The following is a 140,708-nucleotide window of genomic DNA, read 5'->3' as shown; positions in this document are numbered from 1 at the left end:
GGCTAGCTCATCGTCCGAGTAGTCACGCATCGTGGTTTCTTCGTAGCACTCTCGTATTTCATCGATGATGTCAGCAATTTTGTCGAGGTAGAACGACGACTCGTCGTATCTTTCTGGGCCGCCTGATACGAACAACTCGACGGCCTTCGGCTTGAACGCCTCCACGAAAGCGAGTGCCGGTTCGCCGTGGTGGTACGGACCGAAGGAGACCGCCTGCGGAAAGTAGTCATTTTTGTTCTTCTCCAATCGGACTAAGAGAGGCTGCACTTTCTCAATTTTATCTGTCGCTGCCATTGCCGGCTGTGATAAATCAATTTATGGTCTATTCATAGATGTGAACAAGCTGAAGCCTACGAATCTTGGTCAAGTGATAAATGTATTACTCTTCCTAGATTCCATGCGTGGGAATATTTCATCTGCCAATTAAAATAGTATATGAATAAGAAATCAGTTTACTAGATTAAACTATTTTTCACTCTTTTCTCTCGTTCCACAACACACCAAGAAAAGAATGTAAAACTAGGGGAACTTTCAGCTTAAGAATTTACTCAAACCAAGAAAAGATTGCAAAACCAGAGGAACTTTCGGCTTAAGAGCTTTGGTTTCAACTTTAACTTGTCTTTTATTCCGGCAACACACATCAATATAGAGAGCCAAATCCAATGTATTTTTGTGAGTATAAAATGCTGTATATAAGGGATTAAAGAAAGTATGCTTAGCAGTTAACTTCCTCATTCTAGTGAACAAGCACTTCCAACTACTAGACCTGGAAATGCTTACACATAGATGCTTATACAATCTGCCTCTCACATCCAATTTTCGTTGCTCCGGTAGCTAGTCTTTTTGTCAGGTGGAACTAACGAAGCAAAGGTCGCTTGGCCGGGTATACGGCAGCAGAGAGATGTCTTAAGATAGATAGCTGAAACCTAGTAGTATTAAGTAGAGTATGCAAAAGGGCCTGATGCTGTTACTTATTATAGTTGCTTTCCTAATACTTATTTGAAAACTTTGGTATCAAACATTGAATCTACACCCAATCACTAGCATCATCATCATCATCACGGCGTGATATATTGAATGGGTTGAGCTTATCATACGCAGCAAGCGCAGCAGCACCTACGATGGCCCTCGGAATGTTTGCTCCAGCACCTTTGAACATACACTTCAATACACCCTGCATCTCGCTCGGCAGGAATGTAACCCGTGACACAGCCTTCAATCCACCAGGCATCACCATCATACCTCTCCGAGCAATATCAACAGCATTTAACAAAGAACCAGCTGCGATTGCGCTCAGCCAGGCAAGGGCAAAGCAATTAAAGAAACTATCCTGAAACCAACAAAAACACACAGCTCAGTACAAACCAATGCACGGCAAGATTCATATATTTACAAGATGCCTACCTGCATCTTGCCTGGCAGAAAAATTGGCTTAAAAGATTCGTACATCCCAAAGTAGTAACCGCGGTATACAACAGCTCCTAGAAGTGATACGTTGAATCCACGATAAAATCCAGCAATGCCATCAGCTGCCAAAGTCTTCTTGCAAAGATCAACCAAGCCCACCCTTCTTTACATCCACTGCCAATCTAGTACGAACATAGTCCATGGGGTGGACGTAGACGATAGAAGAGGCACCAGCTAACATACCTGCGCCAATGTACGAGGAGCTGCCAACTTCATCTTTTTTGAAGGTAAATTTAGTCTTGTAGAAATCCCAGAATCCAAAAGTCAAGGCCTACAAAAGATTTTATTTAGCATAAACATATTACCAACCACAGAGTGTTTGTGTATTCAATTAACTTGCCTGGCCTGGTAAGTAACGGATCACATTAGCTGTGTTCCCTCTCCACAAAGAAGCAAATCCTTCTTTCAACGTTGTTCTCCAGAAACAGTCACCGATGCCTTTGTATGGTTCAGATAACCTACCAGCGTAGATTATTCCGCGCTCGTTTTGCATCAAAAGTTTCACACGATCAATAGGAGCAGTAGCGGTTTTACAGACCGCCACACCAGCGAGAAAAGACAAGCCCAGAAATCCTTTCTCTGCAGGGGATTGCACAAATACACCAGACTTCACCAAAGATGGATATGCCAATGCATCCTTCCCTTTAAATGCTCTGACATGTTGAGTCATGGGATAGTCATGTAGCTCACACATACTCATTTTTTTTTCTCTGCAAATACAGAATTTACCCATCTATCATTACTATAAATAAAAACAGTAAAAAAATTGCACAATTCGGCCTAAAGAGTGAAAATCGCTGGAGGCCAACGCCTTGAGGCGCGACTCAAGGCAAGGCGACGTGATTTCGGTAACAATTTCAAAATTTCAGACGTGATTTCAGCAATTTTACGTATAAACATGGTTTGCAGTAATCACACCAACAAAATTCATTCCATAAAAAGGAAATGTAAGGTGAAATCATCTTCCATAAATACCTTTTTCTTGAATCTGTTGGTGTGTCCCCAAACTAAGATGCAGACGAGTAGGGGTGCCAAGGGCTAACCGGAACCGGCGGTTCGGCCCTGAACCGGCCCGGCGGTCAACGGTTCCGGCCCGGACCGTTGACCGCCGGGCCGGTTAAGGTTCAAGAGCAGCAGGCCCGCGGCCCGCCGGTTCGGCCCTGAACCGCCGGGCCCGGCCAAAATTTTATTTTTTTTAAATTTTATATTTAAATCATACATATTTTAATGTAGGATAATTTTAACTAAATGTAATTTCACTATTTATAGTGTATTACACATGGTAGAGAATCCTACATTTTTTAATGTGGGATAATGTAGTTTCACTATTTATAGTGTACTACACATGGTAGAGAATCCTACATTTTTCAATGTGGGATAATTTCAACTTAATGTAGTAGCTTCACTATTTATAATGTATTATACATTGTAAAGAATCCTACATTTTTCAATGTGGGATCACTCAACTTAACGTATAAATATGTAACTTATAACTTATAACTTATAAGGTCTAGGAATCAATTAGTTATTTAGTTAGTATTAGTTAGTTTACTTATTCAATTTTGAAGATTATGTAATTTGTATCATTGTAATATTTTTTTGGTACATAGAATAAATTCAATAAAGATATCTATTTTTATGAATTCAGTTGAATTTTTTATTATCAATGTGTTAATTATTTTCCCTTTATTTTATTTCAATTCAATTGTCATTTAAAAAAAAGATGATATAAAAAATATTATTATATTATTAATATAACACCTAAACTAGAAAGCAGTAAACGACACCGGATTTACGTGGTTCGGTCGAGAAGACCTACGTCCACGGGGGTTTTGGGAGTTTTTCCACTATAATCGAGGGAGTGTTTTACACTTTACAAGTTGTAGGCTAAGAAATAATGACTATCCTCCTTAATCTATGCATCAAGGCCCTATTTATAAGCATGAACATAAACTTAAGGCCCTTAGGCCCATTAGACCCTTAAAGCCCATTAGCCCAATGAATTAAGCCCAAGCCTCGTTATTCTAATCTACATCTTGAAATTAAGCCATCAGAGCTGGAAAGCGGAGCCGAGCTGAGCCAAGCCGAAAGTCAGGGCAATCATGTATCAAATATCAGAAATAACCACAATAACAGTAATAATAATAATAATAATAGTCATAACTAGAAATATTCGCGTTATGTTTAGCACAGCGCTGGTGCATATTTCAGTCCTCATCAATTTTTAAGTTGAGTAAATTTGAAAATTATTTTACTTGGTAACTTGAGTAATTTCAAGCTTTAAAAAACACAACATATATTTAAAAATTATATATTTATATGACAATAGTATAAAAGTTATTAAGTAATTTAAGACTTTAAGTTAAGTAATTTTAACATTTTAAGTTTTTAACATCATAATTTATAAAACTATATAGTATAAGTTGAGTAATTTTAATATTTTTTCAACATTTGTAAAGTAAAAACTATTACATAAATATAAGTTATAAGTTACAAGTTATATATTTATAAGTTGTAAGTTATATATTACATGAATATAAGTTCTATATTTATAAGTTAGGTTGAGTGATCCCACCTTGAAAAATGTAGTATTCTTTACAATATGTAGTACACTATAGATAGTGAAGCTACATTAAGTTGAAATTATCCCACATTGAAAAATGTAGGATTCTCTACCATGTGTAGTACACTATAAATAGTGAAGCTACATTATCCACATTGAAATTATCCCACATTGAAAAATGTAGGATTCTCTACCATGTGTAGTACACTATAAATAGTGAAGCTACATTATCCCACATTGAAAAATGTAGGATTCTTTACCATGTGTAGTACACTATAAATAGTGAAGCAACATTTAGTTGAAATTAACAAAAATCATTTAATTTCATTAAAAATAAAAATAAAAAAAATAAAAATAAAAAGTGAAAAACCGGAAACCGCCGGTTTTCGGTCCTGAACCGCCGATTTTCGGCCCGGCCCGAAACCGCCGGCACTACAGACGAGGGAGAAAGGGAATTAGGGCTTAAGAAGGGTAAAAGAAATAAAGAATGATGGGTGTCAGTGCTAAAGTGCGAGATTACAGAAAGGGAGAAAGGGAATTAGGAACTAGAAACAAAGAGTGCTATACTTTAATAGATTTTTCCAGACTTTTAAAATTTGAGTGTATTCGTTCAAGACTTTTAAAAGTCTATGAAAATTTGAGTGTACTCGTTCAAGACTTTTAAAAGTCTATAAAAATCTGAGTGTATTCGTTCAAGACTTTTAAAAGACTATGAAAATCTGGGTGTATTTAAAAATCTACGGATTTTAACATTGAACTGATTTCCATGGATTTCATTCAAAAAATACACATGAATAAATCCGAGCTCGGACCACGAGAATTCAAATCTTGAAAGTTTCCAGCGCTCGCTGGGTGCCAGCAGACGCGGCTGAAGAAGCCAGCGCCGGCTGGCACCTAGCGGCCGCTGATGGAACGATGGCTGGGCACCCAGCGGCCGCTCGAGGCATCCAGCGATCGTTGGGCCCAGCGATGTCTTTTAATTGTGGAATACTTGGGATCCAAAAACTCCAGCGCAGTTTATGAGGATGTGCACCGGAGTTTTGAATTCGTGCTCCGCTCGATCGAAGAGCGATCTGACCTCTTCCGGATTAGACACGTCGGCCTTGACGGCAACGGCGATTGGACAGTTGTCGGTGGCTTCGGCGTTGAGCTCGAAAGCCAGGAGATCGGCTTGGGTCGAGCTGGAAGTGTAGTTGATGACTAGCTTGGCGCCGAGTGAGCAGAGGTGGATGGCGATTGCGCGGTCGATTCTGCGCGAAGCTCCGGTTACAATTGCTACGCCGCCGTGGAGATCTGCGGAGGCGGTGCTTGGTGCCATTGATGCAATTGAGAGGTATGAGTTATTACAACTTTTTGAATCCCAACACAAACACAAACACGATCACAATTCACAGCACCAAGCATTATAGTAGAGTAATAAATAAATGAAAAGTTGTACTAGTTTGACCATTAAAGCTCATTAATTTAGTAATATAATTATTGAATGCATAAATATGTAAGCTGAGGTAAGCGAATACGTTGCACGCTAAACACGGAATCATTAGGATTATTATTGTCATGTGACAATAAGGAATCTAATGTGGCGAATCTTTTACAAGGCCAGCGGCCGCTGGACACTAGCGGTCGCTGGGTCTCCAGCGCTCGCTGGAACCCAGCGGTCGTTGGGTATCCAGCGCTCATGGGCCCCTAGCGGCTGCTGGAAGTGGGTCTAGTGCTCGTTCAATTTCCGCGCTCGCTGGACTTGTAGATTTGAAGTCCGAAAATATCACGTCAAATTCTTGCTAATTCATTAAAAATTCGAGCAAGAATTCATTCAAAATCATGAAGAATCCGTGAGAATTCTATAGACTTTTAAAATCTACGGACTTTTAAAATCTACATAAATCTTGAACTAATACACCCTCCTTCGTTTTATTTCCATAAGGTTTTGAGTTTTCTTCAATTTCCTACATCAAATAAAACATAGTACAATCTATATACTCCTGTGCACCTGTGCACTGGGTGCACGGTACAGTGTCATTTCGATAATATGATAGCGTTATTTAATGTTAGTGTCATTTCGATATAGTGTTAGTGTCATTTCGCGACCGTATTATTTATATAACATGATAGTGTCATTTATAAAATAAAATAGTATTAGTGTCATTTCAAGATAGTGTTAGTGTCATTTAATTAAGTGTTAATGTCATTTTACACCCGGATCGATGCACAGGAGACCACCTCTAATATATAATACTCCCTCCGTCCGCCAAAAGTATTCCACTTTGGCTGGGCACGAAGATTAATAAAATTGGAGATGATGATGATGTAGTGGAGAAAGGGTCCCACTACTTTATGAGATATGTGGTTGAGATTGAATTTGGGGTGGGTTTTTTGTAAATAAAGAGTGTTTGTAAGGATAAAATATAAAGGTGGATGATGGGACCATGCCTTAAAAAGGAAAGTGGAATACTTTTTGCGGACGCCAAATATAGTAATTGTGGAATACTTTTGGCGGACGGAGGAAGTATATAGTATATAATAACAACACAGATGTCGTAAATAGTAACTTCTGGTTTCACATTTTGATGGGCTCCAGATCTGGAAATTATATTTTTATTACTGTATTATATATTAATCTATTACTCCATCTGTCCCACTTCAATAGGCTCACTTTTTTTTGGCACAAAGATTAAGAAACTTACTTTTTAGTAGAAAAATGGTAGTAAAGTGGTGTGGTCCACACCAATTAAGTACAACTTTCTTACCCAAAAAGGAAAATGAGCCTATTGGAGTGCAACATCCTAAAAAAGAAAATGAACCTATTGGAGTGGGACGAATGGAGTAATAGTTATAGGAAAAGATTGAAATAATTAAAGAGGAAATAAAGGTAGGCATTGTTTATGGAAAACGCAAATTATAGGAGAAGATTGAGATAATTAAAAAGGAAAAAAAATGTAGAAGAACGTATAGAGATTATCAGTTTCAGAAAGCTAGCAAAATGGTTGTGCGTATATGGTGAAGGGAGCTCATCTCTATTAATTGCGCCTTCTTGTCAAGGTGGAGATTGTAAGTGGTGACTACGAAGGCTGGCAATTTTTTCAGAGCAGGGGTCGATGAGCAAATATGAAGAAGTTAAAGGATTCCAGCGTTATTTTGTCCGGGATCGTTATAACGGTCACTTAAGTGATGCGGCGTCGTTTTACTTTTCTTCTTTAGGATATAAATTTTGATTGTCTCTGTTTTGAAGCTTCGAACAGAATAATTTTCAGTTGAGTTTCTTGAGCGATTATTGTAAGTTCTCTGTATTTCGGTTGTATCTCTGGCGAGAAGTAATAAAGAATGAGTGTGGATCTTCCGTGGATGTAGGCACATTGCCGAACCACGTAAATCGTCGAGTCGTTTATTTTTGTTCTTGCTTCGATCGTAATTCAATTCGTAACACATGTTTGTAACTAATTTTGGTTTCGAATTTGATTTTTGAAATGCTATGCTCTGAGTTAGTAAACTTGCTTGTTTTCTCACTCCTCATACCTTATTGCTGGGATATATAATGACTCATTCAAATTTAATGGCTTTTCAAGTGCAATATTATTATTTTCAATTATGTGAAATCCTTGTGAAGATGCAACATCTATATTCTTTATTTGTAAATTACAGTAGTATTGGTGAAATTCTAAGCGAAGCCTGTGTTTTTTCTCATGTTGACTGTTTAAATCCTTTTCAGATTGCAAGCAGTGGCGGATCCAGGGGGGGCTAGAGCCCCCCCAAATTTTGAATTTTTTTTTTAAATATAGAAATTATAAATAATAATAAACTAAATACTCTGTTAAGAAATACAAACGGGACAGACTGAAAGCTAGCACTAATAATAAACTAAATACTCTGTTAATATTTTAGGTTGTTGATCTAACAATACAAGAGCTAAACACTCGGTTTTCCGAAGCTAGCACTAATTTGCTTAGATGCATGGCGTGTCTTGATCCGAGAAATAATTTCTCCCAATTCAACATTGATCAACTTTGGGCCAGGTGATTATTTATTATTTCCACAATTACTAGCTCGGGTTCGCTAAGTGTCTATTCATAGATTATTTGTAATGTAATAGACATGGTAATGAATGAAACTATTGTAGGTTTTTATTATTGTTGTTGATCTAATGACAAAAAAACAATTATTTATTAATTACTATATATTATATCCCAAAAAAAAATTCCTCCTGGATCCGCCCCTGATTGCAAGTAAATATATTACTCCTTTCGTCCACAAAATGAGTGTCCAGTTGGAGACGATACGGGTTTTAAGAAATTTATTGAGTGTGGTGTGAGTGGAATAAGAGTCACACGTTTTTAGAGTATTAATTAAAAGGTTGTGTGAGGTACACTTGCCAAAAACGGAAATGAGTACTCATTTCGTGGATGGGAAAATATAAAGTTCATTTTCATTGCAGAGGAGATGGTGGCGGGTTGTACGAGCTAGAGTTGAATTAGGGGGAATGGCAAGTAGAAGAAGCTGCAATAAATCGTTTTTGCAAGAGCTGTGTAATTTTAAATACGTGAATTTCCGTTGACTTTTTTTTTTGTGTGTCTGCAATATTGTAGCTCGGTCGAAACACGTTAAATACTTGTAGTTAGATAGTAATTTTCACGGGTTAAAAAAAAAGTAGAGTGATGAGTGTTATTTTTGGAAAAACGTTTAACCATGGGCCAAAATTGATGTATATCGGGCTCGTTTGGTGCTCCTTTATATCCCCATATTAGGAAATATAAGCTGGTATAATCATTAGTTTGGTATGTTATACGCGTTTCGTGTGTGGCCCGGTGAAAATGCTCGGGCCGGAGCTAAACATCCAGATTACGCCGTGAAAGGTGTACCTCCCCCCCGATTCGGATGCTAATGCTGAAAAAGTGGGGTCCAATTTCCATGCTAAAGTGACCCAATTGATCGAAAATAGAAAATTTGAAAAAAAAAAAAAAGGAAAAAATAATTAAAAACGGCACCTTCTCACCCACCTCCCCAAACTCCTCCATCTTCCGCAAGCACCTTTTTAACCCTTGAAAATGGAATCCAGTGCACCGCGCGTATCAGTTCTAAGCGGCGCTACGACGACGATGGCGGATCAGGGTTTAGATGCCGAAGACAAATTGGACGACGATGACGTGTGGGACGCGGACTTCGTGGACGAGCTTGTCAAGTTGGAGGAAGCTGCTTTGTCCACCCAGGCTTATCGACAACAGCCGCCGGTTCAGCCTCAGGCGCAGTTTCACACTCCGCTTCTCCCTCCCCCTCGGCGGCTTCCGCCTCCGTCGGAACTCAGTTATTCACCTCCTCGCCAACTGTCTCAGAGAGCTCCCCAAGCCTCCCACACGAGCGCCATTCATGACTCTTTTGCCCCTCACGGAACCGACATTGCAAAGGAGCGCGAACTCGGTGCACTACAGGTTGAGGTTATACTTAAATATGCATATTATTAATCAGGATTAATACGAACTATTAAAACATATCTATTTGTGGATTCTAGGTTTCTGATAATTTTTAGCATAACCTTTTATCTATTTGTGGATTCTAGGTTTCTGATGATTTTCAATTTAATCTTTTGTTCGTGATGTTTATTGTCATTGCAGAAAGAGCTAAATCGTGTTTCGAAGCAGCTTAGTCACCTGGTAAATATTCATGAATTCTGCTGCTTTACTCTCAGAAAAGTGGGCTTTGATGATCTTTTGTTCAGTGAGGAAGTTTAAGCTTGTGCTGTTTTGGTTGTTGCTTGTTGGTTTCAGGAGAAGGAGTGCTCGGAGCTTAGAAAGGAAAAGGAAAAAAACTTGGAGCAGCTTAGAATGGCAAAAGATGCTGAAGTTAATCTCAGAAAGAATATGGAGATGTAAGCAGGCTTCTATCTTCTCTTTGTTTATATCGTATACTCACTATGCATAGGGGCTTCACATGCTTCATTGTCTTGCTTACTGATCTCTAGAGTGAAAAATCATTTGGAATCTTTCGAACCAACTTTTATTTCATTTCCGTGGTCTTTATGTGTCTGCCTGTTTGAATTAAATAAACTTTCGTGGGTTTGGGGAGATCTTAGTAACTAATAAGTATAAATCAACTTAGAATTCTGAACAATCATGCATCTCCTCCATTAAGGGTTAAAAAGTCATTTCCGGGCTCTTTATGTTGCTTTCATGTTTCTGGGCATAGATCCTTTTCATGCCGTATTCATGTTTCGATTTAGCTTGTTGTTCATTATTACGTTGACCACTAATCTTGAGAATATACATGAATGATTTTTTTTTTGTTATAGGGATGGCCTCAATAGTAACCCTTTGAATCCTGGGATACCTGAAGCCCATCAAAATGTGAAACCATATAATAAGCTTGGGTCCTGTACAAAATGTAGGTGAGCATTTTCTCAAAGATCAAACAAGAGGATGTGTTGTCTGATTTTGTTTCTCTTTTGGAATCTTCCTTTTTCTTTTCTGCTTTGGTGTGTTTTATATTAATATTATTGTTGTTGAGTTGGTACAACAGCGTGTGATACAGGAAGATATAAAACCACTGACGTAAGCACTTCGGCTTCACAAGAAACTTGTTGCCGCTCCGAAAAGTTGTTTGATCTGTGGAACTCAAATGACCAAAAACAGGGAAGGGTTCTAGTTGCAAAGCTGTATAAGACTTGTGAAATGGATTTTCATGTGCTGTTTGGTTACCTGAACTCCCCTAAAAATTGCTCAAACATGGCCTCATCAGATCAACAGAGTCCTTTTCAGACCATAGAATATGCAAAAGTCTTACATCTATACTCTGTCTTCACCAAGGTAAATGCTTATAAGTTCTGCTTGCATGATAGCAAACTAATGATGAGTGACTACTTTCAAGTATGAGCTGTGCTGTCTAACTTTGGAATGTACCGTTCCTGCTTTAAACCTTATTTGTACGTAAAAATCTTAAATAGAGGGTCAACTTTGTCATAGTTAATTATATCATTATTTTATCAGTAAAATGCCAAATTAAATTCAAAGAAAGATTTTAGTAGTCATTCAAATAGTCAGTCGGTCACTTTATCTTTTCGCCTTTGCTTGCTTAGTTAATTATATCATTATGTGTCTGGGTGGGTCATTGTTGATGTATATAATTTCCTTGCAGATTAGTAATGATATTTTGAGATTGGAGGACTTGTTAGAAGCTTTGGTTGATCTTTGTAATTTGAAAAATGTGAGTTCACAATCTATGTAAGCATTTCTTTGGTGATTACTGTTGATTTTAGAAATTAATAGTTGATCAAATTACATTTCATTTTGTACAACAATTGATAGTACTTATTATGCTTTTATATATTGTTTAAATAAATGTATTATTGGTTTAGCATTCTAGAATCAATTCTTTTTTAGAATTTTGATTTGTCCATGCACTATGCCTAGTTACTCAGACACTATAAACTTCTATATGCACATATACATCAACTTCATTTCACTATTAGTTCCTTGTAACAACTATTTGATAGTTATCGTCTTCAGTATTATGGAGTAAGTAACTTCATGCAAACATCAATCTCTAAATGCAAAGTGGATATGGTATCTTTCTCATCATAATTTTTCATTATTATCAGATATCAGACATATAGGAATAGGTCAATCTAATAAGATACTGTAGTATATTATGTAAACAATGAGTGAGTTTTGCTCTACACGATTAATTTCATTTTTGTTTGATCAATAGTTGCAACCATCCATATGTTACTACTTACTAGTCTATAGACTCTATACTTCATAATCATCATCATCATTCATGATTAAAAGTAGAAGAAGCCTAATGTTGTTTACTAAATTATTAAATCTATGGTGGCATGCATGTCATTTTCTCCATCTGTATTTCTTTCGCTGAGCCAAAAGTCCGTCCATGTGCAGGTTTTTATTGTTCATTGGTCTCTTCGTGTTTTACACAAGATTTTGAGTGATTCATCCAGCATGGAAAAGGAATTTTGTGAAAGGTTCGAACAACTATTGTATGAATTATCTCTGCTGGAATTTTTGCCATGATTAAGATAGTTTTCTTCATAATTAAACCAAGCAGCGAATTCTATTTGATTTTTATATATATCTTCTCAATGTCATGAACAATTGGGACTCTTTCTGTTGACCAATTTTTGAAATAAATCATACAAAACTGTGGACCTAAGTGTTGGTTTATTTTTAAAACAAATCAGAATCACATCCTTATATGTTAGAGGTTTTTATGATAGTACTATTTTTATTTCGCTTAGAAGTACAAATCAATCTTCATTATGTTCAAAATGTAGATATGAAGTACAAGCAATTATGAAATGTTAATGATTCTTATCCTTTTCATTCTTATTCTTCTTTGGTATATAATACTCCCTCTGTCCCATTTGACTCGACCTGTTTCTTTTTTGGGTAATCACTTTACACTATATTAAATATGGGCCCACACACCTTTACACTACAATCTTACTCTCCTAACTAGCCTTGAAGAAAAGAAATCGGCCATGCGAAGTGAGACGTAGAACTTAAATATTTTGGTCAAATGAGATGTTCAAAATCAGATTTTTGTATAATGCTGCACATGTAACCAAGATGCGGAAAATGTTATACCATACTGATAGAAGTAAAGAGAACACGAACACAAATACCAAACCAAGAGGAATTATATAGATAATCAAAGGATAAACTACAACATAATAGGAACTCTCTCTGTCTAAACGGCAAACAACGCCGCTGAGTTTCAAAGGATAAACTACTACTGAAGAGGAACTCTCTCTGTCCAAATGGCAATCAGTGCCGCTAAATTTCCAGCCAAAATCCTGTACAAGTCTTTTTGAAAGAGAAAGACTTCTTTTATTTCCTAGCTTGACTTCCAGGGAAGTCAATAGTAGCTTCCAAGGAAAGCCTAGAGTAGCTTCCAAGAGAAGCTTAAGGATAAAAGGGCTTGCTAAACCCACATAGGAACTAGTAGCCCAAAGTTACACTGGACTAAAACATACTCCCTCCGTCCCACCTCACTTGGCCTAGTTCTTTTTGGCACGGTTATTAAGGAAAGGAAGATTGTAGTGTAAAGTAGTGTAAAGTATGTGGGCTCATGACTTTTGTAGTGAAAATTTATTACTAAAAAAGGAAACAAGCCAAGTCAAGTGAGACGACCCGAAAAGGAAAGTACGCCAAGTGAAGTGGGACAGAGGGAGTAATATGCTAACAACTTAAGAAATACTCCCTCCGTCCCATTACAAATGTCCCACTTTCCATAATGGGATGTCACATTACAAATGTTCCATTCCATTTTTGGCAATATATTATCTCTTTATACCTAATATTTAAATCATTTTCACCAATCCACTTTATCTACTTTCTACACATTTCTTAATCTCTGTGCCCAAAAGTAATGGGACATTTGTAATGGGACGGAGGGAGTAACAAACGAAGCGGCTGCGGACTCGTTTCTGATCTTGTATGATAAACTCTATCTGCAACACATACACTCCCTCTGTCCACAAAAAATTGCCACATTGTGGACGGCATGACTTTTAATAAAATGTGACTGAAGTTGTTAGTGAAGTAAGGGCCCCATTTTAAGTATGAGTGGAGTTGCGTGGACCCTACTACTATAAATAGAAGTGACAAATTTTTTGTGGATAGATCAAAAAGGAAATTGTTACATCATGCCATCTAGACTGCAGTAATAATCAGTTGCAGTCATATGTCCTTGTCATGTTATGGCATTTAGATTGAGCTTCCTATTTGAAGCTGTTCCATCCTTTCAAGCCTTGTGCTCGAACCTTTGCTTCTTCTAATTCCTCCCAAAAAAGTAAAACAATAAATAAAAAAATTTGATATGGCTCGGGCTTTAAATGTCCATTTCTACTTTATTTTGATTTTTCCAGTGTACTGTACCAGGGAAAATGTTGCAGTTGAGGAATCCACCTCTGGAATTGTTCAATCTGCTACAAATAGATTTGGTGCGGAGGAAGAAATCTTAAGCTTTGCAAATGTAGCAGAGATGTTGAAGCAGGGCCAAAATCCCTTTGCACTGAAACTGTCTTATGCTAAAACCTCTGATTTTAGTGGGTTTGCTAATCATAGCTGTGCGGCATCTGTGTCTGGAGTCTATCAAGTATCTTTATTTGAACGTATGTGCCTAATTGCCACTAAAAACGATGATGAACGAGTAAGGTGTGAGGCACTTTCAATCATGAATCTGATTCTTATGAGACATAATGCCTATTTGGAGAGATACAAGTAAGTACTCTTTTGCTGGGTACAATCATTTTGTTGCCAATACAACATTCTGATTAAGGGCCTCTTAAAACAGGTTTGCTGGGGAATCGGTGTTTCATAGTTTATCACAATTATTGAGGAGGGAAGCTGGATTCTCTGTGCAAGACCAAGCTGTTCATGCTCTTTATTTGCTATGTAATTGTGAGTTTCTATATGTTGTTTTGGCTGGAAGGCAAATTCTAACCAGATAAAGAAATTTGATTTGCTAGTACATTTCCTGAAATCAGAATGTTCAAGTTTTTATTGGTTATAATTGTTTCTTTTGCTGTATTTTTACAAGGTCCCAAAGTCATAGCTATGATCTCTTCTTGCTTAAAAGAGGATGGAGATCTCACATGCTCTAAGGATATCAATGACAACAATTTCCCAACCTTTCAAGGGTTGAATGAGATCTTAATTGGCTTGGCAGATTGTGTAGCCTGCTATGGGAGTGCTACTGCAGAGGTAAGCCTGATCTTTCAGAAATTTACAATTGTAAACCTGCAAGATAAGATACTAGACTATCGGATATCTCGCTGCTTACCTGGTTATCATCTGACCAGTTATTTGACTCTGCTTGGTGGTTGTTTTTGTTCTCCTTGCTGCATGCTGTGTGGATTTATCAGAATAATACGATTTGGTGTTCTAACCTGGACTTCTAACGGATCATTTATCTTAAAATTTGCTTAACTTTCAGGAGATGAGGCTTCGAAGAAATGCTATATTTTTTCTAGCTTTCCTAGGTTCGTCAGGAAAATCTGGATTTGAAATTTTGCTAAATCATAGGCTTCCAAAGGGCTCCAATTTCCTTGCCATCATTTTGCAAAGCATATTATCAGATTTGGATCTTCAGGCATCAAAATCTTCTAGAAGATCCAGAATTGTCCTGGAACAGTAAGTTTCTGCTTAATTTTGGCCTTGACTTTAAATCATAGTCTGCTATTACAAACTGATTTAGTCTTGTCTACTGATTTTTTGTCACCATAATATGTTGATTTAGAGCTCAAAGAACTTAATGTTCCGCCAGTGCTTCATCAGTGGATGGTCACCTCTTCATGATGTCAAGCTGTTTTGTTTAGAGTTCATGATTGTTTTATTATATTAGTCAGTCTAAATGCAAAGCTTTACCTTTCATCTGTCACCTATAATATTTTCTTTGGTTGTAAGTTCAATAATGGCTCCGTTTCATATCTTAAGTAACCTTAGAAATGAACATATTCTTAGCTTCCAGCACCAGGATCTTCAAATTTTGAAGTTTTGTTGAATTCAAAATATCTAAGTTTGTGTAGGCTTCATTAAGTACGGACTATGTTCAATCTCCAGGACAAGTTGCTTATGATTTTCGATCAAATCCTTCAGTTTCATTCTACTGCTCGTTAACTTGTGCTGCTGCATTTTCATTTCGACAGATGTTTGCTGATACGGGAGGCGCTGATCCTTTTGAATAGACTTGTGTCCCATCCTCAATATTCCATCTCTGTTCTGAATGCATTGACAGCAACGAGAGACATGGCTAGCACGACTGTGGAGGTTGCTAACCGGTTAACTCAGAATGGCAAGTTACTATGGCAGGACGATAACACGACAAGGCAAACTAGAGAATGTGAAATTTTGAAGTTGGCTGGCGTCTTCAAAAAAAGAGTTTTTACATTTTTGGGAGATAATATTTCGTGAGGGAAAAAAGTTGTAATGATCTTTTTTTTGGTAAATAATGGCAAAGTTATTCTTTACCCTTAAATGTCTTAATTTTTTTTCTCATTCAAGGCCATTTTCCCATCGGCTTGTTACCCCTTTTTGTCGGGTGTCTTGTGATATTAATGCTTTCATCTTGAATTAGTTATGTAAATTCACTTCAAATTTATTACTTGTATGAATTAGTAAATACTACTCCATGAATTAGTAAATACTACTCCAATAAAGACTTTATGTATGTACTTTTTTTAGCGTTATGTATTTTATTTGCTTTGTCTATTTTGTGTATATAACTTTTCCAAAATTTGATTTTACATCTCACTGCTATTCTCTTATTTGATAGAACTATAACTTTGAAGAAAATAATTGGAATGTTGAGACTTTGCTCTGCAAGAATAGGATTGAGCCGGTAGACAAAACAATATTGTTTTGAGTTACGTGGCATTAAGAAAATAATTTCATATATATATTTTCACGTCAGGTTGCATCAAATCACTACGATGATTCTACTTAAAAGTACAAAAATATTTGTTGTGAGTAAATTCGCATAGTTTTTTATAACGTAAATATTAATTTGCATAGTTCTTTATATACTTTACTTTTTAACCTAAATGAAATTTTTTCCTCTAATATTAATATATACTCCATCCGTCCTACTTCAATAGGCTTATTTTCCTTTTTGTGACGTCTCATTCCAATAGGCTCGTTATCTATTTGAAGTAAAAAAAAATGTACTTAATTGATGTGGACCACACCATTTTACTACCAAAAAGTAAGTTTTTTAATCTCCGTGTCCAAAAGAAATGAATCTATTAGAGTGGGAGTGGGACGGAGGGAGTATATTAGAGTAGAATTTCCTATAACTCTAAGAGTGTGTTTGCTTTTTATCCCTCTAAATGAAGGGATAATATAATGAAGTATAAATTTATCACGGATCATATTTTTTATATCTTGTTTGATTTAAAGGATAATATATTTATACACTCCTTATAAGGTGGTAAACTATATCACTATTTTTTAGGTATAAAATTATCCATTTTCCAAGGGATAAGAATCTGCCCAAAAAATTATATAACCTGCCCGAATTTTTTCATACATAAAAGCAAATTAGGTATAAGGTGGTAAATGTAGTTTATCCCTTCCTTATACCTCAAGGCAAACGAACACACCCTAAGAGTGTGTTTGCTTTTTATCTTTTTAAATGGAGGGATAATATAATGAGGTATAAACTTATCACTTAAAATAATGACCATATTTATTGGTTTAATTGCCAAATCTAGCGACTTTCAGTTCAAAGTTTCAAACCGACTGGCTTGTTTGGCAAATGGTAGCATCACCGAACCGTGCGGCAATTATCTATGATCCGTTCAGCCAATGATATTTCTCCACGTCATCCAATTACTTCATGCTCTAGCAATTTTGAAAATTTGCTAGTGGCATTTTCGAATTTTCAGTTGATTCCAAATAAGTTATAATTAGAATATACTCCCTCCCTCCCATAATAAGTGGCCACATTTCCTTTTTCGTCTGTCTCACTATAAGTGGCTGCTTTCTAAAAATGACAAAAGTTTACTTTAATTAAGTCAACAATTACTCACTAATTTGATCAACAATTGTAGGCCACACTCTATTAAAACATATAACACTCAATTTCTTAATCTCCGTGCCGAAAAGAATGTGACCACTTATTATGGGACGGAGGGAGTAGTTCAAATTTAGACTTTATGATATTGTATTAACACGAATTTTAAAAAGTTACAAAAATAATTGTCAATGAGACCTTGCTCTAGTGATAAAATTGAGGTACTCAAATATTCTCATTTATTAAAAGTCTTGGGTTCAATTCCCACCTGCATACGGTGATGATTTTCCACTTTAGGCGATGCTGTATTCCCGCCTGAGTGTTGCGGTAATGCTTGTCCACTTTAGATGGTGTTGTATTGTTTGGTGTTGAGATCTCACACACAGGGCGTTTCTCGCCTGCATGCGGTGATATTTTTCCACCATTTTGGTGGTGCCGGTGGTGAGGTCCTACCTGCGTGCGAGTTGCATAACTGATTATATATTCAAAGAGTAGTGATAAACGGACACCAGGTGTACTGAACACCTGGTAAAAAACCGGTTTTTGCTATTACCACATCGATTACAATACTTGCTTATATTATATTCAAATAAAGAATATGCTGTATAGGTTTACGATCAAAATCCCTGCATATGATTCATCTTATTTAATTTTTTCTCATTACTCACCCTATAGTATTTCATTTTCTTATTATTATATCGCTTCTAATAAAGTATACGTTATATATACTTTTTTCGAGCAAAATCCCATCATATGATTCATTCTTTTTTATTACAAATTCACTAATTAATTTCAACTATCAATTAAACTTGTTTTAGCGGAATACACAAATTAGTGGAAACAAATAAAAAAAAACTAGCAATATAAATATCCGAAATAATAACATATTTTAATATTATTTATTTTTATCTTATAAAAAAATCCAATTTTTGAAAAAATTTAAAAATAATATCCGAAAACAAATCTAGTAGTATTATTTTAAGGAGAAACACAAAATTAGTTGAAACAAATTAATAAAAAACAAATAAACACAAAATTTAGGAGTAATAATTTTCGGGAAAAAAATAAATAATATTAATTTAGAAAAAAAATAACTGGAAACAAATCTAGAATTATTATAACAAGAAACACTAAATTATTGGTAACAAATCAATAATAAAATTTAAAAACAAATAAATCAAAAACAAAACCGAAAAAAAATATATTCGAATTATATAATTTATAAAATTTTCTGAAATAAAAACATAAAAATAATGAAACAAAGTCTTCGAAAAATAAGGAAACAAAACGGAAGATTTTGTGAAAATTAGAAACAAATTAGCCAGAAAAAAAGGAAAGAAAATGGACGAAAAAATCAAGGGAGATAGACTAATTTCGGATATATATACATAGAAAAAATCAAGGGATAAAACAATAAAAATAATAAACCCCTAAAACCGGCCCACTCTCTATCCACTAAAAAAATCAATTTTTTACCAGGTGTTCAGTACACCTGGTGTTCAAATGTCATTATTGATATTCAAATACCTCTTGTAATTTTAAAAACAAAAATACAAAAATAATCTAAACTTAATTCCATCTCTAAATTCAATTGCAGTTTCGCATCTTTCTCTCTCTATATGAGATTTATAAGTTATTGCTTAATTGTGTAGATATATGATACTAGTATATCTTAAGCATGAGTTTTCCTATAATGCCATATTGAAAAATGAAAATTGTGTGGGTCTATATCGACACAGGCTATAAAACGCATAGCCAGCCGTACAACTAATGAACATGGAAACTAAGTTTAAACTATTTTTATATTAAAAAAAATCGAATTCGAATAAGTTGGGGCTAAACCAGGGGGCTTAGCCCACTGGCCACCAGGTCCTCACTTTAGTGAAGTGACCCGGGTTCGATCCCTCTTGGGAGCGAATTGGAGATTGGAGATATAAGGTGGATTTGGTGAATGGCGAATTGGAGCGAATTGGAGATTGGAGATATAAGGTGGATTTGGTGAATGGCGAATTGGAGCGAATTGGATATAAGGTGGATTTGGTGAATGGCGAATTGGAGATTGGAGATATAAGGTGGATTTGGAGATTTGAGATATAAGGTGGATTTGGTGAATGGAGAGATAAGGTGGTTCTTGGAGTGGATGAGGAACTAACTACTAACATCTAACATGACTTTGTCCGATCAAAAAAAAAAAAAAAAAATAAGTTGGGGCTATTTTTTATTAATAATAATACTTTTAAATAGACTTATTATTGCCATTTATCCCGCGTCGTAATAAAGCAGCAAAAAGAAGCACATTGGTGAGTGTCAGTTCTCTCTCTCTCTCGCTTTACGTACAAGACATCTGTCTCTATATTTACTACTCTGTCTGGAAGTTTAGGCGTAGCGAAAAAAGTTGGCGGCGATGAATCGGGGAAACGATCCCAATCCGTTTGACGAGGAAGAGCCTGAAGTCAATCCATTTTCGGTAACCGCATTTTCAAATTTATTCAGATCTGCCTAAATTTAGGATTAGTTTCGTCGATTTCGTGCTTAATTTCGTCAATGTTACTGGCTTCCGGTGTTTGTGGGGAGTTGTGATTATTTGGTTCAGATCCGAGGCCGACGGCTGTTTTTGTTCGATTAACTGTGACGATTGGTTTCAACTTTTTAGAATTTTTGGGAGTGAGATCTCTCTTTGGCCTTGGGAAAAACGAATGCTGCTTCGTTTTTAGTGTTCATGATAACTGAAAGCAAATCGATTCGGAATTTGTAGCCAACGATGTGTACAATATTGGTCCTGATTTTGCTTATAATATGGCGGAACTGAAATTTTCTAGTATAATGTAAAATTGAATTTGATTTAAATGGTTCAACGTCAACAAAACAGGCGAACATTCAATGAATTGGCAAACTTGAAGTCGATGTCCGCATATTCTATTTCTAACATCTATCTCCTAAATTGAAGATGGGGGCTCCCGTTCAATATTATGCTATATATATATATATTCTGCACCTGCTTAGAACTCTTTGGCATCTTTGACGCCCCTCTAATTTTTAAAATTCGCGGAAACTGTGGAAATTGGCTTGGAACATTCTTGCCTACTAACATATGTAAATTCTTAATACAACTCTGGCAGCTTCGACGCCCTTCTAATTTTCAAAATTTGAACGTGTAAAATGGCTGGAAACATCCTGGCCTACTAACATATCTCAATACTTAATCACTTATCTAGTAAAATGTTTAAATTCTTTTTCCTAAGATACACAAGAAAAGAATAGACCATCACAGCAAAAGCCAATTATCTGTTGACTGCAATTCTCATATTCTTATACTGTCTTACAAATGGGAAGAATAATGTAATTCACTCGTATGGCATATTTACCTGATGCATACCATAAAATTTTTGCCTTCTCTTGGTTTGGTTGATTTGAAAAGTTTGTTGATACTTATAAGAAACTACTCCAGTCACCTATGTTCTTCTACCATCTAATATGTTGTTGTTTTTTTTCTCCAGAATGGTGGCAAGTCAAAGTCTCGCATTCCCAAAGTGGTCGCGAGTACACTCGGTTTTGGTCAGAAACATGATGCCACTGTAGATATACCATTAGATGCTACAAATGTAATCTCTTATAGAAGTGTACTTGTATCCGTGTCTTCAGTGTCATTTTAAATGTAACTCTTTTGCATAATATTTCAGGATCCAAGGAAAAAGGAGAAAGAACTTGCCACATGGGAAGCAGATTTAAATAAAAGAGAGAGGGTCAGTTTTAGTTAAGGTTATATTACTGCAAGCAGATTCGTGAAGTTTCAAAATAAATCTGGTCTTTTCATTTCAATATCATGTTGCCCATTAAGCATGCATAGTTTTCTTTTTAGGATTTTAACATGCGGTAGTTTATCTGCTTTACATCTTGTGTTGTGGCTATAGATTCCATAGTCTAATGTTTGCTTATGCAATATTTGATTATTTATATCTACTATAAAACATGATCTGTCTTTGCTATTAAAGAAAATGACTAAATTGACAATTCATGATGAAAATTCATTTAACAATGTAGGTTGTTATGCATTGTCAAGGTTATAATTTTGCTCATATTGTATACTTCTTGAACTAGATGACTTATAATCTGCAAAAATCATTGACTTGAGCGCTTTATTCATGGTGTTTGTGTGCTGGCCTGTCATATTTGTATGCCATTGAATTCATGCAAGTAAAAATACTTGTCGGCTTCTGTCCTGCAGGAAATTAAACGGAGAGAAGATGCTGTTACTAGTGGTAATCTAGAAGACCTAGGCTAACAAACATGTTATTTTTTATTTAGTATTTTTTTCTGTTCTTATGTCTCTAATTCATTTTACCACACTTTTATTCAGCTGGTGTTCCTGTGGATGATAGAAACTGGCCTCCATTTTTTCCCATTATCCATCATGATATAGCCAATGAAATACCCATTCATGCTCAGAAGTTACAGTATCTGGCTTTTGCAAGTTGGTTAGGTGGGTATGCTCTTTTCTTGTCATCGAAAGGCACATTCTATTTCTATTAAAGTGTGGTCGCAAATTATATCCTTGCTTATAGTTATTTTCCATAGTTTGGTTTAACTGCCCAATCTGATGCTTTTTAACTCGATTCTGTCTTGTGATTTTGATGTTTGAGCATTTCAAGTTTGTCCTGGTGGAAATTATCTTTCCCAAAGTTGCGGTACTGGATGGTTTGGTTTAGACTTTTTGAAATAAATGAATTATAAATGCCTTTGGCTAGTGTAGCTTGCTCATATTTAATTTCTTGCTTCCCAAAAATTAGAATTTATCAGCCCTATGTTATTCCATGTCCTGTAGTTGGACTTTGAGTCTTAAGACTCTGATTTTTGGTGGAATAATTACCTTACCTTTGTTACAGGGATTGTAATTTGCCTTGTATTCAATGCCATTGCAATCACCGTTTGCTGGATAAAGGGTGGTGGTAAGTATGTGATCGTGTGCTTCAGTTTTGGTGGTTGCCAATTTGGAGCTTTTGGTCCTATGCTAAAAATGCCATTTACTGTCTGTAGGAGTCAAAATTTTTCTCCTTGCCATAATCTATGCCCTGATGGGATGCCCCATCTCATATGTGCTGTGGTACAGGCCTCTATATCGTGCAATGAGGTACTTGAGATCTGCTTTTATTACTCTATTCACACTTAGAACATGTTGAAAACTAAATTTTTTTTTGTTATACTTCTGGTTCTTATCAACAGGACTGATAGTGCACTGAAGTTTGGGTGGTTTTTCATGTTCTACATGGTACATTTGGATGTTGCTCTTTGATATTGTGTATTGGTGATATATTTTCCATATTGATAATCTTTTTGAACCCATTATATTGCAGCTTCACATTGGTTTTTGCATTTTTGCTGCAATTGCACCTCCAATCGTCTTTCATGGAAAATCATTAACGTAAGTAATTTCAATTTTCTTTTAGATCTTTCCTCTGAAGCAGAGTTTATTACAGCATGTTTCAGCCTTGTTATGCATCAGTGTGGATGATGATATCATATGGCCTTGTGACATTTATGTATTTATTTTCGCTTATTCTTTTATTTTCTGTCTCTCTCAGTGGCATCCTTGCAGCTGTTGATGTCTTTTCTGACGATGTCCTTGTTGGGGTGAGTTTTCCTTTGTTACTACTTGATCTGTGAATCCTGTATTGTTCTCTAAATTTTCATAGGGGTGTTGTATTGAACCTTAGTGTACTTTTGCTTTGACAACTTAATGAATTTTGGCCAGACTTGATTCTAATTTATGATAGCCCTTAAGATTAGGCATGGTGATTTCTCCATCGTGAACATTCCTTTTTACTGTTTGATTATCATTTTGTTGCAGATCTTTTACCTGATTGGGTTTGCATTTTTTTGCTTGGAATCACTGCTGAGTTTATGGGTACTCCAGGTTAGACTCATATATGCTATCTCGTTATGAATTTATTTGGCACAGCCATATTTCAATATTGTGGATTGACCCGTATTTGACAATTGAAGTACATATATGTTGTGTGTGTGTGTCTGCGTGTGAGTTTTCATCCGAAGTATTAGTTTCATGATCCAATCAAAATTGAGTTCTTAGGCAGCATATAGAGATGTTACATGAGATCTTACATACAAGTGTGGTTATTTTTCTCTCACTAAACCAGCTGTTAATAGAAGAGGAACATATATTTCAAGAATAAAGTTGGCACTTTGATGTTATTCTTGATAAAATTCATATTATTTTGTGGAACGACTTGAATATCTTACCATTTGTTGATCTCTCTCTCTCTCTCTCTCTCTCTCTCTCTTGCAGAAAGTATATACATATTTCAGGGGACAGAAATGATAAATTGGAAGGCATCTGAAAGTTGCGGTTGAGTGCCCAAGTAAATAGATTTACTTCCCTTGGTTTGATTCGGCCACATCTTTTGTAATATGGGGAAATATAATCTGTTATCTAGTAGTCATCACATCTGTATCACTTCAAAAAAAATTAGGTTCATTTGTAACTGAACACAAGCTTTTATTGCTTAAAGACGTGCTTATTTCTTTTAGGATGCTCGTGACGAAATTTTATGAACTTTCGGTTTTCCAGATTACTTGGCTTAATTTGGAGTTGTTTTATTGTTTGAATTATTCGTAGATTAGTATAATAACATAATGCAAACTTATCAATGTAATATCAGTTGAGTTTTAAGAGTGGCACCTTGGAATTTGGATTCTCTACACTATAGGATGATTACTTGTAACCAGGGGGCTTAGCCCACTGGCCACCGGGTCCTCACTTAAGTGAAGTGACCCGGGTTCGATCCCTCTTGGGAGCGAATTGGAGATTGGAGATATAAGGTGGATTTGGTGAATGGAGAGATAAGGTGGTTCTTGGAGTGGATGGAGTACTAATTACTAACATCTAACATGACTTTGCCCGATCAAAAAAAAAAAAAAAAAAAAGGATGATTACTTGTACGTGGTTTATCAATGTGATATTCGATGCCAAGTTCTACTATTAGGGTGTGTTTACCTGATAAAAAGGAGAGAAAAAGATGTATTTTTACACTTTTTTTTCATCATTTTTACATATTTATTATGATGAAAAATTTTATTTGAATATGGTAGAATATTTTTTCAGGCGGTTCATTTTCTTTTTGATGTTCGATTATTATTTTTGGATAGTAATGTGAAAATATTTTTTTCATCTTTTTATCTTTAGTAATTATGATTTCTCATCTTTTCTTATTTATCATTACAATCAAAATAAATGCACCCTCGGTTTAGTTGCATTACTTTATCCATGTATTTCTCAAATCCTACTGAAAAACCTTAGGTGGGCTCCTGAATCCTGATGGATCTCTCAATTTTTTTTTTCTTTCTAGCTCAATATATTTTTCTCAACCAATAATTTATTTGAATTATTTCTCGCTGTTCTTTTAAAAAAGTACATTTGAAATCATCTTGCACCGAGTTGAAACTTCGTTTTAGAATTCAAGCATCAACCATTGCTCACACTTCTTCTACGCTGAGAAATTAGATTCTTATATATCGTGGTGAATTCCAATTGAGCATTTCTTACTCTCTTTGAAGTACTTTTAAATATCCTCGTATCAATACGGAATAAATTCTTTATTAATTTATTAATCCTTACAATTTTAGTGTACTAATCATAATAAATTCGATTTCGTGGACATGTATAACAAAACTAATTTTCCATTAATTATCCACTTCATGTAATTGGTGATTAATTCTTGGCGAGTAATCCTACTATTAAAATTCTACTGCATATATACAAAGTGGATCATAAAAGGTCCATACTCTCCTCCACCTCCCCATATCCTCACACACCTCATCTCTTCGCAGCCCATCCCCTCTCCGCCACGTGGCACCCAAATATCCGAACTTCAAGATATCACCACCACCCTTCTCCATTCCTACATTTATCGCAAATTAATTGTATAAAACACAAAATCCATTTCATATATAAATAAAAAAAAATATACTATACTACTCAAGGGAGTAACTAAAAATTTATATATATAAAAAAAATCAACAATTGCCAATCAAAATACCTTAAACAGTGACACACGACACCCAAAAACAGCCTCCTATCCTCAAAAACTCGCATCATTTTTACTCTAAACCACACACCCTCCCCTCCCTATATCTCTCATTTTTTCTGTCCTCACAATTTTATCATTCATCTCATTCTCATAATTCTCAGCTCACAAAAAGAAACAAAGAAGAAAACTAAACTCCCATATTTCCCCATGCCATTCTACTAAACCAAGAAAGAGCGAGAGAGAAAGAGAAGAGAGAGATAGAGCAGCAATGGCAGCAGTCTCCACAGTCTACACACTCAACTCCACCTGCTCAATCTCCACACCATCAAAGCCCCTCACACACAAACACCTAGTCTTCTTCACCACCACCACCGCCACGAAGAGATCATCGCGGCGGGCGATATCATGCTCCGGCGAGGACAAGACGGTGGTGATCGGGCTGGCGGCGGACTCGGGGTGCGGGAAGTCGACGTTCATGCGGCGGCTGACCTCCGTGTTCGGGGGCGCGGCGGAGCCCCCGAAGGGAGGGAACCCGGACTCGAACACGCTGATAAGCGACACGACGACGGTGATATGCTTGGACGACTACCACTCACTGGACAGAACCGGACGGAAGGAGAAGGGAGTAACCGCACTGGATCCGAGGGCCAATGACTTTGATCTCATGTATCAGCAAGTCAAGGCCTTGAAAGATGGCACTCCAGTTGATAAGCCCATTTACAATCATGTCAGTGGTCTATTGGACCCGCCGGAGCTCATCAAACCTCCCAAGATTCTTGTCATCGAAGGCTTACACCCCATGTAAGATTTTCTTCCTTTCTTATCCTTTTCTTTTTTTTTTTCCAAAAAATAAAAATAAAAAGATAATACTCCATCTGTCACGAAAGCGGGAAGAGTGTGTGCGCTTTTTTGGAATACGAGTTTTAAGAATGTTAGTTAAGTGTGTTGCGAGTGCAGAAAGGGGATAACAACGGGTGTTTGTTGTAAATAAGTTGAAATATCGAGGTTATAAGATTGCGTGATTTTATGGGATGAACGGAAATGAAAAATATTGCACGCTTTTGTGGGAGTGAGGGAGTATGTGTTTGCATGACAATATTTTGGTTTGATTTCTGATTGAAAGGGTGGAAATTGAAGGTGGACTTTTTTTGTGTGTTGTGAAAGTTGATGGTGATGAGAGACTGAGTGATTATAATTGGGTTATCTATATTTGTATGGTTGAGGGATTAGGGTTTGTGCCATGTCATATATTTGCTGACCCATGCGTCAACTTACGGGCCATGCAGTCTTTATCGACTCTTGTTCTTTGTTTTTTTTTTTTATATATATAAATATTAATATGTTATAATTCTTAAATATATAATATAGAGAGAGAATGAATACAATAAAAAAATTATTTTTAAATACTCCCTCCGTCCCTGAAATGGCTTCCTCTTTGGGGACGGCACGGGTTTTAATAAAAAGTTGTAAAGTGTATTAATAGTGGAGAAAAAGTGATATAATTATTATTGGAAGTTGTGAAAAGTGTTATAATTAGTATTGGGAGTGGTGAAAAGTGAAAAGTAAGAATAAATAAAGTATTATTAGTGGTGGGGTAGGTTTCCAAAAATGGAAAGAAAGAAGGAGGAAGTTATTTGGGGGACGTCCCAAAATGAAAAAATAGGAAGTTATTTTAGGGACGGAGGGAGTATAAATTAGGAATCAAATATTTATAATTAAAAAGTTTTATGGTAGTAAATTGTAGGTAAAATATGATTAATTCACGATTAAAAAACTTTGTGGTCGTGAACTGTAAACAAAATATGGTGAGTTTTGTGATTAAAATGTATCATGAGAGTAAGTTATAGGCAAAATAAATCGTGATTATTTTATTAGTTCATTCTTTTATTAATTCACTGTTTAATTAATTTTGGTAGCTAAGCCAAATTATATATTTGTTGTACTATTGATCACAAAACAGTGGTATAATTAAAACTCAAATTTTCAAATCCAAAAAAGAAACTCATATTTTTCTATATATTTGAAAATAAACATTAGTTCGATTTCTTTAGAATATAAACAATAGTTCCACCACTTGGAAGGTATACATCTGAAAATAGTTTTATGTGAAGGTACGATCAACGTGTTCGAGACCTCTTGGACTTCAGTATATATCTGGACATTAGCAACGAAGTCAAATTCGCATGGAAAATTCAGGTAATTCCCTCTTGAAAAAAACAAAAATCAAAACTTGTCATATTTTTTTATAGGGGCAACGACGCTTAAATGCATAAGTTTTCGCATTTTATTTTGTACATGAACTATAAATCATGCTTTCAAATACATAATTTTTTTTTTACTTGAATGAAAGTCTTCCTAAACGATATAGTTAAACTAGTAATTAAACGTTATCGTTTCATCATAAAAGAAGTCCTAATTTTTAGATTACCTTTTATGGCATTATTTTTCGCAATATAGAACTCAGAGAGCTATGAGTTCATGATTCAAGACCGTGCGTATGTAATTTGCGATTTAAGATTGTGGGTTTGTCATTCATTCATGTCGGTTTAGGGGTTTGAGATTCACGTTCGCTATTGAGTTGTGAGTGTTAAAAATATCATTCATGTGCAAAACCAAAAGAAAATGAAGTTCATATATTTAAAGGCATAATTTATATATGTGCAAAATCATAAATGCGTGAAAGTTCTTATATCTAGGTTTTATTATCCTTTTTTCTTTTGGAAATCGACATTTAACATGTTTAGTCAACCATATTTTGGTCATGGTGTATGTATCATATGTAATTAAAAAAAGAAAATAGATTTAGAATCTAAATTTCCAATATAATTTTTGTAGTATTTATTTATGATACATTAATTTCGGATGAATTAGTATTAATACACAAAGTTAGTTACTTAACATTAATGATGGTAATGGTAATGCAGAGGGACATGGCTGAAAGAGGACACAGTCTCGAGAGTATCAAAGCCAGTATCGAAGCCCGAAAACCCGACTTCGATGCTTACATTGGTAACTAACTAACTAACCTCGCAAAAAAACACACACAACACACAGTGGAGATAGATGCAATGATATTGTAGTGACGGATGCAGAAAAAAAAAATCTATATTTTGCTGAGATTTCAAAATGACATTCAATTTGATCTGGTGATGGGGGGCTATTTCATAATGATTCATACAAAATACCGATAATCTGACAGTTTTAAAAGTATATATAAACAAAAACCAATTCTTGTGTTTGGAGGGGGCCGAAGCCCCCCCCCCCCCCCCCAGCCTCCTCTCCGCTAGTGTGTGATGTTGGGTTTTGGGGCAATGCAGATCCACAGAAGCAATACGCGGACGCCGTGATCGAGGTGTTGCCAACTCAGCTGATTCCGGACGACAACGAGGGGAAGGTGTTGAGAGTGAGGCTGATAATGAAGGAAGGTGTCAAGTTCTTCAACCCTGTCTATCTCTTCGATGAAGGCTCCACCATTTCATGGATACCCTGCGGAAGGAAGCTCACCTGCTCCTACCCCGGCATCAAGTTCACCTACGGCCCCGACTCCTACTACGGCCATGAGGTAACCAACCAACCGCGTTTCATCTTCTATTGGGGGGGTTGGGGGGGGGGCTTAAGCCCCCCTACTCAAAGTATATGATGAGAGCGCTCGATTCTGTTGATTCTTGCAGGTTTCTGTTCTGGAAATGGATGGGCAGTTCGACAGACTGGATGAGCTGATCTATGTGGAGAGCCATTTGAGCAACATTTCGACTAAGTTCTATGGAGAAGTGACTCAGCAGATGCTGAAGCATGCAGATTTCCCTGGCAGCAACAACGGGACGGGGCTGTTCCAGACCATCGTCGGGTTGAAGATCAGGGACCTCTACGAGCAGATTGTGGCGAGCAGGACGGCTGCTTCCCTTGAAGCTACCAAGGCATGATGAGTCGAGTCGAGTTGAGTTGAGTTGAGTCAGAGTGCTCTGTGAGTGTTGGTGTTTGGGGGAATTGCATTGTTGTCTATTTTGTATCTATTTTCTGAGTTGAAACTCTGTGGAGATTTGTAACATAGAGAAACGACTTGCACATATTTTTCAAATGGAATTATATAACACATTTCATACATAGAAATGGCTCTCATTTGAGAATGCCATGCTATGCTCTTTATATATCAACAGACAATTTCTGCTAATTACAAATGAAATCTAAGAATATTGACAGTGATGAAGGTGTATCCACATAATATGAGGCTCTAAAATCCTAAATCTTGGGAAGTGAAGATAGAGTTGATAACTAAAGAAGATTTCACACATTGATGAAATGGTCAAGTGGCTAATACATGAAAGACATTTTGCTGATCTATACTGCTTGGAACTTTCAGCACAAACAACGGCTTGTCGCCATATCCAAAAGGTCAATTCTGATCAAACTCGATCAATTACACGAGACTTTCAGCCAATTATCGCCAACAAGCTCTGTCTAACAGCTGGGACGGAGCAGATCACTGATCCAAAAATGCCGGTGAGGGCATATGCAATCGCGCAGAATGGGAGTGCCTCGGGCTCCTTAGCTGATAATGCAGCCGTTCCCAGTCCGTGTGCACTGAAAGCATAAACCAACAAGAACATGATCACTTCTTTCTAGCTTCATCTCTCAGATGACCACAAAGAAATAGTACTAATTAAATTCTCAGAATTCTTTTCCTTAAAAAGTTTTTAGGGATGGTATGTAGTCGCTTGAAGGTTCTGCAATACCTTGACGCAGTTGCTATTCCACGAGCAATAGGGTCACGGAATCCTAGTTTATCGAGTACAGTCTGTGCGAAATTGGCCCCAACAAGTCCAGTTACTACAACAACAGCTGCTGTAAGAGATGTATTGGCACCTGAGATGAGAAAGGAAGCAGTTGTCACAGTTCTGCTGCATCACTTTAGATGTAAAATATTGAGCAAAATGAATTCCGAACCTTCAAAGAAGGATACAATGCTGAGAGCAAGTGCCACAGTTATGCATCTTGGTAGAACTGATAGTGTCAATGATGGCTCCAGACCAATTAGACGCCCGATGAAAGCCGTTGAATACAATGAAAACAGTGTGGAGAGGATCACAGAGCTCAATATCTCTGCAGCATGTCTCTTCACCAGCTGCAGAGTATGATCAAGATTAAAATTTGCAATTCATTGCTGTGAGATGATTGAGGGAAGCAACCATAGATCTCTGAAATCCCAATAAATTGGTACACATTGGAAATCATTTAGTTACCTTTCTTTGTTGGAACATGGAGAAGGCAAATGAGAGGATAACAGATCCAAGAAATCCCATCAAAATGTCTCCGGCCCCCGGATTTGATGAGACCTTTGTCAGATAGTATCCTGCAATATTCATCAAACAAAATAACCATCAAAGAATAATAGGAATTCCCAACATAGAATTTCATCATCATTTTAGATCTATACCTAGAACAGGATTGAGTCCAGATTTTGATAGGTATCCATAAGCATATGCAGCAAGATCTGCAGATAACGAGCAGCAGATAATCGGATGGAAAACCTTCTTCACGCCCGATGGCAACCTGAAGCAACACGATGCTGAGATACAAAACAATAACTTGAAGCAAATACAAGAAATGTGTAAACTGCCTCTCTTACCCTGAACCAAAAATGTAGCCTAGTACCGTAGAAGCCAGCAGAAACGGCAAGCATGTCCTGGCATTTGTTCCAAGTATAGTTGGATAAAGAAACGCAGACACAAAGGATACTAGAAATACACCACTCCAAGCCCACAGCTCAAATGGCGAAAAGGGAGAAGGCTTAAGCATGGGCTCAGCTGGTATCATTTCAGTGTTCACCAACTTCCTCACTGCTATAGCTGTGAAACCAGCTACAGAAAGCGATGCTAGCCAGCCTCCGGCTGCACCAAATTTAGGAAACGAAAAACACACATTACACCTATTAACTAACACCAAACAAGACTGGTTGATCATCTACAATCTGGGATGGAAATGGACTCTACTTTCATATTTGGGGTAGTAGCGCTTAAATACATAAACTTTCACCAAATTCTAGTTTTGCACATGAGCTGAGAATGCTGCCTCCAACTACACAAACTTTCAATTGTTTTGATTTTTCACAAGATTGTCAGTTGCCCCCAAATCAATATCAAGGTGGATACTCGAAATGCCTACATGGTTGAAATGACCGACGTACGAAGGACATAGTTGGATATCTACACCACTTCGATTAGCCATGATGGCATTAATTTGTCAATTCAGCTTATCACGATTGGCAGTAATTCGCTGGAAATTGAATCGTGTGAAAAATCAAAGCAATTTATAGTTAGTGTATTTGGAAGCTGAATGTTCAGTTCATGTGCAGAACCAGAATTTGGTGAAAGTTTGTATATTTAGGCGCAATTACCCCCCCCCCCCCCATATTTATACCAATAATGTAGATGATTTTAAGGCCGGAAGCAGCCGGAATGTCTTTGACGGCGAGGGGCAGGACCACCAGAGACGGCACATAGAACAAGGGGAGCCACCGCTGGATGAAGAGCAGCGCCGGCTGGAAGAAGCTGACCACGCCAGCTGCCGCGGCAGGGACAGTGGAATCAAGAGCTATCAGAATTGTGAATATGCAAAACATTCCGAACAAAGCGCTGGGAAATTTGATGGCGGCGGCAACAAACGCCTGCTTCAGCAGCTTGTCAACGGCCAGAATGATTCCCAATGAAACCGCCAAATGCAGCAGTTTCAGAGCCTAAATTGAAACAGAGAATCAAATCGCCATTCATTTAATTAGGGCAAAATACAGTTCAAAAATCTCTCGATCGATGCAGTCACGTACCGCGCTTTGGGGATTAGGGCTCGCCGAGGTCAATCCGCCTTCCGATCCTGAGGATTTCACCACAAAAGTTTTCTTCTTCGGATCAACAAGCGGGAATTTTGCCCCCAGAATTAGGGTTGATCGCGACTTACTGCCATTCCGGCAACTGGAAGAAGCTAGTAGCGATTTTGATGAGAATTTTGTAGGTTTTTGGCATGGAGTGAAGAGAGAATGGTGACGATTGGGGAGAAGGAGGGAGAGAGTGGAGAATGGGGAAATGGAGGAAGTAGCAGGCATGGTGGGAGGCGGAGGTTGGAGTGAGGGAGTGGAAGAGGTGACATTGATGAAGGAATGAAGAGAGAAATTTGTGTGGACCTGCTCTGCTCAGCTCAATACTAACGACTTGTTGATTGATTGCTGATTGGATTTATTCCCGGGAATTTTATTCTTTTTAAATATACAGTTTTGTTCGTTGCTTAGGTGGGCCCCTTAGGCCTTAATTAGCGACAATATTTTTTATGATTGAAATTACTCGGGTTTGATTTGTTATTTCAATACATCTATTTAGTCACATTGTGGTCACCCACAAATTAGTATAATAAAAAAAAATTGATTTATTTAATTTATTTTTTTAAATAAAAATAGAATTTAGTTATTTTATTATATTCTCTACATTGAACTATTTTATAAAAAAAAAATTGCATTTTTTTTTAAAATAAAAAAGTTATCAAAAAATTGTAAAAAATAACTACAATATAGAGAATATAATAAAATAACTAAATCTTATTTTTATTTTAAAAAATAAGCTAAATAACTTAAATTATTTTCTATTTAGGCCACAATGTGGCTGTTTAGCATCACTCTTGTTATTTTTCGTATTTCGATTTTCAATTTCTTTTTGTCGATTTCGAAGAGGAGAAAATAAAATAAAAAATACTCCTAACTATTTACTCGCATATTAGTACGGACATATTAAAGTTCAAAATTTCATAGTGCATGGTAATTTTGTAGGATCTTAATGAAAAGATCGAATCATCTTTTTTTCTGCTCGTTGCTGGTATTTTTGTGAATGAATAACACGAATGTTGTTCACCACACTGTTTGACGTAATTGATTCCCTAACAAGTAAAAATCACAATCCACACACATCTATCTATTATTAAATAGATTACATTTTTGAGAGCCCACAGCAATTCTCTGTCCTACGTGGCGCTCTCAAAAATCTCTATTTTGCTCTCTTTGAATTCTACTACTCAACGCAAATCATCTCTTAATCTCCTATTAATCTGCCTTCTTTTTTTTTTACTTTTTTATTTAAGGCAATTTTAATGAGCCGATAATCATCTATATCATGTTCTCAAAAATTCATTCAATCAATCAATCAGCTGATAATCTTCACAAAATTCATCAATTTCTGTTATATCCACCGATGATTTCTCTCGCAATATCAATCAATCCGGCCGTTTCTGTTCCAAATTTCTCTATTATTCAATCAATCTTTCTCCTAAATCCTAATCTCAAACAATAGGCGGTTAAATTGATTTAGCTCCTCACCATCTCCAAAATCAATGGCGGTGGGCCAAGATCTCTGTCATTTGCCTCTCGATTCACCATTCTCCTTCATTGTTTCTATGAACTATGGCTCGATCACATCTTGATTCTCATTGTTTAATGCCTTCGTTAAAGATAAAAAGCCTAACCTCAGCTTTTCAATCGTTAATCATACCATGTAGTATTTTCAACTATAAATCTTTGGAAAATGGTTTCTACACCTATCGTCGGAAATTCTTATTTGTTTTCCAGGTCATCTTTGGTTAATTGGCTATAAATTTTTGAGGTTTGTTCTTTCAGATTTCGTTGATTAATATGATATTTTCATCACTATATTCGTGTGTGAGGTGATTCGTCATTTTTATTTTCGTTTTATAAATAAGATGCTATTGGTCATCAATTGTTCTATAAAATGCCTAAATCACTGTACAATATAATACTGTTACTATGAATCAATAATCTGAAATCCCTTCCCACCGACGCTGTCTCTTCAGCAAAATCGCACCGCACAGTTAACATTTTGTGCGATTGCTTTGAAATTATCTCTGAAGTTACTTCCATTCGAAGAGATTAAACTGAAACTAAAGCTGGATAATATCCCCATTTCAATGAAATTACCTACAACTTAAGCTTATTCATGTGGGTGTGTCTATTGTTATCTCTTTCGGATAAATTGCGACAAAATTATATACTCCTGTTTAAAGGGTAGGAGAAAAAAGAGAACTATGTGTAACACTAAATATATTACTTAGAATTATCAATTTGATACTGTTTTTAGATTGTTCGAGCAAACTTAGATACATGTGTTTGATTTTGTGTAGTTTTTGTTTCTGGTTATTTAGTTGCCCCTTTGCTATTATTGGTCTGATTGTGCTTTCATTGGTATAATTAGGAGATTCTAATTATTTGGATTTTTCTCTGTAATTTATCGGATTTGATGTACATTTTAAATGTGCCTTAATGCAGATTATAGTAACAAAAGCAAACAAGGAGTCAAATGGAAGGAAGCAGAGAATAGGGAATATTTGTGCAATTTTTGAAAATTTTGAAGTATGGAAGATTGAGAGCTGCTGGAGATAGCTACGGGAAGAGAGAACCTTAGTATTTGGGATTGAAAAAATAATCGACTTTCTTAGTTCTAGCTCTAGAATTCAATTAGTATATTATTATTATTATTATTATTATTATTATTATTATTATTATTATTATTTAATTGAAACCTATATGAATAGATCGGCCACTGGTGAGAGTCTTGGTACGAGTTTATGACTAATTTTTCGTTTTCTCTCTTATGGAGAAGATTAAAGATTCACAGTCGAACAATTTGGATTCAGTATAAATTATTATATTTGGTGACTATTTCTGTTTATTATTGATTAGTTACGATTATGCTATCTTTTTATTAGCATGGGTGAGTAGCTAATTTTTTTTATTAAGTGAGAATACTAAAATTAAATTAATCTGAAATCATGTGAGTTTGTTAGATTAATAGTATATATTGGATTTAAATTTGTTCTTTCAATTCGTAAGACTATTGGATGATGCTTAGATGATACTCACAAGTCGGTTATGGTCTTACGAGTATTTTGGCTCCAAACAGTATGATGCTCACAAATTAGATCTGATTTGTCAAGTTCCAAACAAAATGATGTTCATAACTTAATTCGACCTTTGAAGCTTTAAATGAGATAATGCTTAGTACTCAACTCCAGTTTTTCAAGCTCCAAATGAGTGATGCTTAGAACTCAACTTGCTCTATCAAATTGTAGACGAGATGATACTCACAAGTCAGTTATGGTCTTTCAAGTTCCACACGAGATGATGCTCAAAAATCAGTTATGGTCTTTTAAGCTCCACACAAGATGATGCTCACAAGTCGGTTATAGTCTTACGAGCTCCAAATGACATGCTGCTTACAAGCCAAGTTTTATCTTTTGAAGTTGCAGATGAGATGAGACTCATAAGCCAAATCTCATATAACAAGCTTCAGATAAGATAATGATCAGAAGTTCGACGTACAAAAGTCAAATGTGATATTTCAAGCTAAAGACAAAATGATGCTCTAAAATCTTGTAAGGTTCGGATGAGATGATGTTTATATATAAGATGCGGTCTTAAATTTTGTCTATTAATTTATAAAATTACACTCCTATAAATTTAGTAAATCTTTCATATCTACGATGAACAAAAAATACGATGTGTTAATCCTTCATCATATCCTATGTCAAATAGACCTAAATCTTTTTTTTATTGTTTTTTTAAAATCTCCAACCTCGCATCAACTTTTTATGAAAATTTCATCAAATAAAAATTTATATAAAAATGCAATCTATTTTAACTCTCAACAAAAAACTAACATATAACAAGCAAAAATGTCCGAACTGTACCAGCAATTTATTTTGGCCAAATAAAATTAAAATTTTAAAATAATTTATATAAAATTATTTCATATGTTATAATAAAAAAAATAGTGTACAATGATAATTATAATATAAAGTGATTTCCCGTCGAATTTCGACGGGTTACACACTAGCAAATATTTTCTAATTATTTGCTCAAATATCTATCTATTAATATATAAAAGAGATACATCATGTTGAAGAGTCCACAATCTTTCTCTCTCCTATGTGGCACTCTCACAATTCTTTATTTTACACTATTTGAATTCTACAAGTATTATGTATTCTCTTTGTTTCCTACATTTAATGCTTTAAATTATTATTATTAATTCAATTAATCATTAGATATATAATTATTTTTCTTTCCTTATATATTTAATCGTTACATAAGCAATATTAATGTGCATTTATACAAGATGCATATAAATTTAGAAAATTCATATCCATTATATATATAATAATGTAATTTTAAATTTTCGCACTATATTTTTTATTTAATACTCCCTCCGTCCCTAAAATAACTTCCTCTTTTTCCATTTTGGGACGTCCCCCAAATAACTTCCTCTTTCTTTCTTTCCATTTTTGGAAACCTACCCCACCACTAACAATACTTTATTTATTCTTACTTTTTACTTTTCACCACTCCCAATACTAATTATAACACTTTTCACAACTTCCAATAATAATTATATCACTTTTTCTCCACTATCAATACACTTTATAACTTTTTATTAAAACCCGTGCCGTCCCCAAAGAGGAAGCCATTTCAGGGACGGAGGGAGTATATAATAATAATATTTACATAATATCTAATCATTATTTTTAATGAAGTAATTCATAATACATATAAATATAAAAATACTAATCAATAAAGAAGCATACGATCAATCCAAAAAAATACAAAATATGAAATGTATCGATTATATTTATATTGCTATAATTGTTAACTAAATATCGATTAGTCAAAATGCTTGCTAATGTATAATATCTAGAATCTCATTTTAAAAATTCTCTATTCTCCTTCATTCTCATCGTTTCACAAGTCATATCTCTTATCTCACATTGATTTTTAATTAAACTCCATCTTGATCAAAGATTATATAAATACTTGTGTAGTATCTCATCATTTATATATTGCTTCATCAATTTAATTTGATCAATTAACTTTTAGTTGGCCAAATAGATAGTTATATTTTTATTAAAAAATAATTTAATTTATCTAATATTACTTTGACCAATAATAAAATTTATTCAATAATGTCAGTCCATATATATTGAAGACCTCTCCTTCATTCTCTATCCTATGTGGCACTCCCACAAGTTAGTATTTTGATCATTCTCCAATCTATCAAACTATGGACGAGATGATGCTTACAAGTCAATTATAGTCTTTCAAACTCTATATGAAATGATGCTCATAAGTCAGTTATGGTCTTATGAGTATTTTGGCTCAAAACAATATGATGGTCACAAATTAGATGTGGTTTGTCATGTTCTAAACAAAATGATGTTCATAACTTGATTATGGCTTTTGAAACTTTAAATAAGATAATTCTTAGCACTCATCTCCAATCTTTCAAGTTCCAAATCAGTGATGCTTAGAACTCAACTGTGGTCTATCAAACTATAGACGAGATGATGCTCACAAATCAGTTATGGCCTTTCAAGCTTCACACGAGATGATGCTCACAAGTCAGTTACGGTCTTTCAAGCTCCACACGAGATGATTCTCACAACTCTGTTATGGTCTTACGAGCTCCAAATGAGATGATGCTTACAAGTCAAGTTTTATCTTTTCAAGTTGCAGATGAGATGATACTCATAAGCAAAATCTCATATAACAAGCTTCAGATAAGATAATGATTAAAGTTCGACGTACAAAAGTCAAATGTGATATTTCAAGCTATAGACAACATGATGCTCAAAAGTTTTGTAAGATTCGAATGAGATGATTTTCATATATAAAATGTGATCTTAAATTTTGTCTATCAATTTATATAAATTACACTCCTATAAAATTAGTAAATCTTTCCTGTATACGATTAACAAAAAATACGATGTGTCAATCCTTCATTATATTTTATGTCAAATAAAGCTAAATCTTTTTCTTATTACTTTTCTAAAATCTCCAACCTCACATCAACTTTTTATGAAATTTTCATCAAATAAAAATTTATATAAAAATGCAATCTATTTTAACTTTCAACAAAAAACTAACATATAAGGGTGCGTTTACTTTGATGGATGAATTTATCCATGAAAAAAGATGGATAACAAAAAATTATGTCTTTAAATGTCTCATTTATTCTCCCACATTTTACACAAAAGATCAGTTCACTATTTTTCCTTCCTTATTTTCACTTTAATGATGGATAATATCATCCCTCCATTTTCGGTGTGATAATGTTATCCATCTTTGAAGTGAAAATAATGAAGAAAAAATGATGCGCTTATCTTTTATGTAAAACGTGGGAAAAGAAAAGAGATATTTAAAGGCATAAATTTTTGTTATCCATTCTTTTCTATTGATAAATTTATCCATCAAAGTAAACGTATTATAACAAGCAAAAATGCTTGAACTGTACCAGCAATTTGTTTTGGTCAAATAAAATTAAAATTTAAAAATAATTTATATAAAGATCATTTTATGTGCTATAATAAAAAAATAATATACAATAATAATAATAAAATAATATACAATAATAATTATAATATAAAGTAATTTCCCGTCGAATTTCGACGGGTTACGCACTAGTTCTAAGCTAAAAGTAACTACAATTGGTTTTAGGATTACTTGGACTTCACCGTTGTTTGCATATTTTGGGTTGCTATGGCCTAGGGTGATGAGTGATCTCAAACAATTCCAATAATTTCTTTTGTTTGTTTTTGTGCGGTAACATCATTTAGTGGTATTTTTTTTAAAGAATAAAAACACAACAAACAAACCACTTTCATTGAGAAAAAAGTATGAGGAAGAGGTCGGTGAACATTATAACAGATATAGGGGCAAGTCCTATTCCTCACGTTATTTGTACAAATAATGAGTGAGGTCATTTTCATAAAAAAAATTAATAAAAAAATGAAAAAAAAATTGTAATACAATTCATTAAAAAGTGGACTATATTTTAAAAAGTTCCAAAAATAAATAAAAAATAAGGGCCATTTTAGCGAGATGAATGGTGTACTTAGGTCTTGGAGCATCTCCAATGAAGGGTGCAAGTAAGGGTGTAAGTGAGTCGAGCTAGCTCGCGAGGTACTCGAGATCGACTCGAAAATTACTCGAAATCGACTCGGTATAAGTTGAGTCGAGCTCGAGCTACTCGACTAGGTATCGAGCCCGAGTTCGAGTTTCATCATACTCGACTTGTTAGGCTCGCAAGCCTAATCAAGCTTTCAAACAAATTACGATTTTATCCCCATGCTATAGCTTAATTACTGATATAGCTCATAATATATACAATTTGTTGAAGCATGTATGAGATGAGCTTAAACGAGCTCGAGCTCACCGAGCCTAAACGATCTTGAGTTCGATTAAGATTCAATAATCGAGCCGAACCGAGTCGAGCTCGAGCTCATCGAATATGCAATCGAGTCGAGCTCGAGCTCAAAAATCTCAAACTCGAGCGAGTCGAGCTTGAGCTCAAGTATGTCAATACTCGACTCGACTCGACTCATTTACACCCCTATGTGCAAGAGCCGACTCGATGTGCGTGCTAGCACACCCTCGGACTCGGATCAAAGGTGAGAGAGAGTGCTGAGTGCGAGCGATAAAAGGTATGGGTACATGCGCCTACGTTAAATTAAAAAAAAATAAGAAAAAAGATGCAACGGTCTTCTTTGATATTTATTTATATTTGTGTATAAAAATATTTATTTATTTATTATTATGCATAATATTCTATAATAATAATGTGTAATGTTAATTTTCACTATTAAATAATACGGAGTATTAAATTATTTAATAACTATAATTATCATTTTATTCGCGGAAATTCTAAACTTGATCGAGCAAAAACTCTAAATTACGAAGTAGGTGGCATCAGCTGTGCAGGGTTATCATATTTAATCAAGAGAAACTTGGATTATACATTGGATAACATAGTCAACATAACATAGCATCTCTTAATTGATCATGATCATGACTCATGAGTCGCCGAGGCTTGGAGTTCCATGGCAGCAGCACCGGTCATTGCACCGGCGGGAGGGCGAGGATAGAACAGAGGTTCACCCGCAGCGGCTTCTGCATTCAACCTCGTCGCCGCAGCTTGGAGACGATCGAGGTAGGGAGTGCGAAGCAGCGGGGAGGTAGGCAAAGCGTCAGCACAGATTTCCTCAACAAACTGTTTAAGGGCCTTGTCCACCACTGGAACCCACCAGGCCGGTGTCCGCGGAGCTTCAGAATCGATGCCCAAAACACGATCCAAGCCCTCAGCATCGACACTATCCACTATCTGATGGAAATCATATAAGGCTCGTTGTTCAGGCGTAGCACCGATTTGATCCATCAACAGAGTGCATACATCGTTGATAAGATGCCCCATACCAGGACCCAGCACATCCAAGGACTCGGGGGTGCGGCAGAAGGCTTCCAGAGTATCATCCAGCATAATCCGAAGAAACTGGTGGCCCCGAGCCGTCAGGAAAAATTGGCTTCTACATTCCTTCATGCCCAAAATATAGGCATTCTCCTTCTCGGCAAGCCACCTAGTTTTGGCCTTCTGAAAACGAGTGCTGAAGGCTTGGGTGAGGGCCTGTTTAGCGGCTTCAAGCTCTTCGGCCTTTGCAGCATTAACTCTTTCCAGCTCGGTATTAAGGTAATCTCTCTCAGCCTTCAACTGCGCTGCCGTCTCCTGTGCTGCGAGGGGATCCTCTTCCAGCGCCGTCATTAGTTCAGCTGCCTTTGCCTTCAGCGCCGCTGCAACACTGCGAAGCCTCCGCACCGCAGCAAGTTTCCGGGCACGCGCACGCTCCTACATGGACATAAAAAAACAAAAAAAGAATACATGTGAGCAACATATATATGACAATCAAGAACAACAAAGGTTAAAACCAAACGCATAGAACATACCACTTTGGCGGCATAACAGAGGGCATCCGCAAATTTCTCCGGATCCATATCATCCATCTCTTTTAAACCAGAGGAAGCAATTTGAGCTTCCATCTGAGCTTGGCACTCAGCACCGGTTAAGTCGCGGAGAGGACGCGGGAAATTAGCAGGCTTATCGGCACCAGCACCGCTTCCAATATCGCCAGCGAGAGTTTGGAGGGAGTCAGCTTCGCCACCCGTAGATTTCTTTATAGATGACATATTACAAGGGCGTAAAAGACCTTTCTCTGGAACGTGGGGAGAGGTCACTGGATCTGATTCAGTCGGATGATTGTTGTCGATACGTGCAAGTACTGGCCAATACGGCCTTAACACTCCGCATACCTACACACAAAATCGCAGGTCATCAAGTTCTAAGATTGGAAACGTGTGTGTTCTTTTGATTACATTAATTGAACTAGTTCAAAAGCTTTCATATTTAACATTTACCTGTTGTATCACGCGCCACGTTGAAGCAAAAGGGCGAGCCTCCGACACCACATTAGGAGGCTTGTTGTGAAGCAAAGCTTCAACGCATGCCAGCGCAGAACTTGCTGTTGAGTTCAGATTGTATCCTCCTTCGAGTGCCATAACAATCTTTCCCCCAGCAAACTCCATCAACTACATCAAGCATCATATGCAATCACGGTGAAGAGATAAGAGATACAGAACACAGCTATGTAATCATAGGAAAGCAAATGAGACAGCAGAATGATAAGTACAACTGTTTCAAGTACTAACCTTGTGGAGCATAACTGAGTAACCATTTGGACTAACACAACATTCCCCCAAAGGATCCCCTTTGGCTGTTCAAATTCAACACCACAAAAACTAACTCGTAAATAAACCTTTACTCAATAGATAAACAACATTGCAAAGTGAAATTTCAGTTTGAATAGGGCAGAAAATGAAGTGATGCATTACAAAGTGCAAGAAGCATATTAAGAGATGCATAAGGAAGTCAGCCAACCTGCATCAAATCCGGCAGAGATGATTATAATGTCGGGTTTGAATTCCTTAGCAACGGGGATCAATATGTGGTCCCAAACAGCAAGGTAGTCAGCATCTCCACACTGGCCATGCTCCCAAGGGACATTAATGTTGTGACCAGCACCTTCCCCTTCCCCGGTCATGATATATGAGCCACCATTACCAGATGGATAGAAAGTCCCGAAGTCATGTCTAATAGAAAAAAGAAAACACGATAAAAAAATGCACCAACATGTCAAGAACATAACTAAGAACAAGCATCACATTTATAGATTTGAAAACCTTTCTGTAATTGGGTTCCCTTATATAGAAATAAATATCTACAAGAGGCAAACTTCATAACTTGTGATCATCCAAAAAAAGGGAATAATAAGTTCACATTCTAAGAGTATTGATTATCATAAATAAATTTTGCCTTTACCTATGCACTGAGAAGACTAGTACTCGAGGATCTTTATAGAACATATTTTGAGTACCATTTCCATGATGTACATCCCAGTCAACTATAAGGATTTTGTTGATCCCCAATTCTTGCTGCAGTATGAACAGTAGTCGCATAAGTTCATTAACAGGCATCGAACCCTCACATATAGTTAAGAGATAAACTAATATATACTCACTCTTTCGTTCAGAAGATAACTTGCAGCAATAGCAACATTGTTATAAAGGCAAAAGCCCATTGGTTCACCTTCCTTAGCATGATGGCCAGGAGGTCTCACAATAGCGAAGGCCGAATCAATTTCTCCACTAGCAACTTTTTCTGCAGCCTAAAGAAGCAAATGAGAGAGTATTATCAATGAAAAATAATACTGAATCAACTTTCTAAACTATAAAGCCAAGTGACTGTAACATCTTACTTGCTACTTCCATGATTCCCAGAGACATCCTTTCTTAACATTTTCAATATACATTACGCAGCAAAATATTGTAGAACATGTCGTGTTCGCCAATCTCAAAAGCCATACCTCTATGACAGAGCCAGCAGCAAGACAAGCAGCTTCAGTTGAGCCCTCATTGAAATATATAGAGTCAAATTTTACAGCAATTCTTTCTCTCTTTGATTGAGTGTTTCTGGAACTAATATTCTTAATCAAACTGATATGCTTTTTGGTATGAACCAAGGCTAAATGATTATCTTCTGCATCCTTGGCTTTCAAAATAATACACCTGAAAAAGACTAGGTTATAGTTGAGAACAAAACAACCCTCTTTTTAGGGACCATAAACAAAATTAAAGTAGGGTTAATATTATTTTATGTCTCGAAATTTCTGTTTTACATAAAATGTCTCAAAGTTTCGTTTTCTTCTAAAAAAACTCTAAACTTTCATCGTTTTTCATAAAATATTCTGAACTTTTAACGATTTTTCATATAATGTTATGATCTTTCGTTTTCTCCTTATAAACCGCAAATTTTCAATATTTTTCTATAAATGTACCACTACATAAAATTCGATGATCGAAAGATGATTATTCCTCAAATTGATTATAGTCAAATTGTGAATTTTATACTATTAAGTTGATTAAGACTGCTCCGACGAAATGAGTCATATTTCAGCCATGCACCAGATTTTGCATAGCGTGATATTTTATGGACAACGACGAAAATTTAGGATTTTTAGAGGAAAAAAAGGAATTCGGGATATTCTTTGGTAGTAAAATTTTCATTTGAAAATGATGGATAAGAAAATGTGAGATAATATTATCTTTTTCTCATTTTTTATCATGTGTTTACTTTGTTAGAAATAGATGGATAAACAAATTGAAATGTTGGAAAATATTTTCACATCCTCCCAATAGGATAATATTATCCAACATTTATGAGAAAAGGAGTGAAAAGGGGCTGCCCGAATAAATTTTCGAAGATGATCGGAGAAAATTATCCACCATAGGAAACATGTGAAAATCATGGAAAATATTTTTTTTCTAACATTTTCTATCAAAGTAAACACACCCTTAAGGCTTTTCTAGAAGAAAACGAAAGATCGGATATTTTATACAAAATGCTGAAAGTTCGAGATTTTTTAGTAGAAACACCAAAAATTCCGAATAATTATGAATTATCTTATGGAAAACGTTAAAAATTCGGGGACATGAAACACTCTTATTAACTCCATAAAGTATATCAAAAGTTAAAAGTTTGTAGCAAAAGGCAACCTAACAAAACCTAGCTAAAACTAAACCGCAAGCTCTCTCTCTCTCTCTCTGTCTATCTCTCTCTCTCTCTCACACACACACACAAATGGGGTGAAAGAAGGGACCTTTTGGCGAGGCCAGAAGAATCGAGGAGGTTCCAGATGACCCGAATCCGATTAGGGCATTCAGGATGATCCTCTTCAGCAGGAGCGTAGTGTTTACACATCCGCTCGTCAAATATCAAACCCACCCGCCCATCTCTACCGCTAACACTATCGTTGTTTCTGCTCATTTTCTTCACCTTTTTTCTTTTCTTTCTCAGCTGTAATGAAGCATAGTGGCTCAAGTTTGCATTTTGCAGGTGCAACAGTACAGAGGAAGTGAGAGAGAATCAGAGAATCCTTTGGAATTTAAACGATTTGCAGTCTCCCTTTCCTTTTCTCATTTTTTGGCGCTCTTTCTTTCTCCAGTTGGACTTGGGTGTTTGGGGTTGGGCTCAAAGCCCAAAATATTTATTTCGGATCAAAGCCCAAAAAATTAAATTTACGAGGCTGATTCTAAATATAGCTCTCCATTTTCTTATTATAGCTTCTTATATAAAATTAAATAATTTAAATAATAAATATATTTATTATAACCTTATAATTCCAATTTTAAATATAAATTAATTATTATATAATAAGAAAGCATTTTCTCTCTTACGTGACATTCTAAAATCTCTCCAATTCAATTATGCTAATATCGTTATATATATGTTTTTGGATATGTGCTACTTGAACGAGAACATAACTTTATATTCTATTAGTATAAATAATATAATTATTATGAATTTTAAGTTATAATTCAATTGAGATAGTAGAACAAAATTTTAATAATTATTACAATTAAGTAAATTAACTTATACTATATAAATAAGAGGTCGATTATCATACATATTTTTCCTACCTCAAAACTTTTAGCGTAAGTACTATCAATCACGCATATACACCAATATAGTTATCAACTAGTACGCCCACCCGTGCGATGCACGGCGAGCATCAAATTGATCGATATTATTTTTATAAAAACATCTAAAATATTACTCCATTCGTTCTCCAAAATTATATACGGTTGACTCTAACACTAATTTTAATAAAAAATTATTTGTAGTAATGATAGTGGAGAAATGATCCCACAATGAGGGTATTATTAAGTAGATTAGAGCATCGGCAATGGGCTTACTTGATAGTGGGTTGTATTATTGAGTAAGTAGTGCTGCATTGGGGTTACTTGATAGCCTACTTGATTTTTTTAGTTTTTAAAGAGGAGAGAGAGATTTTTAAAGAGGATAAGAGAATTTAAAAAAAAAAGGAAAATTACTCGTGCATACTCGAAGATTCGAGTAGCACTCGAGTAACCCACCCCTGCAACGTCCTACTCGAGTGCAACGCTCTACTCGAGTAGGCACTCGAGTAGGTGCGTTAGTGATGCTCTTATAAGTAAATAGTATAAATTAATAGGGTAAAATTGTAAGAATTATATATGAGATAGTGTCCAAAAATATGATATGCATAATTTTGGGGGACGTACCAAAAAGAAAAGGTATGCATAATTTTGGAGGACGAAGGAAGTATTATTCATGATTTAGATCAATTCATACAAAAATTATTTATATTAATTTAAATAATATTTTGTTTGAAATAGTGTACAGTAAGAATATTATCAATTTAATGAATACAATATTAAATTTAATGAGTATAATGGAGTAATAATTATATTATATAGAAATTAGAATTATGATAACAATAATACAATTTGATTCAATGAGATTTGTTTATATAAACCAATTGACGTATATACATATTACAGACTTTGCAGTATACAATTTATTTATGTAATTAATCAATATAATAATTATTATATTATATAATTACTTCAACTCTATATCAAAATTTAACATTGTCACTGAAAAATAAAAAAATAAATATAGCTCATCTGAAGTTTAATTTTAATATATATAAATATCAATCTAAAATTAAATTTATTTGAGAACAAATAATAAAAAATGTGTTTATATAAATAAATAATTATAACCACAAATTTCATATATCTAAACAATATAAGAAATTCTATTTTTAGATATATAATAATTGTTCCTCTATAAATTTATATTAGAAAGAATATGATTTATACTTTTTGAAATTTTATTCTGGAAATTAAAAAGTTCTAAAATGAAATAATATAATTTCATTTTCCTTAGTTATATTAAAAATCATTATAATAAAAATATGTGTAAATGAAAAACTCAAAATTTGATATCTAACTAAAAACTATTATAGTTCAAAGGGGTGGTGTCTATTATTAACACAAAATTAAATACTACTATAGTTAAAATTTATGAGCCGATAAAAATGTTCAAAAATATATTTAAGAATCCATTTTTTTAGCGTTGATTTTTTTTTTTCAAATGAGTTCCATCACCTTCTTCTTCTTCTTCAAGTCTTCAACAATTTGGCTTCTTCACTCCATGTTTCTTTCCAGATGCTTGTTCGTATCTCTCTACATTTTATAACCTACATATAATTGTTGGGCAAGTTGAATGTAATTGTAAACATTTATTCAACTCAAAAGGTGAATCCAAATAAATTTTGGGATGCGATTTGGAATGGATGAAATCCATTTGTCCCATAAATTACTGTGTCCCACTATATCTCACTCTTAAGTCTTAATTGCACTATTGTATAATTATTTATTATAAAATAAAAAATATTATTTATAATAAATTCTACTTCCTCCGTCCGCCAAAAGTAGACAACTTTGGTTGGGTTGGAATTAAATCTACCCACATCAATAAAATGTCTTGCAAAACTACCCACTTTGAAAGTCAAAGCCGAAAAGTACACTTGATGGTGATGGGTTGCTTGGTTTTTTGTAAAAGTTCTTACACTTTTCTTACACAAGTACAATTGTGTAAGAAAATGTGTAAGATAGGTAGTTAAAAATGCACAAAACCAGATAAATGTGCAATTATTGTAAGATGATTGACGTATAATGCCCTAAGTTTGAAAATAATGAAGGTAAGTTTGTGTATAATAAAACAGTAATACGAGGATGAAAAAAATTGTACTTTAAGTATATTTGGAAACAAAAAAAAATTATGAACCAAATGTATACATTATCCGCCAGTAAAACATAGCCGCTAGCATTAGCCGCCGGGTTTAAAAAACCCGGCGGCTAATGCTAGCGGCTATGTTTTACTGGCGGATAATGTATACATTTGGTTCATAATTTTTTTTTGTTTCCAAATATACTTAAAGTACAATTTTTTTCATCCTCGTATTACTGTTTTATTATACACAAACTTACCTTAATTTTGTATTTCTTTTTTTAAAATATATTCTATGAAGTAGAAATACATAATAGGCTTCTATTTAGACAAATTTGGATTATAGTGGTGTAATAAGTCTCGAATTTTTTATTTTATTTTATTTAACATGAATTAATATAGCCTAACGCATAAAATAATAGAAAATGTTGGATAAAAATAATATATAATCATATATTATGAAACAGTAAAATACTAGAGAGCGTACCATATAATTATCCGCCAGTAATTCGTATCCTCTAGAATTAGCCGCGTGAAAGAAACCCTAAGCGGCTACTTCTAGCGGATACTTTTTACTGGCGGATAATAGTACCATGTCATTTATTACTGCTTTTTATATCACAATATATATAAATTTTATTTATTATCGTTCCAATTAATGGTTGTTGTATTTTTTTCAATTTTGAAGAGCTAAAGCTAATTTAATTGTGATTGGACAATTCAACCGGCAAGGGTGAAGCTTTATAGGGTGGGAATCTATAGGCTTTGCAGCAAATTAAGTCACGGGCGGCTAGAATTGAGTGGGCACGGCTTTTGTGGGATTTGTTTGAAAAAATTGAAGCTTTGATAAGAGAGATAAATTGGGTAGGGCCCATTTACACAATATTTTATGTTAAATTAGGGTTAAGAAGTAGAGAAGCAGCCGCGCACTTGAGAGAAGGAAAAAATCAGCCGCTGGAGGAAAAAATCCATTGTTTTGGTTCCTCTTCTTCAAATCAGCCGCACTCCACTTGAGAGAAGGAAAAAATCAGCCCATTTACACAATATTTTACACAATTCACGCCATGGCTTCTTCTTCAAACCAAGTAAGTATACTTGTTATTTGTTTTGTATATGTTAGATATATTTATATGTTAAGAATCTATATGTTTTGTATATGTTTCGAATTTTGTATATTTTTAAGTAAGTATATGTTTTGTATGTTTCGAATTTTTATATGTTTTGTATATGGGTGAATTTTTATGTTAGAATCATTATGTTAGAATTTATATGTTTGTATGTTACAATTTATATGTTTCGAATTTTCATATGTTTTGTATAGTATTGAATTTTGATTTAGATATAGTATTTGTTAGATTTATTTATATGTTTCGTATATGTTAGATATAGTGTAGTTGAGTGCTGTTACAAGTTTGAGTATAGTTTCAGTGTTGTTAGAATTTTTATTTAGTTGAAGCATATTTAGATATATTTAATCGTCTATTTAGATCATTAGGTTAATTTTACTGTATTACGCATAAAATAATAACGTTTTTTTGGTTATTCAGAATTTAAAAATTTATAACATACTAATAAAAACATATAGAACCATAATTACCTAATATCCGCCAGTAATTAATCTTTTTAAGAAGTAGCCGCCGGGTTTGAAAACACCAGGCGGCTACTTCTTAAAAAAATTAATTACTGGCGGATACTTGTTTATTGTGGTTCTATATTTTTTTATTTATGTTTCTAGTAATTTAATAGTTAATTATGCATTATTATTAGTTGATGTTTGTTAATTCATTATGCTTTGTAAATTGAGTTATTTTTTGTATTGAATAGGTCCCTTATTCGAGGCGCGAGCAAATCAATCGTGTGGCAGTTGAGATCAGTACGTACAACAATATTACTTACCTATCGACAGTAGTCTCGAGACTAAACGAAATTGGCGGTTTTGCACTGGAGAATACGTTCAGGCATGGGTGCTTTGGGATGATGTTGGATTGGCAGCCGGGCCAGAAGTGCAATGCTGCATTGCACCATATTGTCTCTCGTCATCTTAAGATCACGAGAGACGATGAGGATGATGAGATCTGCTTCTACATCAACGGGAGGAACGTTGAGTTTACTCCGAGAGATTTCGCTCTCGTGACAGGATTGTCCTTTGGGGATGATCCTTTTGACCCCGAGGCTGAGCACGATCTTAGTCGGGCTCATACATTTAGACAATTTTGCCGCTCTCAACCGGTGTCAGTGCGGGAGCTGGCGGATATATATTTCGACACCGTCAATCCAGTGGTTGACACCGACGGCGGGTTGTACCTCCGTGTGGCCCACTTGTTGGTGCTACACGCATTTGTATTAGGAGTGGACGTGCGCCGACCCGTGCAGTCCTGGACTTGGAAGCTGGTGGATGATTTGCCGACCTTTTCCAGATTTCCTTGGGGATCGTGCGCGTATAGAAGCTTGAACTACAGGTTGAAGCACAGCACAATCAAAAAGGATTGTAAAAAGTATCACTTCTACGGTCCTTCTTGGGCCCTATTCATTTGGGGTCTTGAGAAAATTCCCTATTTGGGCCCAGCCATAGCCATATGCAATGCGGGGGTTTACCCTAGATTTCGGAGGTGGACGTTCGTGAAGACCAAGTTGGATGGGTTACAGAGTTATTTTGAGTCTCCGGTAATAATTTAGTTGTTTATTTGTTAATATTATTTTAGTTTATGAATATTAATGTTTGACTACATTTTTTTTGTTTCTAGGAGAACGGGATATGGGAGATGGTCCCCGATGAGTACGAGGCCAAGACATCTTACTGGCTATCGGTGGCAGGCGTCAATGCCGGGATAGGGGTTCGAGTACCAGAGCCGGCAGTCTTTGGTCATAGGCAGCCTCGGCAGCGCTACACTGGTGGGGACCACAACGAGGATGCTCCTGAGCATCAACCTCGGCGTCGCAGTATGAGACAGGATACTGGCAAGCGCCCGAGGGGACAAATAGTGGACACCTCATCGAGCAGCAGCCATCACGATCAGAGCATTGGGGGCGATCACCCCGTTGATTCTGGTCGAAGGTCTCACAGTCACAGAGCCCCGAGGCCTAGGCACGAGGATGCTCCTGCACCTTCACAGTGGAGCGAGGAGGATTGGCAGCGCATGCAGCACATGATGCGCGAGAGTGAGGAACGGGTCGCGAGGACCGTGGAGGACAGCCTGTTCAGGAGGATTAAGAGATATTTCGAGGACAAGTTCGATGCTATGCGTTGCCGATGCTCGCATAGCACTGATGTTCACGTGCCCAGACCTGCTCCACGATCTCACTCTGACAGGAGACGCGAGCCCCAGCCCGAGCCCGACTCCGATCCGGCGCAGCCTACATCCTCAGAGGCCCCATCGCATCACCAATCCCCTGCACATGAGTCTCCTGCACGAGAGGTGGGACAGACTACTGGTGATGCCATGCACACCCCGCAGTGGCAGCATGATCCGTTTGGTGGCCCGACTAGTTTTGGGCATGTGCAGACTCCGCACATGGGTGTCCACCACATGCCCACATTCGAGGCGTCCAGTTCTTATGGCGGGCCACGCTACTCGTGGGCTGAGCCGGGCACGAGTTCAGCATACCCTTTTGAGCCGGCCCGTTCTTCGGCTCCGATCCTGACTCAAGATGAGATGCACGAGTATTGGAAGCAGTTTAGAGGGGTATGTTGTCGTTGCATTAAATTTACAAGTCATTTAATTTAAATTATGTCAACATTGTTTAACTTGCGTTGTTTTATGTGAATTATAGGGAGTTTCTGAGGCAGTTTCTGAGGCAGTAGCTGCTGTTCCCCTCAGTATTTGTGCACCGGAGGCTCCACGCAGAAGTCGCCGAGAACGGAACCCGTCGGCTGCACTTCGATCACCATACGTGCACAGCGCCGTGCCGAGACCCGTCGACTCACAGTATGTTGACGGGTTTGACCGTATGATGAAAGCTGGCAACCGTGGCAACTACCGGACGATGTCGGTGGCAGAGAGCGAACACCCTCTCCCGTGGAGCTTTTGGACCACTATGCAAAACACGAGGAGGGACCTCTCGTCCAATGTTGGTTAATTTATGAATCAGTTGTTATCATGAAAGTCTGGTCACTTGTTACTAACATTTAAGTACGTGCAGGCTGTTGATTGCTACATGATGACGATGAGATCGAGGTTGATGAGGGGTGATGACTTGATAGACGGTGTTGATGCGAGGACCACCATCGTATTGGATACAGAGTTATTCGTAAGCATTTAATTAAATATTATTATTGGATACAGAATTATAATCAAATATGCTTTTAATATAATGTTTAATTGCTGCAGAAATATTTCGATGATGAATTCACGCAGTTGAAGTCAGCGTGGCGGGAAATGTTTCCCGCGAAGGCAGAAGGGCGGTTTATATATTCCGACGGAGTTTTTGCTACGTGGCAACCGCATGCCAAGAAGATGTATATGGTGCATGGGCAGGGGGTATCTTCGACTCATGGCGATTGGATGAATGCCACAACGGTACACATATATATCTACAGTATCAATATGTTGGAGTAGTTCATTTTTTATTTCCTCTTCACCAATTGCATTTGCGCGTGCAGCTCATTTTGCCTATACATGTGTGTGGACGTTACATTACATGCCGAGTGGATTTGCTGAGTGGAGTTTGCGACATCTTCGATTCGCAGTTGTTCAAGACCATGCCGCAGCCGCGCTTCGATGTGATCGCCGCCCTATATCCGCTGCAGTGCCTGTTGGGTAAGATGCTTGAAGTGTCCCAGTGGTTCGCAAGGACCACGATTGTCGACAACCCGTTGGAAAACCTCCAATGGCGAAGGTTGAAAATCCAATATGCCGACGAGAATGAGCAGTTTCAGCAGCCAGATCAATGCAGCTCCGGTGTTTTTGCGTGCATGTATGTGGAGCGTCTGATATCAGGCTCGCCGAGCCTTGCGTGGGGCAATGGGCACGCCGCCGACTATAGGCGCAAGATAGGCAGTAGCATCTACGAGTTTTGCATCCCCGCACCGAAATAGCTTATGTATTTGTACATTTAAATGATAATTATGCAAATGACGTTTTGATTAGAGGTTGCAGTATCTTTTTGAGTATTTTTCTATGATTTTCCACTTGCATCCTAGATAAAATTATGAAATAAGATGATTAATGAAACTAGCCGCCAGTAAATAATTATCCGCAAGCAGTAGCCGCTTGAAAACATTTCAGCGGCTAATCACGGCGGGTGATTAATTTCTGGCGGCTACTTGGGCTAAACGTCTTATTTGATAGTTTAATGCTTAAAAAAGCATACTTTGGGTGTTTTATGCTATTAACTAAACTTTTATATAAAACATTGTTCACTTCTCCAAAGTCTCATTCATAATTTCAACTCATAATTGTTAAGACATGTCCATGTTGGTCATTACTAAAGGCGTGTGTTTTCTGCTTCAAATATTTCAAATCAGGCAACACAATAGCTTCTAAAACATCAAAAAACCGCTAATTATCATTCTATCCGCCAGTAAATACATATCCGCGGCCAGTAGCCGCTGATGTATATTGTTGGGCGGCTACTAGTGATAAACCATTAATTACTGGCGGATAGTGAGCATTCCATGGTGTTTGCTAGTTCATCGATATTATGCAAATGAAACCGCTTCGAAATTTATTCAATCAGTATCCAATACTCCCAACTTCAGAACATCACTTACTGGAATGAACTAGCTCTACTGAATATTCAATCAGTATCCAATACTCCCAACAACAATATCCATCAAAATTTAATTTAAAAGGTAATTAAGCTACTGCTCCCAGCCCGTACCCTTGCATGCTCTACGTGTGTGGCCAGGCGAGCCACATAGACCACAGGTTTTGGGTGCTCGTTTTCCCAGACTACTTGATGCATCCGCTGTTGTGGTCCTTTGAGTCGGCCTCTCACCAGCTGAAGGAATTCTAGATTCTCTTGGTCGACCAGCTTGTCGCCGAGAAAGGTTTGGCAAAACAATATCAGATGCAACTTCAAACGGAATTTCCCAGTGCTCTAAGGGAGGCAAGTGATTTACTGCTCCGGAGTATGTTTGAACCAGTGAACTCCGCAAGTAGTAAGCTTCCACGTAATCTTCCACTGGCTCTTTCGCCTCACTGCGAAAAGAAAGCTAATATTTAGTAGGCATCTAATAACTGTAATTTTATAATAAAATAGATTTAGCATACGTAATGGCTGCGATCGCATGAGAACACGGCATGCCGTCAAGGTCGAATTCATTGCATTCACAGCTCTTCGCTTGAAGGTCAACCATGAAGCGACGATCACCAGCACGAACCCTGTATTTTCTCTCGGAGGTCCTCTTCGCAGTGTAGCGACGACTCTTTGAGATCTCCGCACTTATCTTCTGTTTTGCCTCTGGAGTAAGAAGGTCATCGCTCTCTTCCGCAGACGCAAGTCTGTCATTGAACCACTGCTCCAGAACCATCCTGATTGCCTCCAGCATGGAGCATATAGGAAGGCGTCTGGCCCACAACAAACGGGCATTCAAAGCCTCGGCAGCATTAGATGTAAGAAAACTATAACGGGTCACCGGACTTTGTGATCGTGCCCACTTCTCAGGGCCTACGCGCATCAACTTCCCGTACGCCGCCGGCTTCAATTGAGCCATAGCCGACATTGCACGTGAAAATTCTGAGTCCGTGTAGGCGTATGCAGCCTGGCGGAAAAGCTCAATAACAGCTTGCCCGTAGCCCTTAATTTTGTTCTGCAAGTGGTAGTAGCAAAGACCGTGAGTAGCATTTGGTAACTCGCTCTTCACAGCATTAGCAATGGAGACATGCGCATCAGAGACAACTAGTAAGTTGTCGGGCTGACCAAAAGTTTGTCTCACATTTGAGAGGAACCACTTCCATGACTCATCATTCTCGATCGGCCCGACACCAAATGCCAACGGAAAAAACTTGCTCGTTTGCGTCTTTTGTCACGGCGACGAACAAAATGCCATTGTTCTTCCCCTTCAAGTGTGTGCCGTCGACCACAATCACTGGCCGAAGCGAAAAGAAGAAAGGTGTGATGGAAGCCGCAAGAGCAAGAAACAGATGTTTGAACCGGTTGTTTTCGTCTACTTCGAAATCCATCACGGTGCCTGGATTCGCTTGAGTTAGGGCATACAAATATTTGGGCAGAAGAAGGAACGAATCATCAATTCGACCGTATATCTTCTCTAAGCTGAGATTTCTTGCACGCAGCGCGACATCATATTTGATTCTGACGCCAAATTCACGTAACAACTCCGACATAATAGATTTCGGCTTAATGACCTCTCCGTCATCGCGTATTCTTTTTTCCACATAAGCTGCAACCACATTCGAATGTGCCTTTATTCGTTTCAAAATGCCCAACTCCCCTTCGCAAGAGTGCTCTTTAAACTTATGCACTCCCCACATCCCTCCGCCGTGACAAGATGCACGCACATCGAACTTGCACTTATCAGAGTGCTTGCACTTGTAATAGAGGCGTCCCTGATCTGAGCGTACAACTTTTGCCTCAGCCCCTTGCTTCATATTCCAGAAGCCAACAGCAAGGACCAATTCTTCTTTACTGTTGTAAAAAGAGTTCTTCCCCAAATCAGCAACTCTGGACAGCTCACTCTCGCGAGCAACGAGCGAAGTCGTGGCGTCCACTGGAATCAACGGAACTATCCAATTAGATAGTTCACCGGTCGAGTCCGTCGGATTTCCGTGACGGGTTCTACTTTGTCGGATCCAACCTGCTCGCTCGGTCGCCGTGAACTCTATCAGATCATCGTCTAATAAATCCTCAGAGGCGGCAGAATCTGTGCCCGACTCGTTCGTTGGATCGTATTCTTCGTCTTCTTCATCAGAATCGTCATCAGGTTCTTCGGCTTCGTCTTCAGGTTGTACGGCTTCTTCATCAGAATCGTCATCCGTCCGCACCTGGTTGAATCTCCCGCACATTTCATTCAGATTCCATGCGGATTCGTCCAACAGTTGCCCATCCCATGAAAAGTACTGTGTTGGAGGCGCGCTCTCGCGAGCATGATACGACGTCTCATACTGACTAGATTGTGCTTCATCATCTCCGTATCCCGAAGCCTGGCCAAAATCAAAAGTAGGGATGTACGCTTCTTCGACCGGGTCGTTGTTGTGCTCAACGTACACCATGGGATATTCGGCAGTTTCCAACAAGCCTTGCACATCATCGTCGTCACTTATTACGCATTTCGTCTCCCTTCCAAATCGATTGGTCGCCAAATAATACAATTGATAGTTCGGGCTCAACGAATGCATTGTCAGCACATTGTTGATGCTGTATATCAGGCTCGCAACTGTTTCATTTAAGAGGGGAAGGACCTCCGTAGCCCCGCCAACATAGTGTATACCATCGACGACTCCGTTGTATCTCACATATATGTATCTCACGAATTCCATCTATAAAACCACATAAAATACAGTATTAAAATACGTTTAAAAAGTTCAAAACATCACAATAAGCTCGAAAAATGAAGTATCCGCCAGTAAATCATTATCCGACACCAGTAGCCGCTGACCTTGTAGGGTCGGCGGCTATTATCGTTTTCTAATGATATTCTGACGGATACTTTATTTTTTGGGTTCAAAACATTCAATTATATTAGAAAAAAGTTTAATATTTCCCTAATATGCTTTTAAATTTCAGATAATAAAGAAATTCATTAAAATAACGTAAAACATGCTCTCAACGTTAAAAACAACGTACGATTAAACATGCAAACTATAATTTATACAAACAATACAGGAGAATCACCTTTTCGGGCTGAAATTCAACACAAATTGCCTCCTCTCGCACAAAACCACTCAAATCTTTAGGGTATGCCTGAATTTATGAAATTCAAGGTGAGTATTTCAATTTGTGTTTTGGTCATTCACAAATGCAGCCTTATAAGGACTAAACTTGATTCCTTACAAAAAGTTCACGTGAAGTGCAGTGTTCATTCAATACGGCTTCAATCTATTATTGCATGTCACCTCACGCATGCATAAAATTAGCATTAATGCCCCACTACAACCAAATTTTTTGCAGAGTCACCTTCTCAGTATGTACTTTTAATTTTTAAAACTAAAAAATTAAAAGTAAAAAATCGCAACAAATACAAAAGGGGAATGCGTATGTTATATTTAAACATTCATAACAAGCTGAAAAATTAAAAATTATACATAATTTGACATAAAATATTATTTTCTGCCTAACAGACCAAGTATCCGCCAGAAAATCGTACAAAAAGTTCAGTAGCCGCCATATATTTTTTGTTAGCGGCTACTGATAAATCAAATAATTTAATGGCGGATACTTTACTTTTTGGCTATATAATATTATTTCATTACCGAATATATGAATTTCCAAATAATTGGTATATAATTTCTTATTATTTTATGTGCAAGTCTATTATTTTTTGTGTAGTCAAATCATGCATAAAGTGAGTGTTATTACCCCCACTATAATCCAAATTTTGGCAGATTCACTATCTCTCATATTTCCCATCCATGTGTACTTCTTGTACTGTACATATTTCACTATCTCTCATATTTCCCCTTGTAAAATTAAATAAAAATCTAAAAATAACGGTGCATATGTAACAATAAAAAATCACGAAGGATAAAAATTCACAATCATACTAATTATGAACAAAGTATTTTTTTTGAAGCGAATAACACAAGTATCCGCCAGTAATTAGTAGCCGTTGAATAGTAGCCGCCGGTCACAAACTTCAGCGGCTACTTCGGCCGGCTACGAATTACTGGCGGCTACATAGTTTAATGGTTTCAAAAAAAAAAATCTTAAGAATTGACATGTTCGTGATTTTTTTGGCCTTCGTATTAATGTTTGTAACACACAAACGTCCCCTAATTTATTCAAAATTTGCAAATCTATTTAATCTTATAATGCATGAAAGTGACGTTTTCTCACATTTTGTACCAATTTTAACTGTTTTCTTACACAACTCTTACACAATTTCCATCATCATCAACTTTTACACAAAAAACCAAGCAACCCATCACCATCAAACTTGCTTTTCGGTCTTTGACTTTGAAAGTGGGTAGTTTTGCAAGACATATTATTGAAGTGGGTAGATTCCCCTATTAACACAATAAATTTTGGGATGCGATTTGGAATGGATGAAATCCATTTGTCCCATAAATTACTGTGTCCCACTATATCTCACTCTTAAGTCTTAATTGCACTATTGTATAATTATTTATTATAAAATAAAAAATATTATTTATAATAAATTCTACTTCCTCCGTCCGCCAAAAGTAGACTACTTTGGTTGGGCACGGGATTTAATAAAATTGATGATGATTTTGATGTAGTGGAGAAAGGGTCCCACCACTTTATGAAATGTGTGGTTGTGATTGAATTTGGGGTGAGTTTTTTGTAAATAAAGAGTGTTTGTAAGGATAAAAGATTAAAGTGGGTGGTGGGACCATTTCCATAAAAGGAAAGTGGTCTACTCTTTGCGGACGCCCAATATAGTAAAAATGGTCTACTTTTGGTAGACGGAGGAAGTAATTTTTATATATATCGCTAAAAATGAAACTTAAAAATAATTATATACTCTAACTTTGGTTAATTATCAATTCAAGCAAATATAAAAATCATAATTACAAACTCTAGTGGGATGAGTGAATCTTGTTAATTATCTTAAAATTATACTAAAACATAATAAATTAAAATTAAAGAAAAAATAATTGAAACCTATAAAAAAAAAATTAAAAATAGAACACAGTGAAACACAATAAATTGCGGTTGCGCGACATATTATTTCATGTAATTTGGAGTACAGTTTAACAATATGGATTTGGATGCTCTTAGAGCCACTTGTAGATGGTTTCTATCGTTTTCATTTTTTTTTCATTCTTTTTTTATGCGCAATTTTAATATGGTATCAAGTGCAATTTTTTTAGTCGATTTTTGGCCATCTCCAACCTACGAAGTCGAATTCAAACTCATTTTTCAGTATTTGTCATGTCAAACAATAATCTTACTCTAACTCACAAACTAAAACTCAAATTCAAAAGAATATTCTTTGTATATCTTCTATACTTTTACAATCACCCACTTATATGTTTTTCAATATTGCACATTAGACCATTTTAATTTTAATTACACTTAATATTTTTATACAAAATAAAATATTACTATTGATTAATATTTTTAAATAAATAAAATTTATAATGAAATCGTTTATTAAATAAGAGAAAATGATACTACTTCAAATAAATTACATTAAAACATTGTACACAAATTGCTATAGTATGTCGTTATTAGTGGTTTTAATTTAATATTGTCATGTACTCTTTATATTATTGTTATTGCCATCGGTTTAATGTTGTAATATGTAATATAATTTGTGTGTTATTGTTATTATTTTTATTTTAATATTATAATCTTTATGTGGTTGTTATTATTTTAAAATAATAATTAATTAATTAATTTAAATGTACAAAAAATGAAAAGCCCAAATTAAATTTCTCTATCTTAAAAGCCCAAACCAATTCAAAACCCAAAGTATTTAAAAAGAGATTTGTTTTTTTTTTTTGAAGTAAAAAAAAGAGATAAGTAGGTTTTAATGAGCACCTTTGTCGGCTCTTTCTTCTCCAGCTGCTTTCTGCTGCAATTCTCAGAGCCCTTCTTCAACAATTCACGCCGCTTCGTCTTCTGAATTCATCATCCAATTCCACTCATTTTTCTAATTTGTGTAAGTATTAGAGTTCGAATATGATTTTTGTTGTTAACCATACCAAATGAACGACTGCATTGATGAGTTTGGGTTAGGGTTTGGGGTTACGATTGGAGCAAAAACACTATTTTATTTTTGGCTTCGGGTCTCGATTTGAGATGTGATCAAGTGATTTATTCTAATATGCTTTTTCTTTTGTTTCTTTTCTTTGATTTTTTTATTAACAGTAATTATATTCTCTAACATCTTCTCGATTTTTCAATTTCATTTCTTATTTTCTCAATGATTAGATTATTTTGTGCTTTCTTTTCCCTCGAAACATTTATTCATTTCTTTTCTAATATCTTGATTTTATATGTTTAATTGATTAAGAAATCATGCACATCGTCTTGTTTCAAGAGAAGATAAAGGGTGGAATAAGATAGAAACATGATGCACACGTTTATTTAAATATTCCGATAATTTTTTAGAGAAAACTGTCAATTTTTTTGGTGGGAAAATCTTACCGTTGAAACTGCTGCTTTATATATAATATAGATTACGCATATGTTTTTCATGATCGAGATGTAAAATTAAAAAAAAAAAACTTTAAAAATATTATTGTTCCTATTTTTAAAATGCATGGAAAACTCATATGTACATTTTGGGATGAATACATGAATGAAAGAGAAACGATATTATGTTTTCGAAATAAAAAATCAAATATCATGATTACTGAAATATGTCAGACTAATATGTAATATGTACAAAACTGAGATTTAAATTTGCAAATGTTATAAAAACATCAAATTTTGGTTGAATAAGGACTTACCAAAAATGAATGTCTCAATTTGTAAGTTGTACAATACAAAAATTTTGATACCATATATTATTAATAAACTATTAAATTTTAAATATAAATTTACTTAAAAATAAATTTTTATTTTAAGAAAATAATATCCTCGTGCATCGCACAGTCACAGAACTAATTTAAGAGAACAATTTTCAGTCAAAATCTTGTGAAATCTACTAATTAATACTCCATCCGTCCATGAAAGAACTTCCTAGGAGGGAGTGGCACGGGTTTTAAGAAAAAATATTGTTGAGTGTATTGAGAGTGGATAAAAGGTAGTTGAGAGTGTATTGGGAGTGGTGAAAAAGTATTATAATTAATATTGAGAGTTGTGAAGAGTGAAAAGTAAGAGGATTATAAGTGGTGGGGTATAGTCCAAAAATAGGTAGGAAGTTCTTTTGTGGACGTCCCAAAAAGGTAAGATAGGAAGTTCTTTCGTGGACGGAGGGAGTACTAGAATAGTTGATATACTAAATAAACAATAAGAAAATTCAAAGTTTCACTACTAGAATAGTTGATATACTAAATAAACAATAAGAAAATTCAAAGTTTCACGGAACATTGATACGTTATGTCGTATCTTCCTTGTATTAATATTGCACCAAACAATTTTATTCTCCCTCCGTCCTGACATAAACGGTACATTTCTTTTCGGCACAAGATTTAAAGAGTTAGTGTTTAGGGGTTTAAGTGTGCTTTTAATTTTGTCTTTAATTGAGTATGTAATGATTAATGATTTTACTTATAGTTTTTTAATTTAAAGCCAAAGTTTAAATTAGTTAATCATTTTTTAATTTCAATTTATTAATTAAATTTTTTTAAATTATTAATTTGCCTAAGTTCTTAAATCTCTCTCATCCCTTCAATTATCTCTCGTCCCAAAATAAAGGTTCATTTAGTTTTGTTAATTAAGTTATTAAATTTCTTAATTTTCTGAAAAGGGAAATGCACCGCTTTTGTTGGGACAACTCAAAAAGAAATACGCACCACATTCTTTGGGACGGATGGAGTATTTCAAAACGTGAGGAATTAGAAGTTGCAATAGATATGAAAAGAAAATAAAAGTGCAGAAAAGAATATGGAAAAGAGATTTTGCATTGATATGATAGACATGAGAGAAGCAAAAAGGCTAGTGTATTACATGAACATCACCATCTCTTAACAAGTAGAGAGTGGATCATCTCAGAAAGGCATAACTTAATCCCTTCTTCTTTGCCCTTCATCCTGAAATCTCAAAACCTCCTTTTCCTTCTCGGCATTGCACATTTTTGGACAAAAAACATCTGTTACAGAACTACTGTAACATCGGGGAGACCTCTTCTCGGCCGATGATTGAGGCAGACTGGAGAGAGAGTCCAAGAAAGGGGTGCGGAAGACAGGCTTCTCCAGAAGAGGCTCCGAGTCATCCCCTTCGACAAAAATTCTCAACGCCTTGTCAATGGCAGGGATGACCTTAATAAGATCCTGATCCCGCTGTTGCAGGGTCGCTTCCACATCAGCGAGAGAGGCCTTCTCTTTCTCCAGCTCTCTGGAGCGCTCCATCAACTCGCGAATCAGGACATCCCCCTAAAGGTAATGATAAACTAATAGAGAAAACGTGAAAAATTGCAGGAAAACAGTAATTATACAAAGCCTACCAGCTCAAAGAGTTGGGCAGTGTCGATACAAAGCTTGTCTTCATCTTCGGACTGCATCTTGGCCATGTCTGTTTCATGGCCCCGGCTCATGAACCTCTGATAGAGATCCGGGCCGGAAAGATTCAAAACAGGGCTGCCCTTTCTAGCGGCACCCTTCTCAGACCCCTGCGAAACAGGGGAAGACGCGCCTCTAAGCTGATGGCCGGACTCTCTAAGGCTTTTTGCTTGACAGCTGGAGGATTAATTTCAACGATGTCCTGCTCCTCAAGCTCGTCGCGAAGCTGGAATATATCATCAACTCCTAAGATTAGAAACTTATGTGTTCCTTTAATATTAGATAGCTTTCATATTTAACAGTTACATCTAGTATCACGCTCCATGTAGAAGCAAAAGGGTTAGCCGCCAACTCCACATTAGGAGGCTTTTCACGTAGCAATACTTCAACGCATGCCCGCACAAAACATGTTGTTGAGTTCAGATTGCATCCTCGAGTGACATGGCAATCTTTCCGCAACAAACTCCATCAACTACATCAAACATCATATGCAATTACGGTGAAGAGATAAGAGATACCCAACACAGCTATGTAGTCATAGGAAAGCAAACCAGACAATAGAATGATAAGTACAACTGTTTTCAAGTATTAACCTTGTGGAGCATAATTGAGCACCCATTTGGACTAACACAACATCCCCCCAAAGGATCCCCTTTGGCTGTTCAAATTCAACACCACAAAAACTAACTCGTAAGTAAACCTTTATTTAATGAATAAACTACATTGCAATGTGAAATTTCAGTTTGAATAGGGCAAAAAACGAAATGACAAAGGAATACAGCATCAATTCCATGACGCGAACAAAGAATGTGAATGCGCATCTTTGTGAGCCAATGAAGAATATTAAAATTTGGCTCAGGCTGAAAGTCCTGTTTGTCTAATTTATAGTAAGTCTATTGGTGACCACAAGCACCATGCCCTTAGCTTTTATTACAAGACCTCTGAAAAAAGTGATTGCAGAGGTAAGTTCAATGTAAAACTCAATAAAATGCAACCAAGCAACATACTCAAGTATTTATGTTCTTCCCAAACAGTCTATAGTTCAAAGGGAAACACAGGTTCAAACAAATTCTTACGAGTGTTCTAAAAGTACATCAATTAAAACAGAGAATCAAATTGCCATTCATTTAATTAGGGCAAAATGTAGTTCAAAAATCTCTCGATCGACGCAGTCACGTACCGCGCTTTGGGGTTTAGGGCTCGCCGAGGTCAATCCGCCTTCACCAGAACCGTTTTCTTCTTCGGATCGACAAGCGAGAATTTTGCCCCCAAAATTAGGGTTGATCGCGACTTAATGCCATTCCTGCAATTGGAAGAAGCTAGTAGCGATTTTGATGAGAATTTTGTAGGTTTTTGGCATGGAGTGCAGAGAGAATGGTGGCGATTGGGGAGAAGGAGGGAGAGAGTGGAGAATGGGAAAATGGAGGAAGTAGCAGGCGTTGTGGGAGGCGGAGGTTAGAGTGAGGGAGTGGAAGAGGTGACATTGTTGAAGGAATGAAGAGAGAAATTTGTGTGGACCTGCTCTGCTCAATACTAACGACTTGTTGATTGATTGCTGATTGGATTTATTCCCGGGAATTTTATTTTTTTTAAATTTACAGTTTTGTTCGTTGCTTAGGTGGGCCCCTTAGCTACAGTATTTTTTATGATTGAAATTACTCGGGTTTGATTTGTTATTTTTCGTATTTCGATTTTCAATTTCCTTTTGTCGATTCTGAAGAGGAAAAAGAATAAAAAACTATTTTCTCGTATATGAGTACGGCCATATTTAAAAAGCTAAGATTTTCATTAAATAAAAAAAGTGATAATTATTATGAAGAATTTTTGTATTTAATTTTTTTACCATTTAATTAGTGATAATTATTATAAAGAAAAGTCTTATTTATCAATAAATATTGAGACCGGTGTAGATTATCATTCATGGTATTGCTTGATGTAAATAAAAATTTCTCTTTTAAAAACAATCTCATATAATTTTTAAAAAAGTGTCTTTCATGAATATAATTATATCATCATTTATACTTGGTGTTTTTTTTTTTTTTGAGTTATTATAGTTAGTGTTAATTATATATAAATTATTGTACTTTCAACAAAATTCTCTCTCCTTTTTTTATATAAGAGTTTCATTTGTTTTGTATCACTTGCTCTACATAAAATTTCATTTGCTTTTAAAAAAAGTTTCATTTATTTTTAAATAACGTTTCGTTTGTGTAATATAACTAGTATATTAAATAATGCTTGGATTGGGCGGATCGCGTACGGTACGAGTCGAGTCTGGTGCTCGAGAATCTATCCACATGGATTTGAAAATATGTACTTGATACTGCCTATTGGGATTTTAAAATATTTATTTTTATTAAAATTATATTAATTTGTTTTTAGAACTGATTCCTTCATACACAAAAAATGGATAAATTTTTTATATTTATATTTGTAATAAGAAATTGTATTTATTGAAGCAAATTGAGTTGATTGTGTGTTTTTCTCTCTATACATTTGTCTATATTATGTTCGTTATAATTGGCTAAATATAATAGAGAACGCAATTAATGAATAGCTAATTATTTTCAAAATTGTATATTGTATTCATCTTCTCTTTCTGTCTTTCTAGGATATGTTTTTTATTTATTTAAATCTGTCCAATTCAGCTGTTTACTGATAGTAATACTGATTACTTCCACAAATAATACTAAAACATTTAATTTTCGCTTATTAAAGAATGAGAATATATTCCGCCGCCAAACGTTGATAATCCCGAGACCCATAAAACTGGACCGGCCCAACTATGTTTTCCTGGGAAACGTTGTGTCTTGTGAGTGATTGAGTTTTGGATATATGTTTGTCTTAGAAAAAAAAATGGATATGTGTACAATAGAATATCTAAATAATACTTCATTCGTCTCAATTTAAGTAGGTCGTAAGAAATGGACACGAATATTAAAAAATAAATAATTTATAATAAAATTTAATAGAAAAAATAATTTTTTGTGTGGATATATGTAACCAAAAAATATGAGAAAAAAAAATAATAATTATGTGTCGGATATAATGACATTGGAGTAAATAATGAGTTATGTGATAATATTTACTATGTATTGATTTTTCATTTTAGAAAGTGATCTATTGAAATAAGACGTCCAAATAAGAAAATATGGCCTATTGAATTGGGACGAATGGAATACTCATTTCGTCTCGCATTATTTGACTTAGTTCTTTATAGCACGATTATTTAGGAGTAAATATTTATTATGATAAAGTATTAGGATACATTTATTTAAAACTTATTTATAATTATAATAAGCTAATTGTGTTATTAATAGCTCCTATTTTTATTAAAAATAGATTAGACCAAGTCAAATGAAATAGTTCCCAAAAAAATACAAGCAAAATGAATATGGATAGAGGAAATGATATAAAATATTACTCTCTCTATCCCATAAAGCAAGCCCAAATTCTTTTCGACATGAATTTTAAGAAATTGGTATTTTGTGTGTTAAATATGGTAGGTGTAAAAGTGAAAAGGTGAATAAAACGTAATTTTTTTGTCATATAAGAAAATTGGTCAAACTTCGCAAGACAAACCAAAAAAGAAACTTGGTCATGCTTCATAGGATGGAGGGGGTATATGGGTGAGGACACACACGAACTCTAATAAGACCAACAAACAAATAGTTTGATTAGTATTTTTTTTTTTAAGGAATAGTGTGATTAGTATTGGTTATTAATAATTACTATATATTATTACATTTGAAAGTTTTTTCTTAAAAAATAAAGGTAGTAAAACCAACTACCAAATAATTTGGTTAATTCTCATTAATTCGGTTGGTTTCCTAAATAAAACCACTGAATTATTAACCAGATATAGGGATGTCAAAAAAACTCGAAATCGACGGGTCGATCCGAATAGACCGATAAAAAGGAGGGTTAGGGTTGAAAATTTTTAGACCGAAAAAAATTTAGTCCGAATGGCCCGAACTGAAAATAGCCCGAGCCCGATAGGGTTGGCCCGATTAATCGAACTCTTTCTTAATAATTGATTTTTAAACTTTAATAATTTACTTTTTAATTCAATAATAACATTTCGAAGTTTGTAGAATATGTTTTGATTTTTTCCTACGGTTAATAACAAACATCTATGATATAAAAGTCAAAGAAACATAGTCATTTATGTTAAATCTATATACATTTTTTATTGGAAATGAAGTTAAAGTTAAATATTATGTAAATTTACGTTAAAATAACACTAATTTTTGTATCTAAACCAAGGCGAAATGTCTTGATTTAAAAAACACGACATATTTTTATTACAAGAGTATGATTATCTTTATAAAAAAAAATTAAACATATAAAAAAATCATAAACTTGTTGGCTCGAACGGGTTAGCCCGAAATCGAGTGGGTTAGGGTTACGGTGGAAAAATTTTAGCCCGAAAAATAAAAAAAATCGACTAGCCCGAATCAAAAATAACATAAAACCGAATAGACTGACCCGAAATCGAGTGAGATTGACATCCCTAACCAGATACGTACAATGAAATTTTCTATACAAACACTAAAGGAACTATGTTTATTATTTTCTAGTTGAAGTCTCCTCATGACGTTCGCACGATATGAATACATATGGATTCTAATAATAAGACATTACAAATGTCCCACCATACATTCTATTACGATACTTATGAGTTTTTTATTGAAGTTTATATGTATTCACACAGTGTAAATGTTGGTACGAGAGATTTTATGCCGTGCTTGATAATTCAAAACTTCATAGTGCATGGTAATTATGTTTTTTTTGCTCGTTGCTGGTATTTTTGTTGAATGAATAACACAAATGTGTTCACCAAACTGTTTGATGTAATTGATTCCCTAACAAGTAAAAATCACAATCCACACACATTCTAAGCTAAAAGTAACTACAATTGGTTTTAGGATTACTTGGACTTCACCGTTGTTTGCATATTTTGGGTTGCTATGGCCTAGGGTGATGAGTGATCTCAAACAATTTCAATAATTTCTTTTGTTTGTTTTTGTGTGGTAACATCGTTTAGTGATAGGATTTTTTTTTTTTTAAGAATAAAAACAATAAAAACAAAAACAAACAAACCGCTTTCATTGAGAAAAGGTGTTAGGAAGAGGTCGGTGAACATTATAGCAGATTTAGAGGCAAAGTCCTATTCCTCACGTTATTTGTACAAATAATGATCGAGTGAGGTCATTTTCATAATAATAATAAAAAAAGTTGTAATACAATTCATTAAAAAGTGGATTATATTTTAAAACGTTCCAAAAAAAAATAATAATAATAAGAGCAAATTTAACGAGATGATGGAGTACTTAATTAGGTCTTATAGCATCTGCAATAAGGGGTTAGGGGTGCATGCAAGAGCCGGCTCGATGCGGCGCGCTGGCGCACCCTCGGGCTTGAAGCAGAGGTGAGAGAGAGAACCGAGTGCGAGCAATAAAAGGTATGGATACACGTGCCTATATTGAATTAAAAAAGATGAAGAAAAAGGATGCAACGGTCTTCTTCGGTATTTTTTTATGTTTGTGTATAAAAATATTTATTTATTTATTATTACGCATAATACATTAATACTCTATAATAATAATGTATAATGCTAATTTTCATTATCAAATAATTTAAAATTATTTAATAACTATAATTATTATTTTATTTTATATAAAATTGAATTTTATATTTTTAAATTTAGAACTTTATTGAGCATCCTCTAATAATAAATCCTAAATCCGCTATTGATGTTGATATATAGATTATTCTTCACACTCTGTAAATGTAAACTATGGTATTAAGCCAATGAAATATTTGTAATTTTGCTTAAAATAATGTGAGCAACTTGCATAAATTACTAAAACAGAAAAGAATTAGTACTTCACGTTATGTTGCTTTGGGAGTGGATAAACGGCTAGTTGGATTGGGTAGAAAAAATAAACATTCTATTTCGTTACTCATTTGCCATTGCAAATACAATACACCCATTCACATGTATAATGGCAATGATGATATCATTGTATATTACCATCGACTATTTAAGAATAAAAATAATTTTATTAGGATTTATCATGATTCATATGTATAGAACAGCAAATAGAGTGGCGTATAATTTGGCACTAACTGCTAGCTAGGCACTTAACGAATACCACTTGGTGAGTGGATGATTTTTCTAGTTGGTTTAGAAATATTGTAAAGAATGATATCGAGTGATAAGAATTTTAATTTTGTCTTCCGCTTAAAAAAAAATAGGGGTTATTGTCATAAAATACATCAAGTTTGTCAATTTTCTGGTTTATATCATCACCTTTTATTTTGGCTAGAAAATACACGAATTTATAATTTATTCGTAAAATTCCCACATCGAGTATCTCCGGCGAAATCGAAACTTATGTGTCATTTACGTGGCACTGACGTGACATTTAATTTATTTGAGAATGATGATGTGTTGTCATTTCTCCCCCCCCCCCCCCCAAACCCCCCCGCCCCAACCCAACAGACCGTCCCCCTCCCCCAGCCCCTGCTGCCACCGCCACTTCTCCTGCCCGGCGGGTGGAGCCTTCCCCTTCTCCCAACTCCACCACCACCACTTCCCCTTTCGATCTCTGCCGTCTTCACCCAAAGTCTTCCAATCTGCAGATCTGTAATTGAGCATGGTGAAATTGGTGGTTTTGGTTGAGTTTTTGAAGAAATTGGTGGTTTTGGTCGAGGGAGAGAGACTGAAGGGCGGCGGAGGGCGGGCTCTGTTAGTGGAGGAGGGATGCGAAGGGGGGAGGTTCTGCTGGTCGGGGAGGGCGGCAGAGATGGGGCTCTGCTGGTGGGGGAAGGCGGCGACCCGAATCGACGAGATCAATCTGGCCAGCCTCGTCGCGGCTCGGATTGAGAGGGGCGCAGTAGAGGAGCTGGTTGACGAGTCCCTTGGGTATGGGATGGATGCGGAGACTGTGAGGATGATTGAGGCGATGGCGCGGCTGGCGTTTAGGTGCCTGTAGGCCGAGAAGGAAGCCAGGCCCTCCATAGATAAGGTTTGAGTTGTTTGAATGAGATTAGGGAAGGCGATATTATGGTGGTGGAGAAGAAGACGAATGGGGAGTTTGAGTATAAGAGGGCGGCGGCGGCGGTGACACTATCGTCGCCGGAGAAGGGAGAAGGGGGAGGGGCTGTGCGCGTGTGTGCTTGTGTTTGTGTGTGTGTCTGAGAGAGAGAGAGAGAGAGAGAGAAGTGTGTGTATGTGTGATTTGGCAATTCCGGCAGCCACGTTGGCAATTCCGGCAGCCACCTCAGATTAATTTGGGCGAAATTATAAATGGTGGGATAATTATGAACAAATTATAAATTCATGTATTTTTTTGCCAAAAAAAAGTGATGATATAAACCAGAAAATTGGTAAACTTGGTGTATTTTATTGCAATAACCCAATATATATATATATATATATATATATATATATGAGTATATATTTAATCATCATAACGCTTCTCCGAGTCGATTTGCCCGACTACACAAGATCTCCCAAAAATGAGAGGCCAAAAGAATTTTGAACTCATAAGTAATACTCTCTCTCTTCTCAAAAGTTTGTTCCAATTTTCTTTTTAGGGTGTTCCCTAAAAATTTGTCCTAATCTTCTTACTTTCTATTTTTATACATGACTTCACCATCAATTTTAAAATTATAATCCTTTAAATACTATTTTTATATTTGACCCCATCATTAAATAACTTTTACCAATTTTTATTAAAATTCGCGTCGTTTCCTTTTAGGCAAACTTTTGAGGGATGACGAAGGGAGAACTCCTTTCGTTTCTTAAAAACATGCACATCTTAGTATTTTGGCCCATCTCACAAAAACATGCATCTTTCATAAAATGTCTTACAATACAAAATTCGATATGGGTCATAATTCAGTTACAAAATTATTCAAACCTATATGTCTTATAGGTGGCACAAAATCACCCAAATTCATAAGCCTTACAAGTCTTAAATATCTAAAAAGAAGCATTCGCATCATTCACAATATTCAATTATCAATTTGATGCTGTAGAATTCACAATTCATTCACAATATTCAGTTATCATTTTGATGTCGTAGAATTCATAATTTGACCGCAATCAGTTTGAGAAGTTCGTTGAGCCCTTATCATCATGTATGATTCATCATTCATCCCCCTTACTACTTAAGCACAATCAATTGGAGCTAGGATGTAGCCATAAACTGTGTCCAATTACATCCAGGTATCTATGATATATGTACGATATGTAAAGCTTATAAACTTGGATACTTTTGAAATTAGATTATGCCACATAATTATCAAAATTTATATAAGGATATTTCACGAAAAATGCTAAAGTTTGGAATTTTTGAATAAAAATGAAAGTTGAGGATAATTTATGAAAAATGCTAAAAATTGGGGACAAAATATAATACTCCTAGTTATTTATTTATTTTTATGATTAGGTAATTAAAAACAAAAATCACCTCAGCCTCTAGGAATCATCTTTCTATTATTAAATTGGGATATTTACAGTAAAATACACGAACTTTCAATAATATCTGATTTTTCTCATAACCTTTAAAATTTGAAAAAAAATACACAACCTTTCAATTTTTTCTGATTTTTCCCACGGACATAAAATACTCTCAAATAGAAACTGATTTTTGGGCTTTTGATTTAAATTTTTTGATACCTAAGCGTGTACGTCGGCTTTATTATGGCACATTTATTATCCCCCACGCTTATGTATAAAAAAATATAAGTCAAAAGCTCTAAAATCAACTTCTATTTGAGAGTGTTTTATGCCCGTGGGAAAATCAGAAAAAATTGAAAGGTTGTGTATTTTTTTTCAAATTTTAAAGGTTATGGGAAAAATCAGAATTTGTTGAAAGTTCGTGTATTTTACGGCAAATATCCTATTAAATTTGGTATAACAAAATATTTTATAAAAATACTAAAAATCTGAGGTTTTTAAATAGAAAATCAAAATTAAAGATAGGAGTGGATTTTTAAAATGGCCACTTTCATATTGTAAAGATAAAAAATGTCCACTAAAATAAAAAACTTAAAAAATGTCCATTGTTACCAAAATACCCTTCACATTAAAAATTAAAAAAATGTCCACTTTACATCACCCCTTTAAAAAATTCCGCAATTCACAACCAGTGTGAATTCACAACCAGAATTTTTTGGTTGTGAATTCACACTGGTTGTGAATTGAGAATTCACAACCAGTCGAATTCACAACCAGAATTTTTTGTTTGTGAATTTACAACCAGTCGAATTCACAGCCAAAATTTAATTCACAACCAGTCGAATTCACAACTAGAATTTTTTGGTTGTGAATTCACAACCAAAATTTAATTCACAACCAGATTTATGTTGGTTGTGAATTCACAACTAGAATTTATTTTGGTTGTGAATTCAAGTAGTTGTGAGTTTGAGTTTTTTAAAGTTCAAATTCACAACTAAAACTTTAAATTTTGGTTGTGTATTTTGGTTGTGAATTTAAGAACATTAAAAAAATAATTATACAGCTCAATCAAATTGTTGTACAACACCAAAATACAACAACTCAATCTACCATCAAAATACATCAATTCCTCTAAATCAACAATCAAAATACAACAAAATATTATTCGAATCAATTCAATCTACAATTAAAATACAACAATTCCTTCGAATCAACAATCTCAACATTCAATCTCAAGTCTCAACAGATCTTAAAACGAAAATCATTCACAGACGTATCAGATCTAAACTTTTTTTCAAGGAAGTAAAACAAAAATCCCCAAAATTACTCAGATATGGAACTAGGGTTTTTTTTGCCTGGGAAAACGCGCCGCCTCTGAGCACGCTGCACTGCGCCTTTCCTCTCGCCGCCCAGACCACTTCCCGGCGGCCTCTGCCAGACGCCAAACACTGTCCTCAGCAACACCGCCTCCGTTCTGTACCGTGAAAGAGGAGGAGAAGAAGAAGCCGAAGGAGCGCCGCCCCTACCTGACGTCGGAGATGGCGGAGGCGACGAGGCCGGGGCAGAGACGACGAGGCCTGGGCGGCGGCGCTTCGCGGCGGGGGGTGAAGCAGAAGATGGCAGAGGCGACAAGGCCGGGGGCGGCGGCGCTTCGCGGCAGGGGCGAAGCAGGAGATGGTGGAGGCAACGAGGCCTAGGCGGCGGCGCTTCGGATTTCAATCCCCAAGCCGCCTGGAACCCTAGATCTACCACGCCTGGAAGTCTAGAACCCTAGATCTGCAACATCCCCCCACAACCACTGTCGGATTTGAACCAGCAACCTAAGGATTAAGGCGGCGGTGGAGATGAAGGCGGTGGAGATAGACGGCGGCGGCGATGGAGATGAAGATAGTCTGGAACCTTAGATCTACCACTCCACGCTGCAGGCGATGAGGCAGGGGCGGCGGTGGACGACGTAGAGGAGGTCGGCGGCGTCCACGCGGGCCTCACGGAGGAGGAAGGTGGTGGCACGGACGGCGGTGGAGGAGGAGGTGAGGAGCTCCGGGCACATGGGGAAGATGCGGCGGAGGTCGGCGACGGTGATGCGTGGAGAAAGAGAGAGAAGAGAATGAGAGAGGAGAAAGATGCGTGGAGGGAGAGAGAAGAGAATGAGAGAGAGAAAGAGAGAGTACATGTATTTAAGAGAGGGTATTTCTGTCTTTTCAATCAAAAAGTTGATAGTTTTTATTATTTTTATCTTAGTGGACAATTTTTATCTTTACAATATGAAAGTGGATAGTTTTATATATTAACTCTTAAAGATATGCTATACGAAAAATACTAAAAATTGAGCATACGAAATATTAGTATTAACTTTTTTTTATTGTATATGCATATATTTTTAAAAATCATAAATTTCGCGTGCGTTCGCGTGACAACAGCCAACTAAAAAAAGTGAAAGTCTGCCTCAAAAAAAAAGAAAAAAAAGTGAAAGTTAAAAAATGATTCTTTTTTTTCTTTTTGGGTTATAAAGTTAAATGATTCTTTATACTCCCTCCGTCCCACGAAGCATGACACAGTTTCCTTTTTGGTCTGTCCCACGAAGCATGACACGTTTCTAAAAATGACAAAAAATTTACCCTTTATTCACATTTTCACTTTATCACCTACCACACTTTAACACACAAAATACCAATTTCTTAATTTTTGTGCCGAAAAGAACTGTGTCATGCTTCATGGGACGGAGGAAGTATCTTCTTTTCTTATTGATTTTTTTTCTTTAAATACTCTTTAGAAACTTGACAACTTTTTACATATGCGGATACAAAAGATGATCAAAAACAGCTTGAGAATGAGTTAGATGAGCTTCTAAAACGGGAGGAATTGATGTGGAAGCAGAGATCGAGGGCGGATTGGATGGCTGAGGGGGATAGGAATTCTGGTTTCTTCCATAAGATTGCTGAAGGAAGGAAGAAAAGAAATCACATTCGTGAAATTCAGTGCCCGGATGGTACAAAGACCAGTAAGACCGATAGGATGGAGGCAATTTTTCAGAATCACTTTCAGGAGCTCTTCTCTTCTGGCCCTATTCATAACCCCGCTGATGTCCTCAGTTCCATAGAGCCTGTGGTTACCGATGGGATGAACAGGGATTTGATGCGACCTTTCACCAAAGACGATATTGTTCAAGCCCTCAACCAGATGCATCCTTTGAAAGCCCCCGGGCCCGATGGTATGTCGGCTCTCTTTTACAAGTCTTTTTGGTCGACTGTTAATCATGATATTGTCCCTATCCTTCTTGATATTCTTAATAATGGTGTGTCCCCTGGTCCTCTTAACTCCACCTTTATTTGTCTCATCCCTAAAAAGAAATCTTGTGTCTACCCTGCTGATTTTAGGCCTATCAATCTTTGTAATGTTGTTTACAAGCTCATTTCAAAGGTCATTACTAATCGGCTTAAGTTGTGTCTCCCGTCTATTGTGCATGAGAGTCAGTCTGCGTTTGTCCCTGGTCGTCAAATTACTGACAATGCGTTGCTTGCTTTTGAGATTTTCCACATGATGAAACTTAATAAAGCCAAAAATCGTGGAGTGTTTGCGTTTAAGCTTGATATGGCAAAAGCTTATGACCGTGTTGAGTGGAGCTTTCTTGAAGCTATTATGTTACATTTGGGTTTTAATTCGGCTTTTGTGGATTTAATCATGAGGTGTGTTACCTCTGTTTCTTTTAGAGTTCTTGTGAATGGCTTCCCAGGTAACCATTTCGAGCCGGGGCGGGGGCTGCGTCAAGGTGATCCACTTTCCCATTTTCTCTTCTTGTTCTGTGCTGAAGCTCTGTCGGGCCTTCTTCGAAGGGCCGAAACTAGTCAGCTCCTGCATGGAGCCCGGTTATGTAAAACTGCACCGAGGGTGAGTCATCTCCTTTTTGCGGATGACTGCATTATTTTTGGTAGGGGGAATGAAGTGGAGGTTGATACTGTGAAGCGGGTCATTAACGACTATGAAGGAGTGTCGGGGCAACTTGTGAATCTCGAGAAATCCTCTATTTCGTTTAGTGGAGGCGTGGATGAGGGAAGGCAGGTGATGTTGGCGAATCTGTTGGGTGTGCAAAGAGCGGGACAATCTTCCTATTACCTTGGAATTCCCAGCGTGGTTGGTCGTTCAAAAACAAAAATATTCCAAATGTTGGTGGATAGGACCCGAAAGAAAGCAAAAGATTGGAAAAGGAGGTTTCTCTCTGGAGCTGGTAAAACTGTTCTCATCAAATCTGTTCTCCAGTCCATTCCTACTTATTTGATGAGCTGTTTTGCTATTCCGGACCAAATTTGCCAACGGTTGAACAGTGTGGCTGCAAGTTTTTTCTGGGGCCAGAAAAATGAGGAACGTCGCATTCACTGGAAGAGCTGGAAAAAACTTTGTACCTCAAAACATAATGGTGGATTGGGTTTTCGGGATATCTCCCTTTTTAACCAAGCCATGTTAGCCAAACAAGCGTGGCGACTTCTGGTGAATGATACTTCTCTCCTTGCCCGCTCTTTGAAAGCGAGATACTTTCCAATGAATGATTTGCTTTTGGCTAGTAATGCTCACAACCCATCATTTGCATGGAAAAGTTTACTAGTAGGCCGTGATTTGCTTGCGAAAGGTATCACTTGGAGAATTGGTAATGGGGCTCGTATTCGAATTGGTGTGGATCCATGGATTCCTGATGGGAAAGGCTCTTTTAATGTTGCAAAAGTGGAGCATAGACATGTCTTGCTGAAGGCGGAAGTTTTATTTGATGATGATCAGAATCAGTGGAACACCGAATCTCTTACTGATATGTTGCCTCTTTCTGATCGTTGGACTATTCAGGCGCAGCTTAGAATCAATCCTCATGTACTTGATAGACCTTTCTGGCCTCGAGGGAAGTCTAATATGTATACTGTTAAATCCGGCTATAATCTGGCTATGGAGATCGTGGGTCAGACTGAGGCATCGAGTTCTAATTCTTTCTCTCCCATCTCGACTTGGATATGGGGCCTTGATGTGATCCCAAAGGTGAAATTGTTCATGTGGCGTTGTTTCGTCAATGCAATTCCCACGACGGAGGCTCTTGGTAAAAAAGGTATTGAGGTTGATGTCTTGTGTCGTCGATGTGGAATCGGAGTGGAATCGCTTGAGCATGCTTTGAGGGACTGTGAATGGGTTAGATATCTGTGGGCTATGTCTCCGCTTCGGCTTCGTCCTCTTGATCAGGATGCTTCATGTTCTATAGTGGAATGGTTTGACAAAATTAGATGTAATCCTCAAAGAGAGGTTCATAGTCTGTTTGCCGCGCTTGCATGGTCCTGTTGGTATGCTCGGAACTTACTGGTTTTCCAACATAAGGAGCTCTCACACCTTGAATGTCTTGCTGTTGCAAATAGAGCTATCTGGGTGGCCCCGAATCGATCTGTTGGTCCGAGGCAACGTGCTACACATATTGACTGCAATAGCGAGTTTGATGCCAAGATTTCCACGGATGTGGCGGTGGATTTGGGGAAAGGGATTGGCATTGGCGCGGTGTTGACATCAGGAAATGGCAATGTGGTTGGATGCAGATTTGGCTTTCAAAGAGGCGCTTATACGGTGGTTGAAGGAGAAGCGTTGGCCATGATCGAGGGGTTGAAGTTCTGCCAAGAAAGAGGGGTGGATAACATTATCGCTGAAACTGATTGTCAACAATTATATTGGAAAGTGGTTAGGCATGAAGAGGATCTTTCCTATCTCGGTGATTCGTTGAGGGTGATTGATGAGTTGAGTCGATCGTTCCGTCGAGTTTCGTTCAGCTGGACTCCAAGAGAGGGTAATTCAGTGGCTGATAAAGTTGCTTCTTTTGCTCTTAATTCCTTTTCTCCCATGTTGTCGTCTGTGAGTTTGCCTTTTGCTGTGAACTCGGTTGGCTTGAGCTAATGAAGTTTTATCCTTTGGTTCTCAAAAAAAAAAAAAGAAGGGCGTAATGCCTGCGAGGTATAACATTTTCTTTCTCTTGCGAGTTCGTCACTTTATAATTTTATCATACCATAGAAACCTCACCCTATTGTGGGTACTCCTGGTACCTCTGTTTGTTTCTTAATAAAATTCCTTTTCTTATCAAAAAAAAAAAAAAAAGAAACCTCACCCTATTATTAATTTATCATAAAACTATTTCATGTGTTACAGAATGGATTTTTTTAAAAAAAACTTAAGAATGGATTTCTTTTTTTTTTAGGAGAAAATCATGGAACCAATTTATTTCAAATCCCGATGAACAATATCTGAAAGTCAGGACGGAAAATCCTACTTCCAGATTATTACACCATCAGACCAAGCAACAAAATTTACTAAGCAATGGGCAGCCCTATTCGCCTCGCGACGAACATGCGGAAAAAAAACTTAAGAATGGATTATTTTTTAAGACTGAACTTTTAATTAAATCTTCGAGATAAGCTTTGGGATCATAAATTTAAATTAATTCATCTAAAAAACTACGTTAACGGATTAGTCAAATGCAAGCTTTCCCAAATAAAGAATCCTCAACAAATAATGCCATCTGCAATAACCAAAAATCACGGCGATGGATCCGCGATTCGTCATGATTAACCACCGCCTCCCGGCGGCGGCGCACCGCCTGAAAATCAAGAAACCCAATCTAGAATAGAACAGAAAAGCAATTACGCTTTATTTTCCACCAAATTCTGATTTTACACATAAATTAAAAATTACGCTTATTAAAATGTGCGGACTTTCAATTGTTTTCGATGTTCACATAATTATTAATTAATGCCTGAAATGTATACATAATTTAAATGATCAATATACTAAATAACATAGTTGAATATTTAGACCACTTCAAGTTTTCAACTAATCAAAGTGTCTAAGACCGCTTAAATTAATTTATCACTTCAGCTAGTTAAAATGATATTAATTCACTTAAAATTGATAATTATGTAAAAATTAAAATAATTAATAATTTATACTCCCTCCGTCCCAAACGAAATGTCCTATTTCTTTTCGGCACGGAGATTAAAAAATGTGTATAAAGTAGATAAAATGAGTTGGTAGAAATTATTTAAATATTAAGTATAGAGAGAGAGTGTATTGCCAAAAAAGGAAACAAGACATTTCGTTTGAGACAGCCCAAAAAGGAAAACAAGACATTTCGTTTGGGACGGAAGGAGTATATTTTATGATAATTTTTTTATTTATAGTATATAACTACAATTAAATGAAACTTTGTACATTAAGCTAAATTTCAAAGGATAAAAGAAAAATAAAAAAGGTTGTCTACTTTTTTCACACTTTGTCAACTCTAGAAACTGAGAAAGCATTGCACCACATCCACTAGAAAACAAGGCACAATCACGAGCAGATACAAAAACCAGACATTTCCAATCCCCAGCTACTGAAATTCTTCGCTTTCAGTTACCAAATCCAAAAGCAACCAAAAAAACCCATGTCACTGGTCCCAATATTCCCATGAGCAAATTTTTACATAATTAATAATAACAATATTCTACCTAAAAAATTAAAAATAAATAAACATAAACAATAGTTGGAAAAGAAGGCATTACTCATCATGACCCACTATATTCAAAGTGCAGAAATTAATCAATCATATATCCCATTAACTAACCTTTTTTCTCCAGAGCATAAAGACAATGAAATAAAGCCACCAAGAATAAATTTTTTAGTTGATGATATGTGTGATTGTGCCAATTACCAGCAATGAATAACCAAAATAGCATCTTTTCATTTCATTTGGTGAATGTAGCATGATGAAGTTGTGTTCACATCTTTCTACTAACAACCCACTTTTCATCTTCTACTTCTTTTCAAACCCTTTTCTTTTCCTTTCCAAATTCGTTTTTTCTGTTTGAGAATTGTGTGAAATGGCGAGTCTTGGAGATATAGGGGTGTCTGCGCTGATCAACATAATCAGTGCCTTCACATTCTTGCTGGCTTTTGCCTTGCTGAGGATTCAGCCAATCAACGACAGAGTTTACTTTCCCAAATGGTACATTGCCGGGAAGAGGACGAGCCCCAGGGGGTGGGGTGGTGTGGTGGGCAAATTCGTCAATTTGAATATCATGACTTACTTCACCTTTCTCAACTGGATGCCTCAGGCGCTCAAGATGAGTGAGTCTGAGCTTATTAGCCATGCTGGCCTCGATTCTGCTGTTTTCTTGAGGATTTACACTCTTGGGTACTTGCATCTTTCCCTTTTCTTTTTCCTAGATTGATGATAAGTGTTTTTTCAATAATGAAATTTGTGATTTTGTAAGTTGAAATTTGTGATTTTTTAGAGTTTTTAAGGTGCTCTTGCCAAAGTTTCAATCTTTTTTGTGTTGATTGACTTTTTAGTTTTTACTGACTGTCAGATTTTGTCTTTTTTTTTTTTTTTTTTGATAAATTAGTATCTTCAGAAGTTTATGAATGGGTTTTCCTGATAATGTATTTCTTATCAGTCATTAATTAACTTTGCATTTTTTTGGTTTCTAATTTAATTTGCATCAATAGTAATAGATTCTGGTACTGGAACCAATGTTTAATTGAGTTTTAAGATTTGACTTATGCTGTAAGCTTTTTTTTTTCTTCCCTCCTCTCTCTTAATTTTTTTGTGATTAGTAGATTGTCATGAGTGATGATGAGTGTTTTCCCATAATGAAATTTGTGATTTTTTAAGTTGAAATTTGTGTTATTAGAGTTTTTGAGGTGCTTTTGATCTGTGCTCTTGTCAAAGTTTCAATCTTTTTTATATGTGCTGTGGAGTGGATTGACTTTTTACTTCCTATTTTTTTAATTCTTAATTTTTTTGGTAACTGGTGTCTTCTTCAGAAGTTTATGACTAGGTTTTCCTCATATTGTATTTTAATCAATGTCAATAATTTTGCATCTTTTTTTTTTTCCCTATTGTAAGAAGCTCATATGATTTGTGGAATTGACTCTTAGATTCTTTCTGTAATCCTTCAGGAATATGTGGGAAAAGTTCTCATGTAGAGCATCATCAAAACCATGTAGTTCTCTTGCTTAATGGGAAAATAAGAATAAACTTTTTTAATTTTCTATATGCTACCATTTTGAAGCACATTTATGTAGTAAGCATATTTTGATTAGATGATGCAAGAAGTTGCTAATGATGTTTTGGTTCCTACCTAACTTGATGTTGAAGGTGAAATTTTCTTTTCAGATTATTCACACTTAGTTTTTGTCAGGTTGAAAATATTTGCACCAATAGCAACTGTGGCACTTCTGATTCTAATTCCGGTGAATGTATCCGATGGAACTCTATCTTTCCTGCGTCGCGACTTGGTTGTCAGTGACATCGACAAGCTCTCAATCTCGAATGTTCGCCCCAAGTCTTATAAGTAGGTGCAATCTGTGGTCCTCTTACTAAAACAATATTGAAATGTCTTGTCCTACTCAGAAATTTAAAGTACATTTTGCATGAAATAGAAAGCATAGTGTTTTTTGCTGTCCATTTCCTTATTTTGTTTTGCATCACACCTCAATTTTCGAGCCTGAGGAGTCGTTGAATCTCAGGTTTTTTGTCCACATATCGATGGAGTACTTGTTTACTTTCTGGGCTTTGTTCATGCTTTATAAGGAATACAATAGAGTTGCTTCAATGCGGCTGAAGTTTTTGGCTTCTCAAGCCAGGCGTGCTGAACAATTCACGGTTAGTTGTGTGATCTTTGCTGTAGCTCGAAACGTGCATTTCTTACACGATACTTGATGAAGATTCGATGGATGATATATATCCATTGATAGATCTTATCAGAGGGACTTGATATTGTGAGGAAATGTTCTTCTTGGTGAAACTCATGCATAATTTAGCTATTCTACTATCTGTGTTCAATTTATGGGGAAGTTATTGTGAATCTTTACACTTTTGTGAAGCCTCAATATTGATTATGATGCTAAGTTTTGATTTGAATCTCGTTCGTTTACTTATTGAAAGTCTTTTCGATAATCCTCAGGTTCTTGTTACAAATGTACCACATGTTTCAGGACGCTCGATATCAGATAGTGTCGAAACCTTCTTCAAGAGAAACCATCCGGATCATTATCTATCTCACCAGGTAGTAGATTCTCTCATACAAATCTTTTTCTACTCGAAAAGATCTCTGTCGTTTTTAATTACTTGAACCTGCTTGTTTTACTTTTGTTCATTACCTTTCGTGTGCTGTAACCAGGCCGTGTACAACGCTAATAAGTTTGCCAGACTCGTTAGACAAAGACACCGGCTTCAGAACTGGCTCGACTATAATCAACTTAAGTTCGAGAGGCATCCAGACAAGAGGCCTACGACTAAGGTATATATATATATTCTATAAAAAAATTTAATGCTTGATTGAAAACTTACTTGGTTTTATCTGTGTAGAGAGGCTGCCTTGGGCTCTGGGGTAAAAGAGTCGATTCAATCGACTACTATAAGGATCAAATTAAATATCTCGACAAAAAAGTAAGTCTGGCTAGCTTGATCAACAACTGGTTTCATTTTGTGGTGATGAAATCCGAATTTTTAATGATCCGTTTCTCTTAGTTGACGATGGAGCGCCAAAAGATTCTAAACGATCCCAAATCCATAACACCGGCTGCATTTGTGTCGTTCAATTCAAGATGGGGAGCGGCTGTCTGTGCGCAGACGCAACAGAGCAAAAACCCCACGCTGTGGCTAACAGATTGGGCGCCTGAACCCCGTGATGTATACTGGAAGAACGTTGCTATACCATTTGTTTCGCTGAGCATCCGGAGGCTAGTGATATCGTTGCTCGTGTTTGCATTGGTCTTCTTTTACATGATACCTATTGCCTTTGTTCAATCACTGGCCAATCTGGAGGGTCTGGAGAGAGTCGCGCCTTTCCTGAGGCCATTAATTGAATGGTAAGTGTCAATATATATATATACTTGATCGTCTGTAGTTTCGTTTCTAGACTGAGTAAGCTAGTGTTTGTCGATTTGCAGGAGCTTTGTCAAGTCATTCTTGCAGGGTTTCCTTCCCGGTCTCACGCTTAAGCTCTTTTTATACTTCCTCCCCGCGATTCTGATGGTTATGTCGAAGATAGAAGGGCACGTGGCACTATCAGTATTGGAACGAAGAACTGCTGCGAAATACTACTACTTCATGCTGGTCAACGTGTTCCTTGGCAGCATCGTGGCAGGAACTGCGTTCCAGCAGCTCCACGCCTTTCTCCACGAATCCGCTGAGCAGTAATGTTCCTTCCACACGTGCCACGCCTCTTGTTCGTGCATGTTTCTTGAGAGTTTGTACTAATTTAGACGCGTTTTGGTTGCAGAATCCCGAGAAACATAGGTGTGTCAATACCAATGAAGGCTACCTTCTTCATCACGTACATAATGGTCGATGGCTGGGCTGGGATCGCCTGTGAGATACTCCGGTTTAAGCCTTTGGTGATCTTCCACTTGAAGAACGTGTTCATTGTGAAAACCGAGAGGGACATGGAGAGGGCGATGAACCCTGGAGGTGTCGATTTGCCAGAGGCTCTACCCAGTCTTCAGCTCTACTTCCTCCTAGGCGCTGTTTACATGGTCGTTACACCAATCCTTCTCCCTTTCATACTCGTCTTCTTCGCCTTGGCATACTTTGTGTATCGTCATCAGGTGGTTAATGTGTATCACCAGCAATACGAGAGCGCTGCTGCGTTCTGGCCTCATGTTCATGGCCGCATCGTGGCGAGCTTGCTCATTTCGCAGCTCCTCCTGCTCGGCCTGTTGAGCACGAAGGAGGCTGCGAATTCGACTCCCTTGCTGGTAATACTACCGGTGTTGACTCTGTCGTTTCACAAATACTGCAAGAATCGCTTCGAGCCTGCATTCAGGAAGTACCCTCTTGAGGTAATCTCATTCTACTTCATAGCTGAATGAACTTCAATTTTGTGATCTTCTTATACATATATGTTATCGTTAGAGCTGACAAAATGGGCGGGTTAGGCTGTCCCGACCGGCTAGGACAAAGTTGCCCTTAGATTCTATCGCAAACTTTGCTCGATATGCTCGACCAATGTGAAGCATTAATACATTTACCACTAATGCTCAACCTCTGCGAGTCGAGTATTAGTTGTAAATGCACTAGTGCTCGACCACTGTGAGTCGAGTATTAGTGGTGAGTGTTTTTAGAAAATGCACTAATGTTCGACATAATCATCAGTGGTTGAGCATTAGTGCAAAATGCGCTAATGTTCGATATAAGGGTAAAAAAATCCTAATGGTTATTATTTATATATTTTGTAAAAGGTGAGTATTTTTTAAGTTTTATCTTTCAAAATGATTAAATACCATTTCACCCTAATATTATATAAAAAAATCCTAATGGTATAATACTCTTCTCGTCCCATAAGAGAGTAACACTTAGGAGATGACACGAGTTTTAAGAAATATTTGATAGATAATATGTTGAGTGGAGAAAGGGACCCACTACTTTTTAGAAAAAGTGATAATGTGTGGGGTTATGTTCCAAAATGGAAGTGATACTTTCTTATGGGACAGACGAAAATGAAAAAAATGATATTTTCTTATGAGACGGAAGGAGTACATCATACAAAAATCAGGCGGGCTTTTAAGCCCCAAGCTGGCTGTTTGGACGGGCCTTTAGACTCCATTTTTTTCGGGCCTCGAGTTTCCTAGCCCAGCTAAGACCAATTTTTCCGGCTCTAGATATCATCCTCTTGATTCATCTTCAGATATGTAATGCTAACTTATGAATAATCTACATACCCTCTCTTGGCCATCAGGAAGCCATGTCGAAGGACACACAAGACGGGGCCTCTGCATCTGACGTGGACGTGAGATCCTACCTGGCGGACGCGTACTTGCATCCCATCTTCCGGTCGTTTGAAGAGGTGGAGTTGGTGGAGGTGAAGGTCGAGACAGACCCAACCCCGGCCAAGGAAGCCAGCCCTTCTCCGAGTGAGCTCAGCTCGCCCTCCCCTCTTCATCACCACGACAAAAAAGAAGACGACGACGAAGAAGAAGAAGAAGAAGAGGCGTCCCACGCTGTGCAGCACTATGAGTTCGGACAGCCCCACGCCGCCTACCAGTATGAGCTGGAGCAGCAACAACAACATCATGTGTATCAGTATGAGCTCCAGCAGCCTCCTTATAGTGGCTATCACTATCACCATGGTGAAGTGGAGTCACCTAACAATGTATATAGATATGATGAGAGTGAGCCTCACTATCACTACTATCAATATTGAGCTGAGGTTTGGTTTCTATTTGATGATTTTTTTCTCTAGTTTGGTTTTTCAATGTAGAGCTCTTAACAGAAAATAAGTGCCATTTTTAGTTACAAGTTTCTATTTGTCAGTTGATGCAGATATGTAAATGAGTTGTTTAATTTAGTTAACCTGTTAACCGTGTACCTCTTTAGTAGTGCAGATGTGTGGCATAATTTGTTAATAAATAGCAGTATAGCACTTTCTTGTTCCGTTGAAAGTGACTCGTTTTTTCAATTTGGCTTGTCCCGTTATCGGTGGCTCAATACATAAAATATTATAATTAACTTTAAAAAAAATGTGAGTTCTACTACTTTTATGTAATTTACACATTCTTCTTATTTTTTATATCGAAAAATAAATGAGCCACGGATAGCGAGGCGGATGGAGTAGTTCTTATTAATTTTGGATTGTGAGATTAGATATTAAATTTTCAAATTGGATAGATTTTTGGGCAGGTGACATGATGACGCATGGGAATTGTGAGCATGTTGTCCATGATTAAAGAGTTACTTGTATAAATCAATTAGGTATTTATAAATAATAATTTATTTATTTTTGCATGAAATGACTGATTTTTAGTGGGAAGATTTTGGAAGCCAGCTTTGGTTTAATATGATAGATGAATTTTCATAATTCAATAATATTTATGCCTATTTTATAAAAAATGTTATCATTTGAAAATAAATAATTATTTTTTAACATTGACGGACACACATTTTTACCTTTTTATTTTATTTTGGGATTTTTCATTTTTCAACAAAAAAAGTAACAAAATAAGTTTTATAAAAGAAAATAATACTCCCTCCGTCCAAGTTTAATAGGTTCATTTATGTAACGCCCCGCTTTTACCTAGCTAAATTTAGAGTAATTTTGAACTTAGAAGTTAAGATGATTCACGCTGGAAAAAAAAATGAATTTACTTTAATTCCAACAAAAATGATTTTTGAAAGTTTATGTTATTTAAATTTTTATGCATCGCATATTTATTTAAATTGAGCATTTTACATTTACACGAGCTATTCATTAAGCAAACCCTGAAGAAATATTACAATCCCGATAATTTAATCGGGAGGGATTTTAATCGTCTAATCCATCAACACTTCTCATCCATACCCTATGTTCCTATTAGCCATGGTAGGCTAAGCCATACTTCTTCAACACTCCAATACCTAGCTAAATTAGAGCCCATGCTGAATACCTACCCCTCACATCTCCATAGCAGCCATGCCTCCATGTAGGCTAGACCTCCCCTAACACTTAACATCACATACCCTCAAAGACCTCTTGCACACTTCACACCATTGGACAAATTCAAAGTTTACTACAGCCAAAATCTTCTTTATTTCGTTCACACAAATCATCCTTACAAGAAAAAGAACTCAAGCTTAAGAGATTACAACAGCCAAAACTATTCAAGGTTTAACTCTTTGAACTCCATTATTTGTGTTGTTGCATGTTTGAAGCATCCATTTTATGCTTCATACTTGAAACATTCGAACTTTTCCCAAACAGAGAGACACAAACACAGATCCATTGCATCATCCCATCGATATATATGCATATATGTATTTCAATAGAGTAACATGATGTTTTATACATAAGAACAATGTGTGAATATATATATATATGTTACATACAAGCATGAGTCTGTTTTTGAAAGAAAAGAAAGGTAGAAGAATGATTAGAAGCATGTTGATAAAAATGGAGTCTTGAGTCATTGTTGGCCTTGTGGAGTGATTGCGGTGTTGAGTCGGGTCTAGAGTAGTTGGGCGGAGAACGGCGGCAGTCCACTTCTTCGGCTGTCGTCGGCCGATCTGAGTGGAGAGGAGAGGGGTGTGCTGGGTCTGAGCAGGAGAACGGTGGAGCGGCAGCTTATCGCTGCTACTCGCCGGAGTCGGGGAAGAGAACGGCTTCTGCTGCTTCAGTCGCCGGAAATGAGCAATTGAGAGAGAGCCGAGCAGTCGAGAGAGAGAGAGAGAGCCGATGTCACACCCCAATTCTTGAATGAATAAATATAATCGAGGTGCAACTAATTCATAGAAATAAACAAGGAACAACCTTGTTAAAACCCGAATAAGATAACAAGTCGGGCTAGGCCCCTTTGGATCACAAGTTTTGTTTCATGTTTCTGACAACAGACGTTCATTAACATAAAACTAGAAATTTTAAATTGAAGCTCGACATGGAGTCATCTTAAGTTAAGAAAACAAAAGATGTATAAGAGTTATTACTACAACGGAAGTCTGTATAGAAATTGAACCTTAGCCTCAGCTCAGTCCCGTCAGCACCGGCCAGTCAACCTGAAAACATTTGAAAGTATTTTTGGGCTAAGTACTAATGTACTCAGTGGGCATGCATTTTCATAAACATTTCATATTTTCATAAAGACAGCTTATCCAATCATACTTGACATGACTTAGAAGGTTTTAAAATTGAAATAACTTCTAAGCATGTTAAAATAATTTATTTCATTTGTGCGCACATGTCACACTCTCTTTCTGTTACTCGCTGTGATCCCGGACCTTTAGCCACCGACGGATCCGTTTCTCCCATTTACTTGAACTGAGGGCGTAACCCAGACAAGTTTACTTTTGACCTCGGGACGCTACCCAGGCAGGCCCTTACATTACATGCTTCGGAACACATCCAGCAAGCACCCTTATAACGCCTCTTAGTTAGTGCCCGAATGGAGATCAACCCACCGAGTCAGCTAACGGTGTACACAATTCTCAAATAACGTGTTAGGCTATAAGAGAACCTCAATTGATTCGTTGTGGCGAGCCTTAAACAGAGCAGAGTGCACATAAACATTTTATTGGATAAACAGTTTGCATTTCATTGAATAAATAATTTACATTTCGTTGAAACATTTAGAGCTTAATAACTCAATCATACTTTATACATTTGGAAAGTAAGCCCACCTGATTAGGCAAAGCCTGAAGATCATAATCACATAACCTGTCTTGGGAAAGCATCGCTAATCCCCTTGGTCCACAAAGCCTACAAGAAATTCTATTCTTAATAGGTCTCCTTGAATCTAATCTTAAGTCATGGTGTAGTGCTTAACATTCTATGATTCACTTAGCTGGGTTTTCAAAATTTAGTGAATAAATAATTGAAAACTAAAATTCTTGAGTTAAGAACACCAACAATATTCTTACTCGTCTTTCTTTAAAAAAATTGGAATTATAAATAAGACCAATTAAATCATGAATACTTTTTGCAAAATAAAATGCAATTTCATGTCATGCTTAGCATATAATAAGTAATAACTTAAAATATGCACATAATAATAATTAATCAAACTTAATAAGTCTAATTAATTAAAAACAAGACAGCCCAATTTAATAAATTGAAGGCAGTCCAAAGTCTTTAAATAAATTAAGGGCCCAGCTGAATGAAATAAAACAGCCCACAATTCAAAGCCCAACCTCAAGCAAAATCGGCCCACAATACAAGCCCAACTCTCAAAGCCCAACAGCCAAACCCTTCTTTTTCCCCCATCAGTCGCCTCTCTCTCCCTCTCAGTCACGACTGCTCTCTCTCTCTCTCTCTCTCTCCCTCTCGACTGCTCTCTCTCTCTCTCTCCATTCACGCCGCCCACCGTCCCTCTCTCAGAATCCGCCGCCGCCGTGGAGCTCGCCGGAGGAGCAGCAGCGACAAGCCGCGCCACCCTCGGCTCTTCCTTCTCTCTGTCGATTTCTGTCCCCATCACTTACCCTCTATCTCACCGAACCCAGAACTCCCTCCCTCTTCACTCAAATCGGCCGACGACAGCAGAAGAAGTGGACTGCCGCCGCGCCCTCCATCTCCCTCGGAACTCTCTCAACCCTCCCCTCTCTCTGCATACACCGGCGACAGACGACGAGGTCGCCGCCGATAGTAACAACCAGCCGCACCGCCGTCAACCCTTATCCCCCTGACTCGACTCAACAGCGACAACACCCAACAGACCCGTCTCAGACGCACCGGCATCAACCGACTCAACGCAGCAAGATCAAAGGCAGGGAAAAAAAAATCAAAGCTTCAAAATCGATGCTTCAAGACTCAACCTTTCCTTTTATAAATCATGCTTTGATACATGTATATGAATGTTAGAGTTCTTATCTATCATGCTTGTAAACAATTGAGGTACAAATAAAAAGATTTAGGTGAAACCTTGGGTGGATGATGAGCGTGGCTGTCGTTTTGATTTGCGTTGGCTGCTGGGTTCATGGCAAAAATTGAAGATGGTGTAATTCATGAAAATAGTGAATTGGCTGGAGTGTAATTGAGATGTGGTAGATATTTTGATTCTGCTTATGACAGAGGGAGGAAAATGAGTGAAAGGAAAATGGTGAAGATTAATTTTTTTGTTGAAGTAAATATCTTGCCAAAGTGTATTGCTTCGCAGAGAAGCTTCATTCAAAGGCTATAAAGTGTAGGACTAGTATGATAGGGAGTGGCTTTGATGGTAAGGGTTGCTTTATCGAACTGTAATAATTCTTCAGGGTTCGCTTAATAAATACTTAGCTCGTATAAATGCTCAATTTAAATAAATATGCAATGCACAAAAATTTAAATAACTAAAATTTTCAAAGCTTTCGTAATTCACTTTGTTGGAATTAAAATAATTTATTTTCTTTTATCCGGCGTGAATCATCTTAAATCTAAGTTCAAAATTATTCTAAACTTAGCTCGAGGAAACGGGGTATTACAGCCGAGCAGTTGAGAGTGGGGGACTGAAGTGGGGCGTGCGTGACTGATGGAGAGAAAGGGAAGAAAAGAAGGGTTTGGGTGTTGGGCTTGAGTCTTGGGCCGAGTCAGTTGGGCCGAGGTTGGGCTGTAGTCATTCATTTATTTGCCTAATTGGGCTTAGTTTTATTCAAGTTTTGGACCTTTATTAATTTATTCAATTGGGCTGTGCAGCTTCTTTATTTAAATGGACTGCACTATTTTAATTAATTTGACTTATTAAGTTTGATTAATTATTTTAATTTGCATAATAATATTATATTATTATTATTATGTGCATATATTAAGTATAATTACTTATTATATGATTAAGCATGAAATGAATTTGCATATCCATTTTTGCAAATAAAAGTACTCATGATTTAAATTGGTTTTCATTAATTCCAATTACAAAAGAAAGTCGAGTAAGGATATTGTTGGTGCCCTTGACTCAAGAATTTTAGTTTTCAAATATTTATTATTAAATTTTGAAAATTCGGCATGATGAATCAGGAATGTTTAGCACACTCACTAAGACATAAGATTAGCATCACGAGACCTATTAAGAATAGAATTTCTTGTAGGCTTTGTGGAACAAGGGGATTTGCGCTGCTTTCCCAAGACAAGTTATATGTGTATGATCTTCAGGCTTTGCCTATCCAGGTGGGATTACTTTCCAAATGTATAAAGTATGATTGAGTTATTAAGCTCTAAATGTTTCATTTAAATGCAAATTATTTATTCAATGAAATGAAAACTGTTTATCCAATAAAGTGTTTATGTGCACTCTGCTCTGTTTAAGGCTCGCAAAGTTAATCAATTGAGGTTCTCTTATGACCTAACACGTTGTTTGAGAATTGTGTACACTCGTTAGCTGACCTAGTGGGTTGATCTCCATCGGGCACTAACTAAGAGGCGTTATAAGGGTGCTTGCTGGATGTGTTCCGAAGCATGTAATGTAAGGCCTGCCTGGGTAGCATCCCGAGGTCAATTCAACTTGTCTGAGTTACGTCCTCAGGGCAAGTGCAATGGGAGAAATGGATCTGTCGGTGGCTAAAAGGTCCGGGATCACAGCGAGTAACGGAAAGGGAGTGTGACATGTGCGCACAAATGAAAGAAATTATTTTTGGCACGAAGATTAAAAAAATTTATTTTTTAATAGGAAAGTGGTAGTAAAGTGGTGTGGTCCACACCAATTAAGTACAACTTTTTTACCCAAAAAGGAAAATGAGCTTATTGGAGTGGGACGGAGGGAGTACTTATTGTTTGGTTTGGGTAATGACTTAACTATTACTCTTACTTGGGGGTACAATCACCCAATTTGTTACCAAAATAGAGGGGAAACAAAAAAAAAGGGAATCTCTTATTAATGATTCTTTTTCATTGTTAAGTCAAACACCCAATAAAGTACTCCCTCCGTCCACGAAATAAACTCCCAGTTGGGGTTCGGCACGGAGACTAAGAAAGCTGAAAAAGGTGGTGTAAAAGACTAAAAGGGTAGTGTTTATGTATTGTTATTACTTTTACTAATCTTTAACTAGCAATTTGATAATAATAATAACAATAATAATAACAATAATAATAATAATAATAACAACAATAACAACAACAACAACAACAACAACAACAACAATAATAATAATAATAATAATAATAATAATAAGAATATGAATATGAATAATAATAATAATAATAACAATAACAATAATAATAATAATAATAATAATAATAACAACAACAACAATAATAATAATAACAACAACAACAACAACAACAACAACAACAACAACAATAATAATAATAATAATAATAATAATAATAATAATAATAATAATAATAATAATAATAATAATAATAATAATAACAACAACAATAATAATAACAATAACAACAATAATAACAATAATAACAACAATAATAACAATAATAATAACAACAACAACAATAATAATAAGAATAATAATAATAATAACAACAACAATAAAAATAAAAATAATAAGGATAATAATAATAATAACAACAACAACAACAACAATAATAATAATAATAATAATAATAATAATAATAATAATAATAATAATAATAATAACAACAATAACAACAATAATAATAAAATAATAATAAGGATAATAATAATAATAATAATAATAATAATAATAATAATAATAATAATAATAATAATAACAATAATACTAATAATAAGAATAATAATAATAACAACAACAACAACAACAATAATAATAATAATAATAATAATAATAATAATAATAATAATAATAATAATAATAGTAATAGTAATAATAATAATAATAATAATAACAATAATAACAATAACAGTAATAATAAGAATAATAACAATAACAATAACAATAATAAGGATGATATAATAATAATAATAATAATAATAATAATAATAATAATAATAATAATAATAATAATAATAATAATAATAATAATAACAATATTTAGTTTAGGGGAGACTAATTACATAAGTAATGGTGGAATAAAGTGGGCCCAATAGATAAAAGTGTAGTAAATTTAAAAGCAAGGGAGGGTATAATTGTCCAAAAAGCAGAGTAGGAGTTTATTTCGTAGACAAATATTTAAGGGCAAGTAGGAGTTTATTTCGTGGACGGAGGGAGTAATTGTTATTGTTACCATTCCACTTCTTTATTTGATTAACTTTCCTTTTTCATTCATCTACTTAAACTAAACGAGCACTTAATCATAAAGATTTTTTTTGACCTCACTTAATCATAAAGATTGAATGAACAAAGTAATGTATTTTTTTTATATAGACTAACAATATTAAATAAAGAAAATTTAAAGATCGCGTCACGATAAACCAAAACCAAAACTTTTGACCTTAGACATTAACTATTTACAGTTTGACCAACACATAACACATGCCAATTTCATTTATATTTTGTTAAATACTTCATCCATCCGCAAAGAGTGTGTGGTGGAGTGGAGGACACGAGTTTTAATAAAAAAGTTGGAAGATGTAATTTTATTATTAAAGGGTAGTATGAGGCCCATCAAATTGTAAAAGTAAAAGGTAGATGTTGTGTAAACACTGAGTGTGAATGAGGTTTAAAGTATAAAATATGTTTCCAAAAAATGAGAACACACAATATTTGTGGACGAAGGGAGTAGTACCGACGGTTAGTCTATATTTATATCGCCGATGAGGCCTAGCTTAAGTGGCAAGGCGAGTTGCTGATTTGATATAATGTAGAGATCTCGTTGTGGTGTAGAGATCTCGCCTGCCGGCCTGCGTGCGAATTGCTGATTTGATTATATATTAGATGATTTTTGCAATGAAACAATAGGGCCGAATGACCCTATTCAACATACAACATCAAATTTTGTCCACCATTTGAAAAAATAAAAATTTTGGCAATTTTTTGTATGTCATGACTATTCTACCCTTCTCTTTCTCTCCTCTCTCTTTCTCATCTCCGTCTCTTTCTCTCCAGCGGCTGCGCGGCAGCGGCGCCAAGCTTGTTGAATTCGTCGGAGTAGAGGATGAGGAGGCGGCGGTGGTGGAGGAGATCCGGTCCTCTCAAATCGGCGGTGTGGAGGAAGGACTGGTCAGGTGGCGGAGGATGAGGCGGCGGTGGATCTGATCTGATGAGGCGGCGGCGGTGGATCTGATCTGATCGTTGCGCCGCCTCCTCCATCGGCAGATCTGATCTCCGCCTCCTTCGATTTCAGCCATCGACAAATCTAATATGATCTGTATTTGTGCTGCACGTATGACACTTATGGCACTATTAGTGTCATAAGTGCTATAAGTGCACACTTCCCCCTAGGGTTTAGATATTTCATTTAGGGTTTAGATGTTCCATTTAGGGTTTAGATGATGTTGTTTCTGTATTTGTGTTGCACGTATGACACTTATGGCACTATTAGTGCCATAAGTGCCTAAATGACCATTTTACTTAGTTTTATTTTGAATTTCCGTTGGCACTTATGACACTAATAGTGCCATAAGTGCCAACGGAAATCCAAAATAAAACCAAAGTAAAATCTTGGCACTTATGACACTAATAGTGCCATAAGTGCCTAACCCGACTCGGCACGCGACCCGCGTGCCTGATCCTACCCGGTCCGCCTCATTAAGGGTAAAAACGTCCAAATTAATAAAAATGACCAAATTTTGTGTTTTTTTTAATGTGTGGCCATAAATTGTGTTTTATGCTTCACTTTGACTACTTCAAAATTTTACTCTTTTGTAATTCTCGAAAAAAAAGTCTACATCTATATCTATATCCATATCCATATTCCCTATTTCTTTGAGAAAACCAATGACTAGTCTATAATGAATGAGCTAAGATAAGACTATTCCTTTGAAAGCGTTGTTTCTTTCTTTCACTTTCATGTTTGGTTTCGCTAAAGTTGCTATTCTCTTAAAATGTTCGCGTCTCTTCAACCTTTACGATTTTTCCTTGTTTCTCAATTTTGAAGGCTGATCTGTCTACATGTTCCTATTTTGATTCTGGCCACGGCTGCCCTCTCCCCTCCTCCGCCGTCTTCCCGCCGGAGCCACCGCCACTCCTCTCTAACAAGCAGCCATCGAACGCTCGCAGCTACCGGCCGGCCAATCCGAGGACGATCTGGCTGTGATTTCTTCCAAATCAGTGGTTCCCGGAAAAAATCCCAATCTACAAAGTCTTGCTACCCAAATCAGGTAATTGTTCTGTATAATTTTTGAGTTTTTTTATCGATTAAAGTTGACCAGACACCTGGGAATGGATTTTGATCTGCTTTTTCAAAGTAATTGAATCAACTCTTCCGTTGTATTAGATTAGATCATGACGTTTTTCTGGCTGTTAAGTTTACTCAGCTTATACTATTGGTTCCTTTAAGCCATAAAAGATTGGCGAATGCACTGTTATGTTAAACATTGTCAAAAGCAGAGCATAATTCATACTTGCAGACATGAATGTAAACGATGTACGGGGCAAGTTTTTGGTTGTATGATTGCTAATTTGGATTTCTTCCTTTTCCCTCAGTCGGACTAGGTATCCATCACAGTTTTTTAATCGCGCTGCTCTCAAGATCAACTTGAAGACTGGTTAACTTTGAGAGCATGGAATCATCTGGTGAGCCCCATGAACCATTTGTACATATTCCCCTTGATTCTTCTTGATGTCTGCAACATCTATTGAGAATATTTAATCAGCTTTTCATATAATTGTAGGTGAGTCTAGATTGTAAAATTGCAAAGATAGGACTAAGCAATTTATAGTCTTTTACTCGTTCTCGTCATATAGACTTTTGTCAAGTGAAACATATCAAATAGATGATGTCTGAATTAATGCGCAGCATTTTGTCACGCTCCTTTTCATTTATTCAACTTTTTTCTGTTTATAATATTCAATCAGTTTACCAACTTTGTAATGGGAATAGTTGATTATTTCTCTGTAAAAATTGAGACGCAGAGTGGTTTCCACCCCCTTCTTTTTTCCCTTTTATTGGTATTATAGTGAAGCTTAGCGCACTAAGACTGATCATTCACTGAGTGTGCCTTTTAAGGGCGTAAGCAATATGGCATCTACTGACACGAACTTCATTTTGGTATACATTTATGGCAAGGGCTGCTTCTAGTGTTTTCCTTTCCTTTTTTTGTTTTCCTTATGTTATTTAAACTGGCTGAAAACACTTTATAGTTCATATAATCCCAGAGAAATTTCTGTAGTTTTTGCTGTCACAATTACTCATGTGTGGCCATCGGTGGAAGTATAGAGAATTTCTTACAGATTTTGACTAGAATACTTTTCTCTGTAAAAGGAAGTGACATTTTGCTACCAGTTACTCAGCATTTATAGTTCCTTCTAAATTTTATTAAGAAATTCAGAGTTCATGTATGATTGGTGCTTATAGTAGAAGACTATTTTCTGGCACTGGTTTATATAGGTACATAAATTTTGAATTGCATTCTGATTCCAGAATATCTGTGATCTTTTGCAGCAGGTTCTCTAAGGGATACATCTGTTGTTGTTGTCACATTGGACTCAAGTGAAGTGTATATTATTGTCAGTTTGTCTACTAGGACTGACACTCAGGTTATCTATGTTGATCCTACAACTGGGGAACTTTGTTATACTGCTAAGCAGGGTTATGATGTTTTCAAATCACAAAATGAAGCATTAGATTGCATCACAAATGGGTCAAAATGGCCTTGTAAGAGTATAACACATGCCCGGGCACTGTTAGGCTATGCAGCTCTTGGCAGCTTTGGTCTACTGCTTGTTGCAACTAGGTTGACAGCCAGCATTCCAAATTTGCCTGGTGGAGGGTGTGTTTACTCAGTAACGGAGACCCAATGGATTAAAATTTCCCTTCAGAATCCTCAAGCACAAAGTAAAACTGAAATAAAAAATATTCAAGAACTAACAGAGCTTGACATTGATGGGAAGCATTACTTCTGCGAAACTAGGGATATAACTCGGCCTTTTCCAAGTCGTATGTCGGTGCAGAACCCAGATGATGAATTTGTGTGGAATAAATGGTTTGCTATGCCGTTCAGGAAGATTGGGCTTCTGCAGCATTGTGTCATTCTTCTGCAGGTTTTAGTCACACTTGGTATTTTCAATTTTGTATTAGCTAAATATTCTTTTGATGTGTCTAATTTACTAGCGAACCTTGCTATCTATGCTTCTGGTACATGCAATTCGTTTGAAATTCTTAGAATGGATTCCCATGATCTCATCTCTACTAAAAGATGCTAGTGGTGTGTACTTTCAATTCCAATCTCATTTTACCAGAAAAATCTTTATATCCTTGCTTTTACTAGAGTTATATTATTAATCGGATTATTTGTTTATTTATTCTTACTTGCTAAGTGCTAGAGGAGATTGCATTACATGAGCTTATACCTAGGGTAGGTGATAGATCATAGAGTGAAGGGAATGACCTGTATCAGTAGAATTCTAACATGGACTTCAGCATCAGTTGTCTAAGTTTTCTTAAATGTATTAGCAGATCTCTAGTTTGAGCTCGATACATACTTATGCTCATCTCAGCCCTACACCTGTAAAGTATTCTACGACCTGGGTTGAATGGCCTGCTAACTAACTGCTGCTATGAGGTTTGTATCATCACAACATACAATCTGTAGTCTAGAAGTAGGATCTTTTTGAGAAAATAGACAAGGGAATTTGGAAATTCAGTTTTTATAGTTATGGAAGTGCCAAAGTGGTATATTGTAGACTGCAGTCATTATTATTTAGCTTCTAGTCCTCTGTATCAACAGTTTACAAGTCAATATTAATCTATGTGGCAATGTTGAACTCTGTGATTCTATTCATTATATTCTGAAACATCTGAAGAGGAGGCCCTGTGGTCCTTAAAAGAGAATATACATGGAGACACAGCTATTAAGACATGGATATTTTTGAAGTTGGACAAAGGAAATTAATTAGGTACAACGACAGAGAGAAGCATTTGAAAGATAAGACATGAATACAGCTAGACTGAAGAAAGAACATGAATGAAGCATTTAAGAAGTGACACTAGATATGTTTGCAGCGATAGTTGAATTGTTCAGATAAAGCTTAGATGCAAAATTACACCACTGATCCCTAAATAGGAGTAATGTTTCTCCTGCTTGGATGAGCTAAGCTTTTGTTCCTTTCATTAGCTCTTATTTCCTACAACTTATCTCTTTTCTAGACTTTTCTGCTGAGCTGGATAATCTCTCAAACTGTCAATTTCGAGCACACTGCTTTTTAGCTCCATGGAGCAGAAAAATGCTATTTCGTGTGAATATAATTCCATCTATGGGACCCCGTGGAAAGATGTAGTACTCTATCTTCAATTTTATTACTCCCTCCGTCCACAAAAAGTAGTCCCTTTTGCCATTTTGGGACGTCCACAAAAATTAGTCCCTTTCTATTTATGGACAATACCCACCACATGGTGGATCCCTTCTCCACTCAATACAATTAATTATCATTATTAACAATACCTTTTAGGTGAGACCCTTTCTCCACTCACAATACATTCAACTATTTTTATTAAAACCCGCGCCGTCCCATTCTAAGACTACTTTTTGTGGACAGAAGGAGTATTATTTGTTTGGGGGGCTGGGGAAGGTTGTAGATCTTCAGTTCTCTTCGCTTTCTGATTCGGCTTTTCATTGTGTATTTTATTTTTGAGCACTTTGTTAGCATAGTTCCTGAAATCAACATGCAATTAATTGCTAACTAACATACAGGGGTTTGCTGAATGCAAGACTTTTGGTAGCCTTGGGCAGCAGGAGGGGGTTGTTGCACTTACTGCTCGTCGTAGTAGATTGCATCCTGGAACTCGATACTTAGCTAGGGGTATAAACTCATGTTATAGTACAGGTAATTTTTCAATGATATAAACTGCTTTTGATGCATTAGCTTTTCTTTTTTGCTGTGAAAATGTTAATTGTTAATATCTCTTGTGAGATAATGCTCTAGCTTATGTATGGCTGTGCACTTGACATGGTTCTATATTCTTCACCATGTCCATGTTATTGTTGGGAACATAAATTTGAACAGTTTTTTATTGGTTCTCCTACTTGGATTTGTATCTTGTGCTACAACTGAGTCATTATTTTTTACAGTAAAATATCTTAAGTGCAATCACCAGGCGAGTCTTTTAAAATTGGTCCAATAGCAAACTAGTGTTGTGCATTTTATTGGTTAAGTAGCTGAGTGGCGAGAGGTGAAATCTTTTTTGAAGTTTAAATTTACTATACCAGGTATCCTAAAATTATGATGGAAATAGACTATGCTCTTGCAAATTAGATTGTCTCCTGATGATCAGTTTGTTCTTCTTTCAATCTACTTTTGGCCTTACAAAGTGTAGTTTTAAGTTTAATTAGTGTATGCTCTTTTGCATGTTTCCTGTACTTCTCTTTGTCTGATAGATGCCATTGTGATATCTTTTCTTCCTGACTGCTGGAACATCACAATTCTATTCCTGATATGTGGTTTTTATCATCAAGTTTGCATTCCATCATGCTTGTTAATGATACCTGGCTTTCCACATATTTGTTTACTTGTTTTTCTTCTCTTTCCATGCATTTATTTTTGTTGAATGGCCAGGCAATGAAGTTGAGTGTGAACAACTTGTTTGGATTCCCAAAAGAGCTGGTCAAAGCGCTCCTTTTACCACTTACATTTGGCGTAGAGGCACCATTCCTATCTGGTGGGGTGCTGAGTTAAAACTTACTGCTGCTGAAGCAGAAATTTATGTATCCGATCGCGATCCTTATAAAGGGAGCTCAGAGTATTATCAAAGGTTGTCTCAAAGATATGACGCACGGAATCTGGAGGGAGCTGTTGGTGGGAGTCAGAAAAAAAGTGCTTTGGTTCCAATTGTTTGTGTTAACTTACTAAGGAATGGAGAAGGAAAATCTGAATCGGTTTTGGTTCAGCATTTTGAAGAATCTTTAAACTATGTTCGTTCTATTGGGAAACTGCCTTATGCTCGAATTCACTTAATTAATTATGATTGGCATGCTAGTGTAAAGCTTAAGGGCGAACAACAAACAATTGAAGGACTTTGGTATCTTCTGAAAGCACCCACAGTTTCTATTGGTATTTCTGAGGGGGATTATTTACCCTCTCGCCAAAGGATTAACAACTGCAAAGGTGAAATAATATGTAATGATGACTATGATGGTGCCTTTTGCATAAGATCACACCAAAATGGAGTAATACGTTTCAACTGTGCGGATTCTTTAGATAGAACGAATGCTGCTAGTTTCTTTGGTGCGCTCCAGGTTTTTATGGAGCAATGTAGGCGGTTAGGCATATCACTTGATAGTGATCTTGTATATGGTTATCAAGCACCTGGTAACTTTGGTGGCTATGTTGCTCCATTGCCTCCCGGCTGGGAAAAGCGATCTGATGCAGTGACTGGGAAAACATATTATATTGATCACAACACTAGGACGACAACCTGGAATCATCCTTGTCCAGATAAACCTTGGAAAAGGTTTGACATGACCTTTGACGAGTTTAAGAGATCAACGATCTTGTCACCCGTATCTCAATTAGCTGATCTTTTCTTAGTAGCTGGTGACATTCATGCAACGCTTTATACGGGTTCCAAAGCCATGCACAGCCAAATACTTAGCATTTTTAACGAGGAGGCAGGAAAATTTAAACAGTTCTCTGCTGCACAGAATATGAAAATCACTCTGCAGAGAAGATATAAGAACGCAGTTGTAGATAGCTCCCGTCAGAAGCAACTAGAGATTTTTCTGGGGCTAAGGCTCTTCAAGCATTTTCCTTCAGTGATTATTGATCCCTTACATGTATGTATATTTCAACAGTTCACTTGATTATGTGGTTTATATCTCCTCTCCATGTTTCTTAGGCTATTATTAGCTTTTCTTAAGTTTTTTTTTTTTTTGGCTAACCTCTACCTTGATTAAAATTGTTTTATTTTTAAAACATATTTCCAATTTATGACAATTGCCTTTCTCACTGAGGGCTCTTTCAAGTTTATGATACTCACCTGTTTATCGAAAATTTTATGTTACACTGGTTGTTGATCTTTATGAAATTTAGCTCCCAATATGGGGAGTCGAGTTTTATGACCTGAGTCTTCGTGTATAATGATTTTCTATATTATTAGTTCATGTTGCTGTAAACCAAATTCTAGTTTGCACTTCAATGTGTAAAACATTAGAAGAAGAGGTCGTAGAGAATTGTTAGACTATCTTAAGATGTTCAGAATTGTCAATCTGACCTAATACTCTCTATCTGCTCCTATCAATTCCAAGCCGTGTTTAGTTGAAGATACTCTCTTCTGAAATCGGATTGATTTTATATCCACGCAAGCTTGTCTGTAAGATGTCAGTTGTGTGCCAAAACTATCAGAATTTCATGATTTCTGCTGATGACCGCAGGTTCCTTCTCGGCCTTTTGGATGCTTCTTGAAGCCAGTTCCGAGCATGTTTGCATCTTCTGATGGGGGAGCTAGCCTTCTGAGTTTCAAAAGAAAAGGCCTTGTATGGGTATGTGCTATTATGTTGTTATGAGACACTTGCTGTTGGTAATCATTTCTTAGTTCTGTATGATTAGCTCATTATAATTTTTATTTGAAACGGGCTCCTTATCATCTAAGTTAATCGCTTTTGTATGCACACAGCAGGTTTCTGCGCAGGCTGCAGATGTGGTTGAACTCTTTATATACCTTTGCGAGCCTTGCCATGTTTGTGAGCTTCTTCTCACCATAGCGCATGGTGCTGATGATACTACTTTTCCATCGACAGTTGATGTGAGAACTGGGCGCCAGATGGATGGACTCAAACTTGTTCTCGAGGTCGGGTATATCAGTATGTTGATATTCCAGACTGTGCCTTTTAAAAGTTATCTTTTATTTTATTTTTAAATTTTTGATAAGTTGTCTTTCATCTGATCTCCGGACTAAGTATACAAATCGTTTTATCTTCTCTTGTCTGGATCAGTATCATGTTGTGTATTCCCTAGAAGGACTTCATTTTTGTTGTGTTTACTAACTTTTAATATGCCCAACCAAAACGTGTGTCTGGTGTGCGGAATTTAAGCTTACACATTTGGGAATACATTGATCCAGACTTAATAGTTGATTGATAAATTTATAGTTATGATACAATGAGTCCTCTTTTAGTCAGCTGAGATGTCATAGAGCTCTTTGTCTTTGCATTGATAGTCTGATATAGGATATCAAGGCTATAGCGAACAATACTAATTATTAGTGTTTGTGACACCAGATCTAGGAGCGTCCAGTTGTTTCTTTCTCGCCAACCCTCTTCCAACCAAATCCTGTGTTTTTGTTTTATCATCTTGCAACCAATTAAAGAAGTGGATCATGTAAGAGTAAGACGAGTTTGTATGGTGGGTGTGGAGGTGGGGGTTGGTTTAGGCTAATTCCTTAACTGTTGTAAAACTATGGGCTGTAAGTATACAGGATGGAAACAAGTTTCAAACTAGTGGAGCTTGTGAATAGATTTCTACTATCGTTAACGGATCAGGTAGCCCCATCATGAATAATGTTTGATGGCCTTGAGGCTTTGATTCGAATTGTTGCAATTGACGACTTTCAACTAATATATACGTTGCACAATTGTGTTGCTTTGTGTGAGTTATCAGGAGTTACTACAAGTTTTTTCTGTAACCTATCCATCTATTTCTTAGTATTACCTTAACAATGGATGCCTTTTGCAGTACCAGTTATCTTTGCGTCAAAGTCGTACCCATAAAAAATACATGGATTGGGAGGTTTGAAATTATTTTGCATGATCCTATACATGGTTAACTTAAGGGATGCTCTTATCTCATGCAAATTGATGATCTTGTAGATGTGATAATGCCTCTTAATTTGGTGTGCCATTTAACTCCTTTGTGTGTTGTAGGAAAATTATAAATTTGATATGCTGTTTCTATTTTCTTTGTATATGATGTAACTGCATATTTTCTGGAGACTTGAGTTATATTGGCATCTGAGTTCTGTATCTCTTACAAGGTTAACTGTGCCTGTTTATGGACTTTCTTTGTCCTTCCAAGTAACAAAATGAAGTCCATGAAATGAAAACCTTTTGTATGATTTCCATATGTCCTTTTCCTCCCCCCAACCCACCCCCACATCCTTTGTGCATCCAGTCTAATTGGCATATCTTTACTATCGGAAGGAACCCGAAGTTGACTAAAGAAAATGGTTTCTCTTGTTAGAGGCATCTTCTGCCAGCCTTACAAATTCTATTCTGACATTAAATCTTCACAGGGAGCCTCTATACCTCAATGTGCAAATGGTACAAACATTTTGATACCATTATCAGGACCTATCAGTGCAGAGGATATGGCTGTCACTGGGGCAGGTTCTCGTTTACATGCACAAGAATCCTCAAGCCCTTCTATGTTATATGATTTTGAAGAAGTTGAAGGAGAACTGGATTTTCAAACTCGTGTTGTTGCTGTAACATTTTATCCTGCTGTGCCTGGGAGAGGCCCAATGACCCTCGGTGAGGTATGAAAAAGTTAAGAGAGTTTTGTTGGAAGATATTTGTGGAGAGGATGATATTGTTGAACTTGTTGATAATGCAGGTGGAGATACTTGGAGTTTCTCTTCCATGGAGGTCTATATTTTCCCATGAAGAGAGTGGTGCTAGTTTAATTGAACGCTTAAATGGTCACTCAAAGGAAATTAACCCTTTCCTTACTGAAGCAGATACCAATCACTTAGATGCTTCCTCAACGAATCATAGAGAGGCTTCTCCATTCCCATTAGAATCATCAGCTAACTCATTTGTGGACCTTCTGACTGGAGAAGTAGTATTTCCAGACACGGTTTCTCAACCAGTTGCTCAGACTGTTGTTCATGAAGGGAGTGACTTGCTTAACTTCTTCGATGATGTTGTCAGCCAGCCAGTTTCTCAGGGAAATAACAACTTGGATGATGTTGTCACGCAGCCAGTTTCTCTGGCAAATAACAACTCCAAGATTGTTTCATCTCAAGGACATTCAGATAATGGTTCTCAAGAGTACATCAGATTGTTCAAACTTCTTTCAGGACCTCACTGGGTATGATTATTTATGAATCAATATTAGACTTCTTATTGTTGCCTGGTATGCTCCTCTAGCAGAATCAATGTTCTTTCAGAATCTTATGACATTGAGATAATTTTCTTTTCAAAGTTCACCTGAGAATTCCCAACTGCTTTGATGGTTTATTCCTTTGGTTGTTCATTGCTGCTCGTGTTAGTCGTGACCTAATGAGTAATGGTCTGATGATAACGATTAGTATGCCATTATCACTTGATATACTTTGCAAATATCTGTTTAAATTCAATTCATAATTGGCTTGCAGAATTTTGAGTGATAGTCCTGTGTTTATCTAAATTAGCAGGAAAGAAGATTAGATTTCATGGAAGCCATGAAACTTGAAATAGAACGTCTTCGGCTGAATCTTTCTGCTGCTGAAAGGGATAGAGCCCTCTTATCAATAGGCATTGATCCTGCCAGCATAAATCCAAATATGATGCTCGAGGATTCATACATGGGAAGATTATACAGGGTGGCAAGCACCCTTGCACTACTTGGGCTAGCTGCAACAGAGGACAAAACTAATGCTTCGATTGGGCTTGGAACATTTGATGAAGACACTATTGATTTCTGGAATGTTTCTGCAATTGGGGAGAGGTGTTCAGGTGGTGCATGCCAAGTACGTGCTGAAACTGGGCCACCTGATGGTGCATCGGTGACTTCTTCATCTTCAACAACTTCAGGGACCTCTTTTGTCTGTTCTGGATGTGGGAAAAAGGTTTGCAGAGTTTGTTCTGCAGGACAAGGAGCTCTTTTGCTTGCGACTTGTAACTCGAAGGACATCTCAGGCTATAATGGTGTAACTAGCCAGGGAGGATCTGTCTATGGATATTCAGCTGATGCTTCTTCAAATCGCTCTGAAATGCTTGACGGGATCATTTGTAAATCATGCTGCAATGAAGTTGTCCTTCATGCATTGATATTGGACTATGTCAGGATCTTGGTTGGCCAAAGAAGAAATTCTAGAGCAGATGATGCTGCTAGGAATGCCTTGAACCACGTATTTGGATTGTCATCAAGAAATTTAATTCCTGAAAGAGATAATTTTCTAAAGAGTCAAGAAAATGCAAAGGTCTTAGGGAAGTTGACTGATGGCAAGGAATCACTTGCAGAGTTCCCATTTGCCAGCTTTCTACACCCGGTATTTAGAAGATATTCTTCTTATTTTCAATATGCATCTCATGGGTCTTAAATGCTTTTGGCTTTGGATTACATGGTCTTCATTCTCACTATTCTCTGATAAAAGATCTATATTTAAAAAGCTACGGTTGGATTAGATAGCTTCCCAACTAGCTGCCCAACTAAAAACCCAATTTTAACAGTCTGTCTCCCTTTTCCCAGTGTAGTATCGCCTTCTGTAAACTTGAATCCTTTCTGCTCCGCAAGATTCTTTTGCTGTGCTTCTTTTCATCTTAGGTGTAGATGGACGATCACTTTTTCATTCTACAATGGTTGGTTTGATTTTTTGATAAACTAATATTTTAACTATTTGTGCTGTTAGTATAGAAAATTAGGTAAAAGCTTCTGCTGGTTTGGTTTATACCCAAATAAAAGGTAAATAACACAGTAATAGAAAGGACGATAGTGCACTCAAGTTTGGGAACTTCCAAATATGAACGCAAAGGTCTTTAGACTTCTCTGAGAACAAGGGCAGTATTCAAGAATGTGACCTTCAATAGATATTGACAGTGGTTTTAAATGATCTTGTAGTTTGTCCTACCATCTTCTAGTTCTATACCACCCAATTATATATGATGATGAACCGTGTAGTAATAGTTTTCTAAACCTAAGAATATAGGCTTACGTGAGTGACTTCTAGGGTTCTCCTTTCATGACACCTTAGTAGCAAAAAAATAGGAATGTTTTCTTTGCAATTCAATAGAGATAAAATATTTTATTATATTTTTAAATAGATACTTACATAAATATGTGTAAAGATGTGTGTATATGTTTTATTTTCTTCCCCAAATGTACTTTGATCAGCATGTTACTGATTTGAAGTTGGCTGTGAATTATATATTTGTAGGTTGAAACAGCAGCTGGTTCAGCGCCATTGTTGTCCTTGGTTACTCCTGTGTATTCTGGATCACAAGAGTCATATTGGAGAGCTCCACCTAGTGTCTCGTCCGTGGAATTTGTCATTGTTCTCAATGATATTTCTGATGTCCATGGTGTTGTCCTCTTGGTTAGTCCGTGTGGCTATTCAATGTCTGATGCTCCTACTGTAAGTATACGTTTACTCATCCTAACAGTTGATACACTTTTAAAGACAGTATAATTCTCCTTCTATTTCAGAAACCTGGAATTCCTGCCTAATGTTTTTTTCAGTTTAAACAGTCTCTGCACAAACCATGAACATACATTTCCATGCTACTTTGGATTCAACTTTGTTCTTGCATTTATAATATTTTCTCTTGCTGTTGAAGAGTGGTTCTGTCTTGCATAAGTATGTCCATGTTAGTGATATCATCATGCTGTGTTGCATATAACATGAGGATCCTAGTATCCTACTAATGAATCTAATTGGTTTGAAGTATGTGTCTTAACACGGGTGAGAAAAGAATCGGAACTTAAGGAATTGAAGTTTTCTTAACCACAATATTTGATTATCTTCCTTTAATTGCAATAATTTTCTATGGTGGCGGAGGGTTGTTTCTATCAGAAAATGATATTCATAAGTGGTTTTGATATTATGTGATCTGAATACTTACTTGACTATGTCCATTGTTCAAGCAATTTGATGAATCAGTGGTGGTAGTTGTCATCTTATTGCTACTGAGATTTTATATAGGTTGGCTTCGCTCTCTGCATACTTTGTTGTGCCCATGATTTTACTCTCGGAACTAAAGTCATCATTGACTATTCTGCTAAGGAAGCTCTTGGATTCCTGCCACTTATATATGCATATTTGTTGCTTTCACAACCACTTTTGGATAATAATGATAGTATTGGCTGCTGAGATAATGTCTTAATTTTACACTTTGAGGTCAGTTTACAACTTGGCTGAATTTCGATCTATATGTATCTTTTTATTGTTTATACAGGTACAAATCTGGGCTAGCAATACAATAGACAGGGAAGAAAGATCATGCACAGGGAAATGGGATATTCAATCGCTTGTAACTTCTTCATCTGAACTTTGTGGCCCAGAGAAGTCACTTCAAGATAGCAAAGTGCCTAGGCACGTGAAATTGGCCTTCAAGAGCCCATCCCGATGCCGCATCATTTGGATGACGTTGCGTCTTCCAAGACTTGGGTCTAATTCTGTCAATCTTGGAAGAGACTTCTCTCTTCTGTCTATGGATGAAAATCCCTTCGCAGACCTGAGTAGACGTGCCTCTTTTGGTGGTGAGTCTGGTAATGATCCATGCATTCATGCAAGAAAAATTATGGTGGTTGGCAAATCAGTGAGAGGAGAGATGGGAGCATCACCACAAGGTTCTGACCAAATGAATGTTAGAAACTGGTTGGAGAGACCTCCACAGTTGAATCGGTTCAAGGTGAAGAAACCTTCTGATACTCTTTGATGAAGTAGAACCTTTCTCCATTCTTGCATTAATTGGCTGAGAATATCTTTTAGTCTCTCACAACTATTATATGTGCAGACTTCTTCTACATATTAGTTGGCTGAAACATTTTCCTAATTTTCAGGTTCCGGTTGAGGTTGAAAGATTAATTGACAATGATCTTATTCTCGAACAATATTTATCCCAAGCTTCGCCTATGCTGGCTGGATTTCGTCTGGATGGTTTCAGTGCGATAAAGCACCGTTTAAATCATTCACCTTCAACAGATTTAGATTTAGGGGGTAGGAACCATCTTATAGAAGAGAGGCTCATATCTCCTGCTGTGTTGTATATTCAAGTGTCCGCTCTCCAGGTATCAAAAATGTTTGTTGTTTTGCTGTTTAATTGTTTTTCATAAACTAAATGTTGCTTAGGAACTAGCCTATTTTTATTTTGGCTTGAGATTTCTTTTTTCCAAATTGTGATTATTCACGGATATGTATCAAGGATCTTAGCTGTACACACCTTATTTGGAATTCACATAACTTAACCCATCTATAGTTTTAAATTGTTTTAATTCGTAAGCGACATTTAGTTTATGGATAGCATTGAGGGGATGGCTAAGAGCCACGTTAGGATGAAATTTCTCTGACTCGTGCTTTTTCAAACTAAGTTTATGGACTTCGAGTAAAACTGAACCTGAGATAGGGCATAAGGTTGAAGATGGCATAATTTAGTCAAGAACACCTAGCTTATCTTCTCTTTTTTGATTTTGTAACATGTAATCTGAGCCACCATATTTCTCCACAGGAGTCCCACAATATGGTGACTGTTGCTGAGTATCGGCTACCAGAAGTCAAGGCTGGGACACCCATGTACTTTGATTTCCCTAGCCAGATAAGCACTCGCCGCATAACATTTCGTCTGCTTGGAGATATTGGTGCGTTCTCAGATGACCCGACAGAACAAGATGATCCAGAATACAGACCGTACCCATGGGCTGCAGGGTTGTCGTTGGCGAACAGAGTTAAGTTGTACTATTATGCTGATCCTTATGAACTTGGAAAATGGGCCAGTCTTTCAGCAGTCTGATTGATCAATGCATCCAACTCCCTTTAATGCATCATGTATGTGCACCGGAGGTGAGTTCTTGCTAATCTCGTTTCTTGGATAGCATGTTGTCTGTTAGCTAGTTTGATTCTTCAAAAAGGGAAGTTGATGTTGCTGTTTTCTTCTTTTTCTTTTTTTGTAAATTAGCCATTGATGAATTTTGGTTTTGTTCTTGAGTTGTATGTAATTGTATAATTGTACTGTCGATTCATTGATGTAAGATCACACGGAGAACACTGTCAGCTCTCAGTTTCATTTCTCACTCGGTTTCCGCAGAAATCAGATGCATTTTTTTGGAAGTTTTGAGTGATGATGGTCTATATTTATTTGTCAACCTACACATCTTGTGCTTATCTTTATTTTTCTTTCATCGTTTTGCTATTGATGGATTTTCTCATATTTGTTTCCCATTTATATAATGGCCAAGAAACTGGCTGGTATCGTGTGCTTTTCGAAACAGAAAAAAGGTATAAGCAAAGCTCGGATTTATATCAGGTTTTGCAGCTCCGGTGATACAACTTTCGAGGGCGGCCTCCCGAGCAGCCGCCGCCCTAGGAGAAGAAGGGGCCAAAGATGAGCACTGGGTTTTGGAAATCATTCAATAAGACCAATCTCAGTAAGTTGTTTTTTGTCAGCATTGAGGCTTTGTGAGTTCAAGAAAATGTTTTGCTGAGCTGAGTATATTCTTTTTCAAATTCATATTTCTCTTATGAGTATTTGTGAATAATACTATATAATTACATGAATTTTGTACGTGCCAAATCTTTGACAAATGCATTTACAAGTATGGTATGCTTAGGATTGTAAATGAACTGAGATACATGTGATTCTCGTTGAATTCATTATGTAAGACTTTGTTAGCATGAGTAAGTTAAAGGTTGAGTATGAGGTTTAAGAATGCTTGACCATTAACTTATGAGCAAATTCATTGGTAAACTTGTGAACTAATGTATATTTTTATCCAATTTTATACATATTTGTGTTTATTTAATACATACTACTATACTAGCATAGATGACATGCATTCGCACGTAAAAAGGGTTATTTATAATAAATATTTTTTTATGAAATAAATTTATATTTATTTCCATTTTATAGTATTATTTATCATTTTAATATAGTTTTTTATCCGTATAATCTTTGAAAATTATAATATGATAAAACTCATAAAATTGAAAAAAAAATCATCTAAACTTAAAAAAATAATAATTTTAATTAATTAAGAATCACCTAATTTTGTCATCAGTAAAAGAACATAAAAAAAACACGGCAAAAAGAAGAAGAAGATTGATATGAAATTCATGTTTATTTTATAGGTTTCCTCTTTACATAATTAATTTTTAATTCCACATATTCTAGTACAAAATTAAACTTCTAATAAAATAAATAAATAAATAATTTTCATTTTAATTCTAAATTATTAAATTTACAGAATAAAAAATACTAATTTATGTAGATGAAGAGTTCTAACAGATACATACTACTACTTAAATAACAATTAAAATATAAATTATATTAAATTACACAATTGACCTTAAATTAAGTATATATGGGGGGACATAATAGGCAAATCAAATTTTATAAAACAAGGCTTTTTTTATAATAATAAGTATAGATTCGTGTTTAATTATATGCATAATTTTCAAGACGGCCGTAGGAAAAAAATGAATTTTCGACAAAAAATAATTTAAATTCCGAAAATTTTATTTCTATTTTACCCCTGTGTATTTTGCCTTGAAAGTCCTTGGAAGACATCTGTCACGCGTCAGACTCCTAGCCCGTCATATACACACATTGTGTGGTCCATATTTTAAATTTATATACTACTCCCACTGTCCAATGAAGTATGACCTAATTCTTTTCGGCACAGGAATTAAGAAATTGATATTTTGTGTGATATAAGTGTGGTGGTGAAAAAGTGAAAAGATGAATAAAGGGTAAATTTTTTGTTATTTTTAGAAACAGGTCAAGCTTCGTGAGACAAATCAAAAAGAAAACTGTGTTGTACTTAGTGGGACGGAGGGAGTATGATAATGGGGTGAATTTACAAGATCCACTCCCTATTAGATTTGATAGGCCCCAAATACGAAATCGCATCGTTCTCACGTGCATGCATAAAATAATATCGGACGCGTTAGAGACGTTTTGCCATAAGATTTCGAGTTATTCTACACGCAAAAGTTGATGTTTGGAATAAACTCTTCGTCTCATTAATATCCCAAAAGAGTATCTGTTGTACTATGTAATTAGCCTTCATTTCAACAATTGATGAAAGCAACGTAGGGAAAGTAAAATATGTTATTATATTCTCCTAAAAAAAATGTTATTATATTACTATGAAAACTCTCTCACGTACGAGAAAAATAATACTCCCTCCGTCCACGAAATGAGTACCCATATTTCCTTTTTGGTCCGTCCACCAAATGAGTACCCATTTCCTTTTTTGGTAAGTGTACCCCACACATCCCACTCACAATAAAAGTGGGTCCCTTATTCCACTTACACACACTTAATCAATTTCTTAAAACCCGTGCCACCCCCAAATGGGTACTCATTTCGTGGACGGAGGGAGTATTTATTGTTTAGTATTCTTGTATAGACTATCAATAATGAGAGTATTGATAATAACTATACGACGCAGAGTTATTAGAAATACTTATTTATTTGAATTACTATAAATAATGCTAAAAAGACTAAATGACTAATGATTGTTCAATAAAGACACTACAAAAAAACGCGTAAATAGCGACGACGATTTTGCCGTCGGTAATTACCGGTGGCACGGCGACGGCATTTCAGGCGACCCGCCCTTTCTCAATCACCGGCCAATTACTGACGACAAAATCGCCGTCGGTAATTATATTATTCACATCATGTATTTAATTTTATATCAGTACCGACGGCGTTTTACTGTCGGTAATTAAGTATTATTAGGGCGCGGATACCCCTTCTTTTCCCACTTTTGCGCCACACCCTTCCCCCCAACCCGCACAGAACCCCCCGCTGCTGCTGCTTCTCCTTCTCCGGTCGCCACCCGCCGCCGCCGCTGCCGATCGCCGCCCCAGGTGCGTCTCTCTCTCTAGATCTCTCTCATTTTAATTATTTAATTTTCACTTATTTTTCTTGTAGTTCGACGACCCCGTTTTACCGCCTTCTTCACGACACCTCGCCGGAAACCACCATCGTACGTTTTTTAATTATTTATTTAATTATTTATTGATTATTTATGTATTTATGTTAATTAAATAGATTTATTTGTTAGATCTAGTTAATTAATTATGAAGAATTAATTTTTAATTGGCTTATTTTATAAATAAATTATATGAAGCATGATTAATTTTAAATTATATTAAGAATGATTAATTTTAATCAATTAGTTTAAGTTGTTAGTTTATATATAATGAAATGTGTAATTAGTTTAATCAATTAGTTTAAGTTGTTAGTTTAAGTTGTTTGTTAGAATAATTTATATATGTTGGATAATTTTGTTAAATTAAATGTTATGTGCTATGTGTTTATGAAATGTTATGTTATTATATATTGTAGAAAGGGCGGGTCGCCTGAAATGCCGTCGCCGTGCCGCCGATAATTACCGACAGCAAAATCGCTGTCATTAATTTTCGTCGTTATTTATGCGTTTTTTTGTAGTGATTGTAAGCACACAATTAACATGTGATACATGAAGCATGTCATAAAATGTACATGGTTCGGACACAATAAATTAAAGGAGGGGGAGGGGCTACCATCAAACCTTTTAAAAAAAAGAAAAGAATAATTTCAAATTAGTTGAGATTATAAAAAATTATCTGTAAATAAAACAAAAAAAAAAAACAAAAACTTAATTTTTTTAAAAAAAGTGAACCATATTTCATCGAGCACAAAAATGTAAAACAAATCAGAAAATTTAGAAGGAAAAAAAACAAAAAACAGCCGCTGCGAATTGCCATCAAAAGTTTGCTAGTATGGAAATCAAATTTTAAAAATGTGATTCTTAAAATGAATAGATTTGGCTTAACGAACCTATAGCACCAAAGAACCCGCAACGACCGCGACGATTCGAGGCGACGAGCAGAACAGAGAAATTGCAAATCTGATAAAATTAGGGCTCCGAAAATTAATTAATAAAATTAGGAAAAGTTAATGACAACCCTACTACGGATAATAATTAAAATAATTTTAATGACGACTCAACGACATAATATTAATTTGATAAATAAAATAAAAAAATAAATTAATTTTAATTTAACAACTACTTAACGACGCATAATTAAGGTAACAAATAAAATAAAATAAAATAAAATAAATTTTAACGACTACTCAACAATGTATAATTATTTTAATAAATAAAATAAAAAATAAAATTAATTTTAACTACTACTCAACGATGAAATATTAATTTAACAAAAAAATAAAATAATTTTAACGACCACTCAACGACACATAATTATTTTAATAAATATAATTAAAAATAATTTTAACAGCTACTCATCGATCGAATATTAATTTAGTACATAAAATAAATTATTTTTAACTGCTATTCAATGATGGTATATTAATGTAATAAAATAAAACTTAAATATATACTTAGATATCACGATGCCTTAACGATGGAATATTTTAAAATAAATAAATGTGCACCGACAAATCGTCGTTAAGACCGATAAATTAACGACGGTTGTTCTGGCGTCGTTAAATTTTGGTAGGGAATAGACGTTAAAATTGGTAGGGCATCATGTTTTTTTTTAATAATTTAACAGTATTAAATAAAGAAATTTAAAGACCGCGTCACATGGGACTCGAATCCAAGACCTTAGGGCTTTGGCCTTAGGCATTAACCTCTTACCGCTTGGCCAACACATACACACATCATGTTTTTTTTGTACTAAACAATGTAGTTGAAGATCAAATCGCTATATATTAATGAATGAGAGGAGCTGAAATTACAATTGAAAGTGTTAGGTCCTGGGGGTCTCGAATAGGTGTATGGGAGGGGGGGAATACACCTATGGGCTATTTTTCTTTTCCTCGAAGTGAAGGATCTCCAGATAGAGATCTAAACGAAACTTTACACGCAAACAATGACGCCTGTTAACTGAAAACAGTTTTGACCAAACAGGGTTGACGACTGATACTGAAAGCTCTTCAGTAAGGAGTTATCAGTTAAGTTGCTGGAACTTAACTGATGCACTTATGGGCTTCAGTCGAGTTTGCTAAAACAGAGATGATAACACTCTTCCTGACTATCAAAAGATAAATCAGTCAGACTGATATCATATGCAGCGGAAATTAAACTTAGTTTCGCAATAGCCTCGGTTGAGCACGTTGTTGGTCTTAGGTTTCTCTTTACAGTTATTCAATATTCAGTTTATCAATTGAAACAACACAAGTAGAAAAGTAAAACTGAAAGCTGTAAACAACACAGAGACTTTTACGTGGTTCGGAAAAATCCTTTCCTACATCCACGGTCGGTTGATCAGACCAACAATCCACTCCGCAAGTGATTAACAGGTGCACTGCAAACCAAACTGTGTGCTTGCCGGGTGCACACAACCGTACCACTGAAGAAAACCCTTCTTCAGTACCCACACTTCACTCGTGTCGGATTTCTCTTGCTTAGCACAACCTGCGCTAAGACTCTCAGAGTCAGAGTACCTTCCTGAACTCCGAATCACTCAAACACTCAAATCTTTCTGTCTGAAAGGAGGTTTGAACGGGTGCCAACTATACTGCAAAGAACAAGTTCTTTGGAGCAAGTTTGACCTTGGCTTCTGGGTAAACAAAGGTTTGCCTAAGGTCTAAGAGAATGTGTGTAATCAGCAGTGACTGATTTTGGCTTTGGAATTCTCTTCTTCGATTCAAGCTTTGGGGAGGTTAAGCTTTAGGCTGAGTAGCAATTTTGGCAGAGCTTCAGCTTATGTCGTTGAATCGATGAAGATTGAAGTGATCCTCGAGCGCTATTTGTAGGAGAACTCTTGAATAGATCCGTTGGCGTAGAACGTACTCAAGATTTCTTCCGTTGGAGAGCAATTCGAATTTGGGCTGAGGCTTCAATCTTTGAGGTTCCTTGTCTGGTGGAAACGGCTCTCTTGAGGGACAGGAGATGTGACGTCTCTGATAAAGTAGCCACCAAATAGGAATGACCTCTGCAGAGATAAGAAGATCCTGAGATCTCTGCATTTAATGCGGCTGTACTTTTGTGAGTACGTGGCTTCCTTTGAACGTTGGAAGATCAGTCCGAGGAAGAATGTTTAACTGATACTTGACTTTAGTATCAGTCCGCTGAGTCCACGTCGCACGCATTAAGTCATCAGTTCCGAACTGATTCTTCAACTGATACTTCAGTTGGTATCTTCAGTCTTCAGTCTTCAGTCCTTCGTTCTTCAGTCTTCAGTCTTTGGAACCGCAAGCCAAACTAGAAACGAACTCTAACACTTGAGTTCAAAACAATTCTAGTCTATTACAATTAAGATCTATGAATTTTGGTATCATCAAAACAAAGATTATGATATTCCACAAGGTTCCCAACAGAAAGAAAGAAAAAGAAGAAGCAAATAAATAATAACTATATTTTTCTATATACTATAGAACCTATATTATTTAAAAAGCTAAGATTTCAATTTGATTCCAAAATTGAGTGACAAATTTGTACTTATAATAAAATTGAAGGTTTATTTATAAATTATATTTTTTTCTTTTTATTTTATTTTCTTTTCTTTATCTTCTTTTTTTGTTTTATTTCTTTCTAAAAATGTGAAAAATCGACTAATTATAAAATATTTAATATGCATATCAAATTAAAGATCACGGTAAGAGCCTTAGTTTGATATATTTTATGTAAATATTTATTTTGAAATGTAAAAGTTATGGTATTAATTTATTTAAAGACTAAAATTTAAAAAATCCTCTCCCTCTTTTATCTTTTTTCGAATAAACTTATTTTTAATTATTTTTTATTTTTAATTTTTTTTGCCATTTCATAATATCAATTTTTATTATTGTAAATTTTTATTTTTTTTCAATATTCAGCTTAAATATATTCTATTTATTTTTTATTATATTTTATAAATAATGTAATTGAATTGATATCAATTTTATATAAAGAAATAAATATAAAACCGTTTCTCATATATTACACGAGGTGCAAATGCTAGTATTGTATTTTTATTTCTAACAATGGAGTTTCTATTAACATTGTGTTCTACATCCGCCCTTATAAAGTATATCTATTAGTAATAGTCAACATACAAATAAATAGAGCTAGCAGAAAGGGCGTACGTTGTACGCATAACTAACGTTATTTTATTTAATAAAAGTAAAAAATATAAATATAATAATTATTATATTTTAATTTTTAATTAACAATTTCGTCTATTTTGATTCTATAACTATCTTAAAACCTCTCGTCTATTTTGATTCTATAACTATCTTAAAACCTCTTTAAAATAATACTCAAATAAATTGATAAATTCTATAAATCAATAAATTTCTTTGATCCAAACTTAGATCAGTTTTAAAAAATATTAATTTTAATAAAATAATAAAATAGTAATTTTTCAGAGAATCCCTTTGATATATATATTCCGTCCAAATTTCCAGCACAATCATATATTACTCTTAAATAATCAAGGAAATAAAATTGTTTGAATCTCTCCTATTTTATTTTATTACGTTTAATTAAGTTTGATTTTTTTAGTATCTTTATATATATATATATATATATATATATATACTATATTCATAATATATATACATATATACAAACATATTATTATATTATATGTAGATTTATTGATTATATATTGATTGGTGTATATATATATTTATGGGCATTTAGTTTTATTCAGTGTATATTTATATACACTCTTCATCCACAAAAATTGTGTGTTTATTACTCCCTCTATCTCGCTCCAAATGTCTCTTTTCTTTTGGGCACGAAGATTAAGAAATGTGTATAAAGTAGATAAAGTGTGTATAAAGTAGATAAAATGGGTTGATGAAAATTGTTTAAATATTAAGTATAGAGTGTATTGCCAAAAAAGAAAATGAGACATTTGGAGTGGGACAACCCAAAATAGAAAATGAGACATTTGGAGTGGGACGAAGGGAGTACTGTTTTCGTCCGTCACAAAGATTGTGTGTTTTCTTTTTTTAGAAACATCACTTATACTTTAAACTTCATTCACACTCAATATTTACAAAATATTCATCCTTTACTTTTATAATTTGGTGGGCTTCTTTAACACTAAAATCACATCTTTCAACTTTTTTATTAAAACTTGTGTCCTCCACTACACCACACACTTTTTTGTGGACGGAGGGAGTATTAAAAATAAATAAAATATATTGTAGATTTTAGATATACAACAGAAGAATAAAGTAATATGTGGATTTATTGATTGCTTGATTATGTATTTATTTATGAGAATATGCACTCATATAGCTATGTTGGGAATTGGAACTTAATATTTGGCCATCCATCTTAAAAACACAAATTTTGTTGGTCATTTTTTACAATTTCAGACTGTATTGACCTTAATTTAGACGGATTGGGTCAGGTTGGGCGCGGGTTCGAGTGGTACTTTCGACACTAATGTTATAATTATGCCAAAAGTACCAAATTACTTAGAACAAAAAAACACTCTAAGTAATTTGGTACTTTTGGCACTAATATTGTCATTTGTGCCAAAAGTACCAAATTACTTAGCATTTTTTTATTTTGTTTTTTGTTGGTACTTTTGGCACAAATTATAATATTAGTGCCAAAAGTATCACTCGAACTCGCGGGTCCAATCCGATTTGGTCTGCCCAAATTAAGAGCAATATAGTCCAAAGTTGTAAAAATGGTCGAAATTTGTATTTTTAAGATGAATGGTCAAATATTAAGTTTCATTGCTCAATATGAGTATCTCAACACATTAAAGAATAATAGTCAAAATTATATGGTGACGAATTGGAGAATATTGATTTTAATAAATAGAATGTCTATATTGTCAATGTTTCATTAATTGTGTATTATGTTATTAGTAAAAATATACTTGATTTGCTTAAATACGGAGATGTGCCAACTTTTGAGATAGTCATATAAAGTAATAGAATTCAATATTTGGCTATTCATCTTAAAAACATAAATTTTGGCCATTTTTTACAATTTTGGACTACATTGCCTTTGATCCAGATCAGATTGGGTGCGGGTTCGATGGTACTTTTGGCACAAATGTTATAATTTGTATAAAAAATACCAACATAAAGCAAAACAAAAAAAATGCTAAGTAATTTGGTACTTTTGGCACTAATGTTATAATTTGTGCCAAAAGTACCAAATTACATAAAATAAATGAGAATATTTGTGTCAAAAGTACCAACAAAAAAAAATCAAGTAATTTGGTACTTTTGGGTAAATGGCAATATTAGTGCAAAAAGTACCAAATTACTTGGCATTTTTTTGTTCTAAGTAATTTGGTACTTTTGACACAAATTATAACATTAGTGCCAAAAGTACCATCCGATTCTGCGCCCAACCCGACCCGCTCCGTCCAAATTATGGACAATACAATCCGAAATTGTAAAAAATTATCAAATTTTGTGTTATTAAAGATGGAGTGTCAGATATTGAGTTCCAATTCCTAATATGACCATATGAGTGCATATTCTCTATAAAAATTATTGTTATTTGTTATCAAATTGTAATACAAAATACAAATATTTAAAACGTATTTGACATAATTTATTTGATAATAAATTTGGTATAAATGCACACAAGTATAATAATTTATATTTGAATTTCATTTTATTTAAATTTACTTTATTATATTTTTGTTAATTACCTTATGTAAATTTCAATTTACTATTATTTGTGGTGCATTTTGAGTATGAGGAACGGTTGGGAGAACCTTATAATGCAAAAAATTCAGGATAATGATACCTTATTAATTCCATGTGATTTTAGATTGTCATTCGAGTTTTAACACTAATATTGTCCATAAATTTTATTATTTACATCCTATGTTATGATGATTAACAAAACATAAGATCTATTTCTCAAAATTTATGATACAATATATAATAATAATAATTATTATTATTAATTTATTCTTGAATTATTTAATTTTCTTATATCTCTTATACATAAACTTTTATATTATAATGAATTAGTATTAATTTATTATATACTAATAAATTATATTGATAGATGTGCACTCCATACGTTGCATGTCTGCTATACTAGTCTATCAAATAAATAAAATATTCGATTGTCGTTTCTTTAATTCCTTGCATTGAGCATTAGCTTATATTACCCTCTCCGTTCACAAAAAATAGTACTCTCTTCGTCCCATTTATCTTGACACACTTTTTTATTTAATTTATCTTATTTATAATGACACCTTCTAAAAATGACACCTTCTCTACCCACATAAAATAAATGAATCATATTCACTTTATACTCTAAATCCTTTAATCTTAATTTACGTGTCCAAATCAAAAGTGTCAATATAAGTAGGATGGAGAGAGTACTAAAAGTCGACGATACAAATTTTAACAAAAATAATTATTGTATTATGAATGGAAAAAAAAGCTCATTTAAAAATTAAAAGTAATTTTTATAATGATAATTAATTGTATTGTGAGTGGAGAATGAAGCCTATCATATGATAGAAAATTTTCAAAAATAGAAAAAAAATAATTTTTGTGGACATCTCAAATGACAAAAAGGAATTATTTTTTATAGACGGAGAAATATGATGCAAATATTGTCGAGAATGCATGCTATATTATTATTATTATTATTTGGATTTTTTTTTTATCAAATGAACATGCGCATCAAAGAATCCAGGATCGACTCAAACACATGAAATCCTCTGTCCCACTATTTTATGTGTACCACTCTTAATTTATTATAATTTTTAATTATATTTTCTTCAATTTTAATTTACTATGCTTTAATATTATAAAAAGATAATTAACAAGAGTTCACTCATCTAATTAGGGTTTATAATTATTTTTTTATATTTATTTGAATTAATAATTGATTATTTGGATTCATTAATTCAAAGTTAGGGTATATAATTTTTTAAAATTTTAATTTTTAATTATAAATATTAATTAGAGTTCATAATATAATAATATTTTTTATTTTTATAAAAATAATTATAAAATAGATAAATTAAAAGTGATACATAATAATATACATATAATTGTGGGGCAAATGATTCCATCTGCGACTCAAATGAGTTTGTATAACTACTACAATAAGCGGAATATAAATATATATTTTTGAATTATTTTTAAATTTGGAAAGCACCGCCGTAAGTGCTCCAATCGCGAAATCTTGAAAAATTAAATATAAATTTATATAAGGGAAGAGAAGATTATTAACAAACTGACCCCTAGAAAAGGGAAAATTATCCATCTAATTATTAATCCGTTTTTTCAAAAAATATATATCAATCTATTTATTAACACAAATACTATTATCCAACCGATTGCACTGTGCAACTAGTTTCCAAAATAATACTACTTCATTCGTAAAATGACATTTGAATATTTTTGAATGACACATATCATTTGTATGTTGAAATAGTGTCATTCAGAAATCAGTTGCCTCATTTATTAATCAATAAAATTGGACACATTTACGTTCAAAAATAAAATAAGATTGGACATATTTTTGTTAGGTTTTTGGAATAATCAAATCCTAAAATGTTTCGCCATCTTTCTTCCCGTGTCTATTTCCGCCTTAGCTATTAGCGGCCCTTCAAGTTCCATCAACAATCTTCTTCAGCTTTCTCCACTTTCAGCCACAAATACTCATATATGCTTTAATCGCTACTATTTTCGAACTAAATTCTTTCTTTTTATCCAAATCGGCTCTCTGTGTCTCGCGAATTTCAGGACACACAAATTTTTCTTTTGTTAAAAATGCAGTCTTTACGTTTTTTGAGGAGAGACGAATCACACGTCATGTAAGATTATGATTTGAGATTATATATATCGAGCTTATATATAATATGCTTTTCGCAGATCCTTTGTACTCGAGCGCTACTATAAATAGGCAGTGAACAAAAAATATGGTTGTCTGAATCCAAACATTTTGGGCTTTGCCTCTCTCTCTCTCTCTCTCTCTTCAATGGCTGCATTGTCGAAAGCCCACGTCGAGTTGCAGAGCACAGAAGAAGAGTATGATGGGATTGATGAAACATCAAAATCAAGAAACTTGAGAGGCTCCATTAATCCTTCTTGGTATTCTCCTCAAACAGGAATCTATTCAAGCAAATACCCGTGTATAAACCTGCCCTCTGATCCCTTTCTTGATGTTGTTTCATTCATTTTCTCACGTAAGCATAATGGGCTTCATGCACTCGTTGATTCTGCATCTGGGCTTTCGGTTCCATACTCAAAGCTCTCACCTTTGGTGAAATCCATGGCTGCTGGCCTTCACTACCATTTTGGTGTGAAGCAAGGTGATGTAATCTTGATCTTGCTCCCGAATTCCGTTTGCTTCCCTTTGATTTTTTTGGGTGCTTTGAGTCTTGGTGCAGTTGTGACCCCCATGAATCCTTTGAGTAATATGTTGGAGATAAAAAAACAGGTTCTTGATTGTAATGTAACTTTGGCATTTGCTGCCACTGGTAAAGTTGATGAGTTGGTTAGTGCATTAAGGGGGTGCCATGTGGTGGGCGTGCCCGAGGCTCTAGGCATGAATTCTCTGTCTAGTGATGGTTCTGTTTTTCATAAGCTGATTTCTAGTGATCCTGCAATGGCACCTATGCCTAGAATCGCGCAGCAGGACACTGCTGCGATTTTGTACTCATCAGGCACTACGGGTAGGTCTAAAGGGGTTATGTTGAGTCATGGGAACTTCATAGCCATGATTGAGCTCTTTGTGAGATTTGAAGCTTCTCTTTATGATTATCCCAGCTCAGAGAATGTATACTTGGCTGTTGTCCCGATGTTCCATGTGTATGGACTGTCTCTATTCGTTTTGGGATTGTTGTCATTGGGGAGCACTGTTGTCACTATGAAAAGATTCGATGCTGATGAGATGGTTAGAGCTATTGATAGATATGCTGTCACTCACCTTCACTCTGTGCCACCTATACTGGTAGCATTGACTAAGAGAGCTAAGAGAGGTGGTGGTGCAAGTTTTCGAAGCTTGAAACAGGTTTCCTGTGGAGCAGCCCCGTTGAGCAAGAAAAGCATAACAGAACTGATTGAGGCACTCCCCCATGTTGATTTCATTCAGGTATTTCATATGCAGATGGCTTTATCTTTCGTAGTTTGCAGCTACTCGCGTTGTGGTGATGTTTATTGGGTAGAGTCTGCATTTACTATAAGATGTTCATTTAAACGTTAATATAGAGAGTAGCAACGATATTTTGTTCAGAGTTATTTCCATTCAGTGCTATGCATATGGCTTTTATCTTTCTCAGTTTGCAGATACTCGCTTTGTGGTGATTTTTATTGGGTAGAATCTTCATTTATACACGTTTTTCGTTCAAACATCAATATAGAGAATGACAATGATTATTTTGTATTCAGGGTTATGGCATGACAGAATCAACTGCTTTGGCAACTCGTGGCTACAATACCGTTGGAGCTCATAAATATTTGTCTGTGGGAGTTCTGTCTCCCAATGTTGAAGCTAAAGTGGTGGACTGGGTCTCGGGTGCTCACTTACCTCCAGGATCAGTTGGTGAGCTTTGGTTGCGCACACCTGGGAATATGAAAGGTGACATCTGTCTCTTATTAGGCATTAGTGTTTTGAACTCAAAGAAGTTGTGTAGATTTTGATGTTTCTGATCTTTTCAGGCTACCTGAATAATATTGATGCAACCATGGTTGCACTCGACAAAGATGGCTGGCTACATACAGGGGACATCGTTTATTTTGATCAAGAAGGATACTTGTATGTGATTGACCGCTTGAAAGAGGTCATCAAGTACAAAGGCTTCCAGGTTCGCCTCCAATCTATGCCCTTTACCCGAACAGTTATTTAGTTGTTTTATATATAAGTTTGACATAGATTTACTGCACCATAGTTATTGATTTCTAGTGTGTTCTATTTAGATTGCTCCTGCTGATTTAGAGGCGGTTTTGATGTCACACTCGGAAGTACTTGATGCGGCTGTGACAGGGTAAGGGCGAGTCGTTGAATAATATTCTGATCATTAGTTCATATCTATATTACATGAATTTCGCAGTGATAATCTTTTTTCTTGAATGAACCTACCAAATATGGTGTTTCTTTTCCTACTGATTTTATGCTTATATTTGATGATTTTAGGAGGATTGTGTTGCTTTCCTTTTGAGTTGTTTTCCTTACTAAATCTTGCTTTTGAAACATGAGGAATCGGTATATACGAATGCTTAAAAATTTAATTATTTGAGGGGTCATCACTCATCACTAGTTCATCTTATGCTCTGAGATGAAAACTCATGAGGTCAGATGATTTAAACGGATCTCACTCGATCAGTGAAGATTTTGTTTCGCCATTATTATCTGTTCCGAAACATCTCCATAAGGGCAGATCATAATCACCTACAACGAAATTTTCTGACATTCATGTTTTATCACCGAAAACTAGTCATGAAGTCTGTTTCTGGCTAATGCTGGAAGGGTGCTTTTGTTTTTGAACTGGTCCCTTTGTATCTCTCGTCTTCTCTCACTAGCCCTTTAGTTTTCTGCTTATAATAATCTCTGTGTTTCCTTTTGCATACAGCAAATCAATTGGTATGATTGAATGATTGTGAATCAGATTACACAAGTCCCTTTTCTTCCTTTTGCATACATGTTTGTATATTCTTTTTAAGTAGCTCCTTAAATGCTACAATTAGTTAACAAATCCTAACACTTTCACCATTCGTGGCGAAGCAGTTACAGGGACGAAGAAGCCGGGGAGATCCCTGTGGCGTTTGTTGTTCGCAGAGAAGGGAGTTACCTCTCTGAGACAGCTCTGATGAGCTACGTGGCGAAGCAGGTCACTGTTGTTGCTGCTTTGATCAGATCAAAATCAATTCTTTGAAACACATTCTAACTGTTACATAGCTTTTGTTGTGTGTCACAGTTTAGCATTTGTTTGCTGCAGGTTGCACCTTATAAGAAAGTGAGGAAGGTCTACTTTAGCTCGTCTATACCACGATCACCGGCCGGAAAAATTCTCCGGCGAGAGCTCAGGAACTTGCTGGTTTCTAGACTTTAGGTCTATGAAAATAATCTGATTGAAGCAGAAGATAAATATCATTTTTTTTTTCATGTGCAGATTGGGAGTTTTCATCAACAAGATATGTGCATTGATCTTCTCTTTTTTTGTCATAGCAATGAAGTTAAGATCCCATGTGATGTAGTTAAATCAACAATTAGATATTTATGCTGTGTTATGAAATTATATAGAAGCTATTCAACTTTGACAGATTAGAATTTAGAAGGCTATGGCTTGGTTTGTTTAAATATGCAAAAAGGCACCCTTCCAAATATAAGTTCTAATAGCACTTTTTTGTGGAATTAAGATAATTTCTCAAAAGGGTATCAAATTATAGTGTTTGTGTCTTATATTTGAGGAATAGTGTTTGTGTCAAAAAGGGTGCTAAACAAAATTTTGTATCAAAATGAGTTCTAAATTTTCATTTTCATTCAAATATTATGCTACTTTATTTCTTTTTTAACCTTATAATGTTTCATATCTAACTCAAATTTCGAATGACTACGTATAATAATAAATAAATATAAAATTATTTTGCCTATTATATCCCCTTCATATACAGATATACTTAATTTTAAGGATATTTAGTACTCCCTCCGTCCACCAATTCAAGGCCTAGGGCAAGTGTAATTTACACTTGCCATAGGCCTTGAATTGATGGACGGAGGGAGTAGTAATGACTAAAACCTAAACCTTAAACTGCAGCTAAAAATTATGGAATAGCTAAATGATGTAATCTCAATGTACTATCTCTCTCCTTTCCTCAAATATCTCTTCCTAACATATTTTTTTAAAATAATTACACTAACTATTACCCTTACAATCTTCATTTTTTATGGGTTTCATTTTTCACTCATCAAATATATACAATTAATTTTTATTAAAATTTGTATCATTATTTCTTAGAAAAATAGGAAGGTGTTTGACGAACAGAACAAGTATGACATTATAAATACAAAAAAGAAAGTCTTCTATGTGGCCTTTGGTGGTGGAGCCACATACACGCTTAGGGTGACATCAAGTTCACTCCCAATTTTTCATTTTTTTTTAATATCATGTAAATTGAATTTAAGAGAGAGGATTAACACTTAACTCTGAACATGTCGTCATTCGTTTATGAGTATTAGTCGTGTACATTGAGAAGATATTTTCTTAATAATTGATAATAAAAAAGATTATGTAATTTTTTTAGTTAATGAGTATGCGTTGAAATCAATTATCATTATTTTTTCTTAAACAGAAATAACTAGCTCGCCAAGTATCTATTTTTTGATTACTTGTAATGGATTGGAACTATTTAATATATAAAAATATTAGTATTTGTTTTTATTATTATTACCCTCTCCATCAATGTAACATATTCTTACTTTTTTATTTTTGCCCGTCCACAAAACATCTTTCTAGTTTATTTGAGGAGCTAACTCCATTAACTATTATCTTTACAATTCTCATATATTTACACACATTGCCACTAATACATCCACCACTTTTAAAACTACCCACATTAACTATCACCACTTTTTTTTCTTTTTTTTTTTGATTTATGGGATTCTTTCTCCACTCACCTAATATACAATTAGCTTTTTTAAAAATTTATGTCCTCCTCTTAAGAAGATATTTCATGGATGGAATGAATATCATATTTATTTATTTTTTAGTGAAAAAACAAACTTTTGAACAATCCAAGAAAATTTGGTTAGTGAACTACCATCCTCGTACAAGTTCAGCCCCTTTTAAAAATTCCTTCCCCTTTGAATTCCTGGCTCAGCTACTATCACTCATCCGTACTGTACAAGAGAATTTTGTGAGTATAAATTATCACATATTCCAATTTAAACTTTTATGGTCGAGCATAGTTTATAATAAAGACAATCGAATCTAAAATAGATCAACGATTCAACATGAGCAGTGAAAGCTTAGCATTTGGGCCTGATTGGTTTGATCCGAAAAATCGGAAATTTGGAGTATCATTTAACAATGAGCCGCAATTTGTAAAAGATCAATTTGAATTTAGGGGAAGAGATTAGTGAAAATATTTAGTAACGAAAACAATCGTCATGCATTTTTTATTTGTCTAATTAATGAAGTAGATTATGAGTTTTTAAATGATATTTGGTGTAGCTGATCGATGAGCTCATAAATCGAAGGTTTTTTTTTTTTTTAGAAAATGGAGAGAATATATTATTAGGCACAAGAACATGGTACATGGAGATGACGACCCACCACAAACGACAGGGATTCATTTTAAACATAATGTGCAGAAATATCTCTCGTGGCCTTCGTTAAGCAATGAATGACGGTGTTTTGTTCCTCTACTAACATAACGGATACAGATGTCCGGAAGCAGCAACAATTCTTCATAACAAAAAGAAGCAATAGTGTCCCCTTGGGATGGCCTAGTGGTTGGGGTGGTTGCCTGTTGTCCAAGAGGTCACAGGTTCGAGTACTCTCGGCCACAATAATCATTAGGTGGGGTGTGTGTGTGGTTTGTATTATTTATAATGTAATTTCATCAAAAAAAAAAAAAAAAGAAGCAATAGCACTCAGCTCCAAGATGTGCCTTTTGCCCGAAATGATAGCATCGCATGCTCTCTTACTGACCGACTCCACCCATCCTTGCGTGTGGCAGAGATCTTTAATCCAAGAAAGCGCCTCTTTGATGCCCATCATCTCTCCCTCGTCCACACTACGCTAGCAGGGGATCTTGATAGTTTTTCCAACAACAAAGTCTCTCTCGTGATACCCATAGCATGATCCTCCTTGAAGAATGCACGTAAATATTCGAAGGTTAGGAATTGAAATTGCCTTAAAATTGAGCTATTATCATAGAGCACATAATACATCATGTAAGTAAGCAACTTAAAAAATTACAACGAAACACAGTTCGTTTGATAAAACACGTTCCCCTCTTATAAGTTGGTGTTCGAATCACTGCAAAAGAAAATAGACAATTATTTTTTATTTTTTTCCTTTTTCTAGGAAAGCAACTTAAAAACATTGCAAAAAATACTAAATTTCATTTGTAGTTAGCTTTATGTGCAGTATTAAACCGAGTGTCAATTCCAATGGATAACGAGAAAAATCCAGAATTATTACTCGAAGTATATTAGTCCATCTATCCCATTTAAATTAATTAATTTCTTTTTACACGGAATTTAAAAAATTAATGTTTAATATTTAAAATGTATTTGATAATAAAGTGAATAGAGTGAATAAAGTGTCCACATAAGAAAATTGACCAAGTTAGTTGGGACGATAAAAAAAGGAATATTGATCAAGTTAATTGAGACGAAGAGAGTATACGATTATATACATATATATGTATATTTGTGCACTGAAATTGATTTTTTCTTTTTGTTTACGAGAGGTTCACCAAAATTGAAAAATCAAAACAAACAAACTTATGACAGAAAAAAAAGTAAGGAAGAAAGCAGCGGAGTGGTGGGTTTTGGTAAAAAATTGTTAAAGTTACACGTCAGCACTATCTGTTTAGTGACCGTCGTATTATCAAATGACACGCAATCAATTTTCAGTTGCATAGATGACTGCCAGGTGAGTTTAGCACAGTACTTAACATACTTGGACGAAGAGGTATTTACTGCGCTCGTGCTGTATTTTCGCTTTTTTACTTCAAATCTCAACTCAACAGCAGCTCTCGCCACTCTCTCTCTCTCTCTAAAAACCCTCAAGGAAATCCCGCTTTCAATTTTGCTGAAGAAAACACCACTTGAGGTACTCTTCTTTTACTCTATTGCACGTTGATTTTCGCTGTTTTTACTGAAAAATTAGTTCTTGAAGTTTTCTTGAATTTGCTTATGCATCTCGCTGTTCTCGCCTAAAATTAGTTCTTTGCAGTTTTGTTGAATTTAATTATGCATCCGTTAGATTTTATGCTTTAGGGATTTGTGCTTAGTGTTGGATTTTCGTTCAATTTCTGGGTTTTTATTATTGAATTATGAAATATTGATCCAGAAATCTTGATTATGGAAGATGAGCGAGGTACCGGGGGTCATGATGGTGGGGGTGGCTCAGAGCCGCTGTTGAGTAGTAAATTGGCTGGTGAAAGCGTTGTGGGTAATATGGTTAGTGATAATCAGGTCGCAGAAGTTTTTGGGGAGGGAGAGGGTGAGGAAATAATGGTAGAGGTTGTGGGTTCTGATGTTTATGTAGATGGGATTAGTGGCAATGGAGAGGGCGACGTTGAGATGGGAGAAGCTGGGGGCTTGGAGGGTGGTGTGGTGGAGAAAAACGAAGAATCTAAGAATGTTTCAAGAGAAGGGGATGGGAAGAAAATAGTGGAAGGTGGTGTGGTGGAGAAACATGAGGAATCTACAAATGTTTCGAGAGAAGGGGATGGGGAGAAGGCGGCGGAAGGTGGTGTAGTGGAGAAAAATGAGGATTCTATGAATGTTTCGAGAGAAGGGGATGGGAAGAAGGTGGCTGAAGGTGGTGTGGTGGAGAAAAACGAGGGATCTAGGGATGTTTCAAGCGAAGGGAATGATGGGAAGCCGATGGAAGAAGGTGGTGTGGTGGAGGAAAGCAAAGAAACTATGGATGTTTCGAGAGAAGGAGATGGGAACGAGATGGAAAAAGGTGGTTTGGGGTCATCAGAGTCGAGGGATGAAAAACACGGTGCTACTAAGAAAATAGATATCAATTTGAGTAATTCTGTTGGCGCTGAGAGTGAAGAAGTTAGTGCATTGCCAGTAGGAGGGGTTAGTGGTGTCGATAATGAGGAGTGGAATCCGGGAATTAAAGCAGCAGACGGGTCTTCATCAGAAGCCAGTGTGCCTCCTACAGAAGTTTCGGGCGCATCTCCTATGGAGATTTGTGAAGAGGAGAAAACTAAGGACGAAACAGTTGATAAGGATACTTCTGAGGAAGTGAAGCCCGAATCTTCAAACCATCCCGTGGAAGCTATTTCTGATGAAAAATCTGATCTTGCAGAGGAAAAAGAAGCATTGCCCAGTTTGCCCTCAAGTGATACTTCTATTAGTCAAGACCCCGTTGCAGCGGATTCTGTGAAGTCTCACGGGGAAACTGAAGAAACACATGAAGGTAATGGTGGAGAACTTTTAGGCTCGGGCACCCAGAAAGATGGTTGTTATAAGGCTGAAATTGAATGTTCAAGTTCTGATGGAAATTTGGGCATAGAGGAAAAATCCGTTAGTGAAAAAAATGTTTGTGCTGCTGAAAGAAAGAAAATGATTCCTGAAACGGATACCCTAGTATCAGAGGTTCCAGATGAGAGTCAAAATTGCTCGGACGAATTTCATGATGCTCAGCTTGAGCCGAAAGATCAGACTGGCGGTGCTTCTCATGCTGGTTCAGAATCCATTCATGAAACCACTTTTGAGAGTCGGAAAGGGGAAACCGAAGGTGAGAAATTTGGCAATGTGCTGGATATTAATGCTGTAGTATTAAATACTAATCTGCAAGTTTTATGTTGTGTAGGTAAGGATGAAGCTTGTAAGAGTGAAGGAGATTTAGAAACTCATATAGCTGAAAACGATGTTTCCTCTGCCACACTTATTAAACTTGCTGATGGAGGTGATACTACTGAAGTAAACGAAGAGAGATGCCTTGATGTCAATGTTAAAGGTGATGCAAAGGAAAATGTGCAAAATAAGATGAGCTTGAGTTGTCCAGCTGACAAGGAAATTGTACGGTCAGATTATGGCATTGACTCGGACCAACCTGTCGTCGTGAAAACAGCGGGAGCAGAAACGGGGTATCAGAATGCTGTGATCTCTCCCGTGAAAGCTGTGGATGGGGTTGGATCTGGTGAAGAAGGCAAGGAAGCTGAAATTCCTGCGCAAGATGATTCTGCTGAAAATGTTCATCTTCCGAAAGAAGGTGAACATGCAGTGGTTGTGGATGGGGGTGTATCTGGTGAAAAATGCAAGGATATAGATTCGGAAATTTTAGGGAAGTCTTCAACTGGCCATGGAAATGCTGAAATTCCAGCGGAAGATGATGCTGCTGAAAATATTCATCCTCATGAAGAAGGTGATGTGATGGTGACTGAAGAGGATGTCGCTGGAGAGTGTGGGTCGCCTCAAAGCACAAAACAAGCGGTTGCTTTGCAAATAACCGAAACATCAAATAACGGGGCTGAGAATACTAATACGGTGCCAAATGAAGTCACTAGCATTGCAGCTGATTCTGATATTAGTTCACCCCAAAGTACAAAACAAGCGGCTGCGTTGCAAATAACCGAAACATCAAATCACGAGGCTGAGAATACAAATACGGTGCCAAATGAAGTCACTGCTGTTGCAGGTGATTCTGATATGGCTCAAGACTCCATTGCTCCAGAGGGAACTGGGAATGCAGAATCGCTTGTATCCTCTACTGATAATACTTTGCTCCATGGAACCGGTGATAAGGTGGACTGTGACGAGGGGTACAAGTCCAAGGAAGCTGATGAGATACTTAGTGAATCGAATGGATTTCATGATGTTTTGGAGGCCCCGGAGGGTCACACGTCCGAGGCAAAACCTATGGATGTTGAGGAGGAAACAGAATCTGACCAAACATGTCATGAAAGAGAATCCGAGGGACCTTCTTCCGAGAGTGAAAAATCAAAGGTGTCAAATGAAGTAATGTTCAATTATGCGGGCTGCTTGAGAATGAAGCAATCCGGTTACTTGATGCCTCCAGAAAACGAGGGCTGTTTCGCCCCATCGGATTTGGTCTGGGGTAAAGTCCGCAGTCATCCCTGGTGGCCTGGACAGATATTCGATCCTGCAGATGCCTCGGAGAAGGCTGTTAAGTATTACAAGAAAGATTCTTACTTGGTAGCGTATTTTGGCGATCAAACGTTTGCGTGGAACGATTCATCTGCATTGAAGCCTTTCAGGTCGTACTTTTCCCAGATTCAGAAGCAAAGCAACTCCGAATCATTCCATAACGCAGTCAGCTGCGCCTTGGAAGAGATCGAGAGACGAGTGCAGCTAGGGTTGTCATGCTCTTGTACACCGAAGGATGAGTATGCTAAGATTGAGACTCAGGTTGTGGAGAACACCGGGATACGTGAAGAGTCAAGCCGAAGATATGGTGTGGATCAATCAAGCTGCGCCTCTCGTTTTGAACCTAGCGAACTTCTTGAGTTCATCAGAGGTGTGGCGCCTCGTGCGTCTTCTGGAGCTGATGGACTGGACCTCGTGATTGCTCGGGCGCAGCTATCTGCGTTTTGTTGTTTTAAGGGATACCGGTCCCCGGCTGAATTTCCTGCATCTGGAGAATTGCTCGAAATCGATGAACAAATAGGTGATGAAGCAGCTGCTTCCCGCAAACACAGACCGAAAGAAGGCGCTCAGTCGAGGAAGGAGAGAAGCTTGATGGAACTAATGGGCGACGGGGAGTACTCGCCAGATGCTGAAGACGAGCCAGTCGCTGGAAAGAAACGGAAGGCGCTTGATTCTCCAGCAGAAGGGTCGGACAAAAGGGTGAATTTCTCCGCAGCGAAAGTACCCACACCAACCAACCAAGCTCCGAAGCCTTCCTTCAAAATCGGGGAATGCATCCGTAGAGTAGCCAGCCAATTAACTGGTGCCACATCATTGGTGAAGGGCGGGAACGATGAAATGGCAGTTGATGGCTCTCCGAGCGTGTACGAGCCTTCTGAGAAGCAAGGTGGTGTAGTGGTTCCCGCAGACTCTTTATCGGTAAACGAGCTGCTATCTCGACTCGAGCTGGTGGCGCAAGATCCTAAGAAGAGGCATAACGTCCAAAATGACATTCGTTCTTTCTTCATGGGTTTCAGAAGCTCGACTGCTTTAAGTAGACGAGGTAGGAAGAAAAGATCTGAGCAAGCAGTCGGGGGATCCGGTGAAGAATTTGAATTTGATGATGTTAACGACTCTTATTGGACGGATAGGATCGTGCAAAACTATTCCGCTGAGCAACTGATACATGAAAGAATGAACGGATCCGGGAATCTTCAGCTAGTGCCGTTTGGCGCGGAGAAGCCTGCAAAGGCAGGTCGTAAATCTCATTCTAGAAAGAGATTCTCGAGTGGGAACTCTCCGACTTCAGCCCCCGAATTTGATGAGAGTGCCAAAAGGATCAAGCAAGAGACCTCTCCAGCAGAGCTCATATTGAACTTTGCAGAGAGGAATTCTGTCCCTTCGGAAATCAATCTAAACAAAATGTTTAGACGTTTCGGGCCGTTGATGGAATCAGAGACGGAGGTTGATCACGAAACCGGTTCTGCCAAAGTGATCTTCAAGCGGGGTTCAGATGCTGAAGTTGCTCAAAATAGTGCTGAGAAGTTCAGCATATTCGGACCCGTTCTTGTTAATTACCAGATAGGCTACTCGCCCGTGATCTCAGTAAGAATTTCGCCTATTACGCTCTCCCAGCCACAGGAAGAGGCAGCTATGGTGCTATAGCTGTGAAGTATGGTTAGTATCTCCTCGTCCCTAAATATTTATCACAAAATTTTACATTTTTATTGTTGCTTTACAGTTTCTATTTCTAAGAAGACTGGTTGCTATGTAAGGTCCGTTGCTCAGGTTATAGATGGCCTTAGCTTTACTATGATTGCTGAGACTTTGCCATAAAGCTTACCTCCTTTTCCAACTATTTGAGATTTTTGGAGCTATATGAATATATATATATATATATATATATATATATATATATATATATATATATAGTTAAGGTCCAGGGTTAAGAGTTTACGGTCTCTAATCCTAACAAGGCTGATTGCTATTTAATGTCCATTGCTCGGGTTATCTCGGGTTATAGATAGCTTTACTATGCTTGCTGAGACTTTGCCATAAACCTTAACCTCTTTTGCATCTATTTGAGATTCTTGTAGCTTTACAAATATATATTTCCTGTGCTTGCTTTCGTCTTGATTTCCTTTCACTATTCGAAGTAGTTGCTACCTTCTCAGAGCCATAAAAAACTTTTAGGGAGCGTTTGTTTTGGTGGATGGATTAGATTGAGAACAGATATGATTGAGCATTTGAAGTATTAGATGATCAAACTAGCTCAAAATTATTCATTCATTAAAGTTTGTGGTGGATTAGCGTATATTACTATCTATTTAGGGTGTATTTGCTTTGAGGTATAAGGAAATGATAAGCTCCATTAACCACCTTATATCTCATTTGCTCTAATGCTCTGATGTAATAAAAAAATTCAAGTAAGCCGTATACAATTAATTCTAGTCAACACATTTTCCGTTACGCAAGATATAATTTTATGCCTAAAGGATCATGTTATAATTTTAGCACCCTTTGAAGAGTGGGATAGCTATATTATCATTTAAAACAAACAAGATATAAAAAATATGGTTTCCCCATTAAGTGATAAATTTATACCTCATTATATTAAAGGGATAAAAGGCAAACACATCCTTAAGATTGTCGTTGTTTTCTCCTTTGCAGGCCTTGTTTATCATTATCCGAACTATCGCCATCTCATTATTGCTTGGTGTTGGATGATTGGGGATGCATACGAGCGTGAAATTGTGGAAGAGGAAAAGCTGTGGCGAAGCAGCTCGTGGGAATCGGGTGCTGGAGAAGTGGACCTAGTGAGTTTTTTTCCGGTATATCCGTTGTCTATTTGCATTGTACTAAGAGAGGGATGTTACTTTGTTGTATTCAAGGAAATATTTGAAGGTGGGTCTCATTTGATTTGCATCATCACTAGCTCTTTACATATACTAGTTTCTTGAAGATCTTTAGCATATAACTGCATTTAGGTTGTGTTCTTTAACGTATTCCTCAAGAACCATGACTTTCTCACATAATTGATTGCTTTATGTGGATAGATTTTTTTTTTTTTTTTTTTTTTTTTTTTTTTTTGGGTTCATTTACTAATGTATGCTTGTGAAATTTGCATGCACTCAAGCAGCATTCCTATTGTTTTTCAATCATATCAGATCTATATATCCAATCCAGCTTTGGGCCTTAGTCTTTAGGCGATCACACCTCTTCTCTATGTTTAGGATCCTGACGACTAAGACAAACAAGAATGTGTGCGTTTATTGATTTTTAGTGGTAGAATGCTAAATGCTTGGGGCTAGGGATGGCAACGGGCCGGATCTGGACCGGGTCTGGCCAATACCAGATCCAGATCCGTTTTCATATACCAGATCCGGATCCAGATCCGCGGATCTGAAAATTTTGGATCCAGATCCAGATCCGTCAGATTCGCGGATCCGCGGGTTCAGATCCATGGATCTAGTGTTTTCAAATTAAATTCACAAATAAATTCACAAAATCAATAACATTTAATATGGCCTTATGGTAGCCTGCAACCCACTGCGAGCCTTCCACAAACACGGCCACCGGGAACAGATAAAACAGAGAAAGAATGGTAATCCAACCATACAAATTCAAGCCGTTCACCTCTTTGAAACGATGCAAGCTCTTCTTAGAGTAAACATTACGAAGCACAAATCCTACATTACTAATCATAGCACCCCAAACAGAACCGCAAAATAGCTGAAACGATGCGAGAAGCCATGGATATGGGAAAATATTCAAAACCTTCTTGTTGTAAATATTGAATACAATGTTCTGAAAATACCACAGCCCGAAAACAACGGCTAGCTTCTTGTTCATGCCGGGCTTCGGGGATCCGATTTCGCCATCCGGGCTTGATTCTTGCGGGGCTCCGGTTGCTGCCCCGAGCTTCTGAGAGGGCAATCTTGAAAATGGGTGCACCAGAAATCTCCCAAAATCTGATCTTGATTCGGAGATCCGGCAAATGGGGGATTCGAGCGGGAATCCATGACCCGGATTTCTGAGCGAGCGCGGCGTGACTCCAGCGGCGGGCGATGGAGGGAGAGAAGCAGGGAGCGAGGCAGGGACGGCGAGCGAAGCAGGGAGGGCGAGCGAAGCAGAGATCGAGCGGCGAGCGTGACTCCAGCGGCGGGCGGGTGAATCGGAGAAGACGACCGGCGATGGAGGTGAGGCACGACGCCGACTGAGGGAGATGGGAGAGTCTAGGGATGGCAGATGGAGGTGCGGCGGGGGAGTGAGAGTGAGAAGACCGAGAGGGAGAAAGAGATGAATTAGGTTTTCAAAGTTAATTCTATTTTTTGTATTTTTTAATATATCTAATATTATTAATAAAATAAATATAAAAAATAAATAATATATTTTTAATTAAATCGGATCCACGGGTCGGATCTGGGCCGGATCCGAATCTCAAATGTCAAGATCCAGATCCAGATCCGTTTTAGAAAATGAGATCCAGATCCGGATCCAAATCCGCGGATCCAAAAAATTGAGATCCAGATCCGTCAAATCGGATCTGGATCCACGGATCTGGACCGGGTCCAGGATCCACTGCCATCCCTACTTGGGGCTACAAGATCAAGTCCATTGTTAAGGTCATTAAAATATTTGTTTATTCGACCAAAAAAGAGAGGAAAACATAATGTCTGGGGCATTAAAATATTTGTTTATGATCGAGTTCACCATTACGTGGCCTTTAAATATTTGTTTATTCAATAAGATCATTGTACCATATTGTGCACCAAAAGTCCATATTGTGAAAAGATATGGAGTATGAAACGACAATAGTTAATTGTGTTATCTAGTGGCAGAATGATTAATGTTTTTTGGGTAAAGGTTACTTTCTGTTCCATTGTTTTAGTGAATTTTCAAAAATGTCCCATCCTAACGATAATATCAAAACGGTATCCAACCTATCACAAAAATATCGTCCGTGAATCTAGTTGGAAATCTTCTTTTTATCCCTCTTAAAAGATTGGGACATTTTCGCTCAACAAAAAAAATATTGTGACATTTTTGATAATTTGCTAAAATGATTGGGATATTTTAGAGAATTTCACAAATAGACTATGAAAAATCTCATATTTCATATGATAAGAGACGCTAGAAATTTCAACCTACCGGAAATTTTGGTTAAGGCTTCAATTGCAGAACACCAGCTGCTGCGATTTCAGAACACCCACCAATTTCAGACCATCGGCGTGGTTTCAGACGGCCGTCGAGAACACCCATCAATTTTAAGGAGACGCCGCACGATTTCAGAGAACCTGGAATTTGAAGGAGACGCCGCGCTACTTTTTAGAAGGCCGCCGAGAACAAATCCGCCGTGATTGCTTAATTCAAATCCGCCGCGATTTCGTAACACCCACCAATTTCAGACCGCCGCCGAGAACACCCAACAATTTTAAGGAAACGCCGCGTGATTTCAGATTAGCAAATTATTAAAAATGTCCCAATCGTTTTAGCGAATTATCAAAAATGTCCCAATCTTTTAAGAGGGATATAAAGAATATTTCCAGCTAGATAAAAGAGTTCACGTGAATATGCCATATTGTAACTCCGACAATCCACGTCAATTTTCGATTATATGTTACATCTACAAAATTATCATTTTAATTTAAATTTTTTCAAATTTTCTTCGTAAAAACATCAATAAAATATGTATCTACTCAATTATATTTATAATTTTTATAGTTTTAAAGTGATGTAAAAGGTAAATTAGTAAAATAAAATAATTTCATTCTATTCCCAAACTTTATTTCTATCTACCAATCATATAAATGTAATCAAACAAAGAATCACAATTACATTTCTTTGATATTCCTTGTACACACCAAGCATAGGAATCACCTAAGGATTGTCATTTGTTTTCCATTTCCATTCCATTCCACCTTCATTCTGTTCCAGCATACCAATCACCTCCTAAAAGCATTTTCACAACTTTGTACTAAATAAATAACCTATCTCGAATTTCATTTGGATCTCTTATCCTATTGTAGGTGTCTCACTTTTAGTTTCTATAAAAATTAGTCCATTTTCATCTATGGACAATACTCCACCATAGGTTGGACTATTTTTCTACTTACAATATAATTAATTATTATTATTAACAATAACTTTTAGATGAGACCTTTTATTCACTCATAATATATTCAACCATTTTTATTAAAACTTGTAGATGAGGGGAGTATCATCTAAATTTAAAATAAAAAATTACTTTTAATTTTAATTAATTAAATATCATCTAATTTTTCCATCATTAGAAAAAATAATACTATATAGGGTTAAGGTGCAGATAGGCCCCTTAAGTGTGAGCCCTTAGAGCGATTTACTCCCCTTACTAACTGTGTGTGCAAATTAGCCCCTAAACTACCAAAACTCGCACATTTAAACCCCCACGACCAAACGCCGTTAGTCAACGTTTGGTTTAATTTTTTTTTTTTATATATTTATTCAAACTGTGGGGCCCACTTGTAATTCTTACGCGGGTTTTCCCACCCCACTTTCATTCCAACAGTCGCTCAAGTAAATGAAACATCCTCCTATCAAACATCCTCCAAACTTTACGAATTAATCGTCGACTTGAAGAAGAAGAGGGTTTCTGAGAAGAAGAAGAGAGATTAATAGTTGAACAATGAAGAAGAAGAGGGTTTCCAGGTGAGTACTCATACAATTCTTATCATGTGATGAGGATTATGAAACATGCAAATCTTTTATGATTTTAATTTTTTTTCTTCTTCCTCGATTATTGCTTGAACATAGTTGTGAAAATTTTCTCTTCTCGTCTGTAATTATGTGCAGTATGGCACCTCCTGTTATTTTTGTTTTCAACTTTTGGGGTGTATGGAAAAAAGATGAAGATTCTGGTGATTTGATTCATGATGGTTATAATTCTGTTAAGATTGAGGATAATGTTGAAAATATGACTTTTGATCGGATTAATGATGAATATGAGAAGATTTATGGGAGTAAACCTAATAAAGTTTATGCTTGTGATGAGGATTATAAGTTAGAGAATGTCCTAGTTCACCTTAGGGATTCTAAACATTGTCATAAGGTGTTAGACTATTTTGAATTAGTTGGCCAAGAGAGAATTTTTTTTTTGCTGATTATGATAGAGATCCTATGCCTTCTATCACACCACTTGCCATGTTCCCAGAGGATAGTTATAATGAGGACTTAGATGGGGCAGGGCAGAGCCAATTAGTGGAATTGAACATAATGATGGTGAAGATTTAGGAAATGTGACTGGGGTGGAAGGGGCAGAGGAGTTGAACTTAATGGGGCAGGGCCAAAGAGTGAGATTAGGCTTGGAGATGAGGCAAAGGGTGAGCTTGATGAGGGAGATTCTGTGTTTAGCCAAGAATCATCAGAGAGTGAGGAAGAGAACAATATTCAGATTATTGGGTCTGTACAAGATGGTCAGGAGGGTAGTTTTGCTTTGGGCATGACCTTTGCAGATGCAAAGGATGCTGGGGATGCCATACATTAGTCAGTGTTACCACAGGGACACATATGCCAAGGCATATGAACACTTAATCCAACCATTACCCGGTGTTAAGTTTTGGAATGTGAAAGCTGAAGATGCAATAGAACCACCCCCTGTAGAAAAGAACGTAGGAAGGCCTAAGAAAAACAGAGTGAAAGCAGCTAATGAACCAAAACGCAAGCACAAGTTGTCAAGGGTGGGGAAGACACAACATTGCACCCTCTGTAGGAGTGCAACCCACAAAAAAAGTGCATGTGCACTGAATCCTACCAAGGTATTGACAACTGACATCCAATTTGTATTTAGTTAACTAATATGTATTATACAGTGTTACTAACTTCTATAAAATGTGTAGGTGAACAAAGTAGCAGAGTCTTCCACCTCAACTAAGTGTAAAGGGAAAGCACCAGCAGGACTTGGACTCTATGTTCATGAAGAAACTGGAAAACAAATACTAAATGTAAGTGACTAAATAGAACTACAAACATTTTTAATTCACTTTACTCCACTATTAATATTGTATCCTCTCAATGTTTGTTACAGCCCGGAGGATCACAGTCAATAGTCATAACTGAGGGCACACCAAGAGAAAGTGAATCAAATGTCAGATTTGTCATACCTAATGAGAGAGAGCTCAGAATGGAGAAAAGAAAGAGAAGCCCATCCACAGCAGTTGGTCTTTCCTCGAAGATGAAGAAGACAGCAACAAAGCCTTTCAAGGCTCCAAGAGGCAAAGCTCAAGAGCAGCTTCAAGAACCAGTACTTAGAAGATCTCCTAGGGGACTAAATGTGATTTCAACTGCTGGATCAACAACAAGCAGTTGAAATTACCTTTGTCAGCTTATTTAGAAACTACTTTAAAACTCATTTAAGGTGTTTTGATTTGTTTTGTATGGTTTGAAGATTACCTTTGACAGCAAATACTAATTTGTTTTGAAGATCTCAGTTGCAATTTGTTTTGAATGAATTGAAATATGGCATTTGTCCATTACTTATAAATGTAATGAGATGGTTTGTGTTATACTCTTTGAATCTTATTTATGAATCATGCTCTGACTGTACTTGAGGTATTTAGGCTATTCATTAAGCATTGAAAACAACATAAAATAGTCAAATGTTTGCTGTCCAAAACTTTCCAATAATTGCAAAACAACCAAAAGCCCATCCATATGTTCATCAATCTACAAAATGGCAGCAAGATTAACACCAAAGGCCCATCCAGATGTTCATCAACCAAAAACTAACAACAATAACTGAAAAAGTAATTGCATCAACCAACCAAGCTATTTCTCCAATTATGCTACAACTACATATATGAACACCAACCAAGTTACAAACAAAATGCTCACAAAAAATCTATTTGTGGTTCTTGCTCTTTTCGATTCATCTTTCAAACCTTCAATCATGTCCCAAAGAAGACCAATTTCAGCTTCTACATCACTTGGTGTGGCTGATCTTGAATTCATTTATGTGAGCTTCAAGTTCTCATTCTTCAACTCATTTATAACTTCAATAGCTCTCTCACCCATAGGTTCATCGTGCCATTTGAAAAATTCACATTTTTTGGTTTAAAAACATTCAAAATTGCTTAAAATCAAAACTGCACCCACAAAAAAATATTGTATCAAAAGAACACCATTACCTTCCAATTTTTATAGCCATAGAACCTTCTTCCGGGATTGTCTTTGGTTCATGAAGTTCTTATCGGGGATTTCAACCTCTTACCTTCAATCACGCAAAAATAATACTTATTTTCATCCTCATACTCGTTCTTCCTCTGCCGCCAATCTCGTGACGAGTTAGACGCGCTACCTGAATTGAAACTCATGGTACGATGTCGACTACCAACAATAAGGGAACCCTACGCTAATGCGAAGAAATCTGGTGTATTTTTCACCAATTTGTAAACCTTAATCGCGAATTAGGGTTCAGCGTTTCTGAAAATTGCCCCAAATCAAATGGCCGTTGTAAATCGTTAATAGTGGGTCCCACAATTTGAATAAATGAATAAATAAAAATTAAACCAAACATTGACTAACGGCGTTTGGTCGTGGGGGTTTAAATGTGCGATTTTTGATAGTTTAGGGGCTAATTTGCACACACAGTTAGTAAGGGGAGTAAATCGCTCTAAGGGCTCACACTTAAGGGGCCTATCTGCACCTTAACCCTACTATATAAAAAAGAATTGATATGAAATTCATATTTATTTTCAAGGTTTTTATCTTTACATAATTAATTTTCATTCAAAGGATTCTAGTAACATTAAACTTTTGATATAACTAATAAATAAATCATTTGTATTGTAATTTTAAATTGTTAAATTCACACAATAAAAAGTTGTAACTTATTAGGATGAAGAGTTCTAAGGAATACTAAGAGCATCCACAGCGGTGACTGTTACAACCGGGTACACGTTCAAGAATTTTTACAACTCAAACTAAACAAATGAAGCTAAGACTAGACTAAGAAAACAAACAAATTAGAAGTAACAACAAGAGTAGAAACTGAATTACAATGAAATTAAAAAAACAAACGTGGATAACGCCGAGTCGAGATAGAGCTCTTCCCGTAAGAAGATTATCGCACCGGTAGTGCTCACGGTGTTGGCGAATCTTCCCCAAATGTAAAACGGCGACGTCTCGTTGGATGTAGCACCACAATCCGGCGAGCTCCAGCGAACTAAATAGGATCGAGAAACTGAGAAATATGCAATGAGAGAGTGAGGAATGCGGATTTTTCGTAGGGATTGAAAGCCATGCTCTAAGACCTCTATTTATAGGCTCCTCAACATGCAAGGGATTAAAATCTGCCATCAAGAGTATTAACAACATGAGCTTTTATTTGGATGTTACAACATTGAAAAGAATTCAAGCTAAAAACGTTTTTAGCCATTTGAATTCAAAAGAATTGAAAATGTTGCTGCTGTTTCATTTCAACAACATTGATGTTACTATTTCTTTAAAAGAAACGAAACGAGCTTGGGCTTAAACGTGTAATGGGCCTTGGGCTGCAACACAACCGGATGGGCTAAGTAAATTAGTCCAAGATTAAATTCAAATGTATTTGGTCCAAAAAGAATATAGTTGGACCCAAACACCACCCAAAGCACCAATTGTCAAGATCCAAGTCCTTGGCCGCGGCCCGTACCCGACCCGCCCGTCCGGCGGCGGTGTCGTCGTCGTTCGTCCGTCCGATCGATCGGCAGCGACGGCGCGTATGTGTGTGTGCGCGAGGCCAAGGCCTTCATCCAAGCGCACTAGCAAGCCCACAAGTTATTAGCTCTATGAGCATTGCTATTCTTATACTCCCTCCATCCCAAATGAAATGTCCTGTTTTCCTTTTTGGGCTGTCCCAAACGAAATGTCCTGTTTCCTTTTTTGGAAATACACTCTCTCTCTATACTTAATATTTAAATAATTTTCACCAACCCACTTTATCTACTTTATACATATTTCTTAATCTTCGTGCCGAAAAGAAATAGGATATTTCGTTTGGGACGGAGGGAGTACAAGAGTATACTTATCTTGTTTTCCAATGTGGGACAAATAACACTTCTCAAGTGTTATTTTTCCTACACAACATCCAAACTTTAACATACAATATCTCACTCACCGGAAATCAGTTTTGAGACATCAAGTATACTACGTTCATCCACTCGAGACGTAGATTAATACCCACTAATTATTTTAATTAAATAATAAATATTTAATTAGATAATTAAATTCAGATATGGTCTTAAACCATATTTCCAACAATCCCCCACATGAGTGAGAAAGCCGTATGCAGATGTATGCAGACACTTAGCTCAGTCCTCTTAAGAAACAACATTGCATTTAGAAAGGTAGCTTGTGGCTTTGAACCTACCATAGTCAATCTTATCGAGTATACCAGTGGCCTAATGGATACAGTTCCTTGAACTAGTCCTCCTCGGTGTATACTAAGTCAACAATATTGACACAATATTGCTTCAATCCTTATTCGTTCTTACGTTTGTGTCCGTTACATGCCTTGGAACACCCCTTTGGATTCATAAGTGTTTCTATCGAAGCGGCCACACTTCACACTTATATAGGTGACTCTTAACTCAAGTATCCTGCTATACTTATCATTCTAGAGGAATTCTAGAGTCATTAAAAATCAAAGACTTAACCTTACCACATGCAGGTTTTCGAACACTCACTGTTCTACAAGGAATAGGCAATTCGAATGTTCAATACATGGATTCTCATAGCTTAGTTATCCAATTGAACCAAGTTCTTGGGATCCTCCAGTCATCATGGTTGGGTTTCCACTATGATCATCCTTAAGATGTGGATTTCAAACTCATTCCCCCTAACAGCCTATACATCTGATTTCGATGGATACTTTTTGTCAATGGATCTGCTATATTATCAATTGATCTTATATAATCAATTGTGATAACTCCACTCGTGATCAGATGTCTCACGGTATTGTGACGTCGACGGATATGTCTCGACTTACCGTTGTACAAATTATTTTGTGCTCGTCCGATAGCTGCTTGACTATCACAATGAATTATTACGGACGACACAGGTTTTGACCAACATGGAATATCCTTGAGGAAATTTTTAAGTCACTCAGCTTCTTCACCAACTTTATCCAAGGCTATAAACTCAGATTCCATGGTCGATCTAGCAATACATGTTTGCTTCTTGGATTTCCAAGACACTACACCACCCGCCACAGTGAATACATAATCACTCGTTGAGAACGAGTCTTTTGCATCAGATATCCAATTTGCATCGCAGTACCCTTCAAGTAC

The 140,708-nt window shown here is 36.2% G+C and overlaps 16 protein-coding genes, 1 long non-coding RNA gene and 1 pseudogene across 30 annotated transcripts in view; 11 read left to right on the top strand and 7 right to left on the bottom strand.

Annotated features, from left to right (window-relative positions):
- The window catches only part of LOC131017335 (UPF0481 protein At3g47200-like), a 2,678-nt gene extending 1,883 nt beyond the window's left edge, over positions 1-795 (bottom strand). The window contains exon 1 of the mRNA XM_057946058.1: positions 1-795. This exon is cut by the window's left edge and continues 227 nt beyond it. Within this exon, the coding sequence (XP_057802041.1) occupies positions 1-294 (294 nt within the window). The 5' untranslated portion in view covers positions 295-795.
- Positions 796-947: 152 nt separating this feature from the next.
- Positions 948-2,469, bottom strand: LOC131017336 (ADP,ATP carrier protein 1, mitochondrial-like; annotated as a pseudogene).
- Positions 2,470-5,006: 2,537 nt separating this feature from the next.
- Positions 5,007-5,348, bottom strand: LOC131018250 (NADPH-dependent aldehyde reductase-like protein, chloroplastic). Its single transcript, XM_057946973.1, has one exon. The coding sequence runs from the start codon at positions 5,346-5,348 to the stop codon at positions 5,007-5,009; it is 342 nt and encodes a 113-aa protein (XP_057802956.1).
- A 3,619-nt stretch (positions 5,349-8,967) lies between these two features.
- LOC131017333 (protein SENSITIVE TO UV 2) lies at positions 8,968-16,163 on the top strand. Its single transcript, XM_057946056.1, has 12 exons — positions 8,968-9,450; positions 9,634-9,672; positions 9,787-9,887; positions 10,308-10,399; positions 10,535-10,821; positions 11,150-11,218; positions 11,911-11,993; positions 13,912-14,253; positions 14,327-14,433; positions 14,573-14,736; positions 14,969-15,165; positions 15,681-16,163. The coding sequence occupies exons 1-12, from the start codon at positions 9,070-9,072 to the stop codon at positions 15,943-15,945; spliced, it is 2,127 nt and encodes a 708-aa protein (XP_057802039.1). The 5' UTR covers positions 8,968-9,069; the 3' UTR covers positions 15,946-16,163.
- A 3,620-nt stretch (positions 16,164-19,783) lies between these two features.
- Positions 19,784-24,087, top strand: LOC131017334 (secretory carrier-associated membrane protein 4). Its single transcript, XM_057946057.1, has 13 exons — positions 19,784-19,845; positions 19,926-20,012; positions 21,043-21,147; positions 21,226-21,288; positions 21,771-21,804; positions 21,903-22,025; positions 22,429-22,491; positions 22,580-22,673; positions 22,766-22,811; positions 22,897-22,964; positions 23,125-23,173; positions 23,391-23,456; positions 23,847-24,087. The coding sequence occupies exons 2-13, from the start codon at positions 19,950-19,952 to the stop codon at positions 23,877-23,879; spliced, it is 807 nt and encodes a 268-aa protein (XP_057802040.1). The 5' UTR covers positions 19,784-19,845; positions 19,926-19,949; the 3' UTR covers positions 23,880-24,087.
- A 1,384-nt stretch (positions 24,088-25,471) lies between these two features.
- On the top strand, positions 25,472-29,691 carry LOC131017332 (phosphoribulokinase, chloroplastic). The gene is made up of 5 exons (XM_057946055.1): positions 25,472-26,388; positions 27,699-27,783; positions 28,512-28,596; positions 28,905-29,149; positions 29,259-29,691. Exons 1-5 carry the CDS (start codon positions 25,856-25,858, stop codon positions 29,508-29,510), a joined length of 1,200 nt encoding a protein of 399 aa, XP_057802038.1. The 5' UTR covers positions 25,472-25,855; the 3' UTR covers positions 29,511-29,691.
- A 161-nt stretch (positions 29,692-29,852) lies between these two features.
- Positions 29,853-32,809, bottom strand: LOC131017331 (plastidal glycolate/glycerate translocator 1, chloroplastic). Its single transcript, XM_057946054.1, has 8 exons — positions 32,408-32,809; positions 32,005-32,320; positions 31,214-31,475; positions 31,022-31,137; positions 30,828-30,937; positions 30,532-30,709; positions 30,321-30,450; positions 29,853-30,168 (listed from the first exon to the last, which is right to left on the bottom strand). Exons 1-8 carry the CDS (start codon positions 32,681-32,683, stop codon positions 30,018-30,020), a joined length of 1,539 nt encoding a protein of 512 aa, XP_057802037.1. The 5' UTR covers positions 32,684-32,809; the 3' UTR covers positions 29,853-30,017.
- Positions 32,810-33,550: 741 nt separating this feature from the next.
- Positions 33,551-35,326, top strand: LOC131017330 (uncharacterized). Its single transcript, XR_009099551.1, has 2 exons — positions 33,551-34,223; positions 34,904-35,326. It is a non-coding gene; the product is annotated as an uncharacterized LOC131017330 (long non-coding RNA).
- Positions 35,327-40,334: 5,008 nt separating this feature from the next.
- On the bottom strand, positions 40,335-45,010 carry LOC131017329 (histone deacetylase 18-like). 2 transcript variants are annotated; one of them, XM_057946051.1, is made up of 9 exons: positions 44,671-45,010; positions 43,378-43,579; positions 43,033-43,179; positions 42,834-42,946; positions 42,393-42,604; positions 42,164-42,228; positions 41,873-42,043; positions 41,405-41,767; positions 40,335-41,306 (listed from the first exon to the last, which is right to left on the bottom strand). In XM_057946051.1, exons 1-9 carry the CDS (start codon positions 44,835-44,837, stop codon positions 40,473-40,475), a joined length of 2,274 nt encoding a protein of 757 aa, XP_057802034.1. In that variant the 5' UTR covers positions 44,838-45,010; the 3' UTR covers positions 40,335-40,472. The 2 variants fall into 2 exon arrangements, with proteins under 2 accessions (XP_057802034.1, XP_057802035.1); XM_057946052.1 differs by lacking the exon at positions 44,671-45,010 and having other exon boundaries at positions 43,270-43,521.
- Positions 45,011-48,187: 3,177 nt separating this feature from the next.
- Positions 48,188-52,694, top strand: LOC131017328 (uncharacterized). The gene is made up of 7 exons (XM_057946050.1): positions 48,188-48,715; positions 49,455-50,294; positions 50,375-51,313; positions 51,402-51,698; positions 51,771-51,878; positions 51,959-52,147; positions 52,231-52,694. The coding sequence occupies exons 1-7, from the start codon at positions 48,695-48,697 to the stop codon at positions 52,663-52,665; spliced, it is 2,829 nt and encodes a 942-aa protein (XP_057802033.1). The 5' UTR covers positions 48,188-48,694; the 3' UTR covers positions 52,666-52,694.
- A 545-nt stretch (positions 52,695-53,239) lies between these two features.
- LOC131017327 (uncharacterized) lies at positions 53,240-54,341 on the bottom strand. The gene is made up of 2 exons (XM_057946049.1): positions 53,843-54,341; positions 53,240-53,770 (listed from the first exon to the last, which is right to left on the bottom strand). Exons 1-2 carry the CDS (start codon positions 54,292-54,294, stop codon positions 53,431-53,433), a joined length of 792 nt encoding a protein of 263 aa, XP_057802032.1. The 5' UTR covers positions 54,295-54,341; the 3' UTR covers positions 53,240-53,430.
- Positions 54,342-54,535: 194 nt separating this feature from the next.
- Positions 54,536-56,895, bottom strand: LOC131018248 (uncharacterized). Its single transcript, XM_057946972.1, has 2 exons — positions 56,424-56,895; positions 54,536-56,068 (listed from the first exon to the last, which is right to left on the bottom strand). Exon 2 carries the CDS (start codon positions 56,066-56,068, stop codon positions 54,536-54,538), a length of 1,533 nt encoding a protein of 510 aa, XP_057802955.1. The 5' UTR covers positions 56,424-56,895.
- Positions 56,896-68,544: 11,649 nt separating this feature from the next.
- LOC131018247 (uncharacterized) lies at positions 68,545-76,268 on the top strand. The gene is made up of 4 exons (XM_057946971.1): positions 68,545-68,873; positions 71,769-72,115; positions 72,281-72,423; positions 73,179-76,268. The coding sequence occupies exons 1-4, from the start codon at positions 68,545-68,547 to the stop codon at positions 76,266-76,268; spliced, it is 3,909 nt and encodes a 1,302-aa protein (XP_057802954.1).
- A 1,664-nt stretch (positions 76,269-77,932) lies between these two features.
- On the top strand, positions 77,933-83,718 carry LOC131017325 (CSC1-like protein At1g32090). The gene is made up of 10 exons (XM_057946048.1): positions 77,933-78,540; positions 79,550-79,702; positions 79,878-80,013; positions 80,315-80,416; positions 80,531-80,650; positions 80,719-80,799; positions 80,881-81,221; positions 81,303-81,548; positions 81,635-82,193; positions 83,090-83,718. Exons 1-10 carry the CDS (start codon positions 78,227-78,229, stop codon positions 83,552-83,554), a joined length of 2,517 nt encoding a protein of 838 aa, XP_057802031.1. The 5' UTR covers positions 77,933-78,226; the 3' UTR covers positions 83,555-83,718.
- An 8,938-nt stretch (positions 83,719-92,656) lies between these two features.
- On the top strand, positions 92,657-107,373 carry LOC131017324 (probable phosphoinositide phosphatase SAC9). 9 transcript variants are annotated; one of them, XR_009099550.1, is made up of 15 exons: positions 92,657-92,981; positions 93,307-93,396; positions 94,265-94,863; positions 96,513-96,645; positions 97,375-98,591; positions 99,189-99,296; positions 99,434-99,604; positions 101,045-101,287; positions 101,365-101,841; positions 102,167-103,003; positions 103,889-104,086; positions 104,907-105,362; positions 105,514-105,741; positions 106,179-106,510; positions 106,974-107,373. XR_009099550.1 is itself a non-coding variant. In XM_057946046.1 (14 exons), exons 2-14 carry the CDS (start codon positions 93,384-93,386, stop codon positions 106,458-106,460), a joined length of 4,962 nt encoding a protein of 1,653 aa, XP_057802029.1. In that variant the 5' UTR covers positions 92,657-92,981; positions 93,307-93,383; the 3' UTR covers positions 106,461-106,812. The 9 variants fall into 9 exon arrangements, 7 of the variants coding, with proteins under 7 accessions (XP_057802029.1, XP_057802025.1, XP_057802026.1 ...); XR_009099549.1 differs by having other exon boundaries at positions 99,431-99,604; positions 102,164-103,003; XM_057946046.1 differs by lacking the exon at positions 106,974-107,373 and having other exon boundaries at positions 106,179-106,812.
- Positions 107,374-118,156: 10,783 nt separating this feature from the next.
- On the top strand, positions 118,157-121,885 carry LOC131017323 (4-coumarate--CoA ligase-like 6). 3 transcript variants are annotated; one of them, XM_057946039.1, is made up of 7 exons: positions 118,157-118,715; positions 118,816-119,718; positions 120,015-120,204; positions 120,285-120,430; positions 120,543-120,610; positions 121,351-121,453; positions 121,562-121,885. In XM_057946039.1, exons 2-7 carry the CDS (start codon positions 118,897-118,899, stop codon positions 121,673-121,675), a joined length of 1,443 nt encoding a protein of 480 aa, XP_057802022.1. In that variant the 5' UTR covers positions 118,157-118,715; positions 118,816-118,896; the 3' UTR covers positions 121,676-121,885. The 3 variants fall into 3 exon arrangements, with proteins under 3 accessions (XP_057802022.1, XP_057802020.1, XP_057802021.1); XM_057946038.1 differs by having other exon boundaries at positions 118,209-118,438; positions 118,497-119,718; XM_057946037.1 differs by having other exon boundaries at positions 118,157-119,718.
- Positions 121,886-125,265: 3,380 nt separating this feature from the next.
- On the top strand, positions 125,266-131,334 carry LOC131017321 (uncharacterized). 3 transcript variants are annotated; one of them, XM_057946035.1, is made up of 5 exons: positions 125,266-125,407; positions 125,648-127,054; positions 127,130-127,269; positions 127,333-130,083; positions 131,077-131,334. In XM_057946035.1, exons 2-4 carry the CDS (start codon positions 125,659-125,661, stop codon positions 130,069-130,071), a joined length of 4,275 nt encoding a protein of 1,424 aa, XP_057802018.1. In that variant the 5' UTR covers positions 125,266-125,407; positions 125,648-125,658; the 3' UTR covers positions 130,072-130,083; positions 131,077-131,334. The 3 variants fall into 3 exon arrangements, with proteins under 3 accessions (XP_057802018.1, XP_057802017.1, XP_057802019.1); XM_057946034.1 differs by having other exon boundaries at positions 127,130-130,083; XM_057946036.1 differs by having other exon boundaries at positions 125,287-125,407; positions 125,666-127,054; positions 127,130-130,083.
- Positions 131,335-135,481: 4,147 nt separating this feature from the next.
- LOC131018246 (uncharacterized) lies at positions 135,482-136,750 on the top strand. The gene is made up of 3 exons (XM_057946970.1): positions 135,482-136,199; positions 136,281-136,385; positions 136,469-136,750. Exons 1-3 carry the CDS (start codon positions 135,897-135,899, stop codon positions 136,748-136,750), a joined length of 690 nt encoding a protein of 229 aa, XP_057802953.1. The 5' UTR covers positions 135,482-135,896.
- Positions 136,751-140,708: the final 3,958 nt, after the last annotated feature.

This window comes from Salvia miltiorrhiza, chromosome 3 (genome assembly GCF_028751815.1).
Source record: "Salvia miltiorrhiza cultivar Shanhuang (shh) chromosome 3, IMPLAD_Smil_shh, whole genome shotgun sequence".
NCBI classification, from domain to species: domain Eukaryota; kingdom Viridiplantae; phylum Streptophyta; class Magnoliopsida; order Lamiales; family Lamiaceae; genus Salvia; species Salvia miltiorrhiza.
Note: the sequence above shows the minus strand (reverse complement) of the source record. Positions and strands in the feature narration are given on the sequence as shown.

Bases quoted from the DNA above. Each gene is read 5' to 3' on its own strand.
- LOC131017334 (XM_057946057.1), top strand. From the start codon at position 19,950: ATGAATCGGGGAAACGATCCCAATCCGTTTGACGAGGAAGAGCCTGAA. The intron at 21,289-21,770 runs GTCAGTTTTAGT...TCTGTCCTGCAG, and splicing joins ATTTAAATAAAAGAGAGAGG to GAAATTAAACGGAGAGAAGA. The intron at 22,026-22,428 runs GTGGGTATGCTC...CCTTTGTTACAG, and splicing joins GGCTTTTGCAAGTTGGTTAG to GGATTGTAATTTGCCTTGTA.
- LOC131018250 (XM_057946973.1), bottom strand. From the start codon at position 5,348: ATGGCACCAAGCACCGCCTCCGCAGATCTCCACGGCGGCGTAGCAATT.
- LOC131017324 (XM_057946041.1), top strand. The intron at 99,605-101,044 runs GTCGGGTATATC...AAATCTTCACAG, and splicing joins GACTCAAACTTGTTCTCGAG to GGAGCCTCTATACCTCAATG. The intron at 101,842-102,163 runs GTATGATTATTT...TATCTAAATTAG, and splicing joins TTCTTTCAGGACCTCACTGG to CAGGAAAGAAGATTAGATTT.
- LOC131017328 (XM_057946050.1), top strand. From the start codon at position 48,695: ATGGCTTCTTCTTCAAACCAA. The intron at 51,314-51,401 runs GTATGTTGTCGT...TGTGAATTATAG, and splicing joins ATTGGAAGCAGTTTAGAGGG to GGAGTTTCTGAGGCAGTTTC. The intron at 51,699-51,770 runs GTTGGTTAATTT...AAGTACGTGCAG, and splicing joins GGAGGGACCTCTCGTCCAAT to GCTGTTGATTGCTACATGAT.
- LOC131017321 (XM_057946034.1), top strand. From the start codon at position 125,659: ATGGAAGATGAGCGAGGTACCGGGGGTCATGATGGTGGGGGTGGCTCA. The intron at 127,055-127,129 runs GTGAGAAATTTG...TATGTTGTGTAG, and splicing joins TCGGAAAGGGGAAACCGAAG to GTAAGGATGAAGCTTGTAAG.
- LOC131017323 (XM_057946037.1), top strand. From the start codon at position 118,603: ATGGCTGCATTGTCGAAAGCCCACGTCGAGTTGCAGAGCACAGAAGAA. The intron at 119,719-120,014 runs GTATTTCATATG...TTTTGTATTCAG, and splicing joins CCCATGTTGATTTCATTCAG to GGTTATGGCATGACAGAATC. The intron at 120,611-121,350 runs GTAAGGGCGAGT...GTGGCGAAGCAG, and splicing joins CTTGATGCGGCTGTGACAGG to TTACAGGGACGAAGAAGCCG.
- LOC131017325 (XM_057946048.1), top strand. From the start codon at position 78,227: ATGGCGAGTCTTGGAGATATAGGGGTGTCTGCGCTGATCAACATAATC. The intron at 80,800-80,880 runs GTAAGTCTGGCT...CGTTTCTCTTAG, and splicing joins TTAAATATCTCGACAAAAAA to TTGACGATGGAGCGCCAAAA. The intron at 82,194-83,089 runs GTAATCTCATTC...CTTGGCCATCAG, and splicing joins TCAGGAAGTACCCTCTTGAG to GAAGCCATGTCGAAGGACAC.
- LOC131018248 (XM_057946972.1), bottom strand. From the start codon at position 56,068: ATGGAATTCGTGAGATACATATATGTGAGATACAACGGAGTCGTCGAT.
- LOC131017329 (XM_057946051.1), bottom strand. From the start codon at position 44,837: ATGAGCAGAAACAACGATAGTGTTAGCGGTAGAGATGGGCGGGTGGGT. The intron at 43,180-43,377 runs GTATGGCTTTTG...TTGCTTCTTTAG, and splicing joins CTGCTGGCTCTGTCATAGAG to GCTGCAGAAAAAGTTGCTAG. The intron at 42,044-42,163 runs GTTAGTACTTGA...TGCTTGATGTAG, and splicing joins ACTCAGTTATGCTCCACAAG to TTGATGGAGTTTGCTGGGGG.
- LOC131018246 (XM_057946970.1), top strand. From the start codon at position 135,897: ATGCAAAGGATGCTGGGGATGCCATACATTAGTCAGTGTTACCACAGG. The intron at 136,200-136,280 runs GTATTGACAACT...TAAAATGTGTAG, and splicing joins GTGCACTGAATCCTACCAAG to GTGAACAAAGTAGCAGAGTC. The intron at 136,386-136,468 runs GTAAGTGACTAA...TGTTTGTTACAG, and splicing joins CTGGAAAACAAATACTAAAT to CCCGGAGGATCACAGTCAAT.
- LOC131017332 (XM_057946055.1), top strand. From the start codon at position 25,856: ATGGCAGCAGTCTCCACAGTCTACACACTCAACTCCACCTGCTCAATC. The intron at 26,389-27,698 runs GTAAGATTTTCT...TTTTATGTGAAG, and splicing joins ATCGAAGGCTTACACCCCAT to GTACGATCAACGTGTTCGAG. The intron at 27,784-28,511 runs GTAATTCCCTCT...ATGGTAATGCAG, and splicing joins AATTCGCATGGAAAATTCAG to AGGGACATGGCTGAAAGAGG.
- LOC131017327 (XM_057946049.1), bottom strand. From the start codon at position 54,294: ATGTCGGCTATGGCTCAATTGAAGCCGGCGGCGTACGGGAAGTTGATG. The intron at 53,771-53,842 runs GTATGCTAAATC...TTCTTTTCGCAG, and splicing joins CATGCGATCGCAGCCATTAC to TGAGGCGAAAGAGCCAGTGG.
- LOC131017333 (XM_057946056.1), top strand. From the start codon at position 9,070: ATGGAATCCAGTGCACCGCGCGTATCAGTTCTAAGCGGCGCTACGACG. The intron at 14,254-14,326 runs GTAAGTACTCTT...CTCTTAAAACAG, and splicing joins GCCTATTTGGAGAGATACAA to GTTTGCTGGGGAATCGGTGT. The intron at 14,434-14,572 runs GTGAGTTTCTAT...TATTTTTACAAG, and splicing joins TCTTTATTTGCTATGTAATT to GTCCCAAAGTCATAGCTATG.
- LOC131018247 (XM_057946971.1), top strand. From the start codon at position 68,545: ATGGTGAAATTGGTGGTTTTGGTTGAGTTTTTGAAGAAATTGGTGGTT. The intron at 68,874-71,768 runs GTGCCTGTAGGC...CTCGCCGCCCAG, and splicing joins ATGGCGCGGCTGGCGTTTAG to ACCACTTCCCGGCGGCCTCT. The intron at 72,424-73,178 runs GTCGGCGACGGT...GATCAAAAACAG, and splicing joins ATGGGGAAGATGCGGCGGAG to CTTGAGAATGAGTTAGATGA.
- LOC131017331 (XM_057946054.1), bottom strand. From the start codon at position 32,683: ATGCCTGCTACTTCCTCCATTTCCCCATTCTCCACTCTCTCCCTCCTT. The intron at 31,476-32,004 runs GTATAAATATGG...AATTTGGTGCAG, and splicing joins TAAAATCATCTACATTATTG to CCGGAGGCTGGCTAGCATCG. The intron at 30,451-30,531 runs GTTCGGAATTCA...TTCTCATCTCAG, and splicing joins CATTGTATCCTTCTTTGAAG to GTGCCAATACATCTCTTACA.